At 38.8% G+C, this 144,179-nt stretch overlaps 7 protein-coding genes across 12 annotated transcripts; 2 read left to right on the top strand and 5 right to left on the bottom strand.

The window, feature by feature from the left end:
- Window positions 1-8,485: 8,485 nt before the first annotated feature.
- LOC116249860 (gibberellin-regulated protein 14-like) lies at window positions 8,486-10,714 on the bottom strand. Its single transcript, XM_031623164.1, has 4 exons — window positions 10,576-10,714; window positions 10,032-10,289; window positions 8,911-8,959; window positions 8,486-8,661 (listed from the first exon to the last, which is right to left on the bottom strand). Exons 1-4 carry the CDS (start codon window positions 10,627-10,629, stop codon window positions 8,486-8,488), a joined length of 537 nt encoding a protein of 178 aa, XP_031479024.1. The 5' UTR covers window positions 10,630-10,714.
- Window positions 10,715-48,169: 37,455 nt separating this feature from the next.
- On the top strand, window positions 48,170-53,407 carry LOC126409965 (uncharacterized). Its single transcript, XM_050077155.1, has 2 exons — window positions 48,170-48,537; window positions 53,297-53,407. Exons 1-2 carry the CDS (start codon window positions 48,280-48,282, stop codon window positions 53,405-53,407), a joined length of 369 nt encoding a protein of 122 aa, XP_049933112.1. The 5' UTR covers window positions 48,170-48,279.
- Window positions 53,408-73,525: 20,118 nt separating this feature from the next.
- LOC116251634 (uncharacterized) lies at window positions 73,526-74,212 on the bottom strand. The gene has a single exon (XM_031626010.2). The coding sequence runs from the start codon at window positions 74,141-74,143 to the stop codon at window positions 73,778-73,780; it is 366 nt and encodes a 121-aa protein (XP_031481870.1). The 5' UTR covers window positions 74,144-74,212; the 3' UTR covers window positions 73,526-73,777.
- A 3,711-nt stretch (window positions 74,213-77,923) lies between these two features.
- Window positions 77,924-83,089, bottom strand: LOC116251015 (probable carboxylesterase 11). Its single transcript, XM_031625063.2, has 2 exons — window positions 81,634-83,089; window positions 77,924-78,657 (listed from the first exon to the last, which is right to left on the bottom strand). The coding sequence occupies exons 1-2, from the start codon at window positions 82,509-82,511 to the stop codon at window positions 78,120-78,122; spliced, it is 1,416 nt and encodes a 471-aa protein (XP_031480923.1). The 5' UTR covers window positions 82,512-83,089; the 3' UTR covers window positions 77,924-78,119.
- Window positions 83,090-86,723: 3,634 nt separating this feature from the next.
- On the top strand, window positions 86,724-109,014 carry LOC116250655 (probable thimet oligopeptidase). Of its 5 annotated transcripts, none has more exons than XM_031624461.2 (20): window positions 86,725-87,014; window positions 87,124-87,248; window positions 87,918-88,081; window positions 91,378-91,468; window positions 94,139-94,318; window positions 95,751-95,831; window positions 99,378-99,458; window positions 101,549-101,641; window positions 103,572-103,652; window positions 103,738-103,900; window positions 104,272-104,392; window positions 104,482-104,554; window positions 104,980-105,087; window positions 106,302-106,399; window positions 106,484-106,529; window positions 107,751-107,847; window positions 108,117-108,190; window positions 108,267-108,371; window positions 108,463-108,543; window positions 108,728-109,014. In XM_031624461.2, the coding sequence occupies exons 1-20, from the start codon at window positions 86,726-86,728 to the stop codon at window positions 108,842-108,844; spliced, it is 2,268 nt and encodes a 755-aa protein (XP_031480321.2). In that variant the 5' UTR covers window position 86,725; the 3' UTR covers window positions 108,845-109,014. The 5 variants fall into 5 exon arrangements, with proteins under 5 accessions (XP_031480319.2, XP_031480321.2, XP_031480320.2 ...); XM_031624462.2 differs by having other exon boundaries at window positions 86,728-87,002; XM_031624459.2 differs by having other exon boundaries at window positions 86,724-87,014; window positions 106,302-106,529.
- Window positions 109,015-111,013: 1,999 nt separating this feature from the next.
- On the bottom strand, window positions 111,014-124,885 carry LOC116250143 (serine/threonine protein phosphatase 2A 59 kDa regulatory subunit B' gamma isoform-like). 2 transcript variants are annotated; one of them, XM_031623582.2, is made up of 3 exons: window positions 124,643-124,885; window positions 122,809-124,453; window positions 111,014-111,865 (listed from the first exon to the last, which is right to left on the bottom strand). In XM_031623582.2, the coding sequence occupies exons 2-3, from the start codon at window positions 124,063-124,065 to the stop codon at window positions 111,482-111,484; spliced, it is 1,641 nt and encodes a 546-aa protein (XP_031479442.1). In that variant the 5' UTR covers window positions 124,066-124,453; window positions 124,643-124,885; the 3' UTR covers window positions 111,014-111,481. The 2 variants fall into 2 exon arrangements, with proteins under 2 accessions (XP_031479442.1, XP_031479441.1); XM_031623581.2 differs by having other exon boundaries at window positions 122,809-124,885.
- A 7,127-nt stretch (window positions 124,886-132,012) lies between these two features.
- On the bottom strand, window positions 132,013-142,084 carry LOC116251404 (AUGMIN subunit 6). The gene is made up of 13 exons (XM_031625656.2): window positions 141,726-142,084; window positions 141,584-141,640; window positions 140,485-140,579; window positions 138,724-138,874; window positions 138,269-138,394; window positions 137,990-138,149; window positions 136,814-136,874; window positions 136,397-136,709; window positions 135,844-135,969; window positions 133,866-134,021; window positions 133,479-133,728; window positions 132,695-133,165; window positions 132,013-132,401 (listed from the first exon to the last, which is right to left on the bottom strand). Exons 1-13 carry the CDS (start codon window positions 141,933-141,935, stop codon window positions 132,361-132,363), a joined length of 2,217 nt encoding a protein of 738 aa, XP_031481516.1. The 5' UTR covers window positions 141,936-142,084; the 3' UTR covers window positions 132,013-132,360.
- Between the last annotated feature and the right edge of the window lie 2,095 nt (window positions 142,085-144,179).

Below are 144,179 nucleotides of genomic sequence, written 5' to 3'. Positions count from 1 at the left end.
ATTACATATCAATAATACATGATCTGTGTTACATTTGCGGATATAGGAAGTTGGTGTTTTTGACTGCCATAAGTTTTACGTCTTTGAGAACGAAAATGCTCAATCCCTTGACCTTGGAGGACGGACCAAATTACTGTTTTGCTTCGCCTGTGAAAGGTTCCTTCCAAAGTTATATACATAAGACAAAACAAGGAGAATGCATTAAATGTTGGCTGAAAATTCATGAAGCAATATCATAATATATATTTCTCAAAGATTTGTTTTTGAGAAACGGGAAATTCATGAGGTACATACCGTTTATTTACTTTTTTCTGATCAATGATTACATTATGCTTTGATAATGTTTAAATAGGAAAATATTATCCATTAGAAAATGTGGATCCTTTCTTGACGTGTAGTTACTGTAAAACCTTAACCAAAATCCAAGCAGTTAAGCCATATATATATATATATTGGATCTACCGCCAAATGAACCAAAAGAACAAATTAACACTTGATTGATTAACTAGCTAGCTAATTTAATATGCAGGTAGTCGTTAAAAAATTAGTAAAGTGATCTAAAGGTATGCTTGTTCATCTTAACGAGTCAATAAAATTGATCCGAGCTCTTTTAAACTCGAGGAGGCCTGATCCGGGTATGAATATATACGAAATAATCCTTCTTATGGAAGCGGCTATATATTCTTGATGTATATTCTCTAGCTTTTAACTGGTGTTTCAACTTCAAACCCACCTTTAATTTGGTCTATTCTATAAAAATCTTCTTCAACGCTTTAAGACTTAAGCAGATCATTTCATGTTTCGAGAAATTCAATATTTCTTGGTTGTTTTGATATTTTCATGTTTCTAGGAATTCAATTTCTCTTGGTTATTTTGTTTAGTATTTTTCAAATAAAAGGGCTTGAGTTTTCCCAACCATGCAATATTCTTACGACAAGTCAAAGGAGGAAGGCTGCTTCATGACTTCATTCATGCATGCTCGCGAAACGCAAAGTTCATGCTTTCTCTCGCAAGCTAAGTACCCGTTATTTTCAAGGGGATTTTCACGTGAAAAAATGAGCAATTACTTTCTCGGTTGGGCACAGAAGCAGCCAGATAAAAGAGCCATGGAGGACCCCGTCGCACCGTCAGGTGGAACTTCTCTTTAGTATTTTTTTAGCCGTTCTCAAAATGCTAACACTAATTTCTCAACCTCTTTTCACATGCAAGGATCCGACTTTATAAGAAAAAAGTGGCGGATATCTCATTTCTGTATCACAAAATATTACTTTCTTGTGATGATCAAGTGACGTTTTGCTTCATCATGCATGAGAAGCAGTCTTTTTAGGCAACCTGTCAAAAGTGATAGCCGAATCTTTTCTTTCTTGGTTGGTCAGTCTTAATGATAAGACCATTCACCATTCAAAGGAGTTCGCGAGGCTTCGGCTGGTAGCTAGACAGACAGCTACAGCTAGCTCATGTTGCCTTCTGTTGAAGCAATATAGATGTATCAGCTGTGTGTGGGCTACCACCCACAGGTTTTTCTAATATTAATTGACTGTGATCTAAGTTTTGCCACCTTATAAGTGTACTCTCTGCATAATTTGAATGAATGAAAAAGGTAAGAAGCCAGCTCAAGAGCAGAACACAAATCATTAGGTTGAACAATCGGATGTCACTATGAAATGGATTTGGAAGCCATATGTAAGTGCAATTCTTGAGAAACTTAAGTACAAGGGAATATCCAGTTACTTGTGCTAAATGGTGAGCGCCTTCTTCAGCGTAAGCATGTATGGTACTGCTTGGTTTGCTTTATGAAAATGATATAGACCATAGAGGAGTTCATAAATTGATCTGGATCCATGAATTTAAGATCGGACCTTGCCACTTAGATTTGATTTTAAATGAAAAGCTCAAACTTAAATCTTGATTCTGATTTTCATGAACCATAGGTTTTACTGTTTGTAAATCTTGTCGACACAAATGAAGCATGCCACTTCAAATTCATGGATTCGAAAGATGAGAAGACCAAACATGCACCCTATAGCGTTGACATTAATTTAAGGAAGGGTTTTACACCAACATCAAATTAACATCTGTGAGAAATTTTACCTGCAGCAGTAAAATTTATGGTGATTTTAAAGTTGGGTGCTAACAACAAAATCCTTTCCATTTCAAGATAAGCAAGAATAAGAAGAAAACACAAGGATCTCTACAAACTAGTTCGTAGTCCAAAGTTTTCCCACATTTACTGCCACATAAAATTTTCACTAACATGAATCAAGAATACAGAAGATGACCGAGCCCTCTCCCTCTTAAACATGGGAATTAGGGCAACACTAGAAGATGACATTAAGTTTTTTTGTTTTCAGCAATGGCGATGGCAGCAGTGGCAGCCAAATTCAAGCTGGGGGCCGGAGGCCAACGGCGACGATGAGTCCCGGATTCCTTTTGAGGCGGCGCGCAGGTTTTGCAGGTGGCCATGTGCAACTGCCATGTGAAGCTGGTTGGTGAACCGGGTGGGTCCCCCACCACGTTGTGGGCCCATGTCCAGCTCTCGCCTCTCTTGCTTCGTGCTGGAATCTGCTGTCAGCTTGCCTCCTCCATTGCTTTATCTACCCACATATCTATGTGAGAAGCCCGTCACAGAGAGAGAGAGCAAGAGAGAAAGAGAGAAGCTGAGGGAGAGATAGAGGAAATGGCAAGAGCTAGAGACCTTCTTCTGCTCATGGTGGTGGTAATGATGTGTGCTGCAGCTGCCATGGCAGCAACTCCTGCATCTGCTCCCGCTCCCACTCCTGTTAGTTCCTCTCCTGCACTTCCTGCGTTTGCGGCGACTTTCATGGCTTCCCTGGGATTCGTCTTCTTCGTCTTCTCCCAATTCTGATATCGTTGGTTGTGCGCGACGGCGTTGTTCGACATGCAGATGAAATTTTCTCTTTGTGCCATCTTCCTTGGTTTTCAAGTTTCATGTACATTTGGGGGCTTCAGTTCTTTGTTGTGGGTTGAAGGGTATTGATTCTTTTGTATATCGAATGTCCTTTAACGAATAAAAATAGTTTTTGGAATTATGTATTCTCTTAGGGGCAATTTGTCTGCAAGAACACCTTGTGGTTGTCTTACGAATCTGCTGCAAGATTGAAACATGTTCATGACTGATGAACGTGCCTCTCTCTTTGGGGCTCATAAATTATCTTTGCTTCCAAACAACCCCTCGAGTATCTCAACACCAATATGAATATCCGGGCAGGACCTTTCCTTTTCTTCTCCTGGGTATCATTGATCTTCTTATGCAAATGCAACAAAAAGGGGTGTTTAAATCCTTCAAGGTCCCAAATTCTTTCTGGGTTATGGCGATATTTCTAGAATAGGTGATGCGAAATTGGATTCTAACAACGCTGACATTGCTTATGTAACCAAATCGTTTCAAATTGCAGAATAAGATTACTTAAGTTGATTCATGATCTCTGGAGCATTGGCATTGTTGGATGGGTCATCCTGTTAACTCAACTTTCGAGGCTGTGTCAAATGGGAGGGGTCTTTGATGGATGAGGTTGTAATATTAAACCACTTTATGTGGATCTCCATGTACGAAGACAATGTTCAGGCCAGCAAGTAAGTTGGCCACTGGTTCATGGAGAAATAGCTACAGTCAGTCTAATAGAAAAAGATTTAACTTGATAATAAAGTTGAAGGTATCAAAGTAGTGAATGCATTTAGTTTGGTCGTGGCCTTTAGTAACAAGAGTTTTAAACCTTCTGAACCATCAACGTTGCTCTTAAGCTTAAAGATCCACTTACACCCACTGACCTGCCGGTGAAATGATAGGGATTCAACAATCCAAGTGTGGTTAACAAGAAGGCAATCGTTTTCTTTTCCATAGCATCACACCAGTACGAGATGACCGTGGTTTGATTGATAGAAATAGGCTTAAAATCAGAGGGTGCTAGCCGCGCCGAGTAAAAGGTGTAGCTTAGAAATGCAGATTTTGAGTATTAGGATGCCATATCCAGAGCAAGCAATCATATGATGGGAACGCAAAGGGCCATTCAAATCAAGAAGTTAGTTTTAATAAGTCAACATGAAACTTCTTTATTGGGTTGTAGCCATGAGCCAGACTCATAATCTCGTAATAGATGAGTGGGAAGATCAGACCTATGCTATCACAAAAGGTGGAAATTTATAGTACATGCATGTACAATTCCAGACCCAGAAATTGAAAAATACGTTTGTAAAATGCCTGTGGTTACCAAAAGACCCAAAAGAATATATGTCGGTTTATGCATATGATTTATTGATAGTAGAGAGCTATCTTGTAAGGCGTTAGCATGGAGAGAGAGAGAGAGAGAGAAATTGGTAAAAACCAAACTCTTAGGTCAGGGATAAAAACCAGACCCTTTATTTTTTTGCCAAATAATTATTTTAAATAAAATATAAACATCCAAATAGATTTTTAAAAATTATTTTGATATAAAACATGCTTTGAATCAAGTTGTTTTTATGAGAAACGTTGATTTTTATATTATCAAAATGTTCATGCTATGAGAGTCATTCATTTTTGCTTATTATGAAAACACTATTAAAGCCAAAAAATGATTAATTTAATATATATTTTGCATTAGCCTATCCTTAAGATAATATTGGTAATGGTAGATTAAAAAAAAAATACTTCAAATATCAAACTTAAAGGGTTTGGTTTTTGTCCCAGATCTATTGGTCAGGTTTCTACGAATCACTATATATATATATATGTTGGATATCGACAAATGGTTAAATGTTAAAATTCTGTTGCTAAAAATGAATTGCCATAGGTGCATTAACAATAGTTTATAATGCAACAATAGTTGATAAAGTTTTCAATTATGATTTATAAATGAGTGACAAATTTTAAATTTTTATTGGGTGGCTTTTGTTCACACATATTTCCCAAGTTCCAACTGCTATCATCCATGTGATCATATTTCACCATTCTAAAGTCCGCAGACAATTCTTCGTTCTACGCATGACATGCTTTCCAATTGGACCTACAGTTAATATCTCATTAAGTTTGCAGAAGTATTGCCTTACACCTTCTCCCACGCGCCTAATATAAAAGGTTAAAAGTCTTCCTTCAGATGGATCGCAGCATGGAGGACTACGTTGAATTATCACCTCAATTGTGTTCTGCCTCTAATCTGATGCAACTTTTGTGTACCTGCGGTCGCAAGGAGAAGTTCATGACACGCGAGTCTACTAGTCACGTTGATTTTCTCTCAACTTTCCATCTTGAAAAGTTAAACGATGAACAGTCAGTCACTGCAAAAAAAAAAAAAAGAAATGTATTTCTTATTGATTTAGTAACATATAGGGATGACAATATATTCAATTCGGGTCAGTTTTCTTACTGAATCGTTCCAAAAACATCAGATATGAAAAAAAAACATTAGTATCCGATTATAAATCAGATCACATTCGGAGTTAAAAAATGACATTTGATCGGATTGAATTTGGATATATATAAATATCCAATCAGATTTAGATTCAGACTGGATTTAGTTTTAAACGTATATTCTACATATTTAGGCATGAATATAATTGAATCCAAACATGTGATTATATGAAAAAAGAGATATGGTTAAGAGTACCATATCCAATTTGAATCCGATCTATTCCTACTAACACATTATTCCTCGATACAGAGCAGGACCTCATTAACTGATCTGGCTAGTAGACGCTATACAGCGAGCCGTATTCAGAATTAGGATCCTAAATCGCTCCCTTTACATACGGGTCAATATGCGCTCTTACTAATGACATAAGTACCGGGTCTGTTACAACATTTACTTTTCTTGACATATTTACAACTTTTGGGCTTACGGTGATGTATTGAATAGTACTTACTTCGCATTCCAATATTTATTTTATTAATTGAATACTACTTACTTCGCGTTCCAATCTTTATTTTATTAAAAGCCTAATTATTCATATCTTGGTAGGATATGTGGTTAATTGGTATTATCTTTTCTTTTTTTCTTAGTGGAAGGTGAGCGATGAGTGTCAAGCTTTACGTCATCGAACATTAAATCAAAGCTTGACAGAATGGAAACCCAGAAAAGTCTCCTCTGATAATTAATATCTAAGGTCTAGCATACGATACGTGGTACATCAAAGTAGATGTGCCCACATTCAAGAAGTTGGATGGCGCATTTTATCCTTTGTTCTTCCTCATATTTTAATAGATGAATGCTTCACTAATCCACAACTTGACTTACACTAGTCTACTGCAAATGATCCTTCATCTTATTTCTCCAACATCAACGAGAAATTTCCTTTAATTAACCGCCTCTCTATATATGAAGGCAACACAGGATTTCATCTGTATCCTCTTCTTGGCCATCTGGGCTCCTTAATTTGGGTTAGCTTCATTAATCGCAACACATGGCTCAGGTAACCATCACCAGAATTTCGCTGCTAATCATGGCGATCGCCGTAATGGTTGCGTCGACGGCGGCAGCCGATGCCCATGCTCCGAGCCCAGGTCCGGCTTCCGGCACCTCTGCGCATGCACCCTTTGCTCCTCACCCTGTCATGGCTGCAGTTGTTGCTCTCATTGGCTCCATCCTCTTCCCTTGATCTTTGAAATGGAGTGGTGAATGTGCAGGAGCATTAAAAGCAGACTTCCTCTCGATGCTCACATGTCCATGGCTGCAGTTACTGCTATCTCTGCATTTGATTTTTCAATAACGTATCTGCATATCCACCATACATAAAACGGTATAAACTCTTTATACTGTACCTTTTTGTTTTTTGTTCATCGAGTTTACTTGTGGTGAAGTTGAGCTTGTTTGGGAGCTCAGAATTTTCAATTTTCTTTTACAATTCACCGGTTTACTTGCACAAGCGATCATTTTCTGATGAATTTCACTTCTTCGAATGGTTTCTACAGCAGTAACAATGCGTAGCTATTTTTTTGTTAGTAAGGGCTTAAAAGCGTCGGATCTGAATGATGTAAGCACCAAAACCATATCCCAATCGTTCATATTACTAACTAGTTCATATAACATTCGAAGAATGAGCATCTGTTTGTCTACTCATTTACCATTTCCGACGCATAAAAGTGAAACAAGGTCATGCATCTAAAATGGTTTCCTTTTGTTATATAAAGAACCTGCTTGCCCTTTAAGATGGAATGATGCGATAAACTGCCATAAAGCTCTCGAATCAAAAAGGAAAAGCAGATAGTGGAGACGAGGGGTATCGAACCCCGTGCCTCTCGCATGCAAAGGGAACGGTCTACTGTTTGAGCTAAATGGAGGAACACCGAGTTAGATGATTTCCAAGTCAAATGCCTCCACGCACGCCATCAGCATGTTTAACCGTTGAATTTTTCTTTTTTTAATCACCAATATTGGAATATACTATGACAATCAAGTTTTGAAGTTTACATATATTTCCATTTGCTGGAGTTTTTGCCTCCCCTTTTATTTTGAATAGATTCGCATTTTGCGTAAAAATGAAAATGTAGACGGGCTATTTGATTCAAGAGCGAAACATTTGCATTGGTTTTTCTATAAAAAAATATCAAACCTTGTGATTTCCACTTCAGATTTTGTTGCACAGAATTGGCGCTCGTGATTGGAAGCGGTGAATCATCTATTTCATTTAATTAAAAATAAAAGAAAAAAATGATTTCATGTTTGCAACAGGAGTACTATTTTTTTCTTTCTTTTACAATTTGTATATATATATATATATATGCTTGTAGAGTAAATTAATTTTTGATCCACTGACAGTTTCAATTAAACTTAAGTAGTGTAGCAGTAAATATGAATGCAGTGGAGTTGAAAAAGTAATTTGATGAGGCTAAAGAGGAACCAGACTTGTTATAAGTCAAAATTTTAAAATTAAGTAAATTAAGTGAGCGAGTTAGACCAATATTTATATGTATGTAATATGTATTGAATATTTGTTAATGTCAAAAGTTGAATTCTGTGAAATATTTCGATTAACATTAGTGCTGTAACTGAAAATTGCATTAGTGTTCATTAACAACTGGTCAGAAATGAAGAGTGCGAACTCGACAAAAACAAGTCAATCAGGAAAAACAATTGTTTAACCACTATAAAGGGCTGCTCTCTTCGTGTCTGTCTGTAGACTATATCAAGATCAAGAAGCCAAATTACTACAAAAAACCAAGCTCTCTTTATTTATAATCACATACCATATTAAGATCCAACAACACAGGGATGATTAGCTATAGAGCAACAGGTGCATGCTCATATATATATATATATATATATATATATATATATATATATATATATATATATATATATATATATATAACGTTCGTTCCGACAGGAATAATACAAAGACTGGACCCGCAGATGGACAAGCCATCGTCTACAGTGTTCCATTTTATGCTTCTCGCAGAAAACAACACGAATACGGAGCAAGAACGATATAAGTCGATAAGCATAAGGGAAGTCCAAAATCCACAGAGATTATATATATGATTCTCTGGTTTTTAAGGACACTGCTGACCGTTGCGCATTGATTTGGAGTAGCAATTGCCACAATTTTCCCTGCTACCAAAGGGCACACACTTGCAGAACTTGCAACACATGATGCATGTCCTCATGCATTGCGGATCCTCACCTCTTTGCACTTCCTCACATCTTGGAACGCACAGCATAATGCATTCTGCATAGACAAGAAGAAGCTATCAGTCTCTCTCTCTCTCTCTCTCTCTCTCTCTATATATATATATATATATATATATATATATCTATATATATATATATATATATATATATCCTCTGTTTTGGATCATCTAACAAATCACTTAGATTATCTTCCCATCAATTTCACAACTTTCATGATCTCTTCCTGAACATGAATCTTTTGATTCATTTGGCTATATATAAATTATATATGAGAGATGAGCAGTACCTCTAGGGTGCCTTGGAATTATAAAAGGAGGTCCTTCAAATGAAGGAGGCTGCATCAAAAGCAACATATGTATTAGTGACATGAACTTAGAAAAGGAGGTGCTAAGCAACTTATGAGTCAGCAAATTAGGAGACCGCATCAAAAGCAAGATATTAATGGCATGAACCTGGTAAAAAAATATAGCTAGGCAACTTTTCAGTCTGATCATAAAAGCAAGGGCAGATATTTTTTTTTTCAAAAATTTTATGGTCAATACATACAGCATTTATATGATAATGAGCAGTTATTAAAAACCCACTCAGTTTATTTAAAGTACAAACTGGTGAAGTTTGAGGAAAAAGTATGAAACAATTTTTTGTTTGGTACAGAGACATTATGTGAGTGTCATATCAAATCAAATGAATCTACTCTAAAGACTAGGCATATTCTTGGAACATCAGAACTAATTTTTGGAGCAACTTCAAAAGATACTCACGTAGTGTTTATGATGTCAAACAACCCCAGGATACTCACATAGTATCTCTCCTACCAAACAACCATAGGATTAGAAATAAATCAGTTCTAACATGCAGCTATATGTGGATATGTTGTCAACTATGTCACATAACTACCGGTATGAGTATGAGGATGTAGGTATGGGTACAATGTTTGCAACAATTTTGATACGGTAGTATGGTAATAATTATATAAAATTGATATCATCACATCATTAAGGTAATGTTTTTTTCATGTTCCTATATATAATCTCATAAAAAAGACATTAATAGACTAAGACAACGTTTTTTTTGTAATTTGGATCAATTCCGACCTAGAACCAATCCAAACATACTCAATGGTACCCCTTTGCCGTACCGGTACACTGGTACGCCGAAACAAATACATGGGCCTCCCCATGTACCACTCTGACTTGGGGGGCTCTCCCCGCAGAGTTGCAGAAACTATTCAAAGGTAGACTTTTTTCCCAAACCGTCAACAAGAAAACTAACTAAAACAGTATAGAAAAAAACAAATAAAAATTAAAAATCATAAGAAAACAAATATAAGAGAAAGCAAAATTAGGAAGAAGAAACAAAAGGGAACAAGGAAGTAAGGGACCAGTATGGTGGCATATATATATGTACCGCTACTGCCGGAGGTTGAACAACTGGCTCGGGAGATGGAGGAAAGGAAATGATTGGTGGCCACGGGAAGAATCTACGTGGAGGTTCGAATCCATGATCTGGTGGTGGATGTGGTGGGCGGTCGGGTGGATAAAAACTTGAGGGAGGAACGTCAACCGGGGGCGGCGGTGGAGGTGAAGGCCTTTCAAATGATCCGCCGCTTGGAGTTGGCGAACATGCTGGTTCACCGATATTCCATTCTACGTCTTCACAGTGTCCCTGCCATATCAACATAAACCTCATATATATAAGTTACCAACAACTACTCCTTCTTAGTTTACATGTTGTATAAGTATTAACTGGCTGTCTGAATGAAGATCATAATTTGAACAACTATAGCTGCATGTCACACAATAACATTGATCAGCGCAACTCTGGAAGCAACGTCCATGGGAATCAAACAAGAGATGTGCCCAATATGCACCTTCTGCTCAATCAACTATGCTATGCCCATTCGAGAAAAAAAAGAAGAAGAGCGAGGAAGTGAGAGAGAGAGAGAGAGTACCAATGGTGCAAACAACAGAAGCAGATATACGAATGTGAGGGGTGAAAGCGCCATTGGAGCTCAACAGCTGTAATCTGTATAGCCAGGCAGCAGGGTGTAGCTAGACTTAATTTTCTGATTAAGATTAGCCAGGAAGAACTGCTGGGCAGATTTGAGAGATGAATGTTGATCATTTATAGTGGTTTATTCGGGCCTCTCCCTTGCCTGCTCATGTGGTTCATGGCGCCAACGTGGAAAGAAAAGCAAAGGCATCGCGTAGGAGAGCATCCGGAATCAGTGGGTCTTGAGTCAGACCTACTTGTTTCGTATATATCGGAAGATGATACATGCATATGATTGCTTTCATTGTAATTTGAATAACCTTTACACTTTATATAACATGTGGGTCACGGGGATTGGTAGTCGCCTTTCGAAGGCACCTTAAACAACAGCCATTCTTACTTTGAAGATCTATTTTCCCTTTAAATAGGTAGACTAATCACATCTACGAGAAAAGCCAAATGAAGGAGAGACCTGCAGAAAAAATATGGCGTGGATTTGCAGAAAGCTCTTTTACTTAATGGTATTTTCTTTTTCATTAGGGGATTATAAGGTCATTTTGGAGAATCTGCAAATTACTTTTATGAGTATAAGCTGTTATTAATTTGTAATTTTTTTATAAATTAGCCAACTATGTAAGTTGGGTGGGCTTAGTCTTTCTATTGACCAATCCAGTTAGAGTACACTTAGACTGGGTCATGTACTCAAATTAGCCAACTATGAGGAGTAAGAAATCAAATTAGAATCACAATTCTTCCTTGGAACTCGAACGTCTGAAAGCATGCATGCAATTGAGGAGGCAAATCGGTATGATAGACCGTTTGCCAGTGTGAAGTGAATCCATCTGAACATATAACAATATTAAGAAAGCAAAATAACTAGGCATGCAGTTAAAAATGTGCCAAATCCAACCCTATGATTGTCAGACATAAGGTATAAGGTTAATGTAGTGGTGATTTGCTTTGACTAGAATCATGTAATATGCCTCAAAGTACTCTTTTCCTTGATTGAAAAATGAAAAATCTAATACTGGTGAAATATGATCCCTTTGGCAATCAAGGATGGGCGCCTATTTACAGCAATTTCGATCTGGAAATCTTGACTAAAAATGTGAAAACAGGAAAGAATGATGGGTAGGAAAGAAATGGCAGTGAGAATGGCTTTGGAGACACAGAAAGATGGACTTTGGCAGACTTTTTCGAAAGAAAGTCAGGTGCAGGGATGGAAATCATGGAATTATTTCTGGTCGAGGGGTAGGCATTTCGGGCACCAATATGTGAATAAGTACATGGTTAAACAAAAAAAATAAATAAAATAATTGATATGGGGCCATGTGGGCAATTGCCTATACAAGCTCACAAGCATTGGTCCGATGAGAAGGACTGAAACTTGAACGCATTGGCCATTGGCTGCTGGTTAGATGTTAGGGCCTCCACCTTGTTTCTGTGCCCGAAGTTACATTGTCCCTAAAAGCAACAGCCAAAGCTACTCTACCAGGAAGGGAAACGGGCAAGTCGCACACACAAACACATTTGCGGCCAATGCATGCATTTAATTTGGCTCATTGTCTGTACTCTTGACTGCGGCTTTTCCTGTGATGCCATCTGCACATATGAAATCTTTGGAATGAATATGCGTGGGTTCTCCAAAGCATAGATCTGATTTTTATAAGTAACTTAAAACCTACACTATGAACTTGTTTGCGGGCATTTAACATCCTCTTGATGCGTCAACATTAATGCATCACTCTTTTTTTAACTTTTTAGGCTTTTGTGCAAAGAGCTTAGACTCTCTCTCTCTCTCGCTATATATATATATATATATATATATATATATATATATATATATATATATATATATATGATTTTAAAGTAAGTTGAGGGAAATATACGTTAAGTTTAACACTTTCGGGATTTTAATAGGGTTTTTGTTAACATCAACATTTGATGGTAGAAGATTGACATCTTCATAAAAGTAACTTGAATCAAAGCATATTTTACATTGAAATAATTTTTACAACTATATTAAGACGTTTACATTTGTGTAAAATGTTTTTTTTTTACCAAAAATTTAGATATTCTGGTTATTGTTCTCAACTAATAGTCTGTATATATGCACTTACTTACTTAACGAATGTGCTTTCGTGAACAACTAGAAACTCAATTGCTCATTTGATAAGGTAGATTTGTTTAAATTTCTTGTGACCGTTGAGAGTTCTGTTCGCAGCTTGTAAGAGACTTCATTCGTGCCTTTTTCTGTTCCGATTGGCCTGAAAAGAAAAGAAAATGGCAAAAGTAGTGTTAGCTTTCCTTCGTGGACAAGATGTAGATTTATTCTGCTGGGGACTTACTGTTGCTCTATCACGTGCGGCCAAGTGTGAGAATCCCCACTGCCGGCTTTCCAAAGTTAATGAAAAAAAAAAGGAAAATTGCGTACAGTTAACTTCATATAAACTCAGAGATGAGGGAGATGCCCTGAAGATCAATTCTCTTCTTCTTTTCCCCTACTTTTCAGGTCCATGATTGCTTTGAGACCTGAGGGGAGAGCAAAATACCCATCAGTATCACACATCTAACTTTATTTTACAGGTTAAAAGTGTAGCATCCACTCATGAAACTTTCTCAAAGTATGACAGCCAGGGTCCTTGGAATTGAGCATATATCCAAAAATGAATATCCTGCCTCAAACATAATCCTCTTAGAAGTCTCTATTCAGGTCCCTATCCTTTGAAATTAAGTGTGTGTTTATATATGTATATTATGGAATCTGATCATTTCAAACTTACAGATGATCGGTATTTTGGTGAACTTTGTGTGTTTCAGAACTAAAGAATAGCATTATATGTGTTTCAGGTTTCAATTGGTGGTTTTTTTCCAAACGTTTCGTTATATTTTTCTTGAGAAATGAAAACCTCTCCTTCCTACTATTCGAGCTTTGATTGATCAAGAAGTTATTTCAAAGTTTTCAAATATGTCATGTGAAGCTCCTTCAACATTAGACCATTCAGGTATAAGTTGTTACTTACCGAATATTCTCCATCACTCTTTACGTATATAAATGTTTCAATCAGGCTTTAAAATCCATTCCTCGAAAATAATATTACTTTATATTCATATTTCAAGCTTTAAATTAATGTTTGTTCTAGACCACGTAAGGCCCTTTTTGACTTTGTAGGTTAATTTTTCAGATCCTTTTTCTCAAATGAAAGAGTTTGCTAAATTTAGAGTTCGTCTGGGTTCTTAACTAATTTTAAATACTTCAATTATTTTGCAACAAAGAGGGCGGGAGCCTACCTCCCAACGATTTTCGATTGGAACGAATTAGAAATATCTTCCATCCAATACGCATACATATTTTTTCTGACTTGGCAAAGATAGGCAGCACAAGTAAAATTGTCTTCAGTGTTTTACTTAGAGCATGAGTTTATTGAAGTGCACCCCAAATTGTTTGGAGCAACCTCTTGCTATTGCTGTAAGTTGAGTTCTATGCTTCTAAAATTATTCATCTTCATGGTTAGATCATATGGCATCTTTAATTTCGAAATATAACTTGGATAGCTAGCATTGCATAGTTTGAGGCTCGCAAAATGATAACGCCTAATCCCAAAAATTGTACTCACAAATGATCTAACCTTTTGAAGAGGAGTCTAAATTTCTGACTCGCTTAATTCAGATTTTTTTTTTTTTGGCTTGTAAGAGAGCTAGTGCAACACAATCGTTCCCTCTTTAAATGACTTGGCCCATTCTTTTTTTCATTCAAATGTAGTTTCTTGAGAATCAACTATTTTGTAACAACTTTCGAAGTACCAGCAACATATAAATACAAAAGCATAACGTATAAATATTTACTGTCAAATAGAAAAGCGTCTGTATAAGGACGAAAATTGGAAAGTTGAACAACATAAAATCCCCAAAATTTTAATCGGATACTGTAATTTTGATTTTGATATTCCAATTTGTATCAAATGACATAATTCTGGGCCACAAGCTGTGATAGACCATAGTGGCAGCAATTAGGGCTGCACAACAAGTGCAGCCAGCTTGAGCTCCACTCAAACTCGCTCCTCAAAACTAGACTTATTTATAAACGAGTCGAGCTCAAGTTCAAATGTATGCTCAAAATGTTAAACGAGTCAACCTCGAGTTGCAAGAACTCAGCTCATTTAATCTCGCCTCTGCTCAACTAGATAATGAATGTTGAATTATACTAAGAACATAGTTAAAGGACTAACAACTAAATGAGTTAAAAAAGACTCTGCTCAACTAGATAACAAATGTTGAATTATACTAAGAACATAGGTAAAGGAATAACAATTAAATGAGTTAAAAAATGAGACAGCTTAACGTAAACGAGTTAAATGAGTCGAGTTCGAGCTTGACATTGTATTGTCGAGCTCGAGCTTGTTCTATCGAGCTCAACTCGAGTTTGAGCGCTAGTGTTCTGAGTTGAGTCAAGCTCGAGCTGGCCCAACTCGAGCTCGACTCGGCTAGTGTACAGCCTAGTAGCAATCTAGCTAGTTCAAAAGATTCTCCAATTTTGGATCAATTCTTGTTTAATGAATCGGTTTCAAGTTATAGGTAAGATTATTGAGCAACTTTTGGTTTATTAAAAAAGTGACTCGTGCTAACAGGGACATTTGGCCCTATGACGAGAGGCAGGAGGAAAGCCAGAACATCTAAAACTACTTGTAAGGCTGATCAGTTCATCTGTTCTGTATTCTTGTTTTATTGTCTGTTGGTTAAGCAAACAAACCAAACGGACCATGTACATGTTTTAATAAATTATATATAAATCCAGTTAGGCCTACAGCTCCGCAAATCGAATACAACTAAATGGATTCAAAGTTTTGATCAATAACGAAACAACTTCGATATTTATTAAGCAGCTGAAGACTTAATCGGTTTTTCCACAATTGGATTTGTAAGAGGCATATTCCGATTGATCAAAACCGTAATTTGAATATTATTTAAATATTATTTTCTTCGTCAGATCCAACAAAGTGGAACAATCTAAATTCAAACCCACGCTTTCGTAGAACTTCCGAGTTCATCGGAGTTCAAATGGGTCCTCAATTTTGCGATTCAAAGAAGTGATTTTCTTTTGGCGACTGCAAGCAGAAGATGAGATTCAATATATGAAAATGGGGTATCGAACCACGGTACAACTTGGGATACATAAGCAAAGGTTTTAAAGTGTGAAAAAAATCAAATACGCCACTTTTTTTTTTCATTTTTCCACTGACAAGGTTGAACAAGTAGTTTGTTCCACAACGCCTATCTGTCCTATTCCATCACGCTGCCATTGATCTGAAATAACCAGTTACAGAGGATGGTGGATTCCATGGCTGTCAGCTGCGATTCTTAGAGCGGCTCAAAGTAGCCTAAGTTGAGCACCGGGGGCTCTTCATGTTCTGAGAGATCCAGCAACACTTCGCACTTGTAGAGCTTGAAATCAAGGCCATCGTGAACCTTCATCAGCAAGTGGTATGTGTAATGCTCGGCGCCACGCTCAAGTACTTCTGCTTCCGTCACCTGAATGAACTTGAGGTCAGCATGACTCTGTTCGTCGAACCTTTCCACTGCAAATTTGCCCAAGTAATGGATATGCTCATCCGTCTCTGCATGAGGGACAGGAACAAAGGGAGCAGGATGCTCAACTTCATGAACATGCTGTTCATCATGCTCAGGATAAGCAGTGGCTGCCAACGCCATTGCTGCCATGACTGTGATTGCAAGAATAGGAAAGAAGCGCCATGGCTGCAGGTGCTGGCTAGCTAGCTAGATAAAGCTGTGTAGGAGGACAACGACGATGGCTGAGATATACAGAAGGGCACAGCTCCTATATTAGGCCTCGAGGGTGAGAATGGATAAGTACTGATGTCGATGTATGAGAAGAGTCCTCAAGTATTTATAGCGCAGAGTGATCATATAGAACAAAAATGTGATTTGGATGCTACTTGTTGATGGCGTCAACAAGCAAGAAAATCACACCTACTTGTCATCTTTTTCTCCGCAAAAAACCATTTGTTAAGCGACTGCCTCGTTGTGTATATATAAAATATCTAACCAATCGACATAGATGACAAAAAGTAATGGGTACTCTGGCTTGTAATAGTGTTATTCGTCTGCGGCAATTCTTACTGCTTATGCAAAAACTGTTGGAACAGTTCCCAAATTAGGTGATCTTGTACTAGTATCTTAGGTTAGCTACCCTGACATTGAATGACATATGACTCAAACTTACTAGATTTCCTTGCAAGCATGTCTGTGTTCTTCAAATCCTGAAATTAGTAGCCCACCCTCCAAAATTTTAAAAGTAGATGTCTTCTTGGTCACCCACATCAGGCTCGGACTTCTAGTTTAGAAAATCTCAACCCACCTCCTACCAGCTTTAGTTCTTTTCTTAAAAGACTAAGAACCATGACAGCTTATCTCTCAACCACCTCCTTTTATGTGCCTCTAAGATCCTTCTCAGCCTTCAATATATGACTAAACACTCATAGATATATATATTTCCCGAATCCTTGTAAGAATTTGTTATATATCTTGCCATATTCCTAGAATGGTCTCTATAGGGCTACCTATCCTTTGGGGAGATCCAAATAGATATTATATATCTCACTGGTAGCGGCGTGTGAGATCTGTATATGTTCAATATTACATTTACAGTGTTAGGATTGCAAGTTCAAACTCCCTAGGAGATACAGTGAAACCCTAGTTGGGCAGCTTAGAGTTGGTCTAACCAAGTCGACTGACATTGTTGATGGTTTGTTATTTGATACGGAATACCCCAGGCTTAACCAACATCTTAGATTCAAATGTACAAATACTTTAGTGCACCTTATGAAAGGAAACAGCATTTCTGCGAAGAAGAACATTATTACCAAACACGATAAGAAATCTCGCATCCAGTGATGTCAGAATCATGCTTCAAATAATCTTCAGTGATATGAAGCAATGTCACAAATTGCAGCATTGAACATTAAATTGTTGATTCATTTTGTAGCTAAAAGCAACAGCGTTGCTAATGCCCATAGCAATATTACATTACTGCTAATGAACAAGAGAAGCATAGAAGCGGCGGCTATGAGCATGTCACAGGTTAGTGGAGTAAAAAAGAAACTGATTTTGCATGTATCAATTTTCATTTAATCACATAGTGCGGCCCACAAAATTGCGTAGCCAAACTTGGAAAATTTTAATCCGAAGTTTTCTGCAATTTTGTGTCATTGCATCAACTTCTTCATTGATAAATTCGGTCAGCCATGGCCAGCAACAGATTCCCATACATATCAAGTAGGTACAACTACACTATTGTGCCATGCATGGTGATCCACATCACGACGTTTACTGATTCCAACCGAATGGATTCGAAATTTGCTTAACTATTTGCAAGTACTTGGCTCCTTAAGTGGTTTTTCTATACATGCCAAGTTGGAGTCCTTCACGGAAAACGAACCGGGTTAGCTGAATTAATATGAGCATTAGAGTTGGTCCGGGTCCACGTTTAACAGCCTTCCAAGGCTTTTCACATTTTTTATATCTATGAAGGCGAATTCATTTTATACCACACGACTTGATATGACTGGTCATTTGCAGCAAACCAAAATTCCTTCCTCATACAAACACATCGAACTGTGTTAAAACAACTCATATTACAAAACTCGTGACCATAACCAACTCTAGAGACCAAACTATATACATATACTATCAGACTCTCATATACCATAAGGGGAATTATATAGGTCATTGATTTAAAGAAATCGGCCGATGAGATTCAGTTGCAAATACAAAAACCATGTTGCTTTTCCTTTTGTTTTCAAGAGTACAAATACAATTCAAAAGTTAAGAGAGGGAGAGAGGAAAGAGGAAAAACCAGTGAATTTCCTCAAACAAAATCTCGTCTTCTTTGACAGGTATTTTAGACTCTTCAAAAACTAATTTGCATTTTATATTTGTAACTTAATCTCCGGATAAATCACACCAAACTCTATTATATGAGGGTCTAGTAGCTACTTTGTTTTGTGTGTGTGTGTGTGTGTATGAAAATTGAAATCAGCTTGCCGAATAATGCCAGACCACAAAATGTTTTAAAACTATTGTTAAAAACACATTACAAAAGAAGCATTAGCAACAGTTTGGTGCAGCCACAGTTTATGTTGTTTTTGGCGGTTTATAGTGTTTTTAGCAGCAGATTTATGCCGGACCCAAGCAGTCCAAGTTAACTATCAAGGACGACTATTATCTCAAGAATTTGATTTGTGATCGAAAATTTTGGGACTGATGAGTAAGGCTGGTTAGTCAATTGTGTACCTACCGGTACGGCAAGGTTGGTTAGTTAACTGGGTAGCTAATTGGCTCTTATCTTGATCAAAAATCATGTTCATGGTCAGTTACGTTTGTTAAAGCAAACAATTATATATATATATATATATATATATATATAGGTCCAAATTTATAAATAGAGAGGCAAATGGTTCAGATCCAGTCTGGATTTGTTATTTACTTGGTCTACCTAATTGTATCTCTCATTGAACCTGTTAGAAATCCAACTGGAACTTGAGTTTTATAAGTACTTAATCTAGATCCAAAGGCATAAAATCTGGTCTTAACATCGCCTGATGATCTTCCTAAAACGTGTAGAATCTCTTTAACTGTTACATAAATAATGCATTTAGTGCATATATATAATTAAATAAAATGCACCTTGGCCGCTTACATATAAGATCAATATCATCATAAAGATCTAACAAAAATGATGGAAAACCGGCTGCCTTGTGGCTCTCCCCCAGAAAACCTGAGTTCCACACCCCCAGCTGTACTTTTGCCTTCTTTAACACAATTGTGCGCTCTCATACTGAGATCGGTCTTTATCTGATCGAGTTCAAAGGTTCTTAATTTTGTGATATTCAAGATGCCATTTTCTCATTGGGATTGGAAACAGGAAAAGAAATTCGATCTAATTAATACGAAAATGAACCATATAGAACCGCGTACATGTACAAATGATGATCAAGATACACAAGGAAAACTTTTAAAATGTGGATTTCCTCCACTGCATGAACATGGAAACTCAAACACACCACTTTCTCTCCACAAACAAGACTGAACAAACATTTTAAATTATTCGATCACAACCTACCTGTCCTACATACACCTTCAAACTGCTATATATTCGGAAAAAGCGAGTCACATATATAAGATGGAGCAAATATAGCAATCAGCTGCGATTCTTAGAGCGGCTCAAAGTAGCCTACGTTGAGCACCGGGGGCTCTTCATATCCTGAGAGATCCTGGAACACTTCGCACTTGTAAAGCTTGAAATCATAGCCATCGTGAACCTTCATGAGCAAGTGGTATGTGTAATGCTCGGTGCCGCGGTCAAGTACTTCTGCTTCAGTCACCTGAATGAACTTGAGGTCAGCATGACTCTGTTCGTCGAACCTTTCCACTGCGAATTTGCCCAAGTACTGGACATGCTCATCCGTCTCTGCATGAGGGACGGGAACAAAGGGAGCAGGATGCTCAACTTCATGAACATCATGCTGTTCATCATGATCAGGATAAGCAGTGGCTGCCAACGCCATTGCTGCCATGACTGTGATCGCAAGTACAGGAAAGAAACGGCCCATCGCTGCAGGTGCTAGCTGGCTAGATAAAGCTGTGGAGGAGGAGGATGATGATGGCTGAGAAGAAAGGCCACAGCTCTTAGGGTTTAGGGCTAGAGGATGAGAATGGATAAGTGATGTCCATATCTGAGGACCCCTCCAATATTTATAGAGCAGAGTTACCATATCGAACAAAAATGTGGATGTAATGCTGCTTGTTGATGGCGTCACAAGCAAGAAAACTGCAGCTACTTGTCATCTTTTTCTTCGAAAAGTCATTGTTTAGGTGTCTGCCTACTTGTATGTAAGATAGTTGTAACTAATGAGTCCTAAATTGATAAAACAAAGTGATGGATGTCTTTGGATGACATCCTTCAAACAAGTCATATCTGCTTGCAACAAGACTACGGATCATCTCATATTAGGTGATGATCCTCATCATAGCATTTTAGGTCAGCTAACGTGACTTCGAACTGCAGACTGGAACCTACCTGCAGCTTTGACAGCAAGGATCGCAAGGTTCTTCAAGAACTTTTGGGGCCTCCACTCAATATAAAAAAAAGTCGATGTCTTCTTTCAATCTTCACTCGATCTATATAAATCAATGGATATATTTGTCAAACGTAATTTGAATTCAAACTATAGTTATCCAATTCCTATTTTGTAGCACGCCAAAATTTTGAACATTTTTCAATGAAGCAACAAGAAGACTCATTATGACAGGCGTCTTGGAGAAATTGCATATGCTATCTCCATGTACCAATTGCAAACGTATATATTACTCTAGCCAATCACCAAAGGCATGGATATATGAATTCAATGATGCGTGGAAATTTGTGTCACAAAATTTGTTCTCATGCATAAAAGATCCAGACAAAAACAAACATGAACATCTATCTCTTCAGTCATTTTTAAAAAATATATATATGTGAAAATAGAAGGATTTGGCATGAACAAATTTGACATCGCCACATGCAATCACACATGTAAGTTATGCGTGACATGGATCAGAAATTTGGCCCATAGGTCTAATCCAAGAAGAATTTGTCTTCATGCACTATCTTTGAATCCAAATCCAGGTCCACGAGATATATAATGACATTTCGTGTGTTTGCATCCACAAAAATACTTTTTTCCTCAGAGGGAAACTAGACCTGGGCACCGGGCCGGGCCGCCACCGGGTAGCCACCGGCCTGACAAAATAACGGGCTGGGTCTGGGTTATCAATTGAGCCCGTTGGGACTCATTCAGCCCGTTATGAAGCATCGATCAAAAATTTTCAAACGAAAAACACAATGCATTTGTTAGGGTTTCATTTGGTTGGAAAGAGAGAGAGCCGAGCCACCGTCGCCGCACCGCCGCCGGTCCACCACAGCCACCATCGACCTTCGGTCCGCCGCCGTCAACCTCCGGTCCACCACCCAGTTTCTTTGCCTCCTCCAGTGGCTCAACCGCTCAAGCCGCTCAACCACAGCAACGCCCGGCGAGGTGGGTTTTGTTTTTTGTTTGTTTTTTTTTGCTAGGGTTTTGAAGAGATGGGTCCCTTCCCTCCTTTCCACCAGCACAAATGGTTCGGCGAGTTGGCTCAATGGCTTGATGAATGATGATGCATATCTCAAATAGGTGGATGATTAGGGTAGGCTTTTATTACCCTTCCCTCCTTTCCACCAGCACAAATGGTTCGGCGAGTTGAGATGGGCTGTTTCTTCACAAAGTCGGACTGCACCTCGTGAAGTTTTGATTTGCTTGGAGGGAAAGTATACGCTCGGATGTATATTCTCCTTAAGAACCTTTTTGTTCTTATGTCAATAATTAATGATCATACTACATTCACTTACGTTCCTTGGAAATGTGACCCCGATCATTTTTGTATAACTGGGCATAATATTATCGCCGGTTTTCCTGTCTTTCCCTTTCTCCCTCTCTTGCTTGCTCGCTCTCTCTCTTCCTCTGTGTGTTGCTGAAGCATTTCAGCATGCCTGCCCAGCCCGGCCCGACCCAGATATCACTTGCAGATAGGCCGGGCCGGGCCTCAAGCTGGGAAGGCGAGGCCCGGTACCCGACTCGGCCCGGTACCCGACTTGGCCCGACCCGTTAATAAACAGACCGAGTAATGGGCCGGTCAAATCCGACCTGTTTTGTTAACGGCGAATCCAAACTGGGCTGGGCTGGCCCGGCCTGGCCGGATGCCCAGGCCTAAGTGAAACATCCCTTGAGAAGAGGGAAGTTATATGTACACGAAAAAATTGTGCACAACATACTTAATAACCAAAATACCCTTAGTTAAGGTAGAAAAGTGATTTTTTTTGTGAGGATAAAAAAGGCAAATTGAAAATTTGAAAAGAACAAAAAAAGGACATTTCTTTTTGATAATTTCAAAAATACCCCAACTCCTTCAAACTCATTCTCAAGAGGGGGAGGGGGAAGAGCGATCAAGAGGGGGAGGGGAAGAGCGAGAGATAACGATTAGGCCTGGGCCGGCTTGATGCCTGCAATTAGAGCTTGGTCAAAAAAAATGTTTTTTAAAATATTATATATATATATATATATATATATATATATATATATATAATTATTAAATAAAATAATATAAAAAATTAATCAGGCTGACTCAAGCCAGTTCTTTTCAGCCTGGGCCTAATCAGTAATAATGCCATAAACAAGCACAGAAAATGCTACAGACTTCCAAGTCCCCTTCATGCATGATGTTTTCAACTCGGACGTGATTCCAGAACATGTGCCGTTGTTATAGGTCAGCCTAGCTATGTGCTGCTCACAGCTGCCTGCGGTGATGACTCCCCCCTCAGATTTTTCAAATTTGAAAATTACATATTTAAATTTTTGAAAATTTCATTTCAACGTGTATAAGAATTTTGAATATATGTATTTCGGCACCTCTAAAGTTCAATGGTTTAACATTTTCATATAAAATTTTCTAGCTTGGCCCCTACCCACCCACCACAGCTAAGGTCAATGAGCATAATGATGTGGTACGCATAGCCCTCCATGGATCATGAATGTTGAGTAACAGGGTAGAAATTCAATGTCTCCAGTGCAAGGGGTGGCAGCCCATGTATGCCTTGATGTGGCCTTAAAATCTTCATGCTCATGAGCATATAATTAATGGAACATTCGTATGCGCCTATGACCTTGAGGGTCGAACCGGTCCAGAGTTATCTGCTTCAGTAGGTGCGGCCCCATGCATCAATAATAAATGACATCCTAGCGATTAAACAGAGGGCCCCATGAATTAGATGTTGATCGATCGACATTTTTTAATAAATAGCATTTGAAGTTAGTTTTAGATGTTTTTTTTTTTTTTAATGTTCTACGTCCGATATTTAAGTGGCAGGAATGGGAATTGAATGTGTAAAGGAAGTGCTGGACTGATAGCTACAGATCCTAAATTTTATAACGAAAGCATTTGTGACAATTGCAGCTAAAAAGGTCAATGTTCCTCAAGTGTCGAATCTTTCTTCCACCGACTAAGGGTGCGTTTGGATGCACGCCAAAAACAGCATTTTGGAGGATTTTGCCTATAAAACAGCGTTTCTGGCGCGTTTGGCTGCACTAGAAACGGAGCGTGTTGTTTTTTGAACACTGTATATGGTTGAGTAGTTTTTCACTCAAAAACGAGTTTTCGGGTGGCCCATTTCTTCTTCGAGACCAACTCTGCAACTAGAATCTGCCTGTAACCACCGATCGACTGAATTTTAATCATTTTAAGCTAAAAAAAGTTAATGTTGAGAGGATGTGGGGTTTCTAGAAACGATTCACTTCGCTGGGGGAGCTTATCAGGCAAAGAATGAGATTGCCGAAGAGCCTCCAAGAGTGGCGGACGGTCGCGGAAGATGGCTGAGTATAAAACTTAAATGGAGGGAATTGAAGGAAGAAAGAATTCTGCAGAGAAGGAAACCCGAAAATCACTTTCAGATTGCATTGAGCTAAATTTTCTGTCATGTTGCAGATATATATATATATATATATATATATATATATATATATATATATATATATATATATATATATATATATATATATATATATATATAGAGAGAGAGAGAGAGAGAGAGAGAGAGAGAGAGAGTTAGATTATCGGGACTGTCGATATTTCTTTGTTTTCTTAGGAAAATGGGTTTTTTTCTTGAAAAATGAGAAAATATGTTGGCCCTTTGTATGTTTTAGTCATAATGTATAGAGCTTGGTGCTATATATAACCTTGCCATTAAATTAACTAACTGTAAATCAACTCCTGTTCAAGTCAAATCAGTTTTTAAAAGCACTTGCAAAACCCATTTTTTGGTCGTTCAAACAAAAATCAGGTTTCGAAAAATGAAAACCTGGTTTTTATCTTGTTACCCAAGCACTGAATCCAGGTTTTCGAAACTCATTAAAATAAATAGTTTTACAAAACCAGGTGTTTACCAAAACTTTTTTTTTTTTTTTCAAGGCCAGGGTTCATCCAAACACTAGCTAAAATATTTGAAATTTAATTTTGTTTATGTTCATATGATTATCTCGGCACATCCGAGCATACTAATCTGAGCTGCCGCTTACAAGTCTTGAACCATGCGAACCACATCCATGTGATAAGTTCCGAATAAAAAAACATACAAACAAATTGACTTCTTAAAATATGATCGATCCCATTGGACATATGATTAACTCATCCTATTGCATGACAGATCAAATTAATATGCTGATGCATGCGACCTTCGTTTTTTTGTAATTTGTATTGTCAATTACAGCTACGTTCCAACAAGTTATGATTCTGACTCTGCAGAAAATGGGCAACACTCACACACAGAAAATGGACAAGAAATTCATTTCTTCCGCATTTTCTATTGACTTGACTTGAAAAATGCGGCATGAAGCATGCGTCCTTATTCAATTAATTGACTTAATTGTGGTTCCAAGTTGCGTTTTCCACCTTCATTTGAGATAATCTTTTTCTTTCTTGGTGGTACCGTTGGCGTGCAGCATATTAACTGATCAAGAAATTAAGTTATTCTTGAAGTAATAGCACCATCCATCTATAAATAGGAAGGGCTTGAATGATCATGAAGCAACACTCGAGAAGAGATCAGCTACCCACTTATCTCTTCCCGTATAGAAGCTTCTCTGTGTTAGAGCAGCTTTCTCCAATGGCCCGCTTCATTTCTTTCTTTGTGATCACAGTCATGGCGGCCCTGGCCTTTGTAGCCATTGCTCATCAAGGTCACGAACATTGGAGGCCTGTTCCAGATGTGGAGAAGAATGCCAAGGTTCAACACCTGGGCATGTTCGCTGTTAAAAGGTACAACGAGCAGAACCATGGTAAGCTCAAGTTTGTTCGAGTGGTGGAGGCAATGGTGCTCGATCGTGGCACTGAACATTACACGTACAGAATGGTTCTCAAGGTTGATACTGGCTATGGCATCAAGCTTTACAAAGCCGAGGTCTTCGACGACCTCGGGGCACCCGGCCAGCACAGTGTTTACAACTTGGGCTACTTTATGCCGCTCTGATCTTTTATTCGATCAGCGTTCATTTACTGGTTTTCCTGTATCAACCGCGTGATGGAATAATGCATGTCCGGATGAATATGCGCATGAATAAAACTACTGCTGAATGTTGTCGTCAATAAGAAATAAAAGCTTAATTTGGACCATACTGAATTGTGGAGAACAATTCAGTGTGCAATCTTTTATCAGTGTTGTTTTATGGCTTCTTGCTTCTGAAACAGTGTTTGGAAATCGGTGCTAACATGGTTCTAGAAGGTTTCTAATTGCTGTCAATTCCTATATTGCGGGCATGATGTTTGTTTGTGATTATCAAAGGACCAAATATAAGAGCATCCTCAATGAAGATGATGGCGTTAGGTCGCTTACAATACTATCAAAACTAAATAAAATTAGAATAAGAACATATATACATATATGTGTGTGTGTAGAGAGAGAGAGAGAGAGAGAGAGAGAAACAATGTGTGGATTGCGTGAGTCCTAACCCTGACCCAGTAAAGGAACGATCCTGATCCAATTCGCGCGATTCCTAAGTCGAATCACTGGGTTAGGCAAGACTTTGTTGAAAAGAAAAAAGTTTTAAACTATCATAAAAAGTGTTTACATATGATAATCATCAACTTCTTTGTTCGTTAATTCTTATTAATTAAAAATACAAATATCCATATTAATAGTTATTAGGAACCTTAATAAACAAATTTAGTATGGCAAAAAAGTTAGTGAATTGAAACAGAAGTGCGCAATGTTTTGAGCTTTAGCTATGGGGCTGGGTCCAATTGTTAACTTTATATCCTTTGGATACTTGGTTCGATGTCCACCCTTTTGAAACCATTAATATTTTTATATTGAAAGATGAAGGCGTGTAGAGTTCCATGCAGCAGTTCACTTGGTGCCTTCATTTCTGACTCTTTTGTTCGTTTTCTGATGCAAAGGATTCAAGAGGCAGGTGAATAGGAGTTATTTATTGTATGTAGAAGTTGAGCATCAAAATAGGAAACTTGGGGCAATTGCATAGTGAGCCCTAATGTCTCTTTCTCTCTCTCTTTTAGTTTGCCATTCGGTTAAAGCGCTGCTGTCCGTCTGCGGTTGAGTGACTGTGCCGCTCCGTCTTTCATCTCTTACTTCGTCGCTTTTTTTTTCTGGGCATTATATTGTATATTTTTTCTTCTTGCTTCTGTTGTTTGCGGTTTGTTTTTTGTATCTATGGGACCTCTTGTTTTCAAATTTTGTTATATATTTCCATTTTATCGGCTCTCTCTCTCTTTCTTTTACGCATAAAGATGAGGATAAATGAGAATACAGAGGAGAAAACCGATTGAGAGAGAGAGAGAGAGATGATGTTGGGTTTAAGGTACACCCGCAATGGTGGCATCGACGACCGATGGCAGTGACCAACCGGCGTTGTTATACCCTTTTTTTTCTCTCTCTCTCGCTAGAGTTTTGGAACACCCACATTGGAGTGAGGGTTTCAGAAACCTTATAAAAGGAACACTAGACAAATGTACAGATTCATTAGATGCCATGGTGCTAGAAGATTCACAAAAAATGGCAGGCTGAACGTCACAAGGAGCCCCTCATCATCAAGAAATGTAGAATCCAAAAGTGTCGATAAAATGGAAATATATAACAAAATTTGGAGACAAGAGGTCTCCTAAATACAAAAACAAACCGCAAAAACAGAAACAAGAGGACGAAATATGCAATACAATGCATAGTAAAAGAAGAGATGCGGGAAGAGAGAGGAAAGACGGAGCGGCACAGTCACCCAGCCGCAGATAGACAGCGGCGCATTAACCGAATGATAAACTGGACATCCCCTTGCACAAGACGAGCCACAGAATCTGGCGAAGAGAATGTGCCCCTGAAGGCCCTGTTGTTGCGCGCTTCTCAAATGCGCCAATGTATAATCCAAAAGTGTAGAAACTGCAAGAACCATATATATACACCGATATTGATCAGATACCCACATTTGCAACAGTTATGCATGCCATTGATGCCTTTGGCAACAAGTTAGAAAATGAGGTCAGGCGGAAAAGAAAAGGCAAAAAGTTGGATATGCCCAACGCGCTGAAGAGGGAAGAAAATCTTCAATGGTTTAAATCACAAAATCAAAAGACTGTTCTACGGTGCTAACAAAAAATCTACGCATTTTGTCAATCTAATGAACTATACAATGAAACTCATCGCCTACTAAGAACGTTAAAGCCTATATATTTATAATAATCATAGAATTCATTATTGTCATAGAAAATGAATTTCTTGATCTTAATTAGCAGTCTAAATCTTCATTATGAACTGATTTCCAACTCGTAGTCTTACTAAGTTAGGTGGAATAGTTCTTGAAATTGATTAAATAACAGTGCTAAACAACGACTTGACGCCATTCAATTTTCAGTAATGCCATCTTCCATGATCCCGGCTGTCTCTCATTGATATTAATAGAAGGTAATGATCGAGAAAATCATGTATAATTCTTATGTTGTGATCTGACATAATTATTATCCACATGCATCACGCTGATTCTGATTTATTTTAAAAAAATGCTAAAGCGCATCAACAAGAAGCTTGTTGTCGGAAATTCTTTAGTTGAAAAGCTAAAGTAGACGGATCCACCATGGTCGATTTTGTTACAAGTGATTAAAAGGCAGGCTTATCTTGCTTTTTTTTCTTGTTTCTCATGGCGGCAACTTAAGACCTCGATCAAATTTGTTGTAATGCAACATGGTGGCTGTCCACTCTCATTAATTCGTTCGACAGCTTTTCGAAGAAGACGCTTGTGGTGCCTCTAGTTCGTTAAATTAACTTCTCATGAAATAGAAGCACCAGTATTAAAATCAGATTGATTCCCCAAATTCGCTTACTAGATAGTATTCATCAATCCCTGGAGGCAGAGCCTGAGAAGCGGATGAACAATCATCAGTTTTAGTAAATAAAATTAAACAAAGATCAGATCAGATTGCGCCATTAAGCATGGAAGTAATGTCCAATTCGTTTCACTGTACAAAATAAAATAGGGACTAAAAGAAACAGTCAATGGACAAATTGATGGACACCATCAACAAAGATCGACATGGTATTTAAATGAAGAAAAGAATGGAACAGACGCTGGCATCTCCTTTAATTAATTGCCTTCTCTTTTCCTTTTTTTTAACAGGAACAGGCTTGAGAAAGAACTGGGGTGCACTATTTTCACCAATGGAAAAGAGAGCTCATCGTTGGTCACGACGGCGAATTGAGAGGAGACCAGCCCGCCGATTCGTTAAGGCCATCCAGAAGATCTCCCGGAAAAAACTTGGAGCTGCCATACTCATCGTGAATCTTGATCACCAACTTGAACCAGTAATGCTTACCGCCATGCTCCAGCACTTTTGCATCCACCACTTGAATGAACTTGAGGTCCGCAGCGTTCTGCTCATTGTACAATTGCACTGCGAATGCGCCCATGTACTGAACGTGGTCGTCCTTCTCCACATCGGGGACAGGCACCCACTCATCACACGGAGCAGCAGCGGCTGCTGCTGCTCTTGTCGTCATCTTCGCTCCCATGGTTGTGATCACGAAGATTGCTATTTGCTATGGGCTACACTGGAAATGGTGGATTCGTATTTCTATCACACAGTCCTTCGTATTAATTTATAGGAGAGTGTACCACACTGAAATCTGAAACGTGACGCCATGTGCAAAGTTACATGTTCATATCGTCCAGGCGTTTGTTTTTCATGAATAAAGGAAGAAAGAGAAGATCAGTTTTGAATGCTAAATGTCTAATAGATACAGCAATCGCCTTCTCTTACCTTGATGAATATAAAAACAAAGAATTCACACCAACTCCCTTTGGACCACTTGGAAAAAGGATGCTTGGGAAGTAGAACACGGTTCCCTCCCTCTCTCTCGCTCTCAGTCACTCAGTACAGGTTTAGTTTGCTTGTCAGTACAGGTTTAGTGCTGTTTGCGTGTTCATATTGTTGACGCGAATAATCGACATGACACAGTATTGTGGCTGGAATGCGTCGGAGTTTGGAAAAAGATGGTGATTTTATCGTGACTGTTAGCAGAATGACGCAAAAGGAAAAGTCTTACGTGATGATGGAAACGTGGAAATCAAGATATTCCACAGCTTCAGAATGCTTCATAATTCGAGGCTGCATGAAATGCATGTATTCTCTGTAAGATATTAAGTAACGTGGATGTGAAATTCGTGTCGCATGTAAAACATCATAGATCCTAATGATTTCATTTATTATTTTATTTGCTTAATGATAGTGTGAGCTTCGTTTTTTTGTTTCCCTCGACAACTATTTAACTGGCATGCTTTTACTAAAATTTACTATAACAACGATCAACAATATCATGAGAGAATGCCTTGTGAAACAAGCATTCACCTGATCAGCATGAAAAACGCGCAAAAGGAATTTCTGGCTCGTTGGAATTAATAAAGGGCGCATTCCAGATACGTCCTGACTTCAACCAAACGTTCGGCCTGAAGTCACCATCAAGAAGGAACCACAACCAAGAACTTTAGAATTTGACTCCAGAGATGGCAGCTTCTGCTTGTTTTGTTGGAACCAAACATTCGTTTTTGTAGCTAATCAAGGTTAATATACAGTTAAGAGTTATCTGGATGATTTTAAATATAAGAGAAAAGGCAGGGGCGGACCAAAAAATGATATATCCTAATGAATAGGATGAAGTAAATTAAGCATCCGACGCTGACAAATAGGACTAGATTTTCATTTACAATCTCTAGAAATTACCAGTGTTAAAAAATGAATATATATAAGAAAAAAGAAATCAAAAGTGCTGCTAAAGAATCTTGGAAAAGCTGAACAGAAAGACGAAAAGAGATAGCAGCCCCGACCGATCTAGCCGGCGGACTGTACCCATTAGGGGCAGCGACAAGCATCCCAGCAGCCGGTGGCCAGTACTGAGAGAGACGTCGGAGGTCTGAGTTTGACGGACGGCCGGCAGCATCTACTTGGACAGTCTGTCCCGCGCTCCTATTCGTTCTTTCTACTTTTCTCGGTATGCGATAGGGTGAGAAAGACTCTTGTTTCTTCTTTAAAAATTTTAATGCCAACCGCGAATTGTATTTTTTTTTTTTTAACTGGTGGCAGAATTTTCAAAAATTCGAAGTCGGCATGGAATTTCGTTCAAACTTTAGACCTGGCCATTCAGTTTTCCAAAATGTTTTATTCACAAAAATATCTTTTGTCTGGATCTTCCTATTGCCTGGGCTCCATTTATTTTTAAAAAATTAAAAATATATTATTTATTTGTTTATTTATTTATAATGAAATATATAAAATTATAATTAAAATTAATTTTAAATTTGACCCAACCTTGTTCAACCCGACCCAAGCTCAACCCGATTTGGTCTTGAGCTCAGGTCAGCCGGTGGCCATTTTCTTGGTCCGGGCCCAACCTGACCGGGGTTGAGTCACGAAAGTGGAGGCCCGTGCACGTGAACCTTATGTAAAAGGTTTCTCCAATCAGCCGACGTGAACAGTTGACATTGTCTAAAATTCAGGTCCATATTCTCGATTATATTGGTGCCAAGTAATTAGAAAACAATCTGTTCAAAACTTCAAGGCATAATGATTCAGGGTGCTTTTAGCAACCATTTATAACAACTTAAATTAGAATTAGACACAGAATTTTGTATTGGGAAGGCCGTAGAATCGAGCCAATACTAAATAAAATTTATAATTTTTTTTGTTTACAGAACTGCTAAAAAATTTTCAAATTTCCCAAAAACTTTAGGGAGGGACCTTTGGCAGCTTGCACCTCATCCTTTGTCTCTACTCATATCAGAAATGGATTTGAAATTTTTAGTTTTTAAACAAAACTAAAAACAAAAATGGAGATACTACAAAAATGCCCAAGTGTGTCAAGTGCCTTTGTTTGAAGGAGATACTACAAAAATGGAGCACGTCACTTCCGCCCGGCCAAGATATTTCAAATAAAGAGGTAGGTCTTCTTGTTGGTGTATGAAATTTGATTCATACTGGACGCTCATATGCAATACCGTAGTAAGGACATTTATGTCATTTTGTACAAATGAGGGTTTGCCTTAATCCTTATGTTGTGAGGGGGGCCGCCGTTTCTTTTTTTATCTTCTTTGTTAAAGTATTTGTGTTAATTTGAGAGTGAATAGTGAAAGATCTGTGCGACCGTAGACGTAGGAGATTATTGTTCCGAACTACGTAAATCTTTGTCTTCTTTCTTGTTGCTTTTAACCCCTTCTTGAGTGTACAAGAGAAGAGTTTTGTGTGTTGTTCCTAACACTTTCCACCTGGGAAGGCCTTCACTCCATCATCTACGTTCATTTCCTATGTTAATGCTTCAACTGCTCATTTTCCAGCATCCGCTTGTAAACCCAACTCTCGTTGGAACTATTTCATGCAGAAGCTTTTTTAAATGAAGAGGAAACCAGGCATCCCATCGGGGGAGTCACATATAGGAAGAAGATCGAGTTTTAACCCGCTTCCGATATAGGCAGGGATATGTGATGGTACTCATTTTTCATGGGCAGATCCATATGCCCGATACTCAGTAAAAAGGAGATTAAAAATATTTGAGCTCTGTTTCACATGTCTGACATTTTCCGAATTTATGAAAATTTTAGACAGCATTTGTGACATCTCTGCTAATAATCTTTTTGGAAATCCTATATTAGAAAAGAAAAACGCCTTGAGCAATTTTGTTTACCTGCGGATCTTAATTATTCTCCCGTGTACTGTTTAAATAGATCGTTGTCAGAAACAACCTTTCTCCACTCTTTCTTCTGTGAAAGGACCGATAATCAGGTGGCCATCGTTTTCAACAGTAGCCTTTCGCTCTCTGTGCTACGTCAGAAGCAATATATTGGAAGGACGGAAACTTGCGTGGTGCTGTTCATTTACTGCGAATCCTTGTATTTTTCTGTTTAATATATTTGTCCACCAGCTATTTGTTAAGTTGTTGTATTCTCCCTAGCTAGTTAAACTTTCTTCCCCTCCACTGGTTCAATCCACAGTGGAGATAAGGGACCTATTCCAGAGAATAACTAATCATGCAAAAAATAAAAACAAAACAAAAGATGGGCTTAAATAAAACTGCAATTGGAATTATAAATGAAGCATGAATTGTTTATAAGCATGGCAATGGTGAAAGTGAAATTGAAAAGGGACAACAAAATCGCGGCAGAAACCAGAAAAGAAGTGCATAATATTTGTAGACGCAAGCCGTCTTGTAGAATAGCATTTCTTATTCGCGCACCACATTCAAATGAAATAAGCACACAGTTTATTCTATTTGTATATATCATATTGAACTGAACCTCTGGTATTTGGTGATGACATTACTGTTTATTGAGAAAGATCACTATACATCTGTGCATGAAAATTACAGTGGCATGAAGTAGCGGATGGTGAGGACATGGAGCTGGCTGGTTACTGCTGAAATATCTTGCAGAATTTAGCTCTTGTAAAGTTTGACGGCGTAGCTGTTGTGGACCCTAATAGCCAACTTGTACGTGAAATTTCTCCGTTCTGCTGTCAAGCACTTGCTTCTCCAGTCAAAGGTTTTCGTCTCTATGTGGGTGCCCTTTTGTGTGTCTTTGTAATCTTCTTTCTTATCATGAAGTGGGGAGTTCACTGTAAAGAAAAATGATAACGAGTCTTAATTAAAAGCTGTTTCCAGAATATTATGCCACCTCCACAGTGAATCCTTGTTAATTAATGTGGAATTTAAAGCACAGGTTTGGTAGGAGTGGATGTGCATAAGTGGACATTTGAATGGACAACCACATAAAGATTAGTTTGACTTGGCCAAGATGCTCATCCTTTCCAATGACTAGCATTATTTTGCTTTCATACGTGAGTACTCTTCCAATGGAGAGAAAGAGAGAAACGAAGGAGTCTTAAAGCGCATTTTCCTGGCCTACATCACTTTGGAACCAGTCTAGATTTCAATATTACGAAACGAATAAAGCGTTTCTGCAGATGTACAGGACGTTGTATTCGGTGGACTTCTTCCAGTAAAAACCCGCGTACTTTTCCTTCAAGACAACTTGCAGACACAAGTTTTCTTTAATGGCGGTCGCTTCGCGAAACAGCGTAACATCAACAGTGGTTTTTCTTCTCCTATATATAGGGAGACGTTCAGATGTGCCACTCTCACCATCCATTCCTCCCTTAAGTTACTTTCCTGTGAGATCAGCAGCAGAGCTAGTTGGTCCTCGTTTTACAAGAGCTCTCTCTCCTAGTAAGCTATCAATGGCACGTTTCTCTTCCTTCCTCGTGATCGCTGCGTTGGCAGCCATGGCCTTTGTGGCCTTCGCCCGCCCCTATGAACCTTCTGGCTGGTTTACTGTTCCGAATGTGGAGAAGGACAGCCATGTCCAATCCTTGGGCGAGTTCGCAGTTGTTCATCTTCGGCATTATTACTCCTTTTTTCCTATAATCTACATTGTGGATGTGATGGTTGCATCCAAAAAAATATGGTTCTATATAAAAAAAATGTTTACTTTAAATGTGAAGATAATTATATTATATAAGATTTTAAAATAAACAGTATGATTCTTTTTTGTTTAGAAAAAACCAGTTTACATGTTTAAAGATCAAAACTTCCATCAACTCGCATGTTTGAACTTTGAAGAATAGCAGACACCAAAACGTCCTGGAAAATTTTTAGAAGGTAGCGGTAGTTAGTAGCTGTCACTTAATGCCTCTTGACTTGATTTTATGGCAAACCGAATCTTGCATTTGTATCAGGAACTGAAAGGAGGCAAAGAGAAACAGCTAATCCAAATCTTCTGGACGATTGGCATCTTGATCAGAATGTTGATCACACTAGATCCAAGGCCTAATACAGAAACAACATTTCGGGTTTTGCTTGATTTCACGGCAATTAGAGCCTAGAGGACGTCCTCCCATCAAATTTCTCTGTAATATGAATGGTCAGTTCTTTAAGATCCCCAAAAAACTGTCATGGGCATGAAGCTTGGCTAATTAAACTATCACATTTTCTCCGCCAGACTCACTATAGCAAGCATATCTATTTGTTGAAGAACGAACGATGCTGAAATATAGAATCTAGGAAGGAGAGTACACCGAAATAAATGAAGATAACTTGTACGTTTTCTGTATTGATGTTCTGAAATTTAGATCAAGCTGAACAAGAACTAGTATGCTGCTGCAATTGCAGAAATACAACAAACCAGACAGATAATAAAGCAGAAAAAAAAACACATAACAGGCAGAAACAGGGCAAAAGCAAAGAGCCTTAACCACAATGATGAAACACTATTAGAATAACAATTACTGTATAATATATTTACGTTTGCTTAAAGTTTCTCATGGCCAAGGGCCTTGGGAGATAATTTCAAGGACCTGACAATGCCAGGAAAGTGGATACCTTCTAGTCTATAATTCACGATGACCAACACTGTCTGGTGGTAGTGGAAAGAATGGTTGATCTAAAACGCTAGTGCAGGGATCACTTAAGCCAAGCCTTAATTTGCAGTTTCTAAGTGAACAAACAGCAGGTTTGACTTGAGAATTATGATCAGTCGGAGATTCCCCGAGAAAAAGATGACTTGCTGCTGCAACAAAACTGAGGCCACATGCCGGCTGACGCCATTGGCTAGAAGCGCCATTAAGTGATCACAACTTGGTTGCATAATGATAACCCTGCCCTATAAATACTGCAGGTGACTTGAGATTTTGACATCACCCATCCATTCTCATCCATTTAGTACTCCTAAAAGCTGTGGCCTTCCTTTCCCTGCCGACCATCTTTTTCCTCCTTGCTAAGCAGCTAATGATTTAGATATATACAGCAGCAGCCATGGGGCGCTTCTTTCCTATTCTTGCGATCAAGGTGTTGGCAGCAATGGCGTTGGTAGCCACTGCTTATCCTGATCATGATGAACTTCATGATGTTCATTAAGTTGAGCATGTTGCTCCCTTTGTTCCTGTCCCTCACGTAGGGATGGATGAGCATGTCCAGCACTTGGGTAAATTTGCAGTGGAAAGGTTCGACGAACAGACTCATGCTGAGCTCAAGTTCACTCAGGTGGTGGAAGCAGAAGTTTTTGATCGCGGCACCGAGCATTACACATACTATTTGCTGATAAAGGTTCTCGATGGCTATGATTTCAAGCTTTACAAGTGAGGAGTGTTGCAGGACCTCTCGGGATTTGAAGAGCCCCCGGTGCTCAACTTAGTCTACTTTGAGCCACTCTGAAGTTCCCAACAGTCGTCCCCAAACCACTTGTGCAGAAGAGCAGTATGATGGGATAGAACAGAAGTGTGGTAGAATAAAAGAGTTGTTCAACTTTGCCTATGGAGAAAGGTGGTGTGTCAGATGAGCTTCTTTGTCATTCGAGGAGATCCACAGTAAAACTTTTCTTACGTATCTTTCATAAGCTTCATTTGTTTCCTTGGCCCCCCTATAAAAATTGACATCTTAATTAACACAAACAGATGCACACATATAAACATGTAGTTAAGTACATGTGCATACAACCATATACAAAGCTTATATTTCTAAATCAGTGAATTAACTTTTGGTGATTAACTTTTTGGTCCCAATACAATATTCCAACAATGATGTGTAAAAGGATCGGAAACTTCACGAACCAACAAGAACATTAGAAAGCACAGTGTTATATGAAACAGATTCACTATGTAGAAACAGCTGGCTAGGAAAATTTCATATTAATTGCTTTGAGAAAAATGGATATTTATATATAATTGAACTTCAACAATGGCTTTTGCATATTTGGTAGACCTCTTATACGATGAACTTTACAATACTATGTACTGATTTCGTAGGGTTGTCAGTGGGTCAGAACTGATTTCCATTCCAATTACTTGGGTCAGGTAATAAAAAATATTGAAGGCAAGTTAGCAAAAAAAAAAACTCAACAGTTTTTAGTTAAGACCTGTCTTACCTTTTAAATTGTGAAAGGACATATTTGCATTCAGTATTGCGCTAATCACTCTTATAGTCTTATGTCTCTGGAGACCTACTCCGGCTCATGCTCTGCATCGATAGTTGTAAAACCCAATTACTTGTTTAGCGTGTGAGATTACTTAAAAGCGATAAATGAGGTGAAGTTTAAATTCTGACTTCGTGTAAATGCAAGAAAGTTAATTATGAATTTTAAAGCATAATTATGCTTTACTGTCTCGGCCAACTTAGAGAACCCGTTTTTATTCACACACACACACACACAAATATATATATATATATATATATATATATATATATATATATATATATATATATATATATATATATATATATATATATATCAATGGTAGCTAGGAAGTCCACATCATTTTATTGAACACTTTGTTATTAGCATGTGGCTTTTATTCAAGCGGCCAATCCAACGTGAGATAATTAAACTTTTTGTTCCGGTGGATAAAATCATGCCAGAATAACAAAAGATGGTATATTCAAAGATGGGGGAGTTTTATGTCAAATTAACTTGCGGACAATAATCCACACGCATGAGTTGTTTTTTGGCATGGCAAGGATGACACTACTGAAATTGAAAAGAGAAAAACATAATCAAGACAAATACCGCAGAAGATGCAATTTTCGACAATGTTTACACAAAATTAGCATCTCTATATCATATTATCAATGGCAATTGTTTACCATCACTAACATTTTCAACGACGATCAATGAGGTAATCTTGATGGCATTTTTTCGTCAAGATATTACTGACGGCAATTGTTTACCGTCAATCACATTTTCAACGACGATCAATGAGGTAATCTTGATGGCATTTTTTCGTCAAGATATTACTGACGGCAATTGTTTACCGTCAATCACATTTTCAACGACGATCAATGAGGTTATCTCTGATGGCATTTTTTCGTCAAGATGGTATGCTATGACATCATCATACATGTTCGTCAATGACGGCCGACGATAGTCACAACCGATTTCTGTGGCTATATATCAAATACGGTCATTGCCGCACCCAAACGCTGACGGTCAGACTAGTCGTCAGAGAACCCTATTGTGACGGAACCATCAGTGACGATCTATTTTTCGTTGGTTTACCATCAGTAATTTAATTAATGACGAGAAATTACCGTCAGAGTTGTAGACTTCCCTTGTAGTGCACACTCCTCCTCTCAAACCATAAAAGATTAAAGCACTTCACCAACTCCACTTGAATACGGTTGCATGGAACTAAGACTCTCTCTCTCTCTCTTTCTCTCGTTGTCGTGATGTGAGGTAAGAATGTATATCCATCAGTCAAGTTTGCTATCTTGCACTGAAGGCAAAGAACTTATCGGTTTTTCGTACACGGAACTTAATTTATCATACTTGGACAACTTCCTTCTGAGAGTCAGCAGTACATTATCCACCGCCACCAAACCTTCCATTCGAATTCACAATATTTTGCTTGATTTATAACCTCAAGTTCACACTGAACAACTCCATCTCTTGTGCACGATCGCAGACATCTGTAACTAAAGTTGGTGTCAATAGACATTGCAATGCATTTTCTTGGATGGAAATTAGCATATTTAAGTATTAAATTATTAATATTTTTCTCTACAAAACAAACTAAAGAAATTACAATTAAGTTCATATATCTGCATGGGTATGGTTACATTTAAGTTAATAACTGCAAACCACATGAAAAGTGGTACATGGATCAGTCAGAGTGAACGAGGAGCCTCCAGCAGTTATCTCCACACCGATATAACTTTAACTGCACAGTGTATTAGTTGGTGCGGAATTGGATGTGTATTTTGACATTCTGGAAATGGACGACGGCATCAAGTTTTGGTCGAAGTTAGGATGGAAATATTTAGCTTGTCTGGGCAATTATGCGCATCCAAACAAATGATTTGAATTTATCTGCGTTCCTGATAGTTCTTCTAGAAATTAAGAGAAAGGAGTACTTCCTAGCCGTGCGGCTGCCACCACTAGTCTGCGTGGGACTGGTCTAACTTTGAATATTATTATTAAAAGATCAATCAGAAGTTCGTATTCGGTGGACTTCCCCATTCAAAAACCGCGTATATTTCCCACAAAGCAACTTGCGGACATAATTTTTCTTATACTGATGCCATCGATCTCCACGCGCAGCGTTACGTTTACAGTGGTTTTGGTCTTCTATAGGGGAGATGCTTATCTGTGCCACTCATCATTCATTCCTCCCTTAATTTACTTTCCTGTAGGATCAGCAGCAGAGCTAATTGCCCTTTCGTTTTAGAAGAGCTCTCTCTACTAGTAAGCTACCTATGGCACGTTTCTCTTCTTTGCTCGTGATCGCTGCGATGGCAGCCATGGCCTTTGTAGCCATTGCCCGCCCCTACGAACCTTCTGGCTGGGTTACTGTTTCTAATGTGGAGAAGGACAGCCATGTCCAGTACTTGGGCAAGTTCGCTGTTACAAGGTATAATGAGCAGACTAAGGCTTACCTTGAGTTCATTAAGGTGACAGAAGCACAAGTACTTGATCGCGGCACCGAACACTACACATACAAGTTGGTGATTCAGGTTCATGATGGCTACGCTGTCAAGTTTTTCAAGAGCGAAGTGTTCCAAGATCTGTCAGCACCTGGCCAGCCCCCCGTCCTCAACTTGGGTTACTTCATCCCCTCGTATTAGCATTCAAGATTATGACATTCCACATGGATGCTATATTGTCTTCCAATCTTTCTATTATGCAAATAAGAACTATGTCATGAAATGATGAGGCACGCCAGTTGTATGCGACAAGGAATAAAATCTCTGTTTATCATCTTCTGTTTATGTACTACATTTGTAAAAGATATCAACAGGCCTAATCTTCTTCGTTCTCCAATGTAAACCTGAAATCTTCTACTTTATCAATTTGGTATCTCTGTTTTTGTCACGCATAATAAACTATATTAGCAAAAATTTTTCATGGCATTTTTTATAATAGTTGAAATATGATTTCCTCTCCCATCCCCACCCGTCGTCCTACAAAGCAATCTGCCATCCCCTGACGTTATTCTTTGGGTTTGGTGGACTTTGGGGTTGCCTTATTGTTTGGCATACTTTTGGAAAGTCCCAATGCTTTCGGCCCTTTTGTTAATAATGCTTCCGTTTAATCTGCTTTCCCTTCATATCGTATGGCGCCAAGATGTAGATTAAGCATGTGGTATTAGATGTAAGAATCATAGACCTTCGACAAGGTCATGAAGCCACTTGGTTCAACGATACATGTCTAATTAAGTTGCCCAATTAGGATTCGTTGGATTTTTAAACATGTTTGAACTCAATGTGATCACCTGGGGATATAGTTCACACGTTGGACTTAATTTCATCGAGAATTAATGTCTATATGGATCTATGAGTGACGACTCTAGGTTACATGGATTTCAATGGATCGGACTTGAACATAATGTATTCTTAGCCATATTTGCTTTTTTGGATATTCACATGTTTAGATTCAAATAGGAATGAAGAAAACACCATCTGAATCTGAATCCGAATTTGAAATTTGATTTCACAATTTGAATCCAATTTTTACAACAACTGAATCCAAATCTGAATCTGATCTATTTTCAAACTGTAAAGGTGTTAGAGATAGAAGATATTTATTTAAAATTAACATTGACCCGAATCCAAAATCTGAATCTGATAGGATATTTATGTACATCTGATTTTAGGAACCGTTCAATCATATATCTAATTCAATTATTAATTTAATGTAATATATAGTGACATTGTGGTAATAGTTTTGTTTTCACTCTTATCAAAAAGGTCATGTGTGGACTAAGTCTATTAAACACAACATCCACACACGTTCTTCTCTGAAACCAGGAAAAATTTGACCGCTTCATGAACTCCACTTGATGATGAACGGAGACTTAAACACAGTTGCAATGAACTAAGAGTCTCTCTCTCTCTCTCCTCGCCTGCTTGCCCGTCTCTCCCGCCCGCTTGCCCGTCCCCTCACCTGCTCTCCTGCCTGTTCGCCCGTCTCTCCCGCCCGCCCGTCTCCTCACCTCCCGCCTGCTTGCCTGCCCACCTCCCATCTCCTCAACTCCCGTCTGCTCACCTGCCGCCCGTCTCGCCTGCCCGTCTACTCACCTCCCTTCTCCTCACCTCTTTGGAGCTGTGCGGCAACTGTTTGATGAAATGTCTTTTACAGCTTGTGCTCTCCTCACCGTCCTTTGGAGCATTTTGTTAGCTGACTAGTCCTCATTCGGTGCCTTGCTCTCACGTTACACTAAGTTGTGTCTTATCAGCCTGTGGGACCGTGCTCATCTTAGGCTTTGAGCAGGTCCGAACGCAGCTGCCTTGGCAGTGGGTGGGCACACACGTGTAATTGGTTTCGTTGCTTTGGACCGGCCACTTTGTTCTAGCACGAGGTTGGTGTCATGGCCACCCTCCCTCCTCCTACGCCTTTGCGACCACCGCAGGGGCTTGGGTTGGTGGTACTAATCTCTGTGGTATCAAACCGAGTAACTTCTTCCCCCTTAATCGCTTGCTTTGTTGTGTTACGGTCAGTTTTCTTTGTTTGCCTGAGGGGGTCCATCAGGCTTTGGGGTTGTCATTCAGTTGGTAATCTACCATCTTCAGTTGTGCCTTCGTCGGCTCGCTTCAGCTACAAGATGGTCATGGCCTCCTCCAGGCATTCCTCTCACATGCACGTTGTCGGTTTCTCCTTTTGCAGATGGGTGATTGTTCCTTGCACCTGTGGCTCCCCAAGGTGGTCTCCATTGGTAGGTCGGCCCCTTGCCTTAGTGTGTCTCCTCTTCTCATCGTGCTTCCAAGCTTCGTCACCTTTTTCGGTCTATCGCTTCTATCCGCGTCAGATTGGGCCAGTAGAGGTGTCAGAGGTGTGCTACCTTGAACGGCCGTCGGCCCATCACCTGTTCTTGCTGTCGTTTTCCTGTTTGTGAGAATGATCTGTGACTTTTTGGTCGACGACATGGCTTTGCAGCGGTTGCTTCCTCCTTCTAGGTCTGGGTTCCTCTGTCGCCTTTTTCAGATGTTGGCTCTATTTTCTTTAGCTCTATTAGACTTCCTTGGCCTGAGCCTGGTTTTCCTGGCACACGGGGTCCTGCCTTACTTGGTAGAGGTCCTACAGATCTTCAGCCCAGGTGGTCTATCGCACCAGTGTCCTTCGCTTGCCGAGCTCCCGCCATGACAGCTCCTGCCCTTGCTTTCCTCACCACTGGAGCCAGCCTCGCCTTCTCCACAAAGTCCTGCCTGCTCTCCACCGCGCTCCCCCGAAGTACCTTCCTTGCCTCTTCCTTTTTCTTCTTTGCGAGCTATGGGTTCGAGCGGGTCCACCACGGGATGCCCTGACTCGGTGTTGCTTGCTGCATAGTCTGATTTTTGTCACATCTGGTCCTTTGCACCATCACAGTCGGCTGCCTGCCCATTTACAGGGGGTCGTCCCCTTGATGTTGTTGTTGTTGCTCACCCTTTTTCGACTTCGGCCTCTGTTGCCTTGACCTCTAATGTTTCATCACCCCCAGTCAGCCCATCCCCCTCTGTTGCTTGTTTCTTGCTCTTTACCCTTGTTACCGGCCCCCCTCTACCTCTCAGGACCCTCTCCTTCGCTCACCTGCTCAGGTTTCCTTCTGTTTCCTTTGACTGTAGCTTTACCACCGACTTGTCTTCCCTGCATGTTCTGGTCTCTGGGCTCTAGCATGGCTGTCCTTGCAACCCTGCCTGCCTACCCCTCCCCAATGTTAGCTCTGCCCTCCCCCACTTCCCTTTGTTGACACTTCTTCCCTCACCCTACATCTTGATTGTTTGTCCACTACTACCCCCCCCCCCTCCCCCGTCCTTGCCTCTCTCTCCCGTTCAGTTGTCTGGTCTCACCACTGGACCTGATTTAGTCCCCTCTTGCCCAATGGGTTGCCTCATGTCTCTCCCTTGTTAGATGTTGAGCTAGGCATCTCCCTTCTGGATGCACTGCTCTTGAGGTCTCTCTCCCGCATGAGCAACTTGATTTCTTACGTTCTTCTTTTGTTGTCGTTGTTGCGCCGGCCTTCCACTCCAGCCTTATCAAGTTGCGGAGGGAATTGCGTAGGATTGGGGCTCCCTCCCGGTGCGGCTAGGATGGCTAGGCGTATGTTGCTCTGCGTGGTTTCCCCAAGAGGGTTGCGTGCTGGAATATGCGGGGCATAAGTGCCCATTATCGGCGTAGATATCTCTCTTCTTGGGTCCATCAACATGGACTTTCAGTGATTATCGTTGTTCAGACCAAGCTGTCTGTGATCTCTCATGCTTGTGATTATACTTTGTTGCGTCAGTCGTCCTTTGGGTTCCTACCTGCTAGTGGGGCAGCTGGCGGCATCCTGCTGGCTTGGTCTCCGCCTTTCACAATGATTATTGTGCATATTGGTAGGTACTCTATCTCAGCCTCCCTCAATGGTCTCTGGCCCAATGGTCTGGTCTTAGTTACTGCGGTCTATGGCTCTTGCGTTGGGGCTTTGCGTGACCAGCTGTGCGCTGAGCTGCATCATGCTCGTTAGCTTGCTCCAGTTTTTAGCAGGAGACTTAATTGTTTGCTTAGCCCTATTGATTCATCATCTTTGAGCATTACCCAATGATGAGTGCAGCCTTAAATTACATTTGATGATGCTATAATTCTCATCAAGTTGGTGATGTGTCAAAACTTGTGCATTTCACATGAGCCCAAATGAAAATGTGTTAATATATGGAACTACTATTTCCTTTTAAGATCATATGTAACCCTCTATAATGAACTACATAAACTTTTTTATATTGTTTAACAATTTTTTTAATATAGAAATTGTTAATATCAAGCTTCTTTTAATGGCTAAGGTAGAACTTTAAGCAAAGGTCTTAACAAAGCATTTGAAACTTTGGTTGCTCGATCACTGGGTCTTGGAGTCCATTACATAGCCAGCCTTGCTGGGGACAAAGGCGAATCCATAATCCTTGGTGCATCCATCTTCGTACTTGGTAATTAGAACAAAAAGTTAAATCACAAACTTGGTCTTCTGAATTTCTTTAAATTTTCTTTGCTCTTGACCTGTTTGTTTGGATATTGAACATATCAACCCAACTGAGTGCAGTGTCTACATTTTCAATATTCTTTCCAAGGATTAAAGCCAAATATGACTATGGAGTCTTGATCTTCATGCTGACATTTAGCCTGGTCTTAGTGTCTGGCTACCGAGAGGAGAAACTATTCAAGTTGGTGCAGGAACGTGTCTTCACTGTAGCAATTGGTGGCTCTTTGTGTCTGATTGTGTCTATAGTGGTATGTCCTGTGTAGGCAGGAGGAGATCTGCGCAACTCAATTGTTGAAGAGTTCGGTCTTTTTTGACGTGCCTCTGAATAATGGTAAGTTTACTTGGTCCAATAATAAGAATCCTCTCATTCTCCGTAGGTTGGACTGTGTCTTCCTTTCGCCTGAGTTGTTCTCTATTTTTTCTTTGTCCTTCTTGGTTCTAGGACCGAGACACTTGTCTGATCATGCTCTGTTGCTTCTTTTCCTTTTTCGGAGTAGGGCTAGTACCGGGCGCGCCAGGTTCCGTTTTGAGCTCTGGCGGCTCTGTAACGAGTCCTATGTGGTTGTCGTCCCTAAATGGTGGGCTCGCATCATCAATGGTAGGTGGGCGGCTTTTATGCTCTGACAGAAGTTACATTCCATCAGGAGAGAGATCTTCACCCAGAAACGCATTTTCTGGAGTGGCAAATTTTTTGAGATGGCCGTTTCGGATGAGGAGATCTTATCCATCCAGTCTTCTGACAATATTTCTGTGGATCAGTCTTCTCGTCTCCTTTGTCTCCAGTGTCTTGCTCATGAGTGGCATATTATAGAGTTCATCCATTGGCAGCAGCGTTCTAGGTTGGGTTGGCGTTCATATGCAAACCAGAATTCTAGATTCTTTCACTTGGCCACCTCTCAAAGCCAGACGTTACTCCATTCCATGGTTATTGGACACAAGGTTTTTCTTGGTGATGACATTCTCCCAGCTTTGACTGCTCATTTTCGAGATTTCTACTCTAAGCCTCTTCGCTTCTGTGCCTCGTTGTCGTACTTTCACCTCTTCTTCCTCTCTATCTCGTGTGTGATCTCTTTTGAGCGGTCCTTCTTGCACCAAGAGATCAAAAACGTTGTCTGGGTCCTTGGCTCTGTTAATGCGCCAGGCATTGATGGTTTCCCTATTGAATTTTTTCGCACATTTTGGGAGGCTTGTAGTGTTGATGTGTTTGCGTTTTGTGATGAGTTTGCCTCCAACTCCGTCTTTCTTAAGGAATTTAATCGAACCACCTATGTCTTGGTGCCTAAGCGTCCTAACCCTATAGACGTCACCCACTTTCGCCCGATCTCCATCTTAGGCACACCTTACAAGATTATTGCTAAGTTGTTTTTCTTATGGTTTGCGTCTGTTGTACCTTCTATCATTAACCCCTTCCAAGTTGCATTCATCAAGAGTCGGCGTTCGCATGATGTGGTTGTCCTGGCCAATGAGGTTGTTTATTCCCTATACTGTCTGTGTCTTCCTTCCTTCATCTTTAAGTTGGACATCTCTAAGGCCTTTGATTGAATTAGTTGGGAGTTCATTTCTGACCTTCTCACCTGCCTTGCTTTTAGTTTATCGTTTAAATAGTGGATCTTTTCGTTTTTCACTGTGGTCCAGCTTGCGGTCTTCTTCAATGGGTTGTGTGGTGATTTCTTTTGTCTCGATTGTGGCCTTCATTAAGGTTGTCTATTATCTTTTTTGCTTTTCAACTTAGTTGTCGATTGCTTTTGTGCTTTATTTCATCACGTTACGGTCGTTGTCTTCCTCACACCGCATTTACTCCCCCACTTACAGGTCTTCTCTACCCTTCAGTATGTTGACGTCTTTTTCCTGTTTGCACTGCTTCTTGACAACAGATTGTGAGAAGTTGGCTCATCCTTCGGGTTTTTTAGCTCATCTCGGGTCTTTCTATTAATTCCTCTAAGTGTCACCTTTCCCTCATACACGCAGATCCTATCACGATACTTCTTGCAGAAGTTTGTTTTGGGAGTAAGGCTTTTGGTCTGCCTATGGACTATTTGGTTTTCAGATTACATTGTCGCTTCTTGCACCCTCCTTTTCGGATGGAGTGGAGCATAAGCTTGTTGATCGCCTTCAGTGTTGGCAGAGAAAGCTGTTTTCTCTCCCCGGTCATATTACTCTTGCTAAACATTGTCTTTCATCTATCCTCCTCCATGCTCTGGCTGTCTTTCGACCTCATGTTGTTGTTCTGAATAGGTTTAACAAAATCATTCGTAATTTCATATGGGATAGTGATCGGCGTTCGGATCGCATTGCGCGTTGGGATATGGTTGTCTTTTCGCGTCTTCTTGGGAGTACTAGGGTTATCAATCTTAGTCAGGCTTGTGAATCACGTATGTGTTCTTGGCAGTGGCGTCTGGCAACTGAGTACTTTCCCATCATCCTATTCATTTGCTTCAAATTTGACCTGTCATCCCCTAGTATTTGGAGTAGTTCCATCTCTCACACCTCTCCCTTTCATTTTTGGTGCGACCTGCCTGTTGCTCTTCCTCTGCCTTGCTGACCTCCTATCGTTTGCATCCTCATCCTGATCTTTTTCACCTTCCTGTAGTTTCACTTTTTCTTTTTGCTACCTGGCTTCTTTTGGTTCTTCTGTGGCATCGCTCCCACCTCGATCCCTTTTGTCCCCTGGCCTTTCTCCATGTGTCATTGCTTTGATTTGGCTTCTTATTGCTGGCCACATCAACACTTTTGACCACTTGCAGTATCTTGGCATCAGTTTAGCTAATCAGTGCCCGTTCTGTCTCACCGCGACTGAGTCTCGGTCCACTTTTTTACCTCTTGTCATTTCTTCTTTAGTGTTTTTGCTTCTGTCTAGCCTTTCCTTGTTAGTAATCTTCTATACTCACCCTTCATTCGTCTTCTTTTCTTCTTCTGTCATTCCTCCCACTTGTCTGTTTCCTGAGGTCGTGTTTGGAGGTTGTGGCTCATTTCAATTTGGTGGCGCATTTGAGAGGAGCACAACAACGGAGCCTTCAGGGGCATCTTCTCTTCGCTGGAGTTTGTGGCTTGTCATGTGCAGGGGGATATCCATTTTGCCATTCAACTGTGGTAGTGTCCTCTTTCTGCAGCGGGGTGAATCCGGTGATGGTGTCGTTCCGTCTTTCTACTCCCCCCACCCCTCTTATTTCGCTTTTCTATGAGTTGTATTGTATATTTCGTCTTTTTACTTCTATCTTGCAGTTTGTTATTATAATTATGGGACTTCTTGTCCTCAAATTTTGATATAGATTCTCATTTTATCACTCTTTTTCTCTCTCTCCCTCTCTCTCTCTCTCTCTCTCTCTCTCTATATATATATATATATATATATATATATATATATATATATATATATATATATGTGTGTGTGTGTGTGTGTGTGTGTGTATATTGTTCCCGTGATATAAAGTCATAAGAATAATACCTGCTGATCAGTGATTTGTATGCATCTACTTTCATAGTGTGACGATTTCAAGGTAAGCTCCTCCCCAAGTAGATTATCGATTGGGGACTGCTTTTGAAGTCACATTTAGTTGCTTGAATTATGATAATCAATTACCTGGTCATCTTCACACTCAATAAGCCTTTTTAGAGGGCATATAGGACGGCGACGTAGTCACAAATTCCTTTTTCACATTTCAAAAATAGCAAAGTTGGAGAAGAATTAAATAAAAGAGAAACTAATAAGACAACATACAAAATAAGGAACAATTAGATGATGGAAAAATCAGTTTGGCATTAAAAGAGCTTGAAAAACGCCTTAAAAAACTATTTTAAAACTCTTTTGTTCATTTTAGATTTTTTTAAAAATAGCAAACATATATAAAGCTGGTATCTCTTAGACATTTTTACATCTTTTCTTGCTTAAAAGGCACATCTAAGCATGAAAATAATGACTTTTTAACAAAATTTCTCGTTTATTTTGTGAGAATCCGTATTGAACTATGGCCACATACTTGCGGCAGTGGATCAATTCAATCCTCTCTTCAGTGTTTTTTCTTGATCATGAAAAGGATATATAGTTCACTGAAACAATGCATGGATGACAATGAGTCTTGATTAGCCGTACTTGTTTCCAGAATATTATGCCAAATGCAAAGTGAATCCTTGTTAATTGATGTGGAATTAAAGGTTTGGTAGAAGTCGATGTGCATTAATTGACATTTAGATGGACAACCACATAAAGATCAGTTTTGACTTGGCCATGATGCTCATCCTACCCGGCATCACTTTTGAACAAGTCTATGTTTGAATAAGAATAAAGTGCTTGTGCAGATATGTATATGAAGTTGCACTCTGTGGACTTTTCGGTTCAAAGGCCGCATGCTTTTCCTTGAAAGCAACTTGCAGACACAAGTTTTCTCCAATGGCAGTCCCTTAGCCAAACAGCGTTACGTGCACATTGCCTTTCCTTCTATATATAGGAGACGTTCATCGGTGCCACTCACCATCGATTCCTCCGTCAACTTACTTCCTGTAAGATCAGCAGCAGAGCTAACTGCCCCGGCCTTGTTTTAGAAAAGTTGTCTCTGCTAGTAAGCTACCTATGGCACGTTTCTCTTCTTTCCTCGTGATCGCTGTGATGGCAGCCATGGCCTTTGTAGCCATTGCCCGCCCCTACGAACCTTCTGGTTGGGTTACCATTCCTAATGTGGAGAAGGACAGCCATGTCCAGTACTTGGGCAAGTTTGCTGTTACAAGGTATAATGAGCAGACTAAGGCTTACCTCGAGTTCATTCAGGTGACAGAAGCACAAGTACTTGATCGCGGCACGGAGCACTACACATACAAGTTGGTGATTCAGGTTCATGATGGCTTCGCTGTCAAGTCTTTCAAGAGCGAAGTGTTCCAAGATCTGTCTGCACCTGGCCAGCCCCCCGTCCTCAACTTGGGTTACTTTATGCCCCTGTGAACACATATATATTAAGATGATGCTCAGCATGTTATAATATTATTTTTCAGCCATTGTACTACCCAAATAAGCAGCCCTGTCATGGAATGGTGTTGCACCCAGTTGAATGCTGTAAGAAATAAAATCGTCTTCTTGCTTTATCATAGTACCTGACAGAGAATCAACAGGGCCTAATTTTCTTCTACGTTGATTTGATGACTTTGAGACTACAGTTTATCATCAATTCCCCTTGATCGATGCCGTTATTGCTTTCAAAGAGATGCCATGTGACCAAAAGATCCAACACAGAATCACCAAGAAACTCAAGTCCCTGAAATTTTACAAGAAGATTAAGATGTTAAATTGAAAGTCCTATAATATGCAGTGAATATTATATTAAATTTCATATCCCAAAGTAAAGAAAGATGAGATGTGCTATGAGAGCTCTGCCCCTAGGGCTCTCATGCTGGATGATAGCAAAGCTGCTTCATGTGCATGACATCCTTAACTCTGGGATAGCAGCATAATACAAGGGACAAAAATGTTTACAGAAGTCCCCTTCCAATAACTCGTAAGCAGCACCAGGCCCATAAAAAGCGAGAGCGAGAGAGAGAGAGAGGGGACAGAGAGAGAGAGAGACATCCACATTACAAAACAAACAAAAAAATTTCACGCACTGCTGCTGTGGGTGTCAAGAGATTGGATTTGGATAAGCTAAACCCTGAGGAGATTAAATTCACGAACATATCGAATGCAGCCAAAAAGGCGAAATTTCAGGACCATTACCATCCAATTAACACCCCTGGCTGCATCCATCGACATTATAAGGACTACATCTCCACCAAGATTTATCTAAAATATGACCAATACGGTAATAATCACCCTTAATACCTGATAGCAACAGCCCGAGCTTGTTTCTTGCTGAGATGCATGAGTGATGGCTTCCAATAAGACCTTTATTCAAGAATTTGTACCCAAGCTTCGACTCCAGAGAAGCAATATTTTTATCTTCTATGGCATAACTAAATTCTAATGCCGCCTTAATGGCTTCCTCAACCAAAGCTTGATCATGTTCACAATCAATACCAACCCATGTCATGAACAAGCGTGCAGCTTCCAGACCACCGCTCACATAATATGCTCCTATCAGTGCCTCCAGACAGTCCGATATTGTTTTCGAGCACAGCCACCTATAACTAAGACCACAAGTAACACCAATTTAAATTGCACTATTCTCAACATCGGTAGGATGTGTAAGTGGAACTTCACGAGAATCGACGCCACATTTACAAGGAACAGGGCGCCAGGTACGTTCACCAGGGGCAAGCCAACGATCAGGATCGAATGGAGCATCTCGAATATAATTCCGCACATGAGCACACAAAAATATTTAAACATGCAAAAATAACAGCATAGAAGGAAGAGGACAGGAGGTAATCTCCAGTCAGAAAATATGAAAAACAGTTTACTAAAAGTCTGAAACCACTATCGAGGAAATACCAAGATCCATCATATATCTACCCAGGACGTCATGAAAGCTACCTGCAACTTGCGACTGATGGCTGCAATTCCTCTTGTTTTTTTGTTCGTGCTCTAATTTTCGTTTCTGCATTTTTTTTTTTGCTCTTGTTTTTTTGCTATTTTTCATTTGTTGTCTTTATTACTTGTTGTTTGGTGAGGCATTGTCACTACTTTTGTCTTCAATGAATTCTATTTTGTGGGCTCTCTCTCTCTCTGCCCTTCCTTCCTCCCTTGCTGCAAAACCCTTTTGCTTCTTTGTTTGCTAAGATACGTTTGATAACCTTTTGCTTCTTTGTTTGCTAAGATACGTTTGATAACCTCTCCAAATATGATATTTAATCGACATTATGTCAAAACCACAGGCTAACTAAGCAGGCAACGGATTTAGCAACTATGGTTCTAAGACTCGCGTTGCATTGTGAACTTGCAGTCAAGGGAGTGGGGGTGAACGACCGATCTGTGGTTCTATGATCTCCTTGGATTTATGGTAGAAACATCTGATCTATGAGGCTATCAAACATATAAGGAAATTTATTCCGACTCCTTCTGAGACTACTTTTCTAGGTGGGACTTTTACGTGGTTGATCTAAGTCAAGCTGGTTCAACTCTAACCGTTCAAGTTTTTTACCATTATAAGTTTCTAGCAGAGATAAAAGTTCGGGCTAGACTCAAAAAAGGTGACATTTATAACTAAGCTTCCTTCCTCCCATTAATAGCCATCCCATTAATAGCCAAGGTATAAGTTTCGAGAAATAAGGGTTGGACTCAAAAAAAGTGACATCCGCAAGTAAGCTCCGTCCCTCCCGTAAATAGCCAAGGCATAAAAAGACCATAACCATCTTGGAAGATAAGCTTTGGAGATGTCAAGCTTGGGTATCACCGAGCCATAATATTATATTTCTCATTCTTCTAATTTTTAACCATACCATGGTTTCTGAAATTATATCATATCAGCCAGGGGAAGCTAGACATGCGGGCATGGGTGAGCAGCTGACCACAGAGTTCCACAATTTTTATTCATTTTAAAATTGGTGCTCATCAATAAAAAGTTTATTCATAAATTACGTGCTGCTCAATTATTTGCTTAGTGTGCCTCAATCACCAGTTTGTATGTATAGTGCTCGGTGCCGCGATCCAGTACTTGAGCTTCCGTGACTTGAATGAACTTGAGGTATGCATGATTCCGTTCATTTTACCTTTTCACAGCAAATTCGCCCATGTACTGAACATGGCCGTCCTTCTCCACACGGGGTACTGGAACGAAGCCAGAGGGTTTATAAGGATAAGCGGCGGCTGCCAGAGCCATTGCAGCCATCATTGTGATCGCAAGGAAAGGAAAGAAACGTCCCATGGCCAGCTAGTAACTAGAACGTAGTTTTCTAGATCAGGAGTGGTAGCAGGAAGATGGAAGGGAAATAGTACTATTGGATCTATGAGTGACTTCCATGCCTTACAACGCTTACATTTATAGGTGGCTTATCGATTCCAGACCAAAAGTGATGTAACGTACTACCAACAAAAATGTGGCTATAAGTTATCGTATTCCAATTATTAATTATTAATGTAACTTAATACCAACCACTTGTTGATTATTTCGTTTCTATTCAAATCAAATAAACAGTCTTGTGTGGACTAAGTCAACTAAATACAGCTTCCACACACGATCCACTCAACCATACAAAATTAAACCACTTCACCAACTCCACTTGAAAGGAGACTTGATACAGTTGCTTAATTAATTGCTTTATAATTTATCATACTTGGACAATGTCTTTCCAAGACCCCGCAGTACATTATCCACTCCCACCAAACATTGCTTTTGAAGTCACATAAATTGCTTGATTTATAGCCTCAAATTAACACTGAACAAGCCTTTTAGAAGGCATGTAAGACGATAATTCCATTATGAATGAATTTTTCCCCTCCCCTGTGCGCCCATGAACTCAAATATATCTTCAGTTGGTGTCTCCTAGACATTTTAACAGATTCTTTTTTTTTTTTTTGACAAGCACGCTTAAGCATGAAAATTATGAAACTAAACATGTTTTTCTTTACAAACTAAAGCAAATATCAGTATATATGATACGGTTTTATACAAGTTAGAAACTGCAAACCACACAAACAATGGTGACAGAGGAACAGGGTATTCAAAGTCCATCAGTTTTCTAATAAGCAATTCTAGATACTCCTGTTTTTGTGGTTTAATTTTCATCGATTACTTACTATAGCATTTGTCGCTTTACATTGAGATTGTTAATGGACAACGTCAAGCATGATCAAACAACGGCAGTGGATCCTTGTTTTCGATTTTCTGATGAAATGGGAAGCTGATTGAAACGATGGACGTTAAGGAGCCTCGGCCGCACGTTGTTTCCGGATAAAATATTACCTCAGCAGCACAGAGAATCAATCTATTGATGAAAGCACAGGTTTGGTAGGCGTAGACGTTCATTTGGCATCTGGAAATCGACTACTAGTACATCAAAATTTCCTGGAAGTTACCAGAGAAATTATATGTTTGACTTGGCCACGATGCTCATCCAAACAAATGCCTTGAATTGCCTTGTATTCGTCATACTTGTTCCAAGAGAGAGAGAGGGTGGAGTCTTAACTATTAAGGCATTGCCCACCCTGCACCACTCCGCATGGAACCGGTCTAACTTTGAATGTTATTAAAAGAATTAGGTTTTCGTATTCGGTGGACTTCGTCATTCAAAAACCGCGTATATTTCCCATAAAGCAACTTGCGGACATAATTTTTCTATATATAGGGGAGACGCTTATCAGTGCCACTTATCATTCATTCCTCCCTTAATTTATTTTCCTGTAGGATCAGCAGCAGAGCTAATTGCCCCCTCGTTTTAGAAGAGCTCTCTCTACAAGTAAGCTACCTATGGCACGTTTCACTTCTTTCCTCGCGATCGCTGCGATGGCAGCCATGGCCTTTGTAGCCATTGCCCGCCCCTACGAACCTTCTGGCTGGGTTACTGTTCCTAATGTGGAGAAGGACAGCCACGTCCAGTACTTGGGCAAGTTCGCTGTTACAAGGTATGATGAGCAGACTAAGGCTTACCTCGAGTTCATTCAGGTGACAGAAGCACAAGTACTTGATCGCGGCACCGAACACTACACGTACAAGTTGGTGATCAAGGTTCATGATGGCTACGCTGTCAAGTTTTTCAAGAGCGAAGTGTTCCAAGATCTGTCAGCACCTGGCCAGCCCCCCGTCCTCAACTTGGGTTACTTCATCCCCTCGTATTAGCATTCAAGATTATGACATTCCACATGGATGCTATATTCTTCCAATCTTTCTATTACGAAAATAAGAACTGTGTCATGAAATGATGAGGCACGTCAGTTGTATGCGACAAGGAATAAAATCTCTGTTTATCATCTTCTGTTTACGTACTACATTTGTAAAAGATATCGACAGGCCTAATCTTCTTCGTTCTCCAATGCAAACCTGAAATCTTCTACTTTATCAATTTGGTATCTCCGTTTTTAGCACGTTAATGAACTATATTAGCAAAACTTTTGCGTGGCATTTTTTATAATATTTGAAATATGATCTCTTCTCCCATCCCCACCCTTCGTCCTACGAAGCAATCTGCCAAAGAACGTACCCCCTGTCATTATTCTTTGGGTTTGGTGGACTTTGGGGTTGCCTTACTTTTTGGCATACTTTTGGAAAATCCCAATGCTTTAGGCCCTTTTGTTAATAATGCTTCCGTATAATCTGCTTTCCCTTCATATCGTATGGTGCCAAGGTGTAGATTAAGCATGTGGTATTCGATGTGAGAATCATAGACCTTCGACAAGGTCATGAACCCACTTGGTTCAACCAAGAATGTCAAATTAAGTTGCCCAATTAGGATTCATTGGATTTTTAAACATGTTTGAACTCAATGTGATCACCCGGAGTCCATGATTGGATATAGTTCACACATTGGACTTAATTTCATCAAGAATTGATGTCTATATGGATCTATGAGTGACGACTCGAGGTTATATGGATTTCAATGGATCGGACTTAACAGTATATTCTTAGCAATATCTGTTTTTTTTTATATTCACATGTTCAAATTCAAATTCTGATTTAAATAGGAATGAAGAAAACTCCATCTGAATCCGAATCTGAATTTTGATTTCACAATTTTTACAACAACTGAATCTAAATCTGAATCTGGTCAATTTTCAAACTGTAAGGATGTTAGAGATAAGAAGATATTTATTTAAAATTAACTCTGACCTGAATCCAAATTCCGAATCAGACCGGATATTTATGTACATCCGATTTCAGAACCGTTCAAAAAGATATCTAATTCAATTATTAATTTAATGTAATATATAGCGACATTATGGTGATAGTTTGGTTTTCATTCAGATCAAAGAATGGGTCATGTGTGGACCAAGTCTACTACACAACATCCACACATGTTCTTCTCTGAAACCAGGAAAAATTCAACCATTTCACCAACTCCCACTTGATGAATGGAGACTTGAGCACAGTTGCAGGGAACTAAGACTGTCTCCCTCCCTCTCTCTCTCTCTCTCTCTCGCTCGCTTGTTCTCGTGATATGAACTCATTAGAATAAGAGCTGCTGATCAGTCGTTAGTATTCATCAACTTTTCATACTGTGACGATTTCGAGATAAGTTTCTCTCCAAGTAGATTACCCATTCCGGACTCTTTTTGAAGTCACATTTAATTGCTTGAATTATTATATTCAATTAACTCGTCATCTTCACACATAGGTAAGCTTCATTTTAAGGCACAATACGATGAACTTGAAAAAATGAGAAAACTTTGGTAAACATTTAAAAATAAATAAATAAAAGAGAAACTAATAAAACAACATTAAAAAATTAGCCAAAAGTTTGAAAATGGAAAAAGCAGTTTGACATTAAAAAAACTTGAAAAAAAGGCCTAAAATGGAATAAAGAAAACCTAAAAAAGCTAGTTTAAAACTTTATTTTTGTTCATTTTAGATTTTTTTTAAATAGCATTTTTTTGCCGCTTTATTCAGTTTTTGCATTTTTAATGTGTTTTTTTGGAAAGACATTTTTTGTGGCTATGGTGCAAACACATATAAAGTTGGTATCTCTTAGACATTTTTACATCTTTTATTGCTTAAAAGGCACATCTAAGCATGAAAATGATGACTTTTTAACAAAATTTCTCATTTATTTTCAATATTCATCTACTTAATCTAGAATTTGTCACCTTTATAAAGATGAGTTTTATTTTGTGAGCATCCGTCCTGAACTATGGCCACATACTTACGGCAGTGGATCAATTCAAATATTCAATCCTCTCTTCAGTGTTCTTTCTTGATCAATAAAAGGGTATATAGTTCACTGAAAGATGCGTGGATGACAATGAGTCTTAATTAGCAAAATTAAGCCAAATGCACGGTGAATCCTTGTTAATTGATGTGGAATTTAAAGCACAGGTTTGGTAGAAGTCGATGTGCATTAATTGACATTTAGATGGACAACCCCATAAAGATCAGTTTTGACTTGGCCATGATGCTCATCCTACCCGGCATCACTTTTGAACAAGTCTATATTTGAATATTATGAGAAGAATAAAGTGCTTGTGCAGATATGTATATGAAGTTGCACTCGGTGGACCTTTCCATTCAAAGGCCCCATGCTTTTCCTTCAAAGCAACTTGCATACACAAGTTTTCTCCAATGGCGGTCCCTTAGCCAAACAGCGTTACGTGCACATTGTCTTTCCTTCTCCTATATATAGGGAGACGTTCATCGGTGCCACTCACCATCCATTCCTCCCTCAACTTACTCATCTGTAAGATCAGCAGCAGAGCTAACTGCCCCGGCCTTGTTTTAGAAAAGTTGTCTCTGCTAGTAAGCTACCTATGGCACGTTTCTCTTCTTTCCTCGTGATCGCTGCGATGGCAGCCATGGCCTTTGTAGCCATTGCCCGCCCCTACGAACCTTCTGGTTGGGTTACTGTTCCTAATGTGGAGAAGGACAGCCATGTCCAGTACTTGGGCAAGTTCGCTGTTACAAGGTATAATGAGCAGACTAAGGCTTACCTCGAGTTCATTAAGGTGACAGAAGCACAAGTACTTGATCGCGGCACGGAGCACTACACATACAAGTTGGTGATTCAGGTTCATGATGGCTACGCTGTCAAGTTTTTCAAGAGCGAAGTGTTCCAAGATCTGTCTGCACCTGGCCAGCCCCCCGTCCTCAACTTGGGTTACTTCGTGCCCCTGTGATCACACATATATTAATATGATGATCAGCATGTTGTAATATTATTTTTCAGCCATTGTACTACCCAAATAAGCAGTCCTGTCATGGAATGGTGTTGCACCCAGTTGAATGCTGTAAGAAATAAAATCGTCTTCTTGCTTTATTCTCTTTTTAGCTGGGCAATGGTTTATAGAAAGAGGAAAAATATAGAAACAGGGTAATGGGGATGCGGGAATTGTTTCTTTCGCTTCTCTCTCTATCTGTATTTGCGTGGGTACTCTCTCTTCCGGAGGAACTGGAAAAGCGGGTGTTTGCTTTTGGCTTTTCTCTCTCTCCCCACCTCCCTTCCTCTCTCTTTCTCTCTCTAGATTGTTGGTGTGATTTATGATGGTGAGAGATAGGTGCTTCAGATTTACTTTCTTTTTCTTAAAGCCACCCTTTCACTTTGCAGCTTAGTGAAAGACGGTGTCTTATTTTGTTGACAGAGTCAATTTGGCAATCCTTATCTATTTCCCTTCGCCTTCTTCGGGCTTTCTTCTTTGGCAAGTCTACAGAAGCAAGAAATGCACTTAAAATTTAGGGCTCCTTCCGTCATCGTGCGTTGTTTCAATTTTAAATTGGTGCTTTTCCATAAAATTTTATGTTTCCTTTCATAAACTTATACAAACTACTCAGGCATTTTTTTTGAGTTGTCGAGAAACTGTGATCAAATGCGAAAGACTTTGTGTAGGTTTGCGAGTGAGCTCCTAGGTTACGTTTTCTGCCAAACTGCGCTTAAATGTGCAACACAAGTCTCCGTTGAAACCCTACTTTGATGATCCAAAATGTGTTCGTTGATGCACATCCCACAAAGTCCATGTTCAACTTCGCAACTCTTTCAATTTCTCACAAGTCAGAATGATCGAAGGATTACTCTGTTCTGTTTGAACCACCACAGGTCCATACCTGCACAAGTGGTTGCAGATCTAAAAAGGGGCTAATTTCTCCATATCCACATAGATTCTAGCTCCAGCTGGCTTCGCAGGCCTTGCATAACAAAGCAAGATCAAAACACCTCTGTTGAGAATTGCCCACGATAACTGCAGATTGCCGTATACCGAAAGGGTTTCTTCATCTCCGAGATCACAGATTCAGGTATCAAAACTCTCGTTTTCCAAGCAAAAACAACAATCTCAAAGGGTTCTTCATCATCCATGTCAACATTCGGTTCCCCGCCCACCGTTTCTACCCAGGATCTTCCAGCCGGCGGTTTTCCCAGCTGATTCCGGCCATCCGACAGACAAGTACACATCTCCCTGGAGAATAGCAACCGACCCTCGCCAAGGGAGTCGACTTTCGTGGCCAAGGAGGAAGTATGTTTTTTTTTTCTTTACTTTTTCATTTTGTTTCTTTGTTCTTAACTTGATCAATCTAGGAGAAGCCAGCGTGGTATAAACACACGCAGATAATGCGAACAAGGGAGACCAAGGAAACTAGTTGACAAGGTGGGAGAAATTCTTGCGACAAAGTTAACCACTTCCTGCTTACATAATTGCTAAGTCACATTAGATTCTTTACCACTGAACTCGGAACAAAATAGTAGCATTAGGTTCACGAATTTAATATCCGTTGCTCCCAGCCACACCTTCAGTAGTATTTGCACAAAATCGATGAGAATTGACCAATGCAAATCCAATAGATAAACTTTTTTAGGGGCGCTATGCCCACGAGGGGAACAATGGAGATCAGGTGCTGGATCAGGTGTAGGCCAATGCAAATCCAATAGATAAACTTGCTTTATTAATAACTTGTTAGAATGTATACTCAATAAAACAGTTCCCATTTGTTTGAGGTGTGATTGAGATGAAAAAGATTTCTTCCAGATTTCCTAGATAAGATTTAGATAAAGCAAGAAGTAGCTAGTTGGGTAGGTGCCAATTTTGTCTGGTGGTAGTGGAAAGAGTGGTTGATCTAAAACGCTAATGCAGGGATCACCTAAACTAAGAATTAATTTGCAGTAGCTAGATGAACAAACATCAGGTTTGACTTGAGAGCTATTATCAGTCAGAGATTCCCTGAGAAAATTACAACAAAACTATGGCCACTTGCACGTTGACGCCATCGGCGAGCAACGCCATTAAGCGATCTCAATTTGGTCGCATATAATAGCTCCCTGCCCTATAAATACTGCTGGTGACTTGAGATATCGACATCACTCTTCCGCTCTCACCAATTTGGCACTCCTGAAAGCTGTGGCCTTTCTTTCCCTTCCCACCATCTTTTTCCTCCTTCCTAGAATTTAGATACAGTAGCAGCGATGGGACGCTTCCTTCCTATGCTTGCGATGACAGTCATGGCAGAATTGGCGTTGGTAGCGACCGCTTATCCTGATTTTGAACATCATGAATATCCTGATCATGAACATCATGATGATGTTCATGATCAAGTTGAGCATTCTCCCTGGGTTCCTGTCCCTCATGCACAGACGGATGAGCATGTTCAATACCTCGGTGAATTTGCAGTGGAAAGGTACAATGAACAGACTCATGCTTACCTCAAGTTCATTCAAGTGGTGGACGCAGAAGTACTTGATCGTGGCACCGAGCATTACACATACCATTTGCTGATGAAGGTTCATGATGGCCCTGGTTTCAAGCTTTACAAGTGCGAAGTGTTCCAGGATCTCTCAGGACATGATGAGCCCCCTGTGCTCAACTTAGGCTACTTTGGACCACTCTGAAATTCCCAAACAGATATTAACCATCTTCTGCAGATGAGCAGTGTGAAAGGATAGGGCGGGGTGTGGTAGAATAAAAGAGTTGTTCTAACCTTTGCCTATATATGGAGAGAAGTGTTGTATCTGATGAGTCTCTTTGTTCATTGGAAGAGATCCATTGTGCATTAAAATTACTTTCCTCATGCATCTTTAAATTTTAAACTTTCCAGATATTCAGTTGGCACCTTTTGAACTTCAATCTTCCTTTCTTAGTGTCCCTGTAAGAATTTACATCTTCAAACGCACCCTTTGAACTTCAATATTCTTTTTTGGGCCCCCTATATGATTTTACATCTTCAAGCACACCCTTACAGTGGAAATGTAAGAAATATATATATATATATATATATATATATATATATATATATATATAGATATGTGCGTGTGTGTGTGCCGGTTACTTTTATTTTCGGATGGCTTTTTTTTATTTTCCGTTGCTAAAACTTCCAACAACCACGTTTAAATGCCTTGAAAAACTGCTGTTAAACGATGTGACAGTTTTTGCCATAGAAAATAAATAAAAATTCATCTAGCAACTAGTGGTATATAAATATATATATATATACACACACACAAAAAGAGAGAGTGTGTGTGAAATTGAAATCTACTGGCTACCACTAGTTGCCAGATGAATTTTTATTTATTTTATATGGCAAAAACGTCACAAAAGGTGCATTGGCCACAGTTTTTGTTTAACAATTGTTTTTCAAGGCATTTAAACGTGGTAGTTGGCAGTTTATATATATATATATATATATATATATATATATATATATATATATATATATATATTTGCATGTGTGTGTATATAACTATATACTTATATTTCTTGCATGTAGTTATATTTCTTACATTTCCTCTGTAAGGGTGTGATTGAAGATGTAAAATCATATAGGGCGCCCAATATAATTAAGCTTGGAATATAAATTAGCTCATTGAATTTGTTATCACAAAGCAGCAAGCATGTCAACAATGATGAGCAAAATCTATAATCGGAGACTGCATGATCAGAGAAGAACTTTAGCAAAACATTTTAAAATAAATTAAGTGTTTTAAAAACTGTGGCATTGGATCCGAGCAAAATCTTATATTCCATTTAAAAGTTTAGAAAATAATTTTGTATTAACTGTTTCGATAAAGGATGGTTATACATAATTGAATCTCATCGATGAATGGTATTGCCGGGTAGTCCTTTAATTTACTCGATGAACGTAAGAATACGGCCATGGCTGGAGAAGTATTTCGGCTCAGGTCTCGCCGTCTCCGTATAGGTAGTAAAAACCCAACATCTTTATAGTGTCAAGCAGTAACCAAGAACTATGTATGCAGCAACTAGTGCTATTTCTCTCTCTCTTTGTGGATTGTTTTTTGTACCTAGGGGACCTCTTTGTTATATATTCTCATTTTATCGGTTGGCTCTCTCTCTCTTTCTTTCTCTTGTGAAAACTCAAACTTGTAGATGCCTTAAAAGAAATTTCGTTATGTTGACACTTTTAGATGGTATATCCAATCTCCACCAAACACTGCACTTTGAGCCACATAAATGTAGTAATAGCTAGTAATTATATATATATATATAATTTAAGGTTTTCTTCGTCAGGGTTGGAATGGAAAAACCATCCGGCCTTATATAGGCGCCAGATGGTTGATTATGCATAGACCGGTTACAAGGAATGCACCTTAGCAGGCATACGATTGAATTAGATCTAGATATTGGGTGGTGATGGCCATTTGTGGGGCTTTCCTAGATTTTTGCAATTTACATACTCAGAAATCCAAGAACAAAGAATTTTCACGTATGAGAACTTAAAATATTTTTTCAATTTTTCGGTTAATAATGCTTGATCTGCATGAGTAAAATAACAAGAAATTCAAGGCGAGTTCTTGAGCTTTTAGGCAAGACAATTATGAGATCTATTATTTCAATATATATGTAGACGCAAGGCATCTTACAGAATAGCTTTTCTTATTCGTCCAACACATTCAAACGAAACGTAGGTGTTGCCAGGCCATGAGGCACACGGTTTATTCCAGCTATATCTTATTCAACTGAACCTGCAGTATTTGATGACGACGGTACTGTTTATTGAGGAAGAGCACCATATATCCGTGCATGAAATCACAGTGGCATGAAGTAGGCGACGTTGAGGACGGGGGGCTCGCCAGGAGCTGAAAGATCTTGCAGGATTTCGCTCTTGTAAAATTTAATGGCATAGCCATCGTGAAGCTTAATCACCAATTTGTATGTGTAGTGCTCGGTGCCGCGATCCAGTACTTGAGCTTCCGTCACTTGAATGAACTTGAGGTATGCATGCTTCTGTTCATTGTACTTTTCCACCGCAAATTCGCCCAAGTACTGAACATGGCCGTCCTTCTCCACATGGGGCACGGGAACGAAGCCAGAGGGTTTGTATGCAGTGGCTACCAGAGCCATTGCAGCCATCATAGTGATCGGAAGGAAAGGAAAGAAACGCCCCATGGCTGGCTAAGTAAGAAATAGCCACTACTTTGGCGGAAGGAGCAGTAGAAAGATGGAGAAGGGGAGATAATATTCGATCGTTGAGTGACTTCCATACCTCACAACTTCCTGTATTTATAGGATGGCTTAGCAATGGCAGTCCATAAATAATAATGTAACGTAATACCACCAATTAAAAATGTACTTGGCTATAAGTTATCGTCTTTCAATTATTGATGTAATGTTATACCAACGCTTTGGTGATAAATTCGCTTCCATACAGATCAAACAAAGAGTCTAGCGTGGACAAGTCCACTAAATACAACATCCACAAGCGTTCCTATCCCAAACCACAAAGAATTAGACTACTTCACCAACTCCACTTTAATGTTGACTTGAATACTTTGTGTGGTAACCAAAACTTGAATTCAGTTGTGTGGTAACAATGCCAGTCCATTACCGGAGCCATGCATGGGCAATAAGCATCTGTAAGTCATTACTTGCATCCGCAGCAGGCAAAGAATTTGTTGGTTTTTCGTGCACGCAATTTAATTTATCATACTTGAACATTTTTTTTCCAAGACTCAGCAGTACGTTATCCACTCCCCACCCAACCTTGCTTTTGAAATCACAATAACTTGCTTGATTTATAACCTCAAGTTCACAGTGAACAAGCCTTTTAGAGGGCATGTAGGAGTACGATAATTCAATTATGAATTTCTCCCCCTCCCTTGTGCGCGCATGATTTCAAACGTATCTTCATTGATGTCTCCTAGACATTTAACAGATTCTGTTGCTCGAAAAGCACGCTTAAGCATGAAAATTATGAAGCTTAACGTATTTTCTTTAGACTAAAGCAATTATGCGCTCATATGATAATGGCTGTATCTATGTTAAAAACTGCAAACCACATAAACAACGGTGGATCAGTCAGTGGGACATGGCATCCACCAGTTTTCCAACAAGAAATTCTAGATGTCCCTATTTTTTAGGTTTAATTTCATTCATTACTTAATATAACATTTGTCGCCTTACAATGAGATTATTAATGAACATACGTGAAGCATGACCAGACAATGGCAGTGGATCTTTTTTCTTTTCTTTGCTGATGCAATGGGAAGTTCATCGAAAAGATGCACAAGGTGCCTCGGCCAGAAGTTGTTTCCGGATCAAATATTATCTCAGCCGCACATAGAAACAATCAATTGTTGTTTGGTAGGAGTAGATGTTCATTTTCCATTCGGAAATAGACGGCCAGTGCATCAAAATTTCCTGGAAGTTACTAGAGAAATTATATGTTTGAATTGCCCTGTATTCGTGACAGTTGTTTCAAGAGAGAAAGAGAGAGTGGAATCTTATCTCCTAAGGCATATTCCCAGTCCTGCACCACGCCGCATGGAACCGGTCTAACTTTGAATGTTATTAAAAGAATCAGGTGTTCGTTTTCGGTGGGCTTAGTTTGCCAATCAAAAACCGCCTACTTTTCCCACAAAGCAACTTGCAGACAATATTTTTCCTTCAACCCCGGTGGCCGGTACTGCCATCGACGTCTACGGTGCTTCATCTTCTCGTACATAAAGGAAAACGTTCATCAGTGCAAGTCATCATCCATTCCTTCCTTCGTTTTCCTGTAAGAAAAGCAGAATCTGCTCCTTGTTCTAAACTTGCTTAGTAAGCTAACTAATGCAAGAGGAATTAAGATTAACACGTCTTAGTCCATCTGCACTCACGTCTAAGCTAAAACTAACTAAAACTCAGGCAATAACTAGACGAAAAGGAAGAACAGAGAAGAAAAGCAAGAAAGAGCTTTCACTTTGATTTCTTTTTTAAATTTTTAACTTCATAGGTCGATCCTGCAGCTGCCGCTGACGAACTGAAGGCTCCCGGCCATCTACCCACTGCGACGGCGAAGCTGGGCTGAGTCGACACCTGCTCCCTACCTGTGGGCGAGGCAGCAACTCTTGGAGTTGGGGAAGGTAGTAGTTGAGAGGGAAGAACAAACTGGAAACATGAGGTAACAGAGAGAAAGAGAGAAAGAGGTAATGTTATGCGAGAGAGCAATACTCGTATTCTCATTTATCAGATATATATATACAGTATGTAGATGTACATACATGTATAAGACCCATTGTCAATGGGATACAGCTGTTTCGTAACTGATTCTGAACTTTCTGGACTGACCTCCTAACATTCTCCCCCTCAAGTTAGATCTTTCAAATTCTAAAGACCTAACTTGCAGCATAACCTGTGAAATGTATCTTTACACACAGCTTTGGTTAGAATGTCTGCAAATTGGCTTTTCGATGCAACATGTTCTGTTTTTATGATTCCAGACTGAATTTTTTTTCGTAGGAAGTGACAGTCTACTTCAATGTGTTTCGTTCGTTCATGAAACACAGGATTATTTTCAATGTTAATTGCAGTCTTGCTATCACAAAAGAGGTTTATTGGTTGTTCTACATCTATCTTCATATTCATATCTTGTAGCAAGTATTTTATCCATAACAGTTCACACACAGTGAGAGCCATTGCTCGATATTCACTTTCTATGCTTGATCTGGCAACAACTGTTTGTTTTTTACTCCTCCAAGAGACTAAATTATCACCAACGAAACAGCAGTAACCAGTGGTTAATCTTCTGTCATTTTGATTTCCTGCCATTTTGATTTCCTGCCCAGTCAGTGTCTACATATCCATATATTTGTAGATGGTTGTTTCTTCTAAACATGATGCCCTTGTTACTTGTCTTCTTAAGATATCTCAGCACATGATGGGCAGCTTCTACATGAGGTTTTCTGGGGCTGTGCATAAACTGACTTAACAAATTTACTGCGTAGGTGATATCTGGTCTAGTAGCTATCAAGTATAACAATTTACCAACTAACTTCTGAAAACTTCATGCTTCATGTATGAGCTCTCCGTCATCATGCATCAACTTCAAGTTTGCTTTCATTGGAGTATCAACTTCTATGCAATCTGTCATTCCTGTTTCATGTAGTATGTCTGCAACATAACTTTTTTGACACAAGAATATGCCTTTTGGTTTGTGTATTATTTCCATGCCAAGAAAATAGTGTAATACTCCTAGATCTTTGATCTCAAAGCATTTCCTCAAAACTTTCTTGGTTATTTCAATAAAACTCAGACTTTTTCCAGTTAAAATTATATCATCAACGTAGAGAGCAGCAATAACTGTTCCCTTGTTGGTAGATGTTACAAATATAGAATGATCAGCACTACTCATCTTATATCCTCCTTCAATCAGTTTTGAACTCAATTTTTCATACCACGCTCTGGGCGACTGCTTAAGTTCATATAATGACTTCTTTAATTTGCACACTTGTGGTTGAGTACCATGTTGAACATATAGTCCTTGGGGTAATTCCATATAGATCTCTTCTTCTAAGTCTCCATGAAGAAAAGCATTCTTCACATCAAGTTGATACATTTTCCAGTTCTTTACTGCAGCTACTGAAAGTAGTATTCGTAATGAGCTCATCTTTGCAACTGGGGCGAATGTCTCATGATAGTCAATGTCTTGTTCTTGTGTAAAGTCCTTCGCTACTAGTCTTGCCTTGTAGTGCTCCACCTACCCACTACTGTCATACTTGATTTTATATGTCCATTTGCAGTCAATCAACTTTTTGTTTGGAGGTCTATCTACTAGTTTCCAAGTCTGATTTTTTTTCAGGGCTGCTAATTCCTCATGCATTGCTTTCCTCCATTTATCTTCAGTGCTAGCTTGTTCATAAGTATGTGGTTCTCTTTCATGGCAGGGAACTATATTAACTTTTTCATTTTTCTGAATATGATATGTATAGTAATCATTATATCTAGCCGGTCTTCTTCTTATGCGATCAACCCTTCTGTTTTGAACACTTTTAGTCACACCCACATCCACGTGGGAGTTGTTGCTTGCTTCTTCATCAGCCAAACTGGTATTAGATGTTACAAATGCATCATCATTTTCATTTGCCATTGGAAGAGGTATAACTGGCATGAGATCGTGAGGTATAACAGGCATGGGATCATTGTTTAGGTCATTCTTCCCTTTGCTGAAAGCATCTGGTACAGTTTCAGTATAGAAGGGTGTATATTCCATGAACTTGACATCTCTGGATACATACGTTTTGTTTCTTATAGGGTCATAGCACTTATATCCTTTCTTGTTAAAGGAATACCCTAGAAACACACATTTAATAGCTCGTCTTTCAAGCTTGTGTCTTGCACTTTCTTGTACATGAACATGACACACACATCTGAAGACTCTTTAAGTGTTGTAATGAAGGAGGTCTACCATTCAAAATTTCTAATGGGCTCTTGTTGCCTAATGTGTGGCTTGAGGTTCTATTCATGACATGGCAAGCACAAGCCACTGCTTCACACCAAAACTGTGGGGAACATTCATGTAAAACATTAGAGATCTAGCAATGTTTAGCAGCTGTCTATTTCGTCGTTCACTTACCCCAGTCTGTTGGGGAGTACCCCTACAGGTGGTTTGATGTAATATTCCTTGTTTGTTTGTGAACTCCTCAAATTCTGCATTAATATATTCTCCTCCATTGTCTGACCTTAGTGTCTTAATCGTGTGATTGTACTGAGTGGCTATGTACTGAAAAAATTGCCTAAACGTAAGAAGTACATCGCTTTTCTTTTTTAAGAAATAGGTCCAGGTAGCTCGAGATTTGTCATCTATGAAAGTGACAAAGTATTTATATTCAGATTGTTCGGTTATAAGGGCTGGTCCTCAGACATCAGTATGTATCAAATCAAAGCATGATTCAGCGACATATTCAGAGTTTGTAAATGGCAACCTGGTCATCTTAGCTAGGGTACATGGCTCACAATCATCTACTAAGAATCTAGAGCCTGGAAACATAGTCAACAGGACCTTATTGGAGGGATGACCTACTCTGCAGTGCCATATACGAGCATCGTTGGCAGTCTTTATTGCAGTGTATATGATGGGGTTGTGCTCTTGAGTCAAGTAGTATAAGCCATTTGCTTCTTTGCATTCACCAATCTTCGTCTGATTCTTGCTGTCTACTAGTATCACCTTTTTTTCAACGAAAATTATATAGCAGCTCAGAGCATTACTCAGTTTGCTAACAGATATCAAGTTTGTTGCACACTTAGGCACATACAACACGTCATGCAAGGTAATATGCTTATTTATGTAAACATAGCCATATCCTACTACAGATGTGATCGACCCATCAGCTAGTTTTACTGATACATGTTTATCATACTTGACATTATATAACAGTTCTTAACAAGCAGTCATATGATCTGTAGCTTCACTGTCAACTATCCATGCTGAGTTATTGGAACGAGCCAAGAAAGAGCAAGGTAAAGGGTTTGAAGTCTTACTTTTTCTGTTCCCAATTTAGTTGTAATAGCAAGATTGCTGTAGGTAATTTGTTTTAGCAGACGTGTGAGTTCAGCAATGTCATCTTCACGTCTGAAACTAGAATTAAGAATTTTTGTCCTCTCCCTCTGTTTGGACGGCCATTCAGGTTCCAGCAATGTTCCCTAGTGTGGCCTTGTTTTTTGCAATAAGTATAGAACAGAGAACTTCGTCCTCGAACGAACCTGCTATCAACTGTGAAGTTGCTCTTGTCTCTTAGTGCAGCCTGGGGTGTTTCTGTCTTAGCGACAAATGTAACCTTGTCAGCAGGTGCATGTTCTTTCTTGAATTCGTCTTTAGTCTTCATGACTTTTCACCTGGTTTCTTCTCGTTGTATGATGGAACAGACATTGTTGAAGGACGGGAGAGGAGAAGACATGAGAATCTGACTTTTTAGATAGTCGAACTCTGCTCCTAGCCCAGCGAGAAGCTTGAACACTTTATCTTCTTCAGCTCTCTGTTTCAGCACTTCCATATCAGGAATGAGGGGACGATATTGGGATAGTTCATCCCACATCGCTGTAAGGGAGCTTAGATATACATGAAATTGCTTCTCTCCTTTGGTAAATAGTGCGATATCCTGTTGGAGGAGATAGACCCTGTCCAGGTTTTGGCCTTCACCATAGATCTGTGCTAGGGTGTCCCAGATTTCTTTGGCCGAATCAAGGAATAGAAAGCTCTCTGCAATGGTGGGCTCCATTGAGTTTAACTCAGACCGTCTTTCTCAGGAGCTGTAGTCTTTCCATTGATGTAGCCGATTTTTGACTTTCCACATAGGTATAAGCTTGCTGATTTCGCCCACACCACATAGTTTCCACCGTTGAGAGGTGTTGTGGTGATTTTGAGAGCCGAATCTGACTCCTTCATTACTGTAGAGACTTGGGGGTTTTGCTTTTCTGATTCTGCCATCACTGCTGAGAATCCCTCAAGCTGCAGAATCCATGCTCACGTTCCGGTTGAGAAGCCAAGACCAGAAAGCCGAGACCTAGCCCGTGAGTTCTTCCCTCCTTTTGTGCAGGAACAAAAGCCCTAAGCTTCCCTAAACTTTGGGAGGCCGTCGACACCTACGGAAACCTCAACGTTGAGGACCTGTCGCTTGATCGGCTGTAGGTGTTTACGTCTGCCCTTGAGAGGATGAGATTTCAGCCTGCCTGTTGCTCTGATACCATCTTGGAGTTGGGGAAGGTAGTAGTTGAGAGGGAAGAACAAGGAAACGTAAGGTGACAGAGAAAGAGGTAATGTTATGCGAGAGAGCAATACTCGTATTCTCATTTATCAAATATATATATACATATATAGTATGTAGCAGAGATATCTCTATATACATGTATAAAACCCATTATCAATGATATACAGCTGTATTACAACTGTTTCGTAACTGATTCTGAACTTTTTAGACTGACCTCCTAACAGCAACCACTGTCCCCTGCTCACCCACGGACAACTCCGACAGTCACCCGCGCCCCCACCCCACCCCCCTACCACCTACCCAACAGAGGCCTGGACAGCGTCCCTCCGATCGGCGAACTCGCCGATACCGGCTCCTCCACCGGACGGCGTCAAGGCGGTCTCGATGGAGTCGACGTTCGTCGCTTTTGCCGTCGGATGCCCTCAGCTAGCGATTTGTAGGTTGAAGAGGAAGACGTGTCCTCGTGGGTTGAGAAGGAAGACGCCAGCGGGTGGCAAACCAGGAACAAATGCTGTGCTGCATATACAAAAGATATCAACAGGCCTAATCTTCTTCTTTATCCAACGCAGACCTGAAATCTTCTTCTTTATCAATTTGAAAGCTTTGTTGTTAGCACTCATAACAAACTGTAGCAAACCTTTTTCTCATAATTGGGCACCTTTAACAAAACTTTTTGAAAACAAGGCCTGGCCCCTCGGAAAAGTTTTCAGAAATGTTATTTAGTATATTGCAGAATTCTTCGGCTTCCCCAAAAACAAAATCCTGGCTTCCCCCCTCACTTCTTGTCACGTTGTCTATCCTATCGTGGCGCCGTCAAGAGATACGAAGCGCTACCTTCACAGGTTGGGCTGCATGTGACCACCCTTGCTATAGAGATCGAACATCAAGAAACACTACAGAGCACCACCTCCTTTCCTTGTAATTGAAAATACCTGCTTGCTCCTTCTCCATCAAGGTTTGGCCAACATCCTTCTCCACCAGCTATAGTCAAAGTAATGCGACGACTCTCGCCTTTCTTTGTGATATGGTGATGGTAATAGCAGTACTGGCGTCTTCATGCACAAACACTGAACTTGATAAAAACTGAAGCAATCACATTTTTTCGTGAAATGAACTAAAATTTTGGTACTGTATACCATCTCAAACCAGTCAATACTCCTTGCCACGTTACATCCAAACCACACAACATTTTTCATTTCTAACAAAAGTGGGAGAGTTCCACAGCACTTTTCAGATGACGACTCTGATCCACTAAATGGTGATGAAGCAGAGGGCGCAAATGTGCTCAGAAGGAAGTTGGGGGCCTCTCATCGGCATGGCTCCGATGCCATGTCTAAACAGATATCCTAACAAAACGGAGAACAAAATAGCTAGGCAGCAGAAGTTGTCCGAAGTTGTCCTTTCTAATTATTCACTGCAGTAGCTATGTTGACGTTACAACTGAATGACAATGAATGGCAAAAAAAAAAAAACAGAATTCTACATATTTCTACATGATTCTGATGCTAATCTGATTTGTTTACTATGCGTTTCAGCCATCTCGATCGGAGAATGGTTCAACTGGATTGCCCATAAGAAGATACTGAATCTTCCACATCTTACACAAATATGTAAAGCCCTAAACATACTTTGCCTTGTAGTTGACTTGTAATCTCTATTTATTAATGGAACGTTATTCATATCTCGTAAGGGAGTAAAGCAAAGACAAGGGACGTATGTGCGACTTACCAAATTAACCTCCCTAATCACCAAGTATGTAATTGGCTCGGTTTGTCCTAGCTCAGCTCCTAGCGTTTTTAAGTTCATCATTTAAAAGGAATACAGAATAGGGCACAAAGGCATTGATGAGGTTCAACTGTATGTGTATGAAGATAAGCATGCATCTATATGTGTGTGTCTTTCAGCATTTAAAGACATCAGTTATTTCTAGAGGAGACTCAAGGAGCAATAAAGTTCAAAGGTGTGCTATTTTGAAAGCTTAAATTTGAATTACTAGATAAGGAAATTTAACTATAGTATGGCTCTTGTGGTCCTGTGGAGCTTCCATAATTGATCCAAATGACATAAATCTATATGAAACACGGTACGGGTGCCAAAAGTTCATGCATTCTGGTACAGAATTAAACATACCAAGTGAAGGCATGTCAGATGAGCTTTTAACTTGAGGATAAACATGAACCGCCTCCACCACCACTTTGTACTCGAGCAACAGGAAACCCAAACGTTAATAAAAATGAAGAAAACATTTATGAAATGATAACGACTTGCGACTCAGATTTTTGTGAGTTTTTCATAGTGGCACCCAGAGTCGGGCTTTAGAAATCCGAGTGTTGGGATATTAATTGCAGTCTTTTGTGCGTCATGAACTGATGAATATGCATTTCAGAGCAAATTGAATATGTATTCTTAAGCCATTCGATTGCCTCTCAATCAAGCTTTTCATTTTTTTCTATTTTTCTTTAATTATTTTCCTTTTTTAAGCAATTGTACAATTGATTTTTCGTGCATGCAGTGAACTATAAAAACATCATAATGTTGAACTACATACAATTGATGCATGCCTAGCCTAAAACAAGTTTTAGTACACTCATGGTCGACAATGCAGCAAGCGACTCACGTGATCCTTTTCTTTTTTCTTTTTCTTTTTTTTCCCTAATGAATCCCAGTCAATCTGAGAGAAATAAATGCAATATTTTTCTTTTTCCAAAATCCATGCACCTGATGATTATTACTTTGTCAAATCACAATGCTGAAGAGCTTAAGTTATTGCATTTGCGACCTTTTATTTGTTATCACTGAGCTGAAATTTTATATTAATCGGGCGGTTATTCTTTTCATGGTGTTCATCTCATTAGGCAGTTCTATTTATTAATTGCTTGTCAATATGTGTAATCGATAAACAGTGCATACCCATTTGTTTGAGGGTGTGGTTGAGATGAAAAAGGATGACGTTAATTCGGTTCTCCTTTAATTAATTTCTTCCAGATTTCCAAGATAATTTTTAGATGAAGCAAGTGGTAGCTATCTGGGTAGGTGCCGATTTTGTCTGGTGGAAGTGGAAAGAGTGGTTGATCTAAAACGCTAATGCAGGGATCACCTAAGCCAAGACTTAATTTGCAGTAGCTAGATGAACAAACAGCTGATTTTGACTCGAGAATTATTATCAGTCAGAGATTCCTTGAGAAAAAGATGACTTGCTGCTGCAACAAAACTAAGGCCGCTTGCAGGTTGACGCCATTGGCGAGCAGCGGTATTAAGTGATCTCAATTTGGTTGCATATAATAGCTCCCTGCCCTATAAATACTGCTGGTGACTTGAGATATCGACATCACTCTTCCGTTCTCACCAATTTGGCACTCCTGAAAGCTGTGGCCTTTCTTTCCCTTCCCACCATCTTTTTCCTCCTTCCTAGAATTTAGATACAGTAGCAGCCATGGGACGCTTCCTTCCTATGCTTGCGATGACAGTCATGGCAGCAATGGCGTTGGTAGCGACCGCTTATCCTGATTTTGAACATCATGAATATCCTGATCATGAACATCATGATGATGTTCATGATCAAGTTGAGCATTCTCCCTGGGTTCCTGTCCCTCATGCACAGACGGATGAGCATGTTCAATACCTCGGTGAATTTGCAGTGGAAAGGTACAATGAACAGACTCATGCTTACCTCAAGTTCATTCAAGTGGTGGAAGCAGAAGTACTTGATCGTGGCACCGAGCATTACACATACCATTTGCTGATGAAGGTTCATGATGGCCCTGGTTTCAAGCTTTACAAGTGCGAAGTGTTCCAGGATTTCTCAGGACATGATGAGCACCCTGTGCTCAACTTAGGCTACTTTGGACCACTCTGAAATTCCCAAACATCTTCTGCAGATGAACAGTGTGAAAGGATAGAATAGAGATGTGGTAGAATAAGAGTCTTTATCCATTGGAAGAGATCCATTGTGCATTAAAATTACTTTATTCATGTATCTCTGAATTTTAAGCTTTCCATATAGTAAGTTTGCGCCTTTTGGACTTCAAACTTCTTTTTTGGGCCCCCTATGAGAATTTACATCTTCAAAAGCACACTTGCATAGGAAATAAAAGTACATAGTTATATATACACTCACATTTACAATTATATATATATATATATATATATATATATATATATATATATATATATATATATATATGCCGGATGGATTCTTTTCTATTTTGGTTGCTAAAACTACCAAAGGCCAATGCACCTTTTGAGACAGTTTTATAGCCAGCATGTCGACAATGATTAGTAAAATCTATAATCAGAGACTGCATGAACATTGAAGAACTTTAGAAAAGCATTTTAAAATAAATTCGTTGTTTAGAAACTGTGGCATGGGTTCGGAGCAGAGATAATTTTATATTAAATGTTTCGATAAAGGATGGTTTGATATAATTGAATCTCATCAATGACTGGTAACTATTGTTCCGTGGGTAGCCCTTTAATTTGCTCGAGGAACATAAGGATGCTGCCATGCGTACGGATGAGTACTTCGGCTCAGGTCTAGGTATACGTTGTAAAATCCAACATTTTTTATTGTGTCAAGCAGCAACTAATTAAAATTAGGTGCAGTTCAAATTCTGACTGTGTGCACACAAAAAAAGATAATTATGGATTTTAGATAAGGCACAGAAACAACTGGTCTCTCTCTCTCTCTCTCTCTCTCTCTCTCGCTCTCTCTCTCTCCGAGTGTGAGAAGTCAATCTTGCCGGTGCCTTAAAAGAAATTTCGTGTACGTTGACACTTCCCACGAACACTGCACTTTGAACCAAATAAGTGTATATGTATATATATATCCTCATCAGGATTAAATTAGAGAAATCATCTAACCTCATATATGCGCCAGATGGTTAATTATGTATAGACTATAGAGGGGTTATTTGGAATCACCTGAGCAGAAGATTGAATTAAATGAGACGGCCTAGAGGTAGGGTGGTCACGAACATTTATGGCGCTTTCCTAGTTTGCCGCTCCCTGTTAACTAATGAAGTTAGTCTAATTATATTGTTTTATTACTAAAATATTTCTTCTCCAATTCAAGCTTCACTGACTCTAATATATTCAATCAATCATCTTTTTTCACACTGCATGCAATCTCAATTTTCATGCCCGATACAAATTTAATTACTACGATGTAGTATCTGTAAGAACTGAAGAAATAACATGCTAGTTACTCTCATGGTTCGCAACTCTTAGATTTTGCAATTTACGTACCCAGAAAGTCCAAGAACAAAAAATTTTCAGGTATGAAAACTTGCAATATTTTGTCTTCAATTTTTCGGTTAATAATGCTTGATCTGCATGGCTGAGACAACATGAAATTCAAGGCAAGTTCTTGAGTTTTTCGGCAAGACAATTATGAGATCTATTATTTCAATATATATGTAGACACATGGCATCTTACAGAATAGCTTTTCTTATTCGTCCAACACATTCAAACGAAACGTAGGTGTTGCCAGGCCATGAGGCACACGGTTTATTCCAGTTATATGATATTCAACTGAACCTCTAGTATTTGATGACGACGGTACTGTTTATTGAGGAAGAGCACCATATATCCGTGCATGAAATCACAGTGGCTTGAAGTAGGCGACGTTGAGGACGGGGGGCTCGCCAGGTGCTGAAAGATCTTGCAGGATTTCGCTCTTGTAAAATTTAATGGCATAGCCATCCTGAACCTTAATCACCAATTTGTATGTGTAGTGCTCGGTGCCGCGATCCAGTACTTGAGCTTCCGTCACTTGAATGAACTTCAGGTATGCATGCTTCTGTTCATTGTACTTTTCTACCGCGAATTCACCCAAGTACTGAACATGGCCGTCCTTCTCCACATGGGGCACAGGAACGAAGCCAGAGGGTTTGTAAGGGTATGCAGTGGCTACCAGAGCCATTGCAGCCATCATCGTAATGGCAAGGAAAGGAAAGGAAGGTGCCATGGCTAGCCAAGTAAGAAATAGATAGTACTTTGGCAGAAGGAGCAGTAGAAAGATGGAGAAGAGGAGATAATATTCGATTGTTCACAACTTCACATATTTATAGGATGGCTTGGCAATGCCAGCCCATAGAATAATGTAGCGTAATACCAACAAAAATGTACGTGGCTGTAAGTAACGTTTTTTCAATTATTGATGTAATGTTATACCAACGCTTTGGTGATACTTTCTTTTCCATTCAGATTGAGGAAAGAGTCTTGTGTGAACTAAGTCAACCAAATACAACATCCAGAAGCGTTCTTATCCCAAACCATAAAGGGTTAGACTTCACCAACTCCACTTTAATGGAGACTTGAATACTTTTGTGTGGTACCAAGACTGTTCTCTCTCGCGTTCTCGTGATATGAGGTCAGAATATTCGTACCTGTTGCAGTTTCTAACCACAGTGTTGCTCGCGTGCGCAGCAGGCAAACAATTTATCGGTTTTTCCTACACGGAATCTAATTTATCATAGTTGGACAATTTTTTCCCGAGACTCAGCAGTACATTATCCACTCCTACCAAACCTTGCTTTTGAGTTCTTAAATAAGTTGCTTGATTTATAACCTCAAGTTCACACTGAACAACTCCATCTCTTGCGTGCGCGCCTGATCGCAAACGTCTGTAACTAAAGTTGACATTTTTAATGCATTTTTCTTGCTTGGCAAGCATATTTAAGTATGAAATTATTAATATTTTCTCTACAAAGCACAAACTAAAGCGATTATAATTATGGGTAATGTCCCATTGAAGTTAAAACTGCAATCCACAAAAAAAGGGGTATGTGGATCAGTCAGAGGAAACAAGCAGCCTCCGGTAGTTATCTCCTGCATCAATATCACGTTAACTGCGTAGTGTATTAGTTGATGCAGAATTTAAAGCACAGGTTTGGTAGAATCGGATGTGCATTTGACATTTGGAAATGGACAACGGCATCAAGGTTTCGTCGAAGTTACGATGGCAATATTCAGCTTGACTTGGCGTTTATGCTCATCCAAACAAATGACTTGAATTAATCTGCGTTCGCGATAGTTCTTCTAGAAAGAGAGAGTACTGACTAGCCCAGCGGCTGCCACCATTATTCTGCGTGTAAACGGTCTAATTTTGAATATTATTAATCAGATGTTCGTATTCGGCGGACTTCCCCATTCAAAAACTGCGTATATTTCCACAAAGCAACTTGCGTATATAATTTTCCTTCTGCTGATCCCATCGATCGCCTCGCGCATCGTTACGTCAACAGCGTACTTTTTCTTCTATATATAGGGGAGAGGCTTATCTGTGCCACTCATCATTCATTCCTCCCTTAATTTACTCTACTGTAAGATCAGCAGCAGAGCTAATTGCCCCCTCGTTTTAGAAGATCTCTCTCTACTAGTAAGCTACCTATGGCACGTTTCTCTTCTTTCCTCGTGATCGCTGCGATGGCAGCCTTGGCCTTTGTAGCCATTGCCCGCCCCTACGAACCATCTGGCTGGGTTACTGTTCCTAATGTCGGCCATGTCCAGTACTTGGGCAAGTTCGCTGTTACAAGGTATAATGAGCAGACTAAGGCTTACCTCGAGTTCATTAAGGTGACAGAAGCACAAGTACTTGATCGCGGCACTGAGCACTACACATACAAGTTGGTGATTGAGGTTCATGATGGCTACGCTGTCAAGCTTTTCAAGAGCGAAGTGTTCCAAGATCTGTCTGCACCTGGCCATCCCCCCGTCCTCAACTTGGGTTACTTCATGCCCCTGTAATAAAATTCCAATATTATGGCAGTCAACAATATGCAATTATGCATGTAAACTATTTTTCAGTCCTACTACATAAATAAGCTGTTGTTGAACGCAATAAGGAATTAAATGTCTGCATCATCCTCTTGTTTACAATTGTCGCAGTACAAATGTGAAAGAGATCAACAGGCCTAATTTTCTTCAACCTTGCCTGCCTGATAACTCTGTTATTGTTTCTTATAATGAGTTGCAGAAGACCCTTTTCTCATTTTCATTTCGTACAGTATAGAAGCATAATTAGACCGTTCTCTGTGTTTTTTAGTAGATACGATCAAGTCAAGTTTGCTAATGCCTCAAAAGAAATTTCAGTAGTGGCCAAGGGAGTCGAATGGGGGACAGAGGGAGAGAAAACATAGCATTGTTGGCAGCCTCTCCTCGGCTGCACAGCCATTAGACTGCTGGCAATATGTCCAAAATCATAAACCAGCTCTTTCCTTAATGAAAATCGTGAAAGGAAATTAAGCTCTGTGCCAAAGTACAAATGATTCATGTTTGTCATTGTCATTGGCAAAAATTATACTAATAGATGGAGCCCAATGGATCTTCCAAAAGATGTGCTCAAAAAATCTATAGGATGGCAATAAACAAATTTGCACAAGAAAAATCTTTTAAATTCTTAGGGGCTGCAACCTTATTTTACAAACTTGTGGAAGTCCAATGGTGGTTTTACATCAATATATGTATGCCCACCAAACAAATTTCTCACACATCTATATATGTATTGTATGGTATGTGCCATCACTAGAAGCAAGTTCGAATATGATACAGTAGTGAAGAAACTTTTGTGGCTGTTGTGTAGTGAAGAAACTTTTGTGGCTGTTGTAGGCAATTGCACATACTAACCCCAAAAAAGTTATCTTGTTTACATATTAATACTTCATTATTTTTTAGTTATTTATATGTGAGCGTCCCTTCAAAATGAATTTAAAATAATAGTGCCTTTCGCTAAAAATTTCTGGTTCCCCCATTGATATGATGTGCCCTTAAAATTAGTTTTAGGAACTGAATTAACTATGTTGTACTTAATGTATCTTATATTATAGTCTCGTATTTCAAATTGGGGTATATATGATATAGAATACGTATTAACTAACATATTTGAAGCACAAAAAAGTGGCGAAATATATATATATATATATATATATACATATTTCTTTTAATTTGAACTCACTTGAAATCGAATAAAGCGTGTCATGACCAGGAGTTGTGTTCTCCCAATAAAGGCCCCTAACACAAGTCGCATGCACTGTTGCACAAGCTCCACATAAAATTTGTGGAAAAAGATTAATGGCCGGTGCACTTTGGATGGATGGCCATTGTCACGGTCATGGCTAAAGACGACCTTTCAAGGCCAGGCAGCCATCGATATAGATTCAAAAACTGAGATTTATGGCCGTGCATCAAGGCATCTTTCTAGCCTACCTTAGCACAGAAGACAACCGATCCCAGTATTCTAGATAGGAGGACGTCAGGTCAATGGCAACTGGAGTCCTATATTTCTTTTTGGCGTGTGAGAGAGTGAGAGGAGGAAAGGTTACCTTAGCAAGTGGTTCTGGTGTCGACCATGTGTGTTATCTTCCGTGGAGAAAAGTCTCATACTTCTAGATTTGCTACACAATTGCAAACTGCACACGTTAATATATATATATATATATATATATATATATATATATATATATACTGCATCACCAACTTAGAAACAGTTATCTGAGAGATGTAATGGCTTGGTGACAGTGAAACTGGTCTAAGTACAGTACAATTAGCGGGACGGCAAACTCGACCAGCTTAAGACCTCGGATAAAAGAGTCACAAACTTGCCGTTGGCCCAATCACAGCTAATTGTAGGCGTCCAATTCGAATAACCCTCAAAGTTCATTAAATATCATTACAATGACATCTTATCGATATGATTCAAAGACGACCATCGATCAGAAGAATGGCCAAGATGTGACTACCATCGATCAGAAGAATGGCCAAGATGTGCTTACATCTAGCAATCTCATTAACCCAAACTCACTTATCATACAAAAATGACATATTCTGTAGAAAAAATGACTACCATAGAAATGTAATCGCCTTACATACCTTAGCTAATTGAAAAAATTAAGGACAAGAGAACAATAAGACAATGAAATAGAGAGGAGCAAAAAAGAAACTGTTTAGTATGAAAATTCGTGACCCCTCAGCGAGATATACTTCTTCATCCAAATCGCGATGTCCTCTGCACAAGCCTGGGCCTGTGGTGTCTTCAGAAGCTTGTCCAAAGTGGCAAATTCGTGAACCGCATCCTTGTATTCAAGGACAGGTGCATCAATATTCACCTTCCTGAGCTCTTCTGAATATGCAATAGCACGATCCCTCATCCAGTCATGCTCGGCAACCACCGTGAGTGTTGGAGGCATGAACTTGAGTGGGGGCTCTCTGCCTGCAATGAGGGGGTTCGCAGCAGGGTGATCCAAACTGAACTCTTCTTCTGGCAAAAATAACTTCCAGGCCAACATACAGATCGCCTTGTCATAGAAGTATGTGTTCGCCAACTTAATTTCTGAATGTGTGGGCACGCTGCCGATGAAAAAGGGATACATTAGAATCTGTGCAACAACTTTAACAGGCTCCAAAAGGTTGCCAGCAGCGACAGCCTTCCGAGCAACATAGTCTGCAATGTTGGCACCACAGCTAACTCCAAGGAGAACACACCTGCATATAGTGGACACAAAATCAAAATTCAGAACGCTTAGTGGAAAAAGGTAGACAAACAGTGTTAGACTTAAACAAGTATAAATTAAAGAAGGCACAAAGGCACATTCATAACCAAGTACATGCTGGGGCTTAAACGCAGTGAAAATATCTCCGATGTCTTAGCAGATAAAGTGCATCTCCTCTTGGCTCAAATAATAACACATACTTGCACCAACATTATAATTACCTGATGACTTGGATGATAAATTAAAGAAAGTGCCTAAAAAAGGTAAAAACAGAACCACTTGAATATTCTTATTTTTGTGAGTAGACGACATAAATATCCTTACATTCTCAGATTCCACAAAATAGCACATATATGTATGTATACACGATTTCAACTTAAGCACTTCCCACCGCTATATGAAGTATGAACCACGCTGATGGTAATTGACTCGGTCAAGAAAAGCCTAAGTGTTTGAAATTTGTTTATTGCATATTGAGAAAGTCAAAATATCACGAAGAATGCAGGCAACCCAATCAGGCGAGAGCTAAATTCTGGTCATAGTACAATTGATGCACTGCCAGAATTATACAGTGACAAACTCCCAAAGGCCTCACGCAATGGGCTGCATAGATCAGTTTAAGGCCTTTACACGGAAGGAAGTCAAAAGTTTGATAATTGGAGTGCAATTCTGAAGTGATTGGGCCGCTCATTCAGTATGAAAGGTGAAGCTGCCCAGAGGTTTCACATATATTAGGCAAGGTTTGGCAATAAGCCAGAAACCCATGCCCCATCTTTACAGGTAGTTTCATTGATTATAAAAAAGGAGAAAAATGAACAACTGTTCTAGGTTAACCAAATGGAAGCTGGCAAAAAAGGTCGTGTAAGTAGTTCACTTGGACCTACAAATGGGTCATCTGCAGCACATTACAGTAAGAGGTCATGCTACAGTTCATGGAGATGGTCAAACATGTCTCACATCATTAACACTATACAAGGACTTCTGCTGTTCACTTTTCTTTCTTAATTGACATAACTGTGGCACTTTTTCAATATTTTATGAATCACAAGTTCTTAGAAGTTAGAAGGAAAACCAAACAGACACCTGAAAAATATAAAAATTGGATTCCCATACATCTATTTTCCTTTCTCCCTCCTTAACCAGGAGTGGTTATTCAAATCTTTCCAAACAGCACAAGGTATCATGCAAAATCTAGAGCATAATCTTCTTAGTTAATATAAGATTAGAAATACCATCAGGTCCAGGAACCAAGTAACAAATTGTAAAATTCAATAAATGTATACCACTATATTTTTTTCTTATTACCACACTTTTTTTTTTTACTTATAAGTGTCTCCTAGGTTTAAAGGCTTGCTTCACCCCACATATGGTGCTCCTCTGCAACAACTTCCTCAACAAGTTGCCTAAATTTCTCCTTCACAACTACCAAGAGAACACCTAGTTAACTGTCCCTTAAGGGATAGCTCAACTTGTTGTTACATGTCTAACACTTTTCAATTTATTATTAGATTATAACCTAAAAGGTACAACATTAGAGCAAGCAGATACTCCAGAATCTGGAAATGTTGTTTTTGATTGTTCATTGACCACTTTTATATGAAAGAAGTGATACATTAAACTGATGCACAAAAGCATCAGAGAATGAATAAGAATTTTACAGAACACCAAATGCAAATTTTTCTTTCTCTGCTTTTTTTCTTCTGAGGAGCAGCTGCATAGCTGCAATTCAGTAGATATGAAGTGGTACAGGCTCATACATTCTGTTTAAAGCAAAATTACAGGCAGCCTTTGCTAAGGGTACATTAACTAAGATACTAGAGACCCTGCCTATGTACATCAGAATAGAAACTATGCTCAAGGAAAAGAACATGGTAGATTCGTAGCATACAAAATCTATACACACACACACGAAAGAAGTTTAGTGTAGTACAAGAGAAAAGAGGTCTGTCTGTATTACTAGGCCAGGAAGACAAAACAGACCACCATGTCCTGCATAACATTGAACAACCAGGGAAGGAGGACTATCTTACGTACGAATCCTTGAACAATCAAATCCCTGTCACAATATTCCAGTTGAAAACAGAGACATAGAGTAACCAACATGTACACACAAACATGCAGACAAGGCTGCATGCACACAGTCACCATGCAAACACAGAATAGATAGCCAATCGCCAAAGTTTAATGAGGTTAATTTTGTCCAATACAAGTTGGATCTTTTCCGTGAAGTGGTGACATTTGCCAGAGCAAGACAGCGTATCATGTCAACACGAGATAGATGCTACAGTATCTGATTGCCGAGATACTTAATATTTGACGTTAATTTTCACATGACCATACGGCAGAAAACAAGTACCCAGCTAGGCCAAATTATCTGATTCCACCATTGATGCCTCATCACTTCAATACTCATCTCAGCCTTTTTTTTTTTTCATTTGGCAGGTATGAGGAACATGGCATTGCAAGAGTAGTAACATGGACCTCAAGCAACACACAGGAGCAGGATGTACAAATACAGTATTACAGAACCCATAAACAAGAAAATCCACAACCATAGCATTTGTGAATTCGTGTTTCATACAGGCATCCTCGTGATAACAGTGGAAGTATTTCGACCACCAAACAAGTAACAAACACCAGAAAGCTCAGCACAACCCCATGAACCATGTATCTCTAGCAGAACACCACAATGGCCAGGCCATCCTGAGATTACCAACAAAGGTTTAAGCTCTTGACTGTTTTCCCAAGGTGAATAGCTCGACCTAACCAAATGATTGTGAATTTCAGGAACACCCTGCCTGCTAACTGATGTACCCTCCTCTAGCTAGTAAACATACTATAAGAATGAGAGGGTGCTTAAATGGAAATGAAGCAATCGGAGGCATGAAACCCAAAGGTGGGAAACATTTTCAAATGATAATGTCCTATAAAATCAATGTTCGGAAGAATGGCGGGAGAAATGGAAAACCTTGAAGGATCACCGTGAGTAGCGAGCCACGGCTCGACCATCGACGCACCGAACGCGTCCACAATGTGCCTATGTACATCGAACTTGCGTAGATCGACAGAGCTCGCACTGCCGCGTGAGCTTCCAAGCGACTTGTTACACTCAGCAAGATTCGCCTGCTTCCCCAACCAATTGAGAACCTTCAAACCGTCCTCGAAAGCAGCTGGATACCGATTCTCTGGTGCCAACCGATAGCCAACGGCGATCACAATCACTTCGCAAAGCTTCGCAATCCGCCTGCAGAAGACATCGTTCGCATAGGAATCCTTACTCCCGGAAACGAAACCTCCGCCGTGGAACTGCAGGACGATGGGCAATCTCCGGGAAGACGAGGAACTTGTGTTCCCCGGGAGGTATCCTCTATACACTCCGCCACCATCTTGCCGCCTCTTAGAATCCTTCAAATGGCCATTAGATCCAGAGGCCACTGCGCCATTGGCGTCTCCAATACCGGAGGATTCACCGCCATAACTGCTCCGCCGGATCTCCCCTGCCGCTGGAGACGTCGAGGTTGCGGTGACACCACCATAGCTGCTCCGGCGTGTGAGCGACTGGCGGAGATCGGGCCGCTTGGAGAGAGGGTCGAAGGGCCGGTGGAGGGAAGATTCCGGTAGGAAGATCCTGACGGAGAGGGAGGTGAGGGCATCGATGTGAATGTCTTTGGTGGCGACGCCATCGTTAAAGGAGGCATTCGCGGGAACCGCCGACTCCTCCTCCGGCCGGGAGGTGACGCCGAAGGGGTTGCTGCCCTCCTCCGGCGAGAAAGTCCTATTCTGGAGCCTGTGTTTCTGAAGGATCTTGAACAAGACGCTGTACAGCTTCACCGCTACGCTTGGCATTATCAAATTCCCCCGGTTTCTTTCTCCCTCTCTCTATCTTGTTTCTTTTATCTAAAAATAGGGGTGGGCGGGACACAATTCCGGAGTCGGTGAAGGGACGGAGTCCGATCCTTCACGGTCGGATCATCATCCCCATTCCTTCACCCCTAACCCGCGTTTACCTCCCTACTTTGTCTCCCAGCTAATAATGGAACTCGGGACTCTAATCAGAGATGACGGTAGAAGCAAGGAGGAGTCCAATCTCTCTTCCCACTATAAATTTTCATTTTCATGGTGGGACTCTCCCTTTCTCTCTCACTCTCTCCCTCTCTCAAAATAGAGGTAAGAATCTGCAGAACGAACAATGGGGGAAAACGATCTCGTGGACGAACACTAGGGTTCCTTCTGAGGAGGGGGAAAACAGAGGAGCAATTGCAGACAAGAAGAAAGGATCGATTTGATGGTGAGATGCAGATGCAACCCTGCAATATGCCAGGTAGCCAGAGAGGGAGAAAGAATGGCGAAAGGAAGGGGGAAACGTCATGTCTCTGCGTGGTCACATGGCCGTTGTCTCTTTTGGGTTGGGCCCCACCATGCAATGCCTTCTCGTGCCGTGGCCAGCTCAAATGGGTCTGGTCGACCCGGTGCGAGTGCGCTTGCTCGGCACCTGGGTCCGATAAGTCTCGTCGTGTCTGAGGCCAAGGGACTTGGTCAGGCGTCCAAGGTTCCAACTAGGCCGCCTCTGGTCTTACTTGGATATGACGTTGAAGCTTGTCCGAGAGCCAATTGGACCGGACAAGACCCTGACTCTCCTATTCCATAGGGTCATCAGCTCAGGCTATTTCTTCTTCACGCGCTGTCGGGTCGGATTCCTATGAACTAGAAGCGTAGGAACCGAACTTGGTGCAACCGTAGTAAAACACCAAATCCAAGTCTCCATTTTCATACGCTACTGGTTATTTAACTAAGACCATTCAAATTTCAATTTTAATTATATTATCTCTTAAACTTGTTGCTTGCTTGGCAATATAAATTCTCAAAGATAATGATGCCGCGGACTTAATGAGCAACTAGCTGCCTATCAACCACAAGGTCAAGCCGCATAAATTTTCCCGCCCACAATGAAGACCGCGGAAACTTGTCTTAGCTTTTTAACTTAGGCTGTGTTTGTTTCAACTCGAATCTAAGATCAGCAGTGATTTTCATGGATTTAAGGTTGGAACCTTCCTCCACCCTCTAATCCACCCTTAAATTCATGATTTACTACATGTAGCATCATGAATTTAAGATTCACATTACTCATATCTTTCGAAACACACGTTTTAATGCAGCTTCAGATCTAAAATCTAAATCTATCAAACACAACCTTAAATCAAATTGATTTTAAAGAGATGAGCTCCAGCCAAGGGGATTAACATGGAAAAGCTAAGGCGGCAGTTTACTAGTTTGATTTATGTATATTTGGCACGTTAAATTTTTATGCTTTAACTAATTCTATATGTACACCATAAAAATGTGCCTTTTTTGTAAAGCAAACCTCCAAGTATTTGTTCCTAGTGCATAAAGGCAACCTTTGATTCATGGCATTAATAAATTCTTTCCTTAGTTAGGAAGTGTGCTCGTTCTTAAGTTTTAGTACGCCTAAGAGGTTTAAGTTGAACCTGAAAATCTTTGCATCATCTACAACATGTTTTGTATGTCTCTATTAGCTTACATGGGTAATGGTGCACCTCGGCTAGTGTGACAGTCTCATAAAATTAATTTATTAACATTTGGTTGGCTCCAACTATTTGTTTAATTTTATATAAATGCCCATCAATTATTTAGTTACTTATATATGGTGCTGCTCCTCCACCATTTTACTAGTTTAGTATGTATTTAAAGGTTGAATATCTTTTAAAATAGTGCCTTTGACGCGAAAACTTTCAAACATCAACTAATTGGAAAAGTTGTTTTTTGCCAAACTAATTACTTGAGTACTTTGTGTATGATGGTAAGTCACATAAAAACTCTCCTAAATATCATCGAGTTGGGAGCACACTCCACATGGGTGTGGCTTCGACTCACATTCGAGCCCAGTTAAAATGTCATATTACTAAAGTACTTATATAATATATGTTGTTCTAGTATTTTCGTATGCAATACAATTATTGAAGTATATTATATATATTCATAACTAAATTGTAATAATAATATATACATATCTATTTTTTTATATGTATAATAAATTAATAATAATAATAATAATAAAATACTCTCATCGTCGTACTTAAAATTTTTTGAGATGTACCGCTTCGGCAGATATATATATATATATTATCATAATTAATTGTATTTTTATATTAAATTATATTAAAAATATAAATTATATTTTAAGCAATTTGAGAAAAACAAAAATCATTACTTAAAAATTAACGGGGCAGTGTCCCCACCTCGGCCCGAGTAGCCTTTTTGCTGCAACATTTATTACTGCTGCTGACTGCTTGTGAATTTGAAGGCTGATAATTAATTGAATGCAAGAAAATGAAACCTTTGCTGACCTATTATGTGAGCCGTAGATCCGAATAATTCAACGGCCCCACGGAGTTGCTTGACGTTCGGGTTACACTTTGTGAAAACTGGGTCCCACAAAGTTGGTGCCGACTGGTCCGTGATCTTGAAGCACATGAAAGCACGTGCTTCACGTAACATTGGTAAAATTAAACTATTCTCACGAATATTATAATCAGCCGCTAATTCAAAAACAATCATCGGTTCACCAGCAGCAGTTTTATTTAAGGGCTCACGTTTTTGGTCGTAAGCATTAAAGAAATTCTCCTATTTCTGAGTTGTTTGATGCAAGCCTTGATTTTGTTGGTAAGTTTAGCATGGAGGGTGTTTTGAATTGGGGACATACATTTATAGAACATTAGAATTAGTGCCTCATGAATATGCCCTATTTTTTTAAATTATTCAAATTAGGCAGATGATTAAAATAAAAACAAAGAGAAAAAGGAGTAAATGAATACCAGATGACTAAAATGTCTCATCCTTTTCTCTTTGTTTTATTTTACCAGATCATTAAAATGACTAAAATGTCCCATCCAAATAATGTTTTAATTATTCAAATGCACTGATCATGTTTAAAACATAAAAACGATGCCAAAAAAAAAGTTTTGGATACCTAAGTTGAATTTATAAGAACAAAAAAATTGTAACTGAATATAAAACTCATAGCGAGCAAACTTGTCTTTAAATTGGAAAATTTTCTTTATTCGGATTGACAATGTACTGAATATAAACTCATAGCGAGCAAACTTGCGCACATGACATCTCGTTGAATGCTTAATAATATGCATTTAATAAAGAAAAGGCCCAATTGAATATATATATATATATATGTCCAGTTGGATATGATAGAATATTTTACGCGCTCTTTGTCGAAGAAATTGACAAAAAAATTTATTTCCGTCGTTCCGAGTCCTTGTGGAACGGATAACTTCCATATCGTGAACCACTGGTATCGTGTCCGCGCATGCAAGCCACTTGGATGACGTTTGGATATCGAACGCAGCTCAAAGTTATGTACAGATAGATGAGTAAAAGTTCTCTTATAAATAGTCATTTTACCATACGATTCGACGACATTGTCTGCTGCCATATATATCCTTTATATCATGAACATATTCCAATAGCTTTTCAAATTGATGACTTAGTGATGCACATAACCAGCAATGAAGTCAAAAGGACAAAAACAACTTAAATAAGAACAGAGGATTCATTTCTATTCATGACACTATTAAATAGTTAACACAATCCAGGAACCCTACGATATATGTGATATAGATAACACATAGACATCGCAATAAAATTGCGTATATTATATGACCCATTTGTAAAGGAAAATGACATATTTTTATGACTTCCTAAGTTGAGAACAGGATGTTCATGACTACCTCTAATAATATTACAAGTAAAAGACGTCCAATGCAGTATTGATTTTTATCGGCGTTAAATTTCCGTTACATTAATTAATCGTTAATATTTGTCGTTTATTTGTGGGGGTCATCGGCCAATTGGGAGAATCTTTGTAATCCCGCAGCGTTCACCGGCAAACCGTTAACCCAATCAGCATAAAGAAAGAGGATGACGTGGACAGCGCCCTAAATCTAGAGCACCACTGCCCTCTCTCTCTCTCTCTCTCTCTCTCTATATTTCCTGACCGACCACCAAAATACGCGCCAAAATTCCAGAAAATGTCGCATGCACCCTTAGGGTTTTCTGCTTATTACGTGTGTGCCCTTCTTGTGGACTTCGTCTTTCTCCTGCTCACCAAACTCTTCTGCTCTGCAACGCGCACACACACACACACACAGAGAGAGAGAGAGAGAGAGAGAGAGGCAGAGATGGCAGAAAGAAAAGAGAAGAAGAAGAACGCCATCGCTGTCACTGGAGCAGCTGCTTTCGTCGCCCTCGCTGTCGGCTTCGTATTCTCCGCCATCATCGATCAGAGAAGGCGGAGCAAGAAGAAACGTCGGTTTCTGTGTGTGTGTGTTTTTTCCTGGAGAGGCCAACAGTTGCATCTCTTACTATCTTTCATTTTTCTTGTACCCGTTCCCATTATTGACAATTGCGGTTCTGTTCGGTGGTGCAGGCGACGTGCCCGGGCTTCAAATTCGCGTGAATCTATCGGCTTCGGAAATCAGCAAGCTCGCCGATCGCGTTATCTCGAATTCGAAAGAGGTCCATGACTCTGTGGCATCCGTGCCGCTCCATAAGGTGGCTTTACCCTCTTTGAAGTTACGTCATTGCGTTGTATTGTATCATCACTGCACGAACAATTGGAATCAATAAGTGCACTTTGGCATTGTTTTCTTCTACATCACCTAATTTCTGCCCAAAGTCCAGACCAGTTTGACATTCGGGCACGTTTACGACCTTTACGAGGCAATGGTATAAATCTTCGGAGTTACTTGAATTCACCCACTTGAGGTTATTGAGTTAATACCATGAATGAAAATACCGTGCCTTGTTGCTTTCCTAGGGTAAGTGGTCGTGCCAAACTTGTCATTGCCACCTCTAGAAGCGTGCAATTAGGATCATATTGATGAAAATTCTATGCGTAAGGGTATTTAGATGAAACATGGTCTGTATTCTTCTGGTGTGATCTCTTACATGCTCATCAAACTAGTACAAAATGAATAACCATATGCGATTGGCTTCAGATCGTAATTTTACTTGACAATCTACTGAACGTACGGTATTCTGTTTTTGTTTAGGACTGCTCGTTTATCAGCCAGATGTCCCTTGGTTACTTTAGAAGTATAAATATTTTGTTGCATGACTATAATAAATACTTTGGTAGTCAGCAGTCATTCTTGATTCTCCCCGTATAAAGGTTATGCTTCGCTTAGGCTTCCTTTACCGTGTTGTATCTAACTTTTGCAGGTTACATATATGAACACCGTCTCTCCATTAGCTGAGCTTGAGGCGGAGCAGTTTCCACTTATTCAAACTTGTCTCTTGCACAAGATGGTTTCTTGCTCAGAAGATGTGCGCAAAGCTAGTGCCAATGCTGAGAAAAAGATAGACGCTCACCTTTCAATGTGCAGGTGGCCTCCTTGTATATCCTTTATATCTCTATGGAAAGTGGGATCTGTACGCTTTCCTCTTGTGTGAATCAATCTGAAATTCTGAACTACAGAAGCAGCAGCTAGGAATTTTGGCAACATTTGCCAGTGTCCCAGCCACATATAGGTCAGGTGGGAATGTGCCTAAGCTGACCCTAAATTTTCAACTCAAGGTTCAGTTCCAGGGGTGGCAGTGATGACTCTGACTGAAAAGCTGCTCCCATCTGCCTGGCCATTGGTTCCTCAGCACACAACAAACTAAGACAGACACACACAGAGTCACAAACACGATATAAAAGGAAATAAGAGCCATTCCTTACCAGTACTCAGCGATCCACTTATGGTCTATTTACTTGTGTTGTTGACATTAGTTCTCAGTGTCCTTATCTTTTAGTATTCTTTTTATGCGATCACATATATGTTGCAATTATAGTTTAGCCACTGGTTTCTATGTAGGTTTCTGCTTAGGTTTTGCTTCACTTCCTTCATGAATAATAATAGGATACTTTCTTGAGTAAAGGGCTGAGCATAGGTGTGTTACATCATAAAGCTCTGTGGAAGCCATAGTTCATACCGTTCACTTTAGTACATGCTTATTAATATTACCATATCAACTGAGTTTAGAAATCTTCCAGATTGAAAATGGAATGCAATACCGTCTTCCTTTTAGGTTTGGTAGCTCAGATCCTGACTGATATGTGTAGAAGCCCAATTGAAAATTGGTTCAATTTGATGCCTTGTACCTAATACATTTAGCTGATGAATCCCATAATCTAAATTTTGCTAGACTGGAACCAATTCTTTGTCCATATTATGCTGGACCAAATACATCTAACAAGCAATTTACTTTTTGGCTATTACTTGGTTCAACTTGAGTCATTTGAAGCCAAGTTTTAATAAGGTTAGATGGTGAACCCATGCTCTGGGATGTATATTCTACTAAATCTAGTTGCACATAGCAGACATTTTTTACTTGTAAATAGCTGACATCATTTCCTTTTGTGTATTTTTTTCCCCTTCCATAATGCCAGCTCTCAGGATTACATATATTCTTTAATGTGAGCTTGGTTGTTAAGGCGTCACCTAGGCGACGCTTAGTCGTGTACTAGGTGTAGCTACACAGCCCAAGCCTACGTCCATGACTTAGGCAAGGGGTTTGGTGTTAGTGCCCAGGCTGGCACCTAGGCGCCAGCATGCCTAGTCCATGGAAGGTGACTTTTCACCTTGAAAGTGTTTGCTATGTTTTCAAAGTGTTTCTGTGTGTATTATGTATTTCAAAGTGTTCAAACTTTAAAGTGTTTTTCTGTGTGTTCTATCAGTATTTATCTATGAGTTCCATATTTGTTTGTGTATATATTATAACTTGTTGCATCAGTGGAACCTTTTATGATAACTGGTTTCTTCTTCTAACTCTCCATACTTTGAATGCAATCCTATCAATTTTGGTAACTGATTTCTTCTTTTATGTCTCCATACGTTGAATGCAATCCTATCTCTATTGTTACTTGTTATGAGGAACTAATCTCCATACACAGAAAATTGTTGAAAGCCTGGCATTTGACCAGAACCAACTACAGCCTGGGATTTCACTATTTGTCAAATGCATCTTGAAAAACCTAAAGCTATTTGTCAATGCATTTGACCAGACCCAACTATAGCCTGCCTGGCATTTCACTATTTGTCAATGCATTAAACATTTTATTTTGATGTTTCATAAGTTGATTTTGACTAATCCTAACTTGCTACCATGCTAATAACTAAGCAAAATTGCAACGATTTTTTGGATGCCTTTTTAGGCTAGTCGCGCCTAGGCATGCCCAGGCGCTGCCTGGCACCTAGGCAGCTCCTAGCCCCCTTGACAACTAAGAATGTGAATAATTAGAAATTCTACCAGGAGTGACAGGGAGACATTCGGCTATGAGGCTTCCTTGTATCTTAACAGAGATCATGATGTCTCGAATATTTTGCAAATATCATGATACTTTCAATCTTTTGAACCCAGCGAATACCATTGGCCAAATATATAGGTGTTTTCCTAATATCACCAAATAATGAAAAAAAATCGTGATATACTTGCAATATTATTCCACGGTATTCTGGATATTCTTCTGAGACTGTCGAGAATGCCCCTTTTCATATGTCAAGTATCTAAGTTTTTTTGCTTTTTAAAATTTTTCCAAATGTTCTTCTTCTTTCTTTATATTTTTACAAGAAAAAGTAGTAAAAAACCTATCATCATGAAACCTATTTTTGGTCCTTGTATTTTGTAAGTTCCAGAACTACCAAAATGTTTTGGTATTTTCTCAAGAAAAACTACATCTTGGAAAAGCTCCTGACAAAAACTTTTCTAAGAATGGTATTGGTTACTGTGTTTGGCATGTTCCTTTTTCATCTTATTACCAAAAAAGTAATTACTCGTCCCTCTTAGCTTTATATATCTTTTATTTTTATGAATGCACCCATATGCAATTTGAGACTGAGCCATAAATATCATTATTGGGTTCTATTGGCGATGTTTACCTTAAGTATTAATAGGAAAATTTGTTTTTTTTTTTCAGAAAATATTGGCAATTTTAAAAATCTAAAAATATAAAAAAATAGATAAAATTGTGTAGATAAAAGTTTTTTACTAATTTTTTACACATAAAAATTCAAAATAGTTATTAAAACGTTAAAAATATAAAATATATAAAAAATATTTTTTTAAAATCTTGTGAAAATATTACAATATTTTCACCTTTCAAAATTTTGCAATATTATCCCATATTTTTCATTTCACTTGTTTTTGAAAATTTCATGGGGACATGCTTTGAAGGGCATGCACTCGTGCAGACATGGCTGGATATGGGTGTGGTTAAGGTACACCATAGACTCATATTTTTGTACTTTTTTAATATATTCTATATTTTATCAAGAGAAATAATGAATGTATGTGTTTGTTTGGCTTAACATCTTATTGTTGCTAACTATATGTGTATAAGTGTGTTTGCCGTATGGTTATGTTCCCACCTAAGGTTTTTAAATTGCTTTGCACTGGTGTCTGCACTTGCAACCATATCAGCATTCATACCTACACCTATGTGACATAGGTTTTTGACATTTTGTTGTGATATTTGAAAATACTTCTGATATTATGACTGTGATTTGGAACAAAGAGGAACAGAAAAATTATCCTTGTTGTGCTTTTTTACTTAATGCCTTCAATGTAGACCATGCTAGATTTGCTGGTTCATTTGGATCATAAACTAATATATCTGAATATTGTGCAAGGTGATCAGCAAGAGAGACGATGTTTATCGTTCTGTCAAAGCTTTGGCTACAAGAGATGAATGGATGAGTTCGGAATCTAAGTGCTACATTTTTTGCCTGGTACTGATTCCTATTGTATCATGTGTAGTTGCACCCTTCAGCGGTCTGCTGCTGAAAATTTTTTCTAAGTTTACTGTCTGCCTTCAATATGTATATTTGACATGACCGGATGTAGGTCTCATAAATCTTCTTTGTTTGCAAATAATGATTGATTATTAATTCCCCTGCTATTTTATGGACATGAAGTTTATGAGATATTATCTTTAACTTGTTCTTTGACTTCTGTCGTTCATAGTTAAAAGTGCACCTAGGTTCTGGAAATAGTCCAAATGCCTAAGGTGAGGAACTTAAAGCCGTTGAGGAAAGAAATATTATTTTTTTAATATTTAGCCCTAAAAGTTTGATTTTTTCTTCATGTCTATCTTCTATCATATTGATCGAGTTGGAGATTCTCCAAACCCCCCAGTTTGGCAAACTTCCTCATTTTCTATTTTCCTTTTTTTTTATTGAAGAGGACTGCCTAGACACTGACTTGGCATTTGGGCCAAGTCAGGCCAACCTAGTGCCCAATTTTTGGGCCGGGCCCTAGCCCAAGTCATGCCAGGTACTGGGTACCTGTCGGGTAGCTGGCTTGATGCCCCTTTTTGTATCTATTGGGCAGGTCTCTACTCCTGGGGTTACTAAATTTGCAATTGGCTAAAGAGGATATTGGAGTTTTGGTGGTGTATTAGTGAAACTGTGAAACTAAAGCCATTGTAAAGAAATCTATGAAAATTGAACTTTTTAGCTAAATAGTTAGCTAGCCAAATTTTCGTAATATCATATGAAACTATTTCCAACTCCAAAAGGTTCTTCCTTCCTAAAGGAAATACCATACAGTTCTAGGATCTTGACATGACACTTTAGCCTCCTTTTTGGGTGCTACTGATCCTCTTCCTTATGCTTGATGGAGCTTTCAGTCTCCTTCTTGCCTCTAGTGTCAAGTTGTAGACTTTGATATAGATAATCACCAAAGTATTGTAAGAAAGAACGTTCACTAGAGAGGGTAAAGTTAGGCCAAAATCTTTCAAAGAAACTTCTGAAAATTTTTCATGGGGCCCAAATATATTTTTCAAAATTTTTGCGGAGGCTAAATTAGAATTTTGAAAATTTAAGTTGTAAATTTATTTTTCCAAATTTTGGGGGGCCCGTGGCGATTGCCAGCCCTTGGCTCCGCCTCTGTTGCCAAGAGCCAAATACACAAGAATAGAAATAGTCTTGAGCACTGTCACAAGTATCAGCATTCTTTTTCAAAAGAAGGTGAAAAAAACAGAAAAGTAAAGGAAAATAAGAAAGGTAAAATGATATTTGGAAAATTAAAATGGCAAAATGTAGAGAAACATGTCTTGCTTGTGTTTTTCCCTTTTTTCAAAGAAATGATAAGGTTTTTTATTTTTCTTGAGGTTTTTTAAATATATTATTAATTATTTTGAATTTTGATCAATGTTTTTGAAAGAAGATAGGTAGAAAACTTGGTTTTTTATATTTATTATTTTTTTCTCCTCTCAATTTTTTTGAGTTCCTGAGATGTGCCTGAGAAAAACAGCTTCCGGATTAATGCTCGAGAGGACATTATTTGTGATAACGCCCTCAAGCACGAGGTTTGAATGGAGTAATTCTTTGTTTGAACATTGAAAAGTGAAAATGCATATAAAAGACATGTTTGTTCACAAGTGGAGGCTGAGCATTAAAACATGCAAGAGGGAGTGACAGTGCGATTCCCAACTAGCCGCTGGGAGTGCCAAGAATAGCTAGAATTTCAAGCTGTTAGACACCCAAATAGGTAGTTGGTCTGAATCATCTAAATGCCCTCCAGGACAAGACAAAGTTATTATACATAAAAATAAATACTGAAATATACAATATATACATGTTTTGGCACTCAGAATCCTTCTTGTATCACCCTGTATCTTGACATGCTTCCAATACATCACATTAAACACCATCAAGTCTTGGACTCAACAGTTGCATGACTACTGATGGTTTGGTTTATTATATAGCCGTTAATGTCTTTTGGCCAAATATATATATATAACGTTTCCCAGAGTAACTTCATGTCAAAGAAAGATTATTTGGTTTATCAAGATTCAGTGACCGAAGATTGTGATACCACCTTTTTTAGTGAGATATGGTCATTAATTTCCTTTTGTCTTTGGAGCTACTTCTCATCACATGTTGGTTCACTTAAGGATCTTGTGCAAAACCTGTTTGACTTGAGCTTCTGAGTGCATAGACAAATGTTAGAATCTCACTGGTTCTCGTAATTGAAAGCTTATCTAATAAAACTGAAATGTTGACTATCCTATATATCTGCGTGCAACAAAAATAAGCACTATGCATTCTTGCTAGTACCTCGTTTTCTTTCACTATTATCTGGTTGATTATGAAGTCTGCATTCATAAAAATCAAGATAAATGTTCTGCTTGATTCTGCACCCTAATTATTTTCTTGTACATAATGGTGTCATAGACTCAAACCTTTTAGGTGATAATCAATACAATAAATCTCTGGCCTCAACATCCTCTCTCTTCCTCTTTTTGTATCTCACTTCTTTTTATTCACCACTGTCAATTGCTTCTCCTTGATTGGCTTAATATGCCTTGGTTTCCACACAACCAGTTCCAGGTGTTATCTAGTTCACTTCATTCTTATTTTTCTCCTAATGTTATTACTGATTACTAATGGTCACAGCTTAGAGAGTTTGAGCGAAATGGTGTAAACCTGGCTTCAAGCAAGAGAGAAGAACTTGACAGGTTGAGGGAAAAAATAGATGAGCTAAGCTATGAATACATACAAAATATGGATGAGGACTGTGATTTCCTTCTGTTTTCAGAAGAACAGCTTGCTGGAATGCCTTCAGAGTTTATCAAGGTTGGCAAATTGATTTTGTTTTTCATTTGGTAATTTAATTTGCTTACGTTCAGTCAGACTGACATACTCTTGCAGTTGTTGAATCAATTGATGTCTGTTGCTCCAGTGACATACAAATGCTGTAATTCAAAATAAAAAGTCTATATTCTAGCTTATGTGTTTGCAAAAGTGATAGCACTGAAGCAGATGGATATGCCTATTGTGGTAAGGGAGAGGACAATAATAATCACATGATTTGCATCCGTTACCAACAGCCCAGTAGTTAGTTGAAGGTATGACAAACTGATGGTGTACTTCTTAGAAAGTTGTAGGATCTGGAACCAGTGAAGCAAATATGCACTGTCAATTTTTTACTTGTGAGCTGAGGTGCTGGTCGCATCAACTCTAATCAGCAAATTTTTATGATATAGAACCACACGGTACGACTGATCAGGAGCCCAGTTGACCTAAGACTATAGTTGGGGTTGGACCCAAGTGTGGATCCGTATGATAGAAGTTATGTTCATTCTTGGTCAAGATTACTGGTTATCTGCTTCAATAATCAACATAAAAGATGTGATGCACGTGTGCTATATAGCAGCATTTATGTTACAAGGAATTTCCAGATTTTTTTTTCTAAATTTAGTGGATGTTAATAGATTATCTGGATGTTAATAGATTATCCCGAATAAGCATATGTCCATATGCATGTCATGTTGAATACTTATCATATATCAAAAATAGACGTTTACAAGTTTTTTTTGGGGCATTTTGCACAGTTGAGTGAAATGAGAAGTCAGTTTTTTGACCTATTTGTGGGTGAATTTGTTTTAACACTTTTTTTGGGGAACCTGATAACTATGTCTGCTACTTAGAACAGATTATTTAGACATTATGAACTTGCTGATATTCTTTCTCTTGTTGTCTTTTGAACTTCATTGCTCTTCGGGCATCTTTTTGTGGTTTTGTCATAGAATTCCATAACTATATCTGATGCTGTTATTTCATAAAATAACTTAACTTCTAAAATCTCTCTTTCTTTAAGTGGATATCCCTTTAGTCTGATTTTCATAAACTTATTCTTATTCTAGAGTTTTACGGGCTAGAATTGAATGGAGTTGCTTGCAAGAGTCTAACAAATACTATCATATATGCTTCTACATATGTGGACATGATGCCACTGATCCGAGTTTCCACTGAACCTCTGTGAATTTTGCTAGCATATGGGACCATATACTTCAAGTCTCACGAGGATTTTTGCTCTGGCCATCTCTTCTTGCCAGTCCTCATCTTCCTGTTTGTGTTATTTTAAATTTTTCTCCAAGTAGTTTGGACTTGCTAGGATTTTTCTAAATCTGTCCATTGTGATGTTCAATGTCATAAATGTCTAAGTTTAGTGCTTTTCAGGTTGCAGTTAGCATTTGTAGATACTTATGAAAGAATTTGTATCCAGATGTTAGATAGGAAGGAGAATGGTAAACTAAAGATCAGCTTGAGAAGTCATCATACATCAGCCATACTGGAGCACTGTAAGGCATGTAATTGCTTGCTTTTATCTTTTTATTAATCTTTTAGGTATTGTAAGCTTATTGGTTGCAGCTAAGTGGTCGCATGTTACCACTTTGATTCTTTCACCTTCCTGCTTCCCTGCTATGTCACATGGGTGCGGGTACTGGTGCAGGTTTGGATGCAGCAATTTTTCAAAAAAATTTTAGGTGCGGGTGCGGCGAGGATGTATATATATATGTGTGTGTGTGTGTGTGTGTATGTATATAAATCACTTGTTACATAGTTATTTAACTGTTTAGTTGCCTTATTTATCTATATTTAAATATGAACTTTTTTGCAGAGGTAATTTAGTTATGCACACAATTAAAATGGTCAGTTTTGGCCCGGTTCGGTTGATCGAACTGGATGTGCTGTGTCGGAGAAGCACCAACACCATCACCCGTGACATAGCTCCCCTGTCATTGTATGCAATGCGTGGCTATTTAGTATTGGAGTCAATGTGTCCATTAGAAGTATCAATTATCTACCATGCTTGTGCCATCTTGACTGGATCTTCTGACTACTTGCTGTACAGTCTATACGGCACTACGTTTGGGTAAATCATGCCTATCAATGCTTTTCCATAAAGTTGTTCAAGGCAGAAGCAGAAACCATAAGGTTTGAGAGGGCAGTCTCACCTTTTTCAAGATTCCAGAATCCCATATCAATCCATCTCATTTGAGACTCCAAGTAAACCTTTGTGTCAATGCTAAATCAGTGAACCCTCAGGGTAAGTGGTAGAAACCTGAGCTTCTTCATGGGAGGCATTATTTAAAATTCTAAAATACGTCTAGGTCTATTCCCAAAGATCCTAATTCTTGCTCTAAACTGGGTAGAAATTTTCAACCATATTTCAATCCATTCAGGGTAGTGGGTTGACAAACAAGTTCCCAAAAAGTTTCTTAAGGATTTACATTCATTCAAGATAAAGTTTGACCTTGGCCTTCCAACTAAGTGTACTTTTGAAAGACCTTTTCCACACTTGCTATGAAGCATTTCTGAAAATTTATGTGTGTTTATTTTTGCTGCTAACTTCGACCTTCCCCAGCTCAGTAGCAAAGGGAGGCATATCTAAATGTTCTAAACACATCAAATCAAACTTCCAAACTTGGTTTTTAAAGGGCATTACAAAGCCACTCTTTGCGTTATAGCATATTCTTTCATTATTTGTGCTTGACCTGTAAGCTTGCATGTAGAATTTTTTGCTATGTACAGGATCCACTTTCCTTTAGTTGACAGCATCTTTTCATTCTCTTTGATTGAGAGCCTTTCTTGTCAAAATCAAGACTAAAGTGATCATATATTCAGTCCTCATTCAAATTTGGTTGAAGTTATGCAGTCAACCAAAGGAGTGGATTGTTTGCAGATCAGAATAATTTACAAAATTGTGTGCCAAAAATAAAAAAAAGGTCTGTTGGAAGTTCTAGATCTGAGAAGTTACACAAGTTGGTTATTAAATAGTGACGATTTGCTCATATCATGTGCAGCATGTTTGCTGTTAGAGAGAAATATAAACTTTCAATGAATAGGGAAGAGAGATAAAAGAACACTAGCAGTTGTAACCTCTGAATGAGGCTTTTTGCTAGAGGGTCATGCCCTCCTGAAATTCGTAATATTTCACTCTAAACTTGTTTTTTTTTTTTTTGGAATTCCACTATGCAAGTGAAAAAAATCGAAGTCTGCCATGAAATGCAGGAAAATAGTTCCATAATTGTTGAGCAATTTCAGAACTATTTTTCTGAAAATAAGGTTGAAACATGAGGAGTGCAACTTTTTTTTGGGGATTATTTTTTTATTTGTTATGGCAACACAACAGCCTCTCTTGTATTGTGTTTCAACAGCAGAGAGTGTCAACTCCCTTTGCTTCAATAGCATCTTCTTCTTCCACCTTTCGCTGTAATATGAAGCTACACACCTCATTCATTCTCTCTGGAGCAATACCAACAACACAAGTATGGGCTAGAGCACTCCACCCATGTGCTTAGGCTGGTTAGGGCATCCCATCGTTTCGGCATCGATGTTGAATGTCAACATCGACAAACATCATCTTTGTCGATTGTTTGGAGGTAGAGAATGTTCACCACTTTAAGACTGCATACCTCAGAGATTGTTGACAGGTTTCTGTCGACTTGCTATTGGAGTTTGTGGCTGTTGATGCAGTCTCCATTTGTTGGTGTCTGCTCAGCATTGCCATCCCCTTTTGATGTTGGGAGGAAAGCCTCAACAACATTCCTTCTGTGCTTGTACTCCAAAAAACATTGATGGTAATTTTTGCCCCCATTCTGACAACAACATTTCCGCCATTGTCAATGAAGACCTCATGGGTTCTTCCAATACCACATAAAGTTCAGATTTAGAGATGAAGCCTCAATCTGCAAATGTTAAGACACCATCATTGATGAGAAATTTGGGGGCTTCTCCAATGTGACTGAATATTCTCTTCAACCATCATTGATGAAATTAATTATTGGCAGTGCTTTACCCATCATCGAGATGCAATGCTGCCATTAACGACTCAAATTCACTGTCGGTACATAACCAACAGGAAGGACCTTCCGTCATAATCTCCACGGCACGCTCTTCCACTAATAATGCAGCCATGGCACCTATGTCTCACAAGTGTGGGTGTGGGTTCAGTGATTTAAAAAAAAAAATAGTTGCAAGTGTGGCTGTATTTTTATATAGTCATATTATGTATGTAAACTGGTTTATGTAGCTTTTTTATAGCATTATTAATTTATTACCGTTATTTGTCCATGATCTGTAATTTTTCTCTTTTCATTTTTTTACATTTCTTAGTCATATACTGCCTTTTTGAATAAACTTTTTTAACAAGGTTATTTTCATGTAAAGTTTTAAGCACAGTCAGTATTGACATCATCCCTTTATGCCTGAAGGAGGGATGAGGATGTTGACCTGGACGCCTGTGTTTGAAGGTCAACCTCAATCCCTTCAAAGATGTCTCAAGGAGGCTATGTGAAAGAGGGAGGAGAGAGAGAGAGAGAGAGATTGGACATGTTGAGAGGAGCACCGTGGCTAGAGAGAGGAGCCTAAGAAGAGGGAGGGAATTGAAACAGATTAGATCGAAAATGGGTGAATGGGGTTTGACCAAGCCCTAATGCCCATTATCCTAATCCTCATTAACTATTTCTTTTTTTAATTGAAAAGAGGTGAAAGGTAATGTTGCCGTGTGGCTGACTGCACTGCACATGCTCTGACCGCATCCAGCACCATGTCGGTGCCCCATCCGCATCCATAGCGTGACATAGTATGGAACACCATTGAACAACCAGTGTTGTCATTGGAGATGAACCATTGAGATAGGGTTAGGATGAGTTTCATCTTCAACACCAAACCCGGATACATCACAACCGGAAAGGTTTTCTTTCTTCTTTTTTTGTTTTTGGGCATGTCTTCATGTTTGTATCTGTTGCTTCCCTCTACAATAACTGCTATGTGAGGCTTTGGCCACACAAGGTATTAAGGTACCTAATGCACTCAGTTTCTTCATGAATCATAATTGTTCATGTAGGTCGGAGCAACCAGAAAAGCTGTAGCTGTGGCACGTGGGCAAAGATGTGGAAGCAATAATATGCAAATTTTGGAAAAACTGGTACTTGTCTATATTTGTGGATCATGCGCTTTTTTGCACATGTAATTTTGAGTGTTGCTATCATATGAGTCTTGTGAATCCCAATTCTTTTACCTTTAGTAGTTCTTACTTACACAATATATTTCATCATGTAGTCAAAGTCTCCAGGTGGTGCCTATGCACGACCAGGTGGTTGCCAAAACGAAAAGGCCAAAAAGGAAATTCATGATTAAATGTTCAAACATGTATTTTTATAGAACTGATGTACATATATAATTTATAATTCCATCATGTGCATTAATATAACACTAGGACAAACTTGAACAGATATAGGCATTTAACAACACAAACAATAAGTACTTAAGTGAATTAACACTAAAGGTCTACCAGGGTTACTGCAAAATTTATCCAATGTGCTATATTCAAATAGCTTATATTACCTAATATTAACAAATGATTAAGCATGTCAAATTTCATAGCCAGTAATCAAGAAATGCAATGCCTAAACAAAATAAATAACATCAATTGAGGATGATTTTAAGAAGAAAGAAGAAGGGGATCATAGCAAAAAAGTAAAAAGAAGGGAAGGGAAACAAAGGAAAAAAAAGAATAAAAAAGAAGAACAAGCAGAACAGGAAGGTGAAAAGGAAGAAAAGGGGGCTGGGTCTTCTCAAGTAAGAATAAGCAAAAAAGAGAAGCTACATAAGAAAAGTGAAAGGAGGGGGAAATAGTAGGCTGAAAAAGAGGTTAAAGAAACAGATAGATATGCAAAAGAAGTGGAAAAAGGAAGAGAAGGGAGTTCCAACCACCTTTTTGTTTTTCTAACAAGAACAAGAAAATACATTTGTCTCTGCATTCCCCACATTGGGTGGTGGGCAGGCACCTGAATCGGACAGTTGCTTTAAGCTAGGCAGCCAAGCTGGTCAAGGAAGCATTGGCATAAGTCTGTGTGACCTTTTGGCTACATAGATATTCCATGGAAGCAACTTGCCTTGGACAGTTACTAGGCATAGTTGCTGGTTTCTTATAAATCTTGGCAGTTTTGTTGTGTGCGATATTGATCACTATATGCAACATGTTCTCTCTCTCTCTCTCTCTCTCTCTGCATGTTTACACACATGTACATGTAAATTCTTATCTTTTTCTGCGAGTCAAGATTTGGACCTTATGGGCCAGTATTTAAAAATTTCACCAACTTGAGACATTCATTAATCAAGCATATTCTATGTTCCTATATTTTTTCCTGAGCTACATTAGCAATTGCAAATTTCCTTTGTTAGAAGCATGACGAAATTAAGGTGTTAAAGCAAAATATTTTTAAGCGTGGGCACCGGGCCGGGTACCCAGCCCGACTCGGGCTTGGACCCATTGGGCTGGCCCGGGTTGGCATGTGGCTCGATAACTTATATTTAATATTATTATATTATTATCATATATATATATATTTTACTATAATTAATTATATTTCTACATTATTTTATATTTAAAAATATTATTTTTTGATGTTAATTGGGCCAGGCCGGGCCCAGGCCGCAGTTATGGGCTGCAGCCCAGCCCGAGCCCGAGCTCGACTCCTTATTGGGCTAGGGTGGCCCGATGCCAGCCTTAATTTCCTCTCCTTGAGGCCTATATTTATGAAAACTTTTTCTGGAATTTTTAACGTGACATTTATAGGAGTACATGATGTGCAAAGCAGAATAGGCAATCCATGGGACATGCATTAGGACTACTTTATTATCTGTAAGAGTACAAGTAGCTGCTAACATTTTTGATATCTCTGCATTATTCTACACTCTACAGAAAAAGATAAAGAATAAAGAAATCTTGTACTGAGACAGGTCTCTTCAATAGTTTGTCAATCTTTTGAGTTCACTGTTTTCTAAGTTCTCTTTGCACCTTATCTCAATTATCTTTCTATCATACCATTTCTCTCCTTGGCTTTCGTGTTGATCATTGTTCTAGTATCATTCATAAGTATTGTTGCCATGTCTGCCATCTTCAAAATCTTGTATGATTTGTGATTTGCATATGATATATAAGAAGTAAATTTATTTGCTTTTGCTTTGATTTATTATTATTATCATTATCATTATTATTATTTCTGTCATCAGGTGAAATTGCGACACAGGTTAGCTCGATTGTTAGGGTATTCAAATTTTGCTGACTTTGCTCTTGACCTCAGAATGCCAAAGACTTCTGCTAAGGTCTCATACAGCCTCCTGGAAGTTAACTGTAATTTTCTTTTCATTAGTCCCTTGGCTGTGATGGGGTTGGGATCACTTTTCAGTATATGTTATTGACGACACATTCTCAGAGTTGAACCTGTTACATGACTGATTCACTTGAGTTATTATATCTGTTACTTGGCATTGTGTGTGTGTGTGTGTGTAATGTAACTTTGATGTGTTCGGTTCAAAGTTAGGTGCTCGATGTAACGTAATTTATAAATCACAGATTTTTAATATTAAAAGGCCATGTTAGAATCATAGAGGAAAAAATAATAAAAATAGTTCCTACAGAAAAGAAAAAAAGAAAAAGAGTTGCACAAGCATGAGTTGCTTACTAAAGTAACAAATCACAAGCATGAATCACCAATTTAACAAAAATGCAGTAATCAAATTGCATCCATTATATGAATTTAAATTTCACGTCCCTAATACAAAAGTCTAAGAGTAAAATGTGACCTGACCACTGATATAGTCGCATTACACCCTTGAACCTAAAGGTGTAAATTTTATTTTTTATAAAAGTTTTATGGAAACCTAGCATATGATGAATACAAGATGGTGCATCTCTAGTGAGTAGTGTATGATATTTTACATTGATATTAATTAGATTCTGGCTAATGCAAACGTGACAAACCTTAACTGCCCCCTATCTTTCTCTTCATTAACTCCTATTCCTTTAATGGAGTAGAGAGCAGCTAGAAAGGGTCATGTTTGTAGACCATCAATCTTAACATTCTCAAGATGGAAATCATGCCCATCTGCTAAGACGTCAAGACGTGTGGCTAATAAATCGGGTGTTTTATGTGCTAAACATTCTGCATTATTGCATAATCAGTGACCCCGCTATATGGGTGCATGTATATTTGTTATATATATATGTGTGTGTGCGTGTACATATTCATGTGCATAGGCTTATTTATTGGTAATTGTTTTTATGCACATATGCAGCTTTGATGGGTTGCAAACTCCTAACTGAGACATGGTACTTTCAGCTACTTTTTTGCATAATTAACTGTACGGATATGGGATCAAAGACCTAGTGATCTGTTCTTCTGTTATGGATTTTCAGATGTAAGCGTCAGATATTATAAGCTGGAAGGATCAGATTTTTGTTTGTAAATCCTTGTGCATCTGCATGTAATCTATATGCATGTCTGTTTTTTTATGTATTAAGTGTCTGGTCAATCATCTTGTGCTGTTTTGGAAATATGATCCATGCAAGCTTAACTCATGTAAAAGAGTAAGATATAACATGTTAGTTTTTTATTTTGTTTATCCTTTACAGGGCCTTCATTATTTCTAGTTCCAGGCATTCATGCTTTGATGAATTCTAATATATTCTTAGAATGGATAGAGTGAATTTGATCTTAGGTTTTCTGCAACGAGGAGAAATGAAAACAGTACGTGTTGGAGAGATTGATCATGTTTATGTCAAAAATTCATTTAAATTCGAAATGGTTGTTTCTGTGGAAAAGCAAATGTTTGAAAATGTGCCTTGAAGAATTGATGGTAAACTTTTCCCTTGGGAATGGTGAAAGGTAAAACTGAATGTCATGAAATAACCCATTTACATGTGCTAAATGGGGCATCCTCTTCATCAGTTCCATCAAGCTCAGTTTTGGAATGAGGCAGCATTATTAGGTTGCTTCTTTATGCTCATATGATGAAACCATATGATTTGTTCGCTTGATGGGTATAGAAGACTAAGGAAATACTGAAAAGGCTAGAGCTGTGCTTTTATGATCATATCTTTGTTTGTTGTTTGCAAGTCTTTTATGATCATTAACACTTATCTACTTTAGATGTTTTAAAAATTTTTAAGGATTTTCAAATGCTTTTACTTTGAATTTTATGTACTCTATAGCTGTTTCTGGTTGGTCATTTCATGGATTTTGTTTTTTTCCAGGTTATTGAATTTCTGGAGGATATATCAGCGACTTTAGAAGAGCTTGCTGCTAGGGAACTTGCATTGCTTAAAACACTAAAGGTTGTCTATGATGAATGACAAAAGTTGCTTTACATTCTTTTTTATGGATGAATTAATGTGGTTGTTCATGCAAATAAACATTCAGAAAATGGAGGAAGGAGACTTTCCTTTTGGCATGGAAGATCTATTATACTACATACGGAAATCCGAGGACGAGGATGTCAAGATTAGCTATGGAGTTGCCAAGAAGTACTTTCCAATTGGATTGGTTGTCTCCGGTGTTCTGAAAATATTTCAGGAATTGTTTGGTAAATATTTAAAGACTTGAATGGACTATTTTGCTTCAATACTGTATCAAATTCAGGGCAAGGTTTCTTTTCCCAACTTTTTCACAAACTTCTAGCCTTTGGTGCGTACAAAGTGAGAAGTGTGATAAATTTCACTCCAATTCTGAGGCTTCTTTAAAAGCTGATAGTTACGACCCTTACATGAATGATTGGTGCTAAGTAGGTCGTAGTGAGAATTTTCTCAAAATTGAGCTGGCACATTTTCTCTTGTTCAAAATTTTGAAGCAAGTGGTCTACATATCCTATCATCCTATTCTCATAAAATTCTCATTATTCAAATGTCCTCTTTTTCTTGGTTAAGTGAGATTCTGTTATGTATCATTTTTTTCCAGGCCTGATTTTCAAGGAGATTAAAGGAGCACATGTGTGGCACAATGATGTACAGTTGTTCTCAGCATTAGATGTGACCTCTCATGAGTTATTGGGCTACTTCTACCTTGATTTGTATACCAGGTTCAAGAGACGTTAGTGAATTTGATTTAGTGCAGTTAAATTTCTGTGAGTTCCAGTAATTGAAATGGTTACATGTGTGTGTCTTTCAGGGAAGGTAAATATGATCATATGTGTGTCCTTCCTCTTCAGACTGGATGCTTGTACGTCAACGGTTCAAGGCAGGTACAAGTTTTTCTTTTCTTTTAGCTCTGCTTTGAGAAGAATGAATATTTTGTAGGAATAGGTGTTACTGCTGAAAATGAAAGCTTGCAGACATTAGAAACATTTCTTTATTAATGGTAAGTTTTATATTCAAGGAATCAAGAGATAGAAGAAGAGTAATTGCGTACATTGAAGAACCAGGCAAAATATTGATGGGAGTGGGGGAAGCGTGGGCCTGGCAGGGAACTTATATAGAATTGGACTGCTATACTTGTATGATTTACTGCATATGGATGTGATATACTTGTTTCATTTGCAAACTGATATATATGAGATTTTAGATGTTTACTGAGAAATGGTACAACTCACTTGATCACTCTATTATGTTATCCCTTTGTAACTAATATCCAATGTCAAACTCATGATTCCTTTTTTCTTGTTTTCAGATGCCAGTGGCAGTCCTTATTGCTCAGTTTCCCAAGGAATCTGATGGCATTTCGAGTGTGTTGTGTTTCTCACAAATGGTTACATTATTTCATGAGTTTGGCCACGTGGTATGGTGTTTTTTTCTCTGTAAAGTTTCTTTAATCTTGCTGGACAGGAGACATCCTGATAGCATCTCCTTATAGCTTGACTTTTTTTTCTGCAAGACTCTATTTCCAAAGGATCCATGTTCTGATTTCTGAACTTCCATTTACCGACCTTTGAAGTTATTCATTGCCTTCAGGGTGTTGAAGCCTGTCGCGTGTTACCTTTGTTGACCCTGCATATCAGGGGAACTTAATTTTGAGCATTTTCTACCTGCTTCCCTTTCCAATGTGATCTAACCAGAAAAAGTAGTTGTGGGATTCTATTCAATGAACTTGTGGTTTGACTCTATCTACCTACACAAATACATCAATAAATGGACGAGGACAACTGAATGTATCGAAACTCTGACTGGTTTTCTTATAAACATAAGCCTACGGATGTGGTCTACTTTGTACATGACTGATTTTGTAAGAATTCTTACATTTGCTCAATTACGAAAGACAGGTTAATGAAGGCTTGAGAATGATCTATCCACAATTTTTACAAGTATTCTGACCTCAAAGGTTCATACCTTTGGATACAACTATCTTGGTTTGAATGCCTATTCTGTGTAAATGGGCCGTCATAGACACATCTGCCATGTTAGATTTGTAAAGGATGTAAGAAATTATTTTGATGGCCATATCTCAGTTGTCATGATCCACACACACACACACACACACACACACACACACATATATATATATATATATATATATATATATATATATATGTGATTTTTTAATTCTTCCTGAATTGATAAAATAATTTTACTATACATTACGATACGTCCTGTAGGGCCCGACTGATATGGGATACTATACGTCTTTCACAACATTATTACATATAATGACTAGAAACGTTTCTCTTGTAACCGCAGGTTTGTGGTGGTTCCTTTGCCATTTCTTTGAGTTGGTTAAGACTAAAATGTTGACTATTGAGGCTTAGGGCTGGTATCCATGATTGTAAATTTTAGATGTAGATTCTCTCAGTCCAGTAAATCCAAGTTAGACAGGTTCTACGCAATCTTTGCTAATTGCTATCTGGCTTCTTATCTGCCACATAGGAGAAATAAAAGACACATTAATGGTTTCCGAGTTTTTCAACTCTTAGCTCTTGTGCTCTATCTTGCAGTTATAGTAGCCCTTGTTAAGTTTGACTGGATGAAACAGGAAATCTTTTGAAATGCTTATGTCAGGTCCATCACCTTTGTAACCGGTCATCATTTGCTCGATTCTCTGGGCTTCGTATGGAAGCTGATTTTGTTGAAATATGTAGCTGCATGCTGGAGAACTGGTATCCACACCTTTCTTGGGTTTTCCTGCTAGTCATATTAGTAAATATGCAAATTGGCAGAGTTTTTGTGTATTTTTTTTGCAGGTGCTATGAAAATATTCCATTGAAAATGATGTCAGGCCATTATCAGGTGTGTCCTTTTCGATTGTTTTTCATTTTCTTTTGTTTCAATAATTAAAGTTTAAATGTTTATGTTTGTTAAGACACTCTAATTAGCATTTATCTTTTGATTACTGGCACATTGATTTTGTTTATGCATTGTTAAAGAAAATGGACTCAAAAAATGCAACAAGCTATGATCACAGGAGCACCATTAGAAATAATGCATCTTCAATGACGTTGCAACACATTTATGTACTCAACAATTTGATGATATTCTTAAACATGCTTCTGATAAAATATAAGGTCTTTTGGTTTTAGGGAAATGATTTTGCTGTAAGTTAGGGACAAAGGCAAAGAATAACATGGATTCAAATATGACCTTTTACAAAAAAATTAGAGAATTTCTCGCTCACCCTGTTCTGTAGCTTCTGTTTGTTGACCAGAAGTCTGTTATTACCTGATCTTAAATGATTGCAAGAAGTGCGAGGAAAAGGATGATTTCCATGTAGTGGACATAAGATGTTATGGCTACAAAATATGGATGGTATGCAAATGCTTGTTCTTCCCTCTAAATAATGGAGAATTTCAAGCACGTCTTGTTGGGTGGCTAGTGGTTTACTCATTATACAGATGCCAGTAATTCATCAATACTGTCATCACAAGTAAAATTTGTCCTTTTTCTGCAAATTGAAGTGACGTCTGGAAAGGGGTGACTCAACTTCAAGGGTCAACAATCTCTAAACAGGGATTTTCTCAAAGCAGAAAAGGAAGAAGCGAGAAATAAAAATTATTGGCCCTACTGGTCTATTCTTCTATTGCAATCTAGTCCAACTTTGTTTATTCGTTCATCTTACGACACATTTGACTCAGCTTTTAAGATTCAAGTGAAATTCTGGTCCACTAGTTCCTCTCTGAAAATGCTCTAGCCCATGCATCACTTTAAGATTCAACAGTAATTTAAATCTGCAACTATTTCCCCTTGATTTCAACTTATGTATCATCACCATCATCGTATCAGATTTCACATTGTATAATTTTCCGCTGTAAAGTCTTTATATACATTTGTTTTGAAGAACCAGTTCTAAAACAAATGAAAATTACTTATTGGCAGTCATAAATTAGGCAGCATTTTTATAGTTCTGCGTGTTTTACAGAGATCCTGCAGATATAGTTTTATTCTTCTCTAGAAAATGAATGCTTAGAACTTTTTCGTTGATGGACGAGATGACCTGGAGTACTTCATTTGCAGGACATCACAAAGCCCATAACAGATGATATATGTAGAGCACTAAAAAGGAGGCATTACTCTTTCTCTGCTTTGAAAATGAAACAAGAAATTCTCTGCTGTAAGTAGGCAAATTTTGTTAGTTTTTTTAGGCGAAGAATCACTTCTTTGCTGTGCTTTTATTGACTAGTGATTTTGGATTACCCACTTCATTTTTAATTTATTAGCTTGATATTAACCGAATAAGTCTCTGGATTATTGTTTGTGTGACATTTATTATTTGTTCTTGATACTATTTTTTCTACAATGAGATTTCATGCCTGAATATATTTTTAAGATTTCTAAGATAGACGGAATATCTGATTATCAACTAAATTGTACCATCAACAGGTCTCCTGGACCAGATAGTTCATTCTGGCGAAAATCTAGACATCGTTGAGCTTCTCAAGCACCTCCACCCAAAGGTAATAAAAACATGCAGACCTTTCTTGTGATTTGGCTGGTGAAAAATGGACACTTAATTTGCAATTCTCCTTGAAGGTTATGTTAGGAATTCCATTACTAGAGGGAACAAATCCAGCTTCATGTTTCCCACGTCTTGTTGTTGGCTATGAATCCACTTGTTACAGTCGCATCTGGAGTCAGGTTAAAGCTCTGAATGCTATTTGCTGAGTGCAGTCATTGATCTTAAATATTCTGCTCCTGTGCTCATAACCAACTGGTATCAAATATGCAGGTTTTTGCCACTGATCTTTTCGTGTCAAAATTTCAGAATGATATTCTAAGCCAGTCGGTAGGCTTGCAATTCAGAAACAAGGTAAGCCTGCCGTTTACTTTTCAAGTTAATTGGCTAAGTTAACACAAGGAGCCATGTATCAGTCCTTCATGAATACAAATGAAACAGTTTTCCGATGGAGATGGTTAAGTTCATTAGCCGTTACGAGCAAACTTTTATTCAACTACCTTCTATTTATATATAAGGCATTTCATGCTACTTACAGGTATATGCACCAGGAGGATCCAAGCATGCCATTAATATCTTGGCAGATTTCTTAGGCAGAGAACCTTCGGTTCGGACGTTTATTGAGAACAAAATCAAGAACAGCCTTTGCTCATGAGTATTTTGTCTTCTGCAAAATGGTTTCGCGTTATTGCGAGTTGTAAATGTCTCAATATTTTTTTTTTGGCTTTTCAGCTTTATATCTTCAATAATTTTTCACTCCGAGCCTTATTGAGTTGTAAAATTACCTTGTTTTAGTTAGAAATTTATCCACGGAGTTTTCCTGAATGTGGGCCCTACAAGGTGATTGGCCGTTTTGACTAGTAATTTCTAAGTGTAACCTCCACAGCAACAGATAAAAAACTTCCTGCTACGACTAAAAAATTACAAAATATCCCTTTTTACTTTTCCTTTAACATAATTTTTTTTTTTGATCTATTATCAATTCTGCGAGCAAATGAAAGCGGTCTAGGCTTGGAGATGGATCAGATCTGGATTGATTTCCTTTTGTCATTTTCTATTGTGCCCAGATCCAATCCAAATCTGACCTCTAATATTGTTAGCCGTCATAGATCCGACCTTTTTGCCACCCTAGCGGAACATGTGAGATTTTATGCATCCAGGCACAATTACTGGTTTTTCTGAGTGAATGGTTAATCCGGTTATTTAGAATCATCCAGTTCACTCATGATGATGCGCATTCAATGGTTGAGAGAAAAACAAGAAGAAAATATAAAGAGATGGAGGTTGGTGATATATATATATATATATACACACTGCGTGATGGAGGTTGTTTTTGTATCGTCAAAAAGTCATCGCAAAAGATGCATTGGCAATAGACAGTTGATTAACTGCGTTTTTTAGCAATGAAATGCTTATTTTGCGACAGTTCTTAACAAAATCATATGTACTAAAATTTCAAAATTTATTATTCAAAGCGCCATAAATTGTTAAGAGCAATTCAAACAATCATCGCACCATAGGCCTTCACTAACGAGGCTGCGTTCCAGTGACATGTTTTGGCAGCATAAAATCCAAACATCATTAACTAATCAGATGCAAGTAATCAAGTCGGATTATGAGTGGAATCAAATTATAATTTTAGAACATTATACGGTTGAAAAGATGTTCGTTCACCTTCTCGTAAACCCTTCGTGATTCCTGAACCATATCAGCTTATAAGAAAAAGCCAAAAGCGTCAAGGCCCCATCACCCCGTGTATCTAGATGACATCTTTACAAACCGGATATCATTTTAGGGATTGCTCGACTTGCCTGGAAAAACAAATATACTGTTCCAAGACTTTAATAAGTTGCGATAGATATGATCCCTTGCTCTTGAGAAAATCATCTACATATTTGTTTGTGAGACATCAGTTGTGAGTGTTGAGAGAGCAGAAGCCGAGTCTTCCAAGTATGAAGTTTCCGTGGAAGAGCGAGCACTCAAATAAAGACTCCTGGATCGTCCCTTGTAGCAGAACACCACATATCCACATATTTGGCAATACACAATTCATTAAAACAGGTTTCATACAGACATTAGGGATCATAGTCAACACTTGGGTCTTGATTAGAATTTTCAGACCGACCCTGTCTAAGATGCCGAGTCATGTGCTCAGACGAACATGGCTCATATCGTATAGGGGGGAGGGGGAACACGTGTTCAGCCTGAACACAATCACCATTACTTGCCCAAGACATCTGTCAATAACGTCTCATTTATAAAGTGAGACACAAATGATATGTGGACCAGTAGTCCAATTTGAGCGCAACTGCACTTGGGACAAGAAACTTTATCGGTCGCCTGCTAGCATACGACTGTGTGCTAGTACCTCATGCCTGTTTTGACTTCTGCGGCGGTGTAACAACCACCGGGTTCGAACTAGTGAGGTATTCCTCCCCACCAGCCTACCCAACTGCGTTAAACCCTGAGGGCTGTAACTTGGTCTCTTGAGAGAACAGAATGCCACCAAAATTCATGTCACAAAGACCCGGCCGACGCCAAAAAACACACCAAAGAACTCCCCTTTATGTGACAGCCAGGACAACAAAGCCCAAAGGTTCTCCTAAAAGGGTTCGAATGCATTTTTGTGTCCTGAAATTAGCATATAAACTGGACACATCATTGTGTCGATAGTTCAACATATGGTGTTTCTTACTTCCAACAATAGGCGAACGTAAAGGCCAGGTACCCATTTACCGGTATCGTGGATAATCTTAAGCAAGGTTGAGCCGAGAGGCTAATAAACGTTTAGCGAATGAAACGTTTCAAAAACAAGGCAGGCACATAAGAAAGCGACAAAGAAAAAGCAAGTATTCTGATTATGATATCAAAGAAAATAAATTTAATGGAAGATGGTAGAGGACCAGCGGCTTTGGCCTAGCAAGCCATAGCAAGCCATCCCTTAGAATGTTGACAAAAAGGAACCACAACCAATGAATCAACCAACCCAGTACTTCTTTAAGTAGCGGCACTGCAACAACTTGAAGTCCGTCATCAAGTTACTCTATTGCCATCTTGCAGAATGTAGACGATAAAATGGCAGCCTTCATATGCATAGATAATATATACAGTCCCTCCAGTTTAGATTACAAATAAAATAGCAACCGAGAAGTGAAACGACGCATCCTCAAATACACCTGATCCCTGTACACTGTTGTTTCATCCTCCAGACCAGATAACTCAAAAAAGGCACAAGCATGGCCGCTTCCCTAGGATTTTCCCCTGAGAGACAACTGAAAATATTTCAAAATGTTCAACCCCCAGCAGAAGGTCTTTGGCTGATTGAAGCTGTCTGAAATGGCAGAAACCGAGGGACCAGAACTGCTTCATTACTGACCACCTTGGATGCAGCAACCTCCTCCAAGCGCTTCCATGTGGCTTCACGCTTGTCTTGAACCTCTTTTTCCTTTGCTTCATCTTCCTGGAACTTGATCAAGCACTCGTCAAACAGGTCAGGATCCAGGTCCATGAAGATCTTCCTCACATTTAGTGTCAGACTTTGAACTGCTTGATTCCAATGACCCGTAGCATTTTTCTCCAAAGATGGTAAGATAATGGGAAGTATCACTTTTCTGTTTTGCTTAATCAGATTAACAATATGATCATTGTTCCACAAGAATAAAGCCCGTTCAGCAACCTGCAGAAACAAACGGAATGTGATTGGTTAGCAAGCATTTGGCATTTTGTAGTTTGCACTTTATGGATATGGTGATACCTGCAAAGAACAAAATTGGCTGATAGCCTTTATATAAAAAAATAGACATGACAATTCTCTATGTATCTCATTTCAATTTGCAGCCTGCTAGCAGACACGTTTTTGACCGGTTCAATGTGTCCACCAGTTCTCCTGCAAAGTAATGGCATATTGAATATTGAAATCAAGATCCTCACATTGACTTTGTGAGTTACCTGACCTGGAGAACATGATTATTAAAAGTTAAGAGGCCTCATCAACAAGCCAAACCTAGTTGACAGTTCCATACTTCCATTTGAAACCTAACAAATGGAATCAATCAATTTTCAAACACTTATGATCAGTGCTATATAGAAATCGTTGGTTACTACCACAGAAGAAAAGACAGGTGAGTTCATTAACTGAATCAGAAGTACAACACAGTCAAATTAGGGAAAAGATGAATGTCCAAGGATAGCTTCAAATACAGAAAACCACCTTCCCATTTGTTTACAACTTTTCAAGTCAGTTTTTCATATATGGCAAAAAAAAATTAAGCAACCGTCTTATGAGAACAGGTACTACATTATGACCAATGACCATTCACAAACTGCTATCGAACCCTTGAATGCTAGGCCAACAAACGAAAAGCCACATTGTGTTCACCTATTTCAACTCCACCAGAGATTCAAAATATCAGGTCTCATTAGTATGAATGTCTTTTCATGAAAAAAGACAGCTGCTGCTGACATGAATGCACCAAGATTAGCTTACTGTGACATCAAATCAGTAATAGATTGTTCTTTCCATAATATTCATAAATGTCAAATGGTTTTTCAACACATCTTCAGGAGGAAAACAAGATTTGAGATGTTTTACCTTACAAACTGTGGTTAGCATTTGAAACTTATTAACAGCACCTTGGAATAGCTTAAATTAGTCAAAGGTGTGGCAACTCTTACACAACTTGAAATTTGCAGACTCTGATGTACTTGAGATCTGATTTCAGTATCAGCACACTTGGAAAAATATGAGGTCCTATAAGTAATTATGTCCACATCTACAGAGTCAAAAGAACTATGCAGGGCCAAGGTGTTGGACTTTTAAAAGGGACTAGCTGGCCAAAAGAATAGAAAAGTAGTAGAAAAAAAAATGACAGACAATATTGAGATAAAACATATGTTACGCATAACAGCTAGTATTGGAGTATCCAAACATAAGAGACGTGTATGTGTATATCATTCTACTGGTAACAATATAGTAGCAATGATATGTAACTATAACATGTTTTACTAGTACATGTAACAGCAAGAAATGTATACCCATGACAGCAACACAAGATATAAAGCAAAGAAGTAGAGAAAGGAAAAAAAGAAAAAGGAACAAAAAAGTAGAAAAGAGGAAAAAACTACTTTCTTAATTTTTCCTTTTTTCTTTCCAACTGGTGCCTAAGCTCTTTCCCACCTAGGACCTCACAAGCACATCCATAAACAAACCATGTACTATATTCTGAGACATTGAACATCTGCTTAAGTATTCTACATTCCACAAGGCATCATATGTTGCTCCATACTTGTCAGCTGCTTGAGACAACAGCAACACAATTAAGATTGAAGGGGAAAACCAAATATAATTTTACCAGAAATCAAAAGGACAAAATAGGTAGAAACTTGTGATCTGGATTCGCCCAAGAAGGCATTGTACCCATGTTGACACTGTTAAGTCTGTCCGCATCAATGTAAAGGGATCGGGTCTGGATCGGGTCTGTTCAGACCCGATCCACTTCGTTTTTATGTCTTCACGTCTAAGTGGTGGCACCTCTTGTAATTACTTCATGTTTTATTCCTCTTTTTGTTGTAACCTAATTAGGTTTATGTTTTAATAATAGAGATCAAGCATAGTGTGGCTGCATTGGCCGCCGGTTCTCTTACCTTCATTGCCTTCTTCTATTCTCTATTCTCCATCCTCCTTATTTTCAGACGGAGAGACGTGATTCGGTGATGTTTTAGTGAAGATTCTCACATGGTATCAGAGCCAGGTTACATCGTCCTCCGGTGAGTGATTTCTTCTTGGAGTATTCTGCCCTAAATCTTATTTTCTACCGTGGTTATCCTCAAACTCTGTTTCTGCCCTTAATCCCACGATTTGCCCTAATTTCTGTTGCCCTAAATTCTGTTTTTTGCCCTAAGTCACACGGTTTGCCCTAATTTGCCCTAATTTGCCCTAATTTCTATCGTGACCTCTAAAATTCTGCCCAAATCGTCTGTTCTAATCCTCTTTTTCAATCATGGACCAGCCGGCTCCCTCTCTTCTATCCTCTAGTTTTCTCTCACAACTCATCTCTCAAAAACTGAACCATAGTAATTATTTGACTTGGAAACGCCAAATTGTCCCATTTATTAAGAGCCATAGACTGTATGGGCACATCGATGGGACTACTCCAGCACCTCCAAAGTATGTTAACCGTGAAATAAAGAAGACAGTCGTGGGAGATAAAGGTGTTGGGGCCTCGGCTGGAAGTGAAATCAGTTTTGAATATGAAACTCTTCCTGAGAGCAATCCCGAATATGAAGTTTGGCTGGCTCACGACCAGTCTCTTGTTGCTTATATCACTTCTACCTTGTCAGAAGAGGTATTGGGAGGTATTGATGATGATTTAACTGCCCTAGAGTTGTGGTCTACCCTTGCTACAACATATTCTCAAGTCTCGGAAGCACGTTTTCTACAATTAAGAAGGCAATTTCAGGATATCAAGCGTGGGACGCGTACAGTTTTGGAGTATTTGAATGAAATCAAGAGTGTTAGTGATCAGCTTGCTGCAATTGGACATCCCGTCAGCGACAAAGACAAAGTCCAACAAGGCTTGAGTGGACTGGGAACGGAATTTGATATTTTTTGCACAGCCTTGGAAGTCTTACCTGTTCTCCCATCTTTTGAAGATCTAAACGCCAAGCTTTTTCAACATGAAGCTAGTCGAGTTCAACGACATAATCTGGTTCCTTCCAACAGCCACAATGTATTGATCACAGGAACTCACGCACTGCAAGGAAATCGCACTCGTTCTTGGACTCCTCAGACAGGCATGGGAAGAGGGATTCTCCCAACACCGCCAGGCATGAATACTACCTCTGCCACATCTAGGAGAATCCCGACATGCTTCTATTGCAACAAGAAGGGGCATGTAAAATCAGAATGTTGGCACAATCCTCAGAACAAGAATAGTCAGGTCAGGCGCGAGAATAGGACAGTAGCGGGGTCAGCTCCATCCTCGTCTGGATCAAATCCAACTTCAAAGGTTTCAGCAGACGTGCAGCAACTTCTAATGACAGCCTTATCCAAACTTAACTTGAAGCAAAATGAGCAAGGAGAGTGGTATGTGGACTCTGGAGCAGCAGCCCACGTTACTGGTGACACAGGTAATCTCTCTAGTGTTTCCCCTTATTTAGATCAAGGCTCAGTAGTCACGGGAGATGGTTCCCATCACACAATATCGCACATTGGAAATGCACAAATATCCATGGGTTCTTCTTCCATTCCATTAAAGAATGTCCTTGTTGTTCCAAGTGTCAAGAAAAATATTATCTCAGTGTCCAAACTTATTGATGATACTCACTCCTCTGTTGAATTCACACCATCTTCTGTTTATGTCAAGGATGCTCAAACCAAGAAGACATTCGCTGAGGGCACTCGCAAAGGAGATATGTATGTCCTTGAAGAAGCTCCAAAGCTGTCCAAACCTCACCCTCCAGATTCATGTTCTTCAAGTCATAATGAAGTCAATGTCGCATAATATAATAAGCCATCCATTTGGCATGGTCGGTTAGCTCATTGTAGTCAGTCTTTTGTTCGAAGTCTTGTTGCAGACGGACTCTTAGATAAGTCCAGTCTGAGTTCAGTCAGTGAGTCCAGCATGTGCTCGAGTTGTCATCTTTGTAAGAGCCATGCTCTTCCTTTTCAGTCAATTAATAAAAGAGCTTCAAGGATTTTTGACACCATATATTCTGATGTTTGGGGGCCTGCTCCAATTCCCTCTTCTTCTGGGAGTAGGTACTATGTCATTTTTATAGATTCATATTCTCGACATACTTGGATACACTTCATGAAACACAAATCTGAAGTTTTCCGTTTGTTTACTCAATTCCATGCCTTGGTTCGAAATAAATACTCCAGTAATATTGTGCATTTTCAATGTGATGGTGGTGGTGAATTTATTTCTAATGAATTTACTGAGTATCTACTAGATAATGGGATCACTAGACAGATTTCATGCTCACATACTCCTCAGCAAAATGAAATTGCTGAACGGAAACATAGACATATTGTTGAAAGCGCGCTCAGCATGATGCATGACACAGACTTACCCATGACATTGTGGACTGAGGCTTTTCATACGGCTGTGCATGTTATAAATCGACTGCCATTGGCTTTCCTTGATGGCAAATCCCCATATTTTTTATTACATCAAGAGCAGCCACGCTATGAGGAATTGCGTGTTTTTGGATGTGTTTGCTATGTGCATGTTGATGTTTCCTTACGTAACAAGTTTCAAGATCGTGCTATTTTGTGCAGATTCGTAGGGTATGCAGAAAACTACAAGGGTTATAGATGTTACAACCCTAAAACTGGGCGTGTTCATATTTCACGGCATGTTGTTTTCGATGAAAACAGGTTACAAGATCCCAAGGCTACTTGCATGACACTCAAGGATAAAAATGAGATTTATGATACTTGGCTGCATGCTGAAATCCTAAGACAAGGGACTGACCGTTTGATTGAGCACGAGGAGCAAGATGTTAATGAGGCTGAGACACTTGTGAGAGATTCCTTGGACAGCATGCCCTCATCCTCACAACCCCATGATTCACCTATACATAGTCGGTTCTCAGGCCTTGTGTACTCTAGGCGATCAGCTCCTAATGCAGCCCCACGTCAGTCCCAACGTGTGCGACATCCCATTGATCGGTGGGTAAGTTATAACAACTTTTCTTTAGATTTTCAGTTGTTTATGACAGAAGTCAGCAAGAAGGTCGAACCAAAATCCTATCACCATGCAAGTAAGGAAAAATGTTGGGTTGAAGCTATGAATGAGGAAATGGCAGCATTGCATGAGTGTCAGACTTGGCAGATTGTCCCTCGTCCAACTGATAAGAATGTTGTGGGCTCCAAATGGGTCTACAAACTGAAATATAAGCCAGACGGTAGCATTGATCGACATAAAGCACGTCTTGTGGCCCATGGTTTCACACAACAATATGGGGAAGATTATGATGAAACATTCAGTCCGGTTATCAAGATGGGCACAATACGTGTGATTATTTCTCTTGCAGTCTCATATGGGTGGCCTCTTTATCAGTTAGATGTCAAAAATGCTTTTCTACATGGGATTCTTAAGGAAGAGGTATACATGGAGCAACCTCCCGGCTACAATACTCATGATCCTCAAAAATGGGTTTGTAAGTTACACAAGTCTTTATATGGGCTGAAGCAAGCTTCTAGATCATGGTTCGATCGGTTTTCTCATCATATACAACAAGCTGGTTTTCTACGAAGCTCTCTAGATCATTCCTTGTTTATGTATCATACCGAAGAAGCTACCACTTGGTTACTTATCTATGTAGATGATATTGTTATAACTGGGAATTCTTCTTCTCATATATCTTATGTTAAGGATCTGTTGCAGCAAGAATTCAAGATGAAAGATCTCGGCGAACTTCGGTACTTCTTGGGTGTTGAACTTGATAGAGCAAATGATCGATTGACTCTTACGCAGCATAAGTATACTCTTGATATTTTGGACAGGGCAGGTATGATTAATTGCAAACCCATAACTACTCCTAGTGTTCTAAACACTAAATTGGCTGCCTCTGATGGAACTGCTGCCTATTCAAATCCTACCTTCTATCGCAGCATTGTTGGTATGTTACAATACATTACCTTTACGCGCCCAGACATAGTCTATGCTGTAAATCAGATCTCTCAATTTATGCATGCACCCACAGAAGGACATATGGATGCTACTAAGCGGATCTTACGGTATCTCAAAGCTACTCTTGGGGATGGATTGATCTATACAAAGTGTCCCAATGTTTCTCTTGGACATAGCATATATACTTATACTGATGCAGACTGGGCAGGAGATCCTGATGACCGACGCTCAGTTTCAGGTTTCTGCCTTTTTCTTGATTCTAATCTCATTTGTTGGAGCAGTAAAAAGCAGCGTGCCGTTGCACGATCTAGCACTGAGGCAGAGTATAGAGCAATGGCTGCAGGGACAGCTGAGGCATCATGGTTACGACATTTGCTTGGAGAGCTTCATCTACCTATTGTTCAGTCCTCATTGCTATGCGACAATCAAAGCGCCATCAAAATTGCCTTCAACCCCATTTTGCATAATCGTACCAAGCACATTGAGATTGATCAACACTTCATTCGTCAGAAGGTTGAAGAAGCCGAGATATTGCCTACTTATATATCCACCAGTGAACAAATAGCGGATCTTTTTACCAAAGGTCTTACAGGGCAGCATTTTTGGGATTTGAAAAACAAGTTGTGCATGATCAAATCTCATGCACAACTTGAGGGGGGCTGTTAAGTCTGTACGCATCAATGTAAAGGGATCGGGTCTGGATCGGGTCTGTTCAGACCCGATCCACTTCGTTTTTATGTCTTCACGTCTAAGTGGTGGCACCTCTTGTAATTACTTCATGTTTTATTCCTCTTTTTGTTGTAACCTAATTAGGTTTATGTTTTAATAATAGAGATCAAGCATAGTGTGGCTGCATTGGCCGCCGGTTCTCTTACCTTCATTGCCTTCTTCTATTCTCTATTCTCCATCCTCCTTATTTTCAGACGGAGAGACGTGATTCGGTGATGTTTTAGTGAAGATTCTCACAGACACGACCAGACACAGTGTGGGTTTCAACTTGCCATGGACATGCTCAATGCACAATACAGTTCTTATTAAAAAAAAAGTGTAACTTTGACCCAGTCCATTTCCTTCTCTTTTGGTTAAATTAAATTAGTTTATTTTAATAAAAGGAAAACAAACAAAAAAAGCATCTTCATCCTCTGTGACAATCAAACATTTTCTTGCGTCTACCTTTATCTGCATCTAAGATGACCAGCAAACAATGATCCATCGACAAACCGTCACTTCCCCATGCCAATGCTCTCTCTCTCCCTCTCTCTCAACCAGTGATCTTATCATTGCTTATGATTCTCTCCCTCTCACATTCAGTGATGGAATCCTTGCATCTCTCCCATACAAACGAAGTTCTTACAATGAAGTCCTAAAAAAATTATTTAGATGTTTACAAAAGAAAAACCATGAATTTTCTTGAATAAATTGAAATCTAAAAGAGAATAAGAGTGATAAAACCTCAAAAAATCTTGCCTCCCTTGCAAATTGCTCTCATTGTTGTTGGCCGCTGTAGACCAGCATTGATATAAAAACACTCAGCACTGTTGGCAGGTTAGACAACACATCCAATAGCTCACTCCGCTCTCCAGGAATAAATACTGCAAACAATGATGGCATCAACACAAGGAAATGATCCTGCAACTCTGGCTAGAAGTCAAAGGAAGGCATTAAGTCTGAGATTAAAAGAAGCTCCACCCAACCTCCACTCTAGCCCAGTGATGAGGTGGGACTCCCCAAAGAATGGGAAGTCCAATGCAGAGCCATTTGCCATCTCAATCCATCTTTGCCACCTCCATCTCTTCGTCCAACACATCCAATCTCACTATGACTCTCTTCACAGTACTGCAGCCAGCCACCATCTCCCTCCCCTCTTTCTCCAGGGAGAGCAAAGCATGGATCAGAGGAAGAGTAGCAGGAGGAGGGGGTGGAAGTGCGGATCATGGAGAGAGAGAGGGCCTACCTGGGCATCACCAAGATTGATAAGTGCCTTCCAGTTAAGTGCATGGACGTGGCAGTGCCTAGCTATGCAGCAATTCGTGGTGCTTGGTACATAATGTTCTTTGGTTGCTGCCCTTATTTAAGAAAAAAAAAAGGGGGGCTTCTTCAACTAACACTATGGGGGAAGACGTGTCAGTTTGGTTAGATGAAACCAAATAAATAATGACAAACTCAATCTTCAAAAGAAGAATAACTGCCTACCATGGACTGGGAACTAAGATAGTGTCAATAACTCCTGGAGAGGATTAACCTACGGAACATTATTTAAAATTAAGTGTTGAGAAAATGATGAAGCCCCATAAAAGGTTAAAATTTGTGACAAACTATGTTGTATGTTTTGGGTTCTCACTTGAGTTTGACTTGGCTTTTTAGGGTATCTAATTGTTGATCCAACACCAAATTCGTTGTTGAAATCTATGTAGCCAAAGCAAAACTAGGTGCCCACCTAGACTTTATGTGGAAACCTAATGCCTATAACGAGGGACATTTATGCCTCAAACACATTTTAAATTTTAACACTTAAAATCTAGTTCTTTTTGTTTGTCCAATTCAATCTTCTTCTAGAATATTGTTTGATGTGAAGAAATTTCAAAATCCCCATTTTCCCCTTTTCCCATTTGTTTTTTTTTTTTCCCTTCTTCTCTTTTCCAATATTTTCTGTCAAATAGGACTGGCTAGGACCAGCACCCAGGACCCTGCTCAAGTGCTACCTACACTTTAGCTGAAGTCTACCTTGTAATCCTACCTAGCGCTTTTAACTACATAGGGATGAAATATTCATATGCTTCTAGATTGAATTATTTCAAACATACTGTCGTTATCTTGAAGAATTAATATGGCTTGGTACAATGACACTTTTGAAAATTCCAAATATCATAAAATGGGATGATAAAAGAATAGTGGAAACCAATGTTGTACGTATCGTACGATACGGAGCTGTATCGTACGATACGTATCAAACGTAAAGTACGATACGATCTATGTCACACAGATACGTGGGATTAGCCCACTTATCCGTATCGATATGCCGATACGGTGATCCGGATATGGATACATCATGGATACGTTTGGATCGGGTTTGGGTCAGACCCGATCCAAACCTTAAAAAGTTGATCCGTTAAATGAAATTAGGTCGACCACTCGACCTTCACCCGACGTTGTTCCTCTTCACCCGACGGCAGACCTTCACCCGACGTTGTTCCTCTTCACCCGACGGCAGACCTTCACCCGACGAGCGATGGTGGGCTTCGGTGACGACTTCCGGCGACCCACGGCGACGTTCGGTCGTCGCTGGCAACAGCCGGCGACGGACAGGTAAGTGGATTTTTTTTTTTTCGTTTCGAGTTTAATGTGTTCTTCTTCTTCATTTGGGGGTTTTTAAGGGTTTTCAGATTGTTTCAACTCACTTACCTGCATTAGCATCTTATGGGTAATACAACTCATTCCAAGTACATTTAGATAGTAAGATCCAGCTAACGAGCCCATGTGCCGTGATAAGGTATCAGAGCATAAAAATATATATTCAAAGATATTCCCAGAAAGATCCAACTAACGAGCATTAAGTGCAAACAATGTTTGTTTGTTTGTTTTTTTCATTTTATAAATTTTTTGAGAATATTATATTTGCCGTATCCGTGTATCCGAAAATTGTGAAACTTGTTGTATCTGCACCGTACGATAATTTTTATTGATTTTTTATTATTTTTTGAGAATTTTTTATATTTTTATGATTATGAAAAAAAAAAACAATACGGTTACGATATTTTACGATACAACATATCTTAAAGGCAGACCGATACGGCTTACGATACACATTTTACAACATTGGTGGAAACAATTCCTCAAGTAGAAACAATAGGCAGCAAAAGTTTCAAACAAACATTTTCCACAGAAAAATAATAGTGTCAACATTGCGATACCTAATAAGAGAGATCGAGTAATAAGCATCGACTACACAAAAACAATCTTCGAGAAGAGCATACAAAAATGGCGGTAAAGTGAGACAAACAGATTAAAGCATTAACAGTGTATGCCATATCTTTTGCACACCAAAATTGTATATTATCTTTAAATTTGAAATTATAAGGATTTAATTTTTGAAATGGCTGCATAGAGATAAGCAAAAGAAAATAAGATAACAACTGAGGAAGATAGTAACAGGCAGACAGCGAACAAGTGGTAACAAATAAAATTTTACGCTTTTAAACTTTCAAAGACCCAAGTTTATGTCCTTTGACCAATTTTCAATTAACAATCAAACAACTAAACCCATATATGATATATCATTCCCTTTAAGTTGCAGCATTTTCAAATTCGCCAAACCATATCTGAGCTTCTTAGCAATAAACAATACACAAAAAGGGGCAGCACGTTCTCAGAACTAACAACAGCAAACTTTGTAAAATAAATAAATAAAAAAATCACCAGGAAGACAACAAGTGTGGTTCCCTCAAACAAGAACTTTAGGACTTTTAATAAACCTTCCGGAGATCACAAATTTTGCAAGTTATTCAAACAAAACACCAACATGGTTGATGTCTGGTTGTACAATCATGGAGGAAAAGAGTATGTAAAATCAATTCTTGCAAGGCATTTTCTTAAAAAAGCATCATAAAATAGAAAACGTGTTACAGTAAAAATGAAGTTTCAAGATAAAGTGCACAAATAACAATAAGAAAGTGAACATACTTTGAGAAAAGGCATTGGCTAATTATAGTCCTAAACTGGGGTGATATTTTAGCAACCAAGCCCTTATACCAGAACAGAGAAGCATGAGAAGTAAGCAAAATAGCCTAACCTACCTCTAGGAAACAACGAGGTTTAAGGAGGAAATTTCTTGTTAATCATGAAAAGTTACAACGCACAGAACCACATGACTTCCAGAATGAACAGCCAAAACAAATGGACATGTTCAACCAAGCAAGAGAAAAAATCCATTGAGAAAATATCCTTAACGTCACTGAAATACCCAGGAGAAGGATCAACATACTTGAAAATGTGAGCTGTTTAAGCAATGCCCAATTTGGCGAAACAATGGCACCATGCACCTCTGGAATTCTGCCTCCTGAGTTGCTTCCAGTACCTCCTCAAGCTCACCCAAGAACATAACTTCCTTAGAACTGCTAGTGATTGGCCAGTACTTCAACAAACCTCTTATTACCGTATCAGCAAGTTTACAATCCTTCTCGACGAATTGTGCAATGCAGTAAGACAACTGTTGCTGGTACATGGCAATGCACTTTGGTTTGTGAAGTGGAATTAGCGCACGTACAAGGAATAACTTGTGTTCTTCCTTCAAAGGCAACGCAAACCCATTAATGATACTACCCAAAATTTCCAGAAGCTCTGCGATCCCATTGTGCTTCTCAGTTTCAAAAATAAATCGATAGAATATGTTGTTTATCGCCTTCCTAATAAATGGCCTATGTACCATAAATTTACCATATATTCGATGAAGAATGGTCTTCAAGTAGTCTCTTTCCCTGGGGTCCTCAGAATCAAAAAGGTCCAACAACCTAAGGACAAAAGAATGATCAATATACCTCTTGGCCAATTTCGCATCCATCTCTGGTGACGTCACAAACCTCAACAGGAACTCATACACAATCTGTAAATGTGACCATGCAGGATCCATCATGGGCTCCTCTTCTTCCAGTTCAAATAATTCCACTGGCTTGCTATCATGAGGTGAAGATGGAAGCGTTCTAAACAAATTGGCAGCTACCATTTTGGTGATCTCCTGCATTACAACCTCAGTAAACTTGCCATTAGCTGCGGCAATGTAATCCACGAGCTCAAGCAGCATCTGCCGCTTGATATCTTTCTCCTTCGAGAACTTGGCCGGGTCAGAAAAATCAAACACAACACAGCACATGCTCAACTTTTTGATAAACAAATTCTGTTTCTCAGAGCTTGGAACATCCCTGAAGGCTGGCAAAGCTTGGTAATTTCCGACCGAGTAATCATTCCCTTTCCTAGCATTCATGTGATCAATGGATGGGAGTTTACTGCTCAAAGCTGGTTCCAAATTCACCCCAGGGTCCCGATTCAAGATGGAGTCGTTGACTCGTGGAACAGAAGACGAATTAACAGCCGCTGAACTGACATGCCGTACACCTGCAGAATCATTATTTCTCGAGTTCTTTGACGAATTGGAGAGAGGAAAGGCTGCATTTGCCCCTGTCTCTTTATTCTCCGCCGATTTTGACGGCTTGCGTGGGAGTTTTCCAAGTATCTGTTTGATCATCACTATTGCCTCTCTCTTCCGGCCAAAACCCTAATAAGCCTCCCTCAGGTAGAGAACCTAGCCATTAGTAGACAAGCCAATTCCTGGAACGATGAACTGTGTTGGAAAACGAGAAACCCCCAAAGCGGGTCTTCCTCAATCACCTGAGATGATGCCCACGAGCGCAGAACGGTAAATGGTATCACACAATCTACCAGATATCGACATGCCCCAATCTCCAGAGCAATGAACTAGGGCAATAGCGCACAGAAATTTTCGAACCCCAAAGGGAGCACCCCCCTTAATCGGTCGAGACGGGCAGAGACAAGCCGGGAAGAGACAGGGGTGTGACACAATATCCAAGAGGGAGAAACCACAAATCTGAAGAGGCAAAACACTTGATATTTTCCTGCTTGTGAAACCAGAGCAACAAAAATCAACTCCAGAAATGAGGAAAAAACAAAGCGCCCTTTTCTTTGAACGATAAAGGGAAAAGTAATAAGAAAAAGAAAGGAGGGGAGGGAAGAAAGACGGTGATCCGTCTCCCTCACTAGGTCGTTTTCTTCCAGAGCGTTGCAGACAGAGGAACACAACGCACCTTGCCGGCGCACGCTCGCACACTGAAAAGCTTTGGTTTGGTGATTCCTAAGCCAAAGCAACGAAAGGAAGCCGGTCGACTGCAACGCCTCTCCCCGCCTGTCTGATCTGATCTGGTCTGGTCTGACCCGGTGTGGTCGGTTCCGGTCTCGTCTGGTCTGTTCTGGGGTGGGAGAGGAGACCAAGGCAGAGCAGGCCACGAGGATAATTCTCAAGTCTCAACACAATCCCTCCGGTTGGATTCCTGAAAGCAACCGCACTCCACTCTTTATTTCTTTTTTACTTTCTCTTTTTAAATATAAATATAAATATATATATATATATACCGCCATATCAATAAATGTGAAATGTGCAAATTTATTTGTTTAAAACAGAAGCCTCTGACAATGGACTTTTTGTATTTTTATTCAGGTTTGGATGAAAAAATCCTCTTCCTTCTCATTGCATCTTATATTTGGTGACTGTGATTGAACGAAGTCTAATAACCTTTTATATATGTATATATATATATAAAGAGAGAGAAAGAGAGAGAGAGGGGGAGTAAGAAAGCAGGTGAAAGAGGATGTGGCTGGTGGCCTCCATCAGAGTTGTGGGGCATGGATGGGGAGATAAGATAAAGGCAAAGAAGGGCGGCTAGGTTTGACCTGGGGAAGGGGAGTAGAGGGCAGCGGCGGTGATACCAGACAAGCAGTGGTTTATATATATGTAGCTTTTGGTCGGAAAAGATTGGCTATGTTGATTTGCTTCGCTTCAATTGACATTATTAAGTTGGGTACCTTTAGGTTTGTTTGTGGCTTGGTTTGCTATGTTGATCTATAAGGTTGCACACGAGCCGAGTCAAGCTCAACTTGATTCAAAAAACTTGAGCTTGAGTTCGGCTTAAACTCATCCACTTGACTATATAGGGGTTGAACTTGACCTCAACTCGTTTAACTTGTTTATGTTAACCTATCTTGTTGCTTTTGACTTGTTTAACTTACCAACTGTTTGTCTTGTTTAACTAATTCAAATACAAAGAACCAATTTTAAGTAGTTGAGCCGAGTTGTGTCAAAACGAGCCAAATTCTTACAGTTCAAACTCGACTCTTGAGTATAAATTTAAACTCGAAGTCTACTCATTTAAAACGAGTCGAGCCCGGGTTGGCTCGACCCATTGTGCAGCTTTATTGGTCCAGCTTGGTTTGTTTAAGAAAATGAATTCGTTTTCTTTCTTCTTCTTTTTTTCTCTTTCTCTCTCACACTCTTCTCCTTTGTGAATCTTTCATTTCACAAACTTAAAATTGTCGATTTACAAGCTCACCAAACCTATCAACACGGTCATTTATTTTTTTTTCATTTTATAGTTTTGGATATATTTCAATAATAAAAAATATCTTTAAAACATTTTAAGAGTGCTATATTTAAAGTTTACTGGATGCTTAATCATAGTATGCTTAATTTACAAACATTCTAAAAAAATAGGTTTATAAGATGTACTCCTACACTTTCCTCTAGCTCGAAAGACTGATGTCAACTCAAAACCTGAGCTATTATTCAACCTTTTGTAAAGTTACTTTCTTCATATTCATTTGTGACTGACCTAATCAATTGATTCAAAAGCACTCGTATTTTCTAAGCTCACTTGTCTTTTAAAGGTGTGAGCAGGATCCAGAAAACTTGTCTGATGGCTCAATTGCCCATAAAGAAATACTTTTCTCTAAGATTGAAAAGCAACTTTATGGGTTAGATAAGCTGTAAGGCATGGATAGCATACAGCCAAAAACATGTAAAAACTTACAGCAGGTGCTTTGCTGAAGAGATATAAAGACTATGCCCCCTTAGATTATCTGTAAGCATTCCTATTTATAAGATATATAGCAGAATGAAAAGCATAACCACATTATTTATTGGGTAGCCCAGCTTTTGCCATCATGGATGGTCTTGACTGAGTTACATGCCTGCCTTTGTGCTTAGCAAATTCATTCCGCTCTGGCATTAAGAACAACTCTTTTCATGCCCAATGCCCATGTTTATCAAGAAACTGTTTCAGACCTAACAATTCTTCACCACCATCACTATGTAAAAATTTAATCTCTGCATTAACCAGGTTCTCAACATGCTCCTTGAATTTTTTAAAAGCATTTAGAACATGTGACCTATGCTTAAGTAAATACATTCAAGAGAAACAAGTATGAATGTCAATAAAAACCATCTAATATGATAATCCATTCACAATAGAAATTGGGCAGGCCCCCAAAAGTCAGAAGACACAACTTCTAATGGTCACATCATATCATCCAAACTAATTGGGAATGGAAGTTTATGATTCTTCCCTTCCTGACAAGCATCACAAACATAAACATTATCTGCAACAAATGGCTGTCTAAATTTACTCAAATCAAACCGAAGTACTTTCAAAGCCAGGTGATCAAATCTTTGATGCCACATTGAAATGATCGCCGTATTGCCAACAGTAACATCCTTGCTTTGATCAACTTGCAATATTGACAACTTGTGAAGACCATCTTTAGTTGACCTGAGAAGAACTTTCCCTGTTGTCTGATTCTTGATATGACAAGAAGATGGTAATAACTTAAAAGAAGCATCATCATCTTTTACAAATATTTGAGTTGAAAAATTTCTGATTTTTATGAGAAACAACAGTTGAACCAGTATTCTAAATAGGCACAATAGACTCATCTCCTATACGTACCCTTTCCTTACCATGATAAGATGATTGCAATGTCAAATTGCTAAGGCTGTTTATGATGTGACCAGATGCACCTGAATCTGCGTACCAGCTTTCATCAATATAGTTAATGGCAGACACTAGAAGGCTTGGGTGGAGTTATGAATTGAAGCGGCGCTCAATCTGACGACATTGTTTGGCAGCATGTCCTCTGTCCGAGCTTGTCGCAGAGTTGGCAAACAATCTTGCTCCTGTCTTGAACTTGGCCTTTACTTTTGTTGTCGTTCCACCAATTTATGTTGTTTTTATCGACATTTCCCTTCATAATTTTTGCCTTTATAGTTCTTCTTCTGCTGAAATGCGTTGTTGTTACGTTTAGTCTATTCGTGCATGTTTCTGGGGCTCTCCAAATCTACGTATTGGTGAATGTTGATGATATTTGGATTACTTGTAACTAGCCCTCTCAGTTGCAGCACTAAATTGCTCGGCCTTGACAGGAGTTTTCTCTTAAAGATTTGATTTGGGTTACTAAGATTTCTCCTAGAGTCAAATTCTTGCTCAAAGCAAGTATTTCTGTGGATCTCCTGCACGGAGATCCTATGGCCATTTGCAAGTCTATCTCAACACCGTTCAACACCTCCACTGGTGCTTTTCGTGCTCTTAACTGCCGATTGGGGAGCAGTTAGATGCATCCGTCACTACATTGAAGGGACTATTAGCTATGGCCTATGGTCTTCTCATTTCCTCCTTTCCTCAGTGGATTTTTTCCGTGTTTTTAGAAGCTGATTGGATAGATAATCCAGATGACACAAAGTTTACAAGTGCATATGCAATGTATTTAGTGTCTAATCTTTCTTCATGGAGTTCTTGAAGGCAATTTACTATCTATCCCCAAGGGGGTTGGTGCAACGGTTAGGGTGGGGGTTGGTCGGCGGTCAACCTTCACTTGAGTGGTGGGATTAGGTTCTTGCACACCTGCGCACCCAAAAGTAGTGTTCTATTGCCCACCTGAGCATTGTCCCCAAAAGTAGTGTTCTATTGCCCACCTGAGCATTGTCGATGGTGCTGGGAAGCCATAGACAAACTCAATATTTGTATTTCCAATTCTTTGGTGTAACAATCTTGGAGCAACACATAGGGCTGCTAACCATATCAAACGAGTGTAAAAATTGATGTACAATTTGTCAAAGACATAATTGCTTGTTAAATACATTTCTTTAGAATTGGAGAAATATATATATATATATAAAATAGAATTAGAATCACATTATGTTAAATTAAGAATTGACATTCAAAATGCACGGATATTTGATATAAGACATCTACTTGAAATTGAATTCAAATTCCAATCGAATTAGGTATGATATTCATTTAAAGCCGAAGCTGAATATGAGTCTAATCGATGTCATTTTTTAAAAAATTCAAATTCAATCTTATTTCTTAATTCGATACTTATGATTTATGAAGTAGTTCCCTAGCATATGTCTCAATCCGATCCTATTCCAATTCAACCCAATATACACGCACCTTGCAGATTTTACAAAAGTCGGACGGTGTGAAAATAAAAGCCACATTGGATTGGATTCAAATTGTGAACTTAAGAATCAAATTTTGAGTATGGTATATACTTTTTTTTTATTTGTACTTGAACATATCCAATTCATTGACATCCCTATCTGAAAGAGACTTCCAAGTTCTCCACTAATATCTCATGACCATGAATAGGCTTGTGACGTTGCCACATATCTTCTGCTAAATCATATCGTTAGCCTCAGGGTGACATTCAATTATGCCTATAAAGGCGTACACAGTTAAGCTTGCCAACCATCCAAAATGGTGTGCAAGAAATTTCAATAGGTTTAATTCCTTGCCAGGTGTGAGTTGGTAGGTGGTCAGTTTCTGTTTTGAATTATAAAACGTCAAACTCTTTGTATTGCATTAACAAAATTTAATGTGGGTTGGCAGGTGGTCAGCAATTTGTATTACTTTTATTTAATGAAATTTGATTCCGAGTTTGGATCAGCAATTTGTATTACTTTTATTTAATGAAATTTGATTCCGAGTTTGGATCGGATTAGACATATGTGGTCGCATTGACCTCAGTGGCATTAACAACCGAATACCAGATCCACATGGAACTTAAGATAAAGCTTGATCGGGAGCCAAGCTAATCTAAAGACTAGATCGGATGTAGTATACTGGATATTCTGCCTCTCTAGTAAAAAATGTGTTGCTTTTGAAAGTTTTGGATTTCAAACAAGAATGATTCGGTCTAGCCAACAACACGATGCCGAGTTACCTCCATAAACCGGACCTAGAAATGGATTGTTCTCGAAGATCCATATCTGCATACGAGGTCAAACCGATAAGAGACCCGAGAACCGCTTTCAAAATCGACCTATCATAATTGAAAAATAATTTCTTCTGTTTCAACAAGACATCTTGTTTTCCCCAAGGGATTGACATAAGTAGATCGGACTGCGTCTAAGTCTATTGTTACTCTGTTCCACTTGATTGGTTTTGGATTTGGGGACAGGCGTGGATTTGATTTCTGCAACTGAAGTCGCCTCCAAGTAGTTCAAGATCTGACACTTAAATATGTTTGAATTTGGATCGTTAAATTTAGTTCAGATTCAAAACTGTTTGAAAAAATATGCTCATCGAAACCAGGATATTGGCTGGACTTTACTTTCGTTACTGCATTCAATATGTCTGGATTGATCTTAGGATTGGTAAATATATTAGTCCGATCCGTGACATACATATCCCCAAAGCCAAAATGGCCCGCCTGATGGAAAGCGAAGTCCAGTTTGGACTTTGGATACAGAGGCGGCCTAAAGTGAAGCTACATACGACCCGGGTCAGATATCCAATCCAAAGCATATCATAAACCTGGACTACATATTTCTTTGGGCAGATTTCAACCCGAATCGCAACTGAGTCAGAACTAGGGATATATCCGATTACTGATTCAATTACAAATACGTTTGACGGCATTTGGTAAAAGTTTTGAATCCGTTTGCCAATCGGATACAGATTCTCTATGCAGTTTCATAACTAAATTGGAATTCGGTATGCTAAAGATCTGGGCAGATTACATGTAAATGGTGGGTACTATTTGAGTCAGATCCAAATTCAGTTTTAAAAAAGATAGGATCCTAACTTGAATCCGATCCCATAAAAAGTTGAGTTCGGTAAATCGACCGAATCCAAACGGTCTACGTCCCTAGTCAGAACCTTTAATACCTGCAAGTAGGTTAGGAAAAATAATCTTGATTTATATATATATATATATATATATATACGGACATGGTGGTAGAGACCAAAAGTCTTAGTTAAAGGCCATTGATCCATCTTATTATGACAATGAATTTGGTGCATATAAAACTATAGAGCACTGCATATGACTACGCTTGAGTTTAGCATCGTCATGATGAAACTTTTACAAAGGTTTACAGGCTGGGGTGGATATATATATATATATATATATATATATATATATATATGTTAGCCATTAGCCTTTTCCAAATGTGTGTTTGATCTCATCAAAATCAACAACTTAAATGATTCCCATCAAGTCCAATATATAAGGTTATGGCGCAAAGAAAGAAAACTTAGAAGTCCAATATATAAGGTCATGGTAGCTACCTGCTTCAAAAATAAAGACTTGAGGCTCATTCTTGGTTAGCTACTGGACGTTTTCTCTCCCTCCTACTTCCTCTTAAACTAAAACCCTTTCAATTAGAAAAAATCTCATTACTCAGATGATACGTCTGAACGAGCCGACCTGCTTCATTAAATACAGGGTCCCAGTCCGGGGCTAAGCGGCCAACAAACCCAACAAGGATCAGTCATTCATTCAAAGCTGGATTTGACGTTATACTTACATGTGATTTTATTTGGATATCCATCACAAAATTCCATAATCATTTAATTCAAATCCAAATACCACTCAGATTTGAACTTTCATTTATTGAATGCAAGCGCGTCCCAATTTGAATTTGAATCGGATGTCGGCTCCAAACCGTTGACACTGAGGGTCATCCCAAAATAAAGACTAACATATCCTTGAAAAGTCACCGAGTCCAGATCAAGGAATTCTAGTCCAGGAAAAGAAGACAAATTTTTCCAGATCAAGGAATTCTAGTCCAGGAAAAGGAGACAAATTTCGGTTACTCATAAAGGAGGAAATTAGAAAGATCAAAGAAAATGCAGTTCAGTATAAAGTGAGGTTCAACAACAAAAGAAAAGCCTTTAGTTGTGTAATCTTGGGGAAAACAGCATGAAGTACACATTAGCGGCTTCTTCAAGAACATATGCAACGGGCCACCTAAGTGACCCAGTGGGAAAAGATACCACGTTTCCTTCTTATCCTTTTAACTTCGTTCTTCTTGGATGTCCTCTTTTCTGTTCTTGTTTTTTTGTCTTCTTCAGGTTTTCTTTTATTTAATTTACTGTTTCTAGCCAGACTAGAAACCGACTAACTCCTTTTTTAAGGTCCACCACCTAGGCCTGCTTAGCTCTTTTTTATTGAGGGTCGGACTGAGAAAAAAGTGAAACATCAGTTACAATCTGCAACAACGGGTTCAGTTTGCAGGTAGCACGCGAGGCTATTGAATGAGAAAAAAGACAAGGGCATCACTTGGTTTTGTGTTTTATGATGTCAATGAACTATCGCCGCGAAAAACTGCCACTGAAAAACCTATCAAAGCAATGGGCTGAGGAAATTTCATACAAACTGAAGAAACAAACTTCTTGGGCGCTACAAGCAAACTCACGAATCATGAAATTGCTTAATAATAAAAAAAGAAAAGTCGAGCTGAGATGAGGGATAATAAAAAAATAATTGCGACCACATGAAGGACATACAACAATCTGACGGGACTATCCCCCCTCGGCAGTAATACATCAAGTTGCATTGCCAAACTTTACACCATGAACATGGGTTTTGGTGTTCCCACTGTATAGCTGATGAAATTTCCTCCATCGACAATGTGGGTTTAGCGAATGCAGAATCAAGAAATAGAACCCAATGCTTGAACTGTCAATGTTCATCTTTCCATTAAAGCATCTTCAGTTTCAGATAATGGTGCTGCAACATAAGAAGACATTCCATGTCATATTCATATGTATGGACTGTAAAATATTCCAGTCATTAACTTGTAAGTTGTAACTAGACACCTCACATGCCTCTTTCAAACTATCATCTAATAACACAGGTATAGCTCAACATGCCAAGGGCATAGTGCACGGAACAACACATTGACACAATGTTCTATCTTTGCGTAACACTGTGAGATTGCTTATATTGTGACTAACAAATATATGAAAAGCATACACTAAAAAACATGCAGAAGGGAGTACGAATTGTCCAATAAAACACACCTAGTAAATCTTCATACGTATCAGGTGCTAGAGATGCATCGATCAGCAAAGGAGGTGACAGAGCGTGGTCTTGACCATCCCAAATATTGTGAAACAGTGATAATCTATTATCGACCATATATTTTGGGCTGACTGGTGAAAGAAACTCGCTTGTGTATTCATCATCCATAAGTCTACAAGCATGATCCAAGTGACCCGCTAGATCATCAGATTCGTCCAAAATAGACCCATTATCTCTCTCATCAACTAAACCATTGTTGAGGATGCAAAGCTCTTGGGGTGATCTCAAAGGTTTGCCTCTGTTCGTAGCTTTGACAGTAGCATCCTTCTGAGCAAGTCCATCTGTTGAAAGTGGTATAAAGTAGTGTTCAGTTGTATCAATTTTATTGTCTCTCGGAAGGCCCATTCCATTGGGTCGAACACAAAGAGCAGATGCACGAATGGACCGCTTCAAATTCTGAACAGAGTCCTCTGCAATAGCATCACAAAATAAATTTTATAAACTATTAATTTTCAATAAGAAAATCAGCAAACCAAAAATTTTGAAGAATATTTTCCTGAGCCTCACTTAACATCAATATTAACTGCAAAGCAATCAATAAACAAGAGTTCTCTACAAGAATGAGGCAAAATAAATTTTGCAATAATTGAATTTCATTGGAATACTGGCTAAACCAAACTTTTTGAGGAATATTTTCCCTGAGAGTCTCTTGACATTAGTGAAGACTGCAGAATGAGAGATGAGGTTAGAACACAAGAGTTCTGGGAGATCAAGTTAGCAGACCTCGTGCTGAGTTGTCTTCATGACTTGCAACCAATGGCCGCTCTACTTTACTGCATTCTGCTAGTTCGTCAGGCTTGTTGGTTTGGTGAGCAGATACTGTTTGTCTCCTTTGTGCAATGCCACTCTTGGCAGAAGAATTTGGGGTCAAAGTAAACAAGTGCGGCAGTTTAAGAGCAGGACTGCTCAAAAACTGCTCAGGCTGGGGAGGGAATTTTCTCTCTGACTCAACTGGTTGGACAATGTTGTCTTCCTGTTCAAATTACAAATATTTAAATCGCTGAGATGCCAAATTCTGTCATTTAAGCAACTAGGTTTTTCAACAAACAAAAAATCAAAGATATCAATTAACAAGATTATCCAGCAAAGAAGTTTGGAGAAAATCTTTACTGTTGCCCGTCCACCACTTTGAGGATGAATTGAAGTTGCAAGCCAGGTAGGATCATTACTTAAAGCAACAGCTGAGAAGCTATTTACTTCATCTGTAAGCTGAGATATAGAGTCTTGCATTGACGGGATAGCTGCTTTCAATTGACTAATAAGCACCTACACCTCAAAAGGAGATAATCCATTTTTATGAATAACATATGAGGAGAATATTCATTTTGACACATAATATTTGCAAAGTTCAGTTAAAGCAAGTACCATGAAGACAAACACAATACCTAGACAAGTGTTCAGTGCCACAGGCCCACAAAGCAAACAAAAGTTACAAAACAATCTGGATAATGTCCTACTATCTTTCAAATAAGCATGTAAGCTACTTCCTGACAAGAATTAAAACAGACGATATTGATGACAAAATTCTTCCACGTGAACATCCAAAATATCATCTTCCAGACAGAACCAGAGATTGCATCAGCAAAGCAACTTTAGACTTTCAAAGAAGAGGAACCTCTATTTGAAGGAAATGGAAACAAAAAGAGACACGTAATAGATGTTCTAAAATATGGATTGTGTTCAGGGTGGAAGATGAGCCACATCCCTGAAGGCACAAAAAATATGTTAAGCATCTTATAGGTAATCCATTTCTCGACATTATCAGATAGACAAGTTCAAAACCTTCAGTAAAGGTGGTTAGCAGCTATTAATGTTAACTACATTCCTGCCTACCAATTTCTTGATATGTACTTCAAGATGTCTAAGTACCATATGCCTTTCTAGAATATGAAACATAAGAATAAAAGCCACTTTGATATTACTGGCTTCCTCACCTACAGGCCCAACTTTTGTTGATCACTGTCAAATAGGGGCCACCTTTATAATGCCTCTTAAGTCTTAAAGAACCTGTGAGTTAAGCAAGCTGAAAAGGCAGAAAATGATATTTTTTCTCTCCATGAAAATGAATGCACTTCCCAACAAAGACCATATTGATAAGTACAAGATTTCACATGCTCCAACAGTCTCCCCTGGTTCTAAAATAATTGTATGTGACCCTTGCGTCTGACCCTATCTTCTAACCAACACACTGCACTGTTCATTTGTTAAAATAAAGAGGGTTTACGTTGAATACCGTAAATACTGCTAAAGTTTTAATGAAAACAAAGTAATTACGGATATCAAATTCTTTACAACCACACATACACATGCACAGACACACAGCGCACTAGCTGCAAATATACAATTTCATATAGCAAGACATGAGATTTCGATTTTATTTTAACATCCATATGACAGGATATGGCCCAGTCCAGAATTATTAGATCTATCTTAACTGGAGGAACGAAAGTTCATGTAGCCCCTTGGAATCTCATCATGCATGGTGCAACCGGTCTAGCAACTAATAAGGTGCTGAATTTGGATAACTAACCTATTAAGTATTAAAAAATTAGGTTCTATTAAGATCCACATGAAAGGATGAGACACTGGCTTCCAATATTAAGTCCACTATTATTAGATAAGTGTTAACTGGAGCAAACAAAAGCTCCATCCACATCAGGAGCTATTGAAAAGAAAAAAAAAATGTAACATGTTGAACAATTGTCTTTTTTAATCAAATTTCAAATAGTTTGTTTTACTAGTCAAAGTTTCAAACACACCTTGGATAACATGGCAACGTTACTTTCCCACCACCCTAGACATTATATTTTGGAAAGGTTACCCAAGGATGGACTAATGAAGCAAGCAAACACCTCCTAACAAATCTCAAAATAATTTGCTATCTGTTGCTTCCTACTAGTGGATCCCTAAAGAGATAGATTTCCATTGCTATCACAGACACAGTCTTTCTAAAACTATGTAGGTTATATAGATATTTGCCAATATTTTCCCCTGAGTAGTTAAATTTTTCTTTATTATGTTAACCCCTCGCTCTAATTGTTTGAAATGCACTTTTACAAGCAGTGGTGATTGGAGAACACTTATTTACCTGTATACTAGCCAAGTGTTGGCGGTGTTCTGCCAGAGTTGTAGAAAGAGATTCAGCATGGCTGCTGCTGCTGTTACTAGTCGTGGCTCGTAAAAGTTCTGGACCCTCACCATCATTGGACTTAGCCTGTTATACAAACAAAGTAGCCAACAATTATTTCAGAATGAAAGAGCAAGCAACTGATTGGACAGCCCAAGCACAGAACGTGGAATAGTAGGCACAGTTATAAGTTAGCCCATTCGCATAGGTTTTAATTGCAAGAAATATTGTGTCAATGATATTTTGTCCCAGAAATAGCTATTTACATCTTTGCAGTTGTTTGTTTTTCTAACATTTATTTGACTTTAAATTGTCTTTCTCACATTATTATGAATTAGTGCACCTCTACGGTTCTACCTTAAATCTCTGGCTCCACCACTATATGAATGGCATGACCAGAGTAAAACTTCTAAACAATTTCTTAATGAAACAAGTGTCATGTAAATAGTACATACAGAGACAAGAAATGGTGGTAATATAGTCATACATTTTTAGCACATGGAAAAATGCATACCAAGATAAGTGCCTGTTTATGTATCCGTTGTAATGCATGCGTCCAACACCTCAAGACTTCTGCAACATCCACAACTGGCTGAACCTTACCACCTCTATCATCAACACGCGAAGTATCTTCGCCACTTACTTGCGAATGAATTTGCTCAGAACTGCTTTTCTGTTTTTCTTTTTTTGCACTTAAAAGTGATCCTTCTTGATATTCTTGCTTATCAGCATGTTTCAAGTCACCAGCTTGGATGGACAGAGTATCTGGAGCCAGCTGAGAACTTTGATCCATAGCTGCAAGCAAAGATGATCCAGATATTCGATACCTAATCACAAGATTATATCCACACAATTACATAATGGAGGTCATGAAACAAGTTAATAACATAAAAGCACAGAAGTCTTCTCCTAATAGAAGAAATGGGCATACCGATGCTCACGATGTGCTATTAAGTCCTCAATTGGGCCTGAGGCAAGAACTTCATGCTGACCTTTTCATAAAAATAACAGAACCATGTAAGAGAACTCATTCTAATTGTGCTAGAGAACTGTGATTAGGGTAAAAAGAACATCAAGTAATTTTGCTACATGAGGCCAAAAGCATAGTTTTGCCAAACGATTATGATCCAAGTCATGTTTGCCAGAAGCTTCTATCTTCTATAGGATCTCATCAATATCACTTCGCTGCTTTGCAAGCGAGGAAATAAGCTCGATCAGATATCAGTTCCTAATTATGTTAGTGTGTTTCTGGTGACATATGAACTTTACCACAGAAGTGAAATTTAATTGAATAACAATATACTTATGTAATTAACAAATAGTAGTTTCTCTATTGGGAGCACTAACATTGTATCTTAACAAGAAAAATGATCCATAACCAGCTCTATTTTTATACTTCCAACTTCCAATAAATATTCTGCAATCCTAACAAAATTGTAACTTCCTATATGGTGACTTATTTAACACAGTAGATATACAATCTTTAGGGTTTTAAGTTCATGGGAAGTGTAATAAAGTGTGCAAGCTAAAGAAAGCATTATGCCACATACGTGGTTCCAAAAGTTAGTGGTAGCCATGTCATTTGGGTACTGCTAAAATGTTGCAGTACCCATGTCAAAATGGTATGGCACCAATACAGCGCTAACACAGCGATTAGAGTTCCTCAACCTAATCCATGCAGAAAAAAACACCAGAAAGCAAACAATGAAAGGAAAAACACGGGAAAAGTGGGGAAATTCAATAACAAAAGGGAATTAGGGTTTTCTTCATAAACAGTTAGCCGTAAATAAAAAAAAAGAGCCCTCTTTAAGAGGCTTAACCCTTAAATCCGAATTGAAACTCGGGTCCAATAAATAAAAGTATCCAAACTCAAAATAACATAAATGTCTCAATAAACCAAATCCAAAGCTTAATTGGATCTGAATCTGGGATCTGATCTATCTTAAACCACATTGCGTCAGGCCCCCAACATGACCCAGACATAGGCCAAATTTGAAAGGGTACTGGATACAACCAACGTACCAACCGTCGTATTAAACCATTTTCAAACTTGATCAAACATCAACATACACAAGTTCAATAACTAGGAAATAGTTGGAGCACTCACTTCTACGAGACAACAAAGAATCCCAGAGTCGAGTTGCCTTCGAAACAAGATGAGAATTTTGATCAAGAGAACTTGCGACACGACCATCCCAGAGCTCACCTTCCAACTTTACTTTGTTCCTTAGATCATGCAACTTTTCTAATTCTTGTTGCAAATAAGCCTAAAAAGAAGAAAAGTAAAAGCTTATTTTACTTTTACAAAGAGAGAAATAACTATTTTCTCTCTCAAATTTAGCTAGAGCATAAGGATGATAAAGCATTTAAGAAGCATATCCTCTACCTCCTCAGCACAAAGACTACGGAACTCAGCAGTCATATCATGAGCTAAACTTGACCATGTAGCTTGCCTACGCACAGCAACATCTGCAGTCTTCAAAAACTTCCTTCTTTCAAGAGCAATCCTCGCCTGCCAATATGTGTTTCCAGTTAAGGAATTACCATCAACAAAACATTGCATTATTCTTGAAGGAAAAATGAAAATGAACTGATAACTTTATGGTGCAATATTGCAGATTCTTATGGAAATAGCTCCATATGCTGTGACCTTTTTTGTAGGCACATGGAAAGGTATGAACATCCATCAGACATAAAATATGAGTCTGAAAATTCAAATATTTGTTGTTTAATTTTACATATAAGAATCCATACATTTGAGATGACAACTCAATAACTACAAGTTGAGGTCAGCGTAAGAATTTCCTGAGCTTGGGGACACTTGGAAATTGACAAAATTACCTTTGTGACAGGAAGCAAGGCAGCTGCATGCAAATAAGAGATGTCTGTCAATGACGCTGGCAGCGGATCAGCAGCAACATCAGCCGCAAATGCTCTTTTATGAACCTCTCTTAAGGCATGTACAGACAGCTGCCACAAAAGTTCAACAAATCTGGAAATGGCCAGAGGAGAACAATTACTGAAACTGTTTTGGCACAAGAACCTCAGTATTTCTATTCCAATATGCAGATGTTAATGCTCAATACAGCAAATGTTAGTTAAAGATGAGGTTACCACAGATAAAAAAGCAGAATAAATGCATGTAACATGAACATCAGTAAATTATGTCCATCAAGATTTACAGTAATTTTGTCCACCATTTTCAAAGAGAACCACAGGGACGTGATCTATTTGATTGGTTATATAAGATTAAGAATCAACAGCTAGATTGCTTGTTACATGCATACACAGGTTTTTGCGAAAGGTTAAAGTCAACAACCTAGAGCTAGAAGTTTAACAAATATTCTCATATGTTTGTATAAAGAAAGAAAGAATCAAGTATTTGTTGTTAGCACATAGACCATCACGAATGTCTATAGTGTTGGGTATGTGACAATATTCAAATTCCAAAATTTTCATACAATTATGTTGACATATTTTAATTGGCATGTACTTGGTGTGTGCCCTTGCCACAAAGCATTGCCACAAAAAACATGTTCTATTAAAAAAAAAAGGTTAAAAACAAGTCAGCCAAAAAAAAGGGAAAAAACACTTAAAAAAAATCCCAAACAAAAAAATGAGAAAAACGTGTATTATTCACATTTTTCTGGGTTTTTATTCATGTTTTTTCATTTCTTTGTTTTTTCATGATTTTTCACTTTTCCATTTTTTAATTACCATATTTTTATTTTCACATTTTCTTTTTAGTTTTTTAACTTTTTTAAAACTTGCCGAGATTTTCATGAGATTTTCAACTTTGTTGTATTGTACCTGAGAAAAGCATCGCTGTTTTATACCCGAAAACAAAATTTGTGACAATGCCACAAAGCCAATCAGTGTGGACTGTGGAGATAGATTTTTTTTAGTGTAAAAGGAATGGCACTTGGAGGAGGTTCTTATAATTTCCAAGAATCTAAAAAAATGAGAAACGGGTGGATCCCTTTGTCATAACAAGTAAAATCTAAAAAAGGGATGAATCATTCTCAAGGCCGGTTGAGTGTATGGGAGTCTAAAGACATTAATGAGTCAATCAAATCATCTTTCTCCCAGTCTTACATTTATGACATCTAGATTATTCTGTTATTGCACATGCACTCAAATTTGAGATATGTAAGACAAAGGGCAGCTGAGTCAACTCATTCCATAATTTCCACAATAATGCAAGCCCAGCTGCTACTTTATGTGACCATGAGTCATACAATAGTAAAATTAGTTCATGGCAGAAGGTTTCTTGTTGACATACTATCAGCAATTTACAATGAAAAGAATATAACCAAATAACAGAACATGTGGACATAGCATCCCTATTCCACCACGCTAAGTGTACAAACAATAGCAGTTTAAATCACCCGTGATTGCAAGTCCACAACCGTCCAAGAAATCATGCACCAAGGAAACTTTTAAAGAAAATCAGTGCAGGTCAATTTTCCATAAAAAAGAGTTATACGAAAAAAGTACCAATTCAAGATCTGTCCCTGCCTTCCCTTTCATCTTTGTAACTCCAATAATGGTTATTTTCTTTCTTCAGTGTTATACTGAAAGGCAAAAGGGAATGAAAAATACCTTTGTCCACAACAAGTAGCAAGTGATGAAACACGTGAATTGCTTCTCGGAAGTGCTCCTTGAGATTCAAGCTCGTTTATGATTCCCTGTACAATCTGAGCACCCAAAAGAATATCAAGTGTCAAAGAAAAAAATTGAGAATTTCACAGACAGTGGGCAGTGTGAAGCTAAACAGAGCTACAAGCTAACGAGACTATGTGAACCAAACAACAGAGCCAGTGCAGCTGTGAAGATGCCATTCTCAACACTTAGTGGCGGTCTTGCCAACGAGGAGCATAGCAAGCTAGGAAACTCAAAGGAAACTAAAATTTTTGTTAGAAGTTACTATCTTCCAGTGGAAAATATAAACGAGAAAGAACAGAGAGATGCAACTTGTTAAAGAGTATCCATAAAAATGGAATGATGTTTGATGGCCAACAGCATTGAAAAACAAAAAAATTATAGTCCGTCTTTCTGGATTCTTGGAATCACAAGCTCCAATTCAGGATTCAAAACATAATAATGAGCTGGAGAATAACGGTAACCAAAAATTTAAATCAATAATCCAAAAAACAAAGAAAGAGACTTGGACGAATGAGTAATGGTATCCGACCACAGGAGTTTATAAACATTAGTAAAATTCAACAACACTATAAATTAAAACATAAACTACAAATTTTCACTAAGTTGGTATGGGAATCACATATATCCTAAAAGTACAGGAAAAGCTAAAATGTTTAATTTGAACTTAAATGGATCCGTAAAGCAATCTCTCTCCCTGAAAATCCCCCAACTCCGATGTGGAATCTACTCTTTCCACTGCCGCAAACTGTATGAGAGCTTAGGAATTTCGAAAGAACAAGAAAAAATACAAAGATTGCAATTTAAACGTTTGCTCCAAAACAGCAGCTAAGAAGCATTAATTCCCGCTGATTACTCAACAATGCTAAAATCCACCATGTCACCAATAATCAAGCAACAAGGACAAATTTGAAACTAAGAAAAGAAAGGAGTGAACCACGTTACTCGAATCTCCCAGAACCATCAAACACCCCAAAAGGAAAAAGAAAACTGTAAATGAACTAAGCACAAAATCCAAGCCGAGAAATGGCTCGCTCACCTTCCGAAAATCCCTCGACTGAGTCGCGTCGAAGATCGGCCAGACCTTGTCAAAATCCTAGAAAGAAAAGGAACAAGACAACCGTCATTCAAATTAAGACGATAGATAAGAAATTCGTGGAGAACATGCGAAGGATTCTCACCTTGGCCGCCTGGGCAGGGCCGCGGAGGGCGGAGAGAATGAAATGGAGGAGGGTCTCGCCCATCCTTGGGTTGGAATGGCGGAAGAGTCCCGTCTTCGGCATGCCATTGCTCATTCCCAGTACGGAAGGGTCCAGCCCCAGCAACAGGCAATTGGTGTACATGGCGCTCTCCAATTCGACCTCCCTCTCCTTCTCCCTATCCATCGTCATCAATGTCTCCTCCAAAATCCCTCGAAAGCCTCCAATTCCCTCCAACTTTTCTTCCTCCTCCTTTCTTCTTCGGATCTGTGGGAGAGAGAGAGAGAGAGAGAGAGAGAGAAACTTCTGAGATCTCGTTTTTCCACTGCTCCGACCGTCGTTTGAAATTTGTCCCGACGGGTCGGAGGTATTCTTTTTCGTTGAAGAAAGAATTGCAAAAACATGCCAACAAAAAAGGCATATGACAAAAACGCCTTTTGAAAATTCATGCTATATCCCGTAATATTTGTTTTTTTTCAAATGCTCCACCTTTTCTCCCTCGGCCTTCCTTAAGTAGAGTATTTGATAAAGTTGCTAATCTACCAAATCTTATTTGAAGGTTTTCTCAAATTTTTATTGTCCTGATTTCAAATCTTATTTGAATGTTTTTTCTATTGCATTTGCAATGGAGTAGGTTTATTTGAATGTTTTTTCTATTGCATTTGCAATGGAGTAGGTTAGGTTAGCCTTAAAGTTCTTTTTTCAAGACAAATGTTCAGAACTTCATCTGGTTTCAAATGCTACTAAGAGGTTTATTAAAGATTAGAAATTTGTTGAAGGAACAACAAGAAGTTTTTTCATGTCCCTTCCAGGCGATCGAAAACAAAAGAAATGGTTGTTGATTTTCATTGAAACTATGTCTCTATATCTATAAATGGTTGTCGCTACTGATGCCAACATAAGCTAAGACACCAAAGGCAAGGGAATTAGAAGAGTATTCGAACTCTTTTCCTAACGATAGGTTATAATCCTCTTTGCTTATTCAGCATCAAGTTATATTCAAAGCTCCTAACTAGAATGAGTTGTCAAAATCGAAAATGACCAAATTATTTTCTATGGAGAAAAAATTATTTATTTTTTGCAAGCATGAACTTTAAAACCGATTTTTTTTTCAAAAAAAACAAAAAGACTCTCTCCTGAAATGGTAGAACATGGGCATCGTGTAAGCCATCGCCATTGTTATATTGTAGAACTAAAGAAATGGGACCTTTGTATAACTTTCACGTATCTTTACCCATCGTTAATACGAAATGGGTGGTTTTTTGCGAAACAATTTCTAAACTTATGGGGTCAAAAAAAAATATTTGGAATATAGTCCCGCTTTCAGTTATATACTCATTCATCCGGGTGCTTCGTACATCTTTGAATTTTTTTCGCCTAACGGGTCGGACTTTTCATCTCCACTCCGACCCGGTTTGGAGGTTGGCTCGATAGGTAGCTGGCCCAGTGTACGGCTTGTTCCGTTTGTGGGCGGTTGGATTTAAATTGTGTTCCCTTATAATGGCTTCCTTTGGAACAAAGTTTATTAGGGTAAACTAATCTTGCATACACATTATAATTGTTCAAATGCATTTCAAATTTTAAAATTAAGATTTCGACGTTCCTGGTAAAAAAAAAAAAAAAATCAAACTTCGTTTTTAAGAAGAAATTTGATAAAAATCATATTATGTTTTTGTAACATACATTTTTAAAATACCTGACCTCAAAATATCATGTTTGTTGTTGCAAAGAACATCCTCTAATCGTGGATATTTATTTTCGCTTCAACAATCAAATGCTAGAAAAAAAACCATCCTGTACTTTTTGAAATAAGGGCAATGCGTTCCTAAAGCACGAGTCCTAGGAATAAGTGTTTGAATGACACAATGTTCTCCCTACCCAAAACCTTCTAAAGAGACCCTTTTTTCTGACAACGTTGTAAATGTTAGTTTTCTCTCGTATTGAAAATCTTTTAGAAAATATTAACAACAATAAATTAATTTTAAAGTAATCGGGCAACATGACAGTTCACACCCAAAGAGTTCGACATTCAAATCATGTAGTCATTGTCATATTCTGGCGCATTATTTTCTTCCGTTTCAAAAGTTAATAAGCACAACCATCAAGTTGAAGGGTGTACCATAAGTCAATCTACTTTCCAAAGCTAATCAGAACTTTGGAGGCATAAAAAGTATAACTTTGAGGGTTTTATGTTGAACACTTTTTTTCACACACACACATATATATATATATATATATACAATTTGGCAAATTAATTAACAAGCGATCTGGAGGCTCTGCCATTCATTTTGATGATAAACAATGTCCAATACAAGCTCCAATAATGCATTTTATTCAACAATTTCTGTAATTGCATTAAATAGTTGGAAGAAAAAAAAACTGAAATAAAAGGCATTAGATCCATGAAACATGTTCTTTGGCAGATGAAAGAATCTA

The sequence above is a fragment of the Nymphaea colorata genome, chromosome 3 (genome assembly GCF_008831285.2).
Source record: "Nymphaea colorata isolate Beijing-Zhang1983 chromosome 3, ASM883128v2, whole genome shotgun sequence".
Taxonomy (NCBI): domain Eukaryota; kingdom Viridiplantae; phylum Streptophyta; class Magnoliopsida; order Nymphaeales; family Nymphaeaceae; genus Nymphaea; species Nymphaea colorata.
This window is presented reverse-complemented; position numbering and strand designations above follow the sequence as displayed.

Excerpts from the sequence above, each read along its gene's own strand:
- LOC116251634 (XM_031626010.2), bottom strand. The coding sequence starts at position 74,143 with ATGGCACCTTCCTTTCCTTTCCTTGCCATTACGATGATGGCTGCAATG.
- LOC116250655 (XM_031624459.2), top strand. The coding sequence starts at position 86,726 with ATGTCGCATGCACCCTTAGGGTTTTCTGCTTATTACGTGTGTGCCCTT. Across the intron at positions 103,653-103,737 it reads CATTGCTTAAAACACTAAAG|AAAATGGAGGAAGGAGACTT; the intron begins GTTGTCTATGAT and ends ATAAACATTCAG. Across the intron at positions 104,393-104,481 it reads TACCTTGATTTGTATACCAG|GGAAGGTAAATATGATCATA; the intron begins GTTCAAGAGACG and ends TGTGTCTTTCAG.
- LOC116249860 (XM_031623164.1), bottom strand. The coding sequence starts at position 10,629 with ATGGCGCTTTCACCCCTCACATTCGTATATCTGCTTCTGTTGTTTGCA. Across the intron at positions 10,290-10,575 it reads TTCTGTTGTTTGCACCATTG|GGACACTGTGAAGACGTAGA; the intron begins GTACTCTCTCTC and ends TTGATATGGCAG. Across the intron at positions 8,960-10,031 it reads TTCAACCTCCGGCAGTAGCG|CCTCCTTCATTTGAAGGACC; the intron begins GTACATATATAT and ends CTTTTGATGCAG.
- LOC116250143 (XM_031623581.2), bottom strand. The coding sequence starts at position 124,065 with ATGATCAAACAGATACTTGGAAAACTCCCACGCAAGCCGTCAAAATCG. Across the intron at positions 111,866-122,808 it reads TAAACAGCTCACATTTTCAA|GTTGCTGAACGGGCTTTATT; the intron begins GTATGTTGATCC and ends TTGTTTCTGCAG.
- LOC126409965 (XM_050077155.1), top strand. The coding sequence starts at position 48,280 with ATGGCACGTTTCTCTTCTTTCCTCGTGATCGCTGTGATGGCAGCCATG. Across the intron at positions 48,538-53,296 it reads CATACAAGTTGGTGATTCAG|GTTCATGATGGCTACGCTGT; the intron begins GTTCATGATGGC and ends TTGGTGATCAAG.
- LOC116251015 (XM_031625063.2), bottom strand. The coding sequence starts at position 82,511 with ATGCCAAGCGTAGCGGTGAAGCTGTACAGCGTCTTGTTCAAGATCCTT. Across the intron at positions 78,658-81,633 it reads ACTCACGGTGATCCTTCAAG|GTGTGTTCTCCTTGGAGTTA; the intron begins GTTTTCCATTTC and ends CACTATATGCAG.
- LOC116251404 (XM_031625656.2), bottom strand. The coding sequence starts at position 141,935 with ATGACGATGGATAGGGAGAAGGAGAGGGAGGTCGAATTGGAGAGCGCC. Across the intron at positions 141,641-141,725 it reads GCCCTGCCCAGGCGGCCAAG|GATTTTGACAAGGTCTGGCC; the intron begins GTGAGAATCCTT and ends TTTTCTTTCTAG. Across the intron at positions 132,402-132,694 it reads TACGTATGAAGATTTACTAG|CACCATTATCTGAAACTGAA; the intron begins GTGTGTTTTATT and ends CTTATGTTGCAG.